Source organism: Tripterygium wilfordii, chromosome 3 (assembly GCF_013401445.1).
Source record: "Tripterygium wilfordii isolate XIE 37 chromosome 3, ASM1340144v1, whole genome shotgun sequence".
NCBI classification, from domain to species: Eukaryota; Viridiplantae; Streptophyta; class Magnoliopsida; order Celastrales; family Celastraceae; genus Tripterygium; species Tripterygium wilfordii.
This window is the reverse complement of record NC_052234.1, coordinates 8,166,438-8,308,895: the sequence shown is the minus strand read 5'-3', so window position 1 is coordinate 8,308,895 and position 142,458 is coordinate 8,166,438. Positions and strand designations below refer to the sequence as shown.

The 142,458-nt window shown below is 35.7% G+C and overlaps 14 protein-coding genes, 1 long non-coding RNA gene and 2 pseudogenes across 18 annotated transcripts; 6 read left to right on the top strand and 11 right to left on the bottom strand.

Moving 5' to 3' along the window:
• Positions 1-10,059: 10,059 nt before the first annotated feature.
• On the bottom strand, positions 10,060-11,765 carry LOC119984949 (uncharacterized protein At4g22758-like). Its single transcript, XM_038829077.1, has 2 exons — positions 10,926-11,765; positions 10,060-10,463 (listed from the first exon to the last, which is right to left on the bottom strand). The coding sequence occupies exons 1-2, from the start codon at positions 11,155-11,157 to the stop codon at positions 10,276-10,278; spliced, it is 420 nt and encodes a 139-aa protein (XP_038685005.1). The 5' UTR covers positions 11,158-11,765; the 3' UTR covers positions 10,060-10,275.
• Positions 11,766-16,021: 4,256 nt separating this feature from the next.
• LOC119995469 lies at positions 16,022-16,911 on the bottom strand. Its single transcript, XM_038841980.1, has 2 exons — positions 16,573-16,911; positions 16,022-16,347 (listed from the first exon to the last, which is right to left on the bottom strand). Exons 1-2 carry the CDS (start codon positions 16,892-16,894, stop codon positions 16,325-16,327), a joined length of 345 nt encoding a protein of 114 aa, XP_038697908.1. The 5' UTR covers positions 16,895-16,911; the 3' UTR covers positions 16,022-16,324.
• A 1,221-nt stretch (positions 16,912-18,132) lies between these two features.
• LOC119988247 (protein C2-DOMAIN ABA-RELATED 7-like) lies at positions 18,133-20,063 on the top strand. The gene is made up of 4 exons (XM_038833222.1): positions 18,133-18,412; positions 18,514-18,609; positions 18,981-19,278; positions 19,722-20,063. Exons 1-4 carry the CDS (start codon positions 18,302-18,304, stop codon positions 19,769-19,771), a joined length of 555 nt encoding a protein of 184 aa, XP_038689150.1. The 5' UTR covers positions 18,133-18,301; the 3' UTR covers positions 19,772-20,063.
• A 5,391-nt stretch (positions 20,064-25,454) lies between these two features.
• Positions 25,455-32,470, bottom strand: LOC119995075 (ubiquitin receptor RAD23c-like). The gene is made up of 12 exons (XM_038841443.1): positions 32,250-32,470; positions 30,876-31,037; positions 28,330-28,383; positions 27,613-27,713; positions 27,439-27,489; positions 27,074-27,251; positions 26,816-26,965; positions 26,670-26,735; positions 26,543-26,590; positions 26,313-26,422; positions 26,141-26,219; positions 25,455-25,905 (listed from the first exon to the last, which is right to left on the bottom strand). The coding sequence occupies exons 1-12, from the start codon at positions 32,313-32,315 to the stop codon at positions 25,789-25,791; spliced, it is 1,182 nt and encodes a 393-aa protein (XP_038697371.1). The 5' UTR covers positions 32,316-32,470; the 3' UTR covers positions 25,455-25,788.
• Positions 32,471-43,010: 10,540 nt separating this feature from the next.
• On the bottom strand, positions 43,011-44,699 carry LOC119995600 (annotated as a pseudogene).
• Positions 44,700-45,794: 1,095 nt separating this feature from the next.
• LOC119995598 (ubiquitin receptor RAD23d-like) lies at positions 45,795-47,934 on the bottom strand. The gene is made up of 8 exons (XM_038842111.1): positions 47,828-47,934; positions 47,658-47,705; positions 47,308-47,485; positions 46,831-46,899; positions 46,702-46,749; positions 46,473-46,582; positions 46,298-46,376; positions 45,795-46,064 (listed from the first exon to the last, which is right to left on the bottom strand). Exons 1-8 carry the CDS (start codon positions 47,932-47,934, stop codon positions 45,948-45,950), a joined length of 756 nt encoding a protein of 251 aa, XP_038698039.1. The 3' UTR covers positions 45,795-45,947.
• A 2,027-nt stretch (positions 47,935-49,961) lies between these two features.
• On the bottom strand, positions 49,962-51,567 carry LOC119995597 (pectinesterase PPME1-like). Its single transcript, XM_038842110.1, has 4 exons — positions 51,079-51,567; positions 50,788-50,994; positions 50,379-50,620; positions 49,962-50,292 (listed from the first exon to the last, which is right to left on the bottom strand). Exons 1-4 carry the CDS (start codon positions 51,565-51,567, stop codon positions 50,133-50,135), a joined length of 1,098 nt encoding a protein of 365 aa, XP_038698038.1. The 3' UTR covers positions 49,962-50,132.
• A 619-nt stretch (positions 51,568-52,186) lies between these two features.
• Positions 52,187-58,433, top strand: LOC119995387 (probable dolichyl pyrophosphate Man9GlcNAc2 alpha-1,3-glucosyltransferase). Its single transcript, XM_038841866.1, has 7 exons — positions 52,187-52,426; positions 52,600-53,063; positions 53,183-53,366; positions 53,465-53,572; positions 56,270-56,431; positions 57,408-57,660; positions 57,748-58,433. Exons 2-7 carry the CDS (start codon positions 52,657-52,659, stop codon positions 58,200-58,202), a joined length of 1,569 nt encoding a protein of 522 aa, XP_038697794.1. The 5' UTR covers positions 52,187-52,426; positions 52,600-52,656; the 3' UTR covers positions 58,203-58,433.
• A 10,217-nt stretch (positions 58,434-68,650) lies between these two features.
• Positions 68,651-71,946, bottom strand: LOC119989887 (cytokinin hydroxylase-like). Its single transcript, XM_038835637.1, has 5 exons — positions 71,576-71,946; positions 71,258-71,484; positions 70,880-71,121; positions 70,419-70,800; positions 68,651-69,165 (listed from the first exon to the last, which is right to left on the bottom strand). The coding sequence occupies exons 1-5, from the start codon at positions 71,859-71,861 to the stop codon at positions 68,743-68,745; spliced, it is 1,560 nt and encodes a 519-aa protein (XP_038691565.1). The 5' UTR covers positions 71,862-71,946; the 3' UTR covers positions 68,651-68,742.
• Positions 71,947-80,685: 8,739 nt separating this feature from the next.
• LOC119984535 (zinc finger BED domain-containing protein RICESLEEPER 2-like) lies at positions 80,686-84,367 on the bottom strand. Of its 2 annotated transcripts, XM_038828545.1 has the most exons (5): positions 84,197-84,367; positions 82,850-83,551; positions 81,434-82,418; positions 81,273-81,350; positions 80,686-81,157 (listed from the first exon to the last, which is right to left on the bottom strand). In XM_038828545.1, the coding sequence occupies exons 3-4, from the start codon at positions 82,400-82,402 to the stop codon at positions 81,345-81,347; spliced, it is 975 nt and encodes a 324-aa protein (XP_038684473.1). In that variant the 5' UTR covers positions 82,403-82,418; positions 82,850-83,551; positions 84,197-84,367; the 3' UTR covers positions 80,686-81,157; positions 81,273-81,344. The 2 variants fall into 2 exon arrangements, with proteins under 2 accessions (XP_038684473.1, XP_038684464.1); XM_038828536.1 differs by having other exon boundaries at positions 81,434-83,551.
• Positions 84,368-85,122: 755 nt separating this feature from the next.
• Positions 85,123-87,120, bottom strand: LOC119984529 (purine-uracil permease NCS1). The gene has a single exon (XM_038828523.1). The coding sequence runs from the start codon at positions 87,030-87,032 to the stop codon at positions 85,311-85,313; it is 1,722 nt and encodes a 573-aa protein (XP_038684451.1). The 5' UTR covers positions 87,033-87,120; the 3' UTR covers positions 85,123-85,310.
• Positions 87,121-88,202: 1,082 nt separating this feature from the next.
• On the bottom strand, positions 88,203-91,291 carry LOC119984523. The gene is made up of 2 exons (XR_005464929.1): positions 90,480-91,291; positions 88,203-89,935 (listed from the first exon to the last, which is right to left on the bottom strand). It is a non-coding gene; the product is annotated as an uncharacterized LOC119984523 (long non-coding RNA).
• Positions 91,292-92,640: 1,349 nt separating this feature from the next.
• On the top strand, positions 92,641-95,492 carry LOC119984509. Of its 2 annotated transcripts, none has more exons than XM_038828500.1 (4): positions 92,641-92,796; positions 93,745-93,942; positions 94,041-94,104; positions 94,795-95,492. In XM_038828500.1, the coding sequence occupies exons 2-4, from the start codon at positions 93,782-93,784 to the stop codon at positions 95,101-95,103; spliced, it is 534 nt and encodes a 177-aa protein (XP_038684428.1). In that variant the 5' UTR covers positions 92,641-92,796; positions 93,745-93,781; the 3' UTR covers positions 95,104-95,492. The 2 variants fall into 2 exon arrangements, with proteins under 2 accessions (XP_038684428.1, XP_038684437.1); XM_038828509.1 differs by lacking the exon at positions 92,641-92,796 and adding an exon at positions 92,959-93,036.
• Positions 95,493-100,752: 5,260 nt separating this feature from the next.
• On the bottom strand, positions 100,753-103,137 carry LOC119984501 (annotated as a pseudogene).
• A 13,920-nt stretch (positions 103,138-117,057) lies between these two features.
• On the top strand, positions 117,058-118,559 carry LOC119995247 (LOB domain-containing protein 40-like). Its single transcript, XM_038841693.1, has 2 exons — positions 117,058-117,587; positions 117,667-118,559. The coding sequence occupies exons 1-2, from the start codon at positions 117,398-117,400 to the stop codon at positions 118,347-118,349; spliced, it is 873 nt and encodes a 290-aa protein (XP_038697621.1). The 5' UTR covers positions 117,058-117,397; the 3' UTR covers positions 118,350-118,559.
• A 7,904-nt stretch (positions 118,560-126,463) lies between these two features.
• Positions 126,464-130,607, top strand: LOC119987498 (putative receptor-like protein kinase At4g00960). 2 transcript variants are annotated; one of them, XM_038832423.1, is made up of 6 exons: positions 126,464-126,740; positions 126,841-126,980; positions 127,394-127,604; positions 128,805-129,039; positions 129,328-129,478; positions 130,002-130,607. In XM_038832423.1, the coding sequence occupies exons 1-6, from the start codon at positions 126,674-126,676 to the stop codon at positions 130,356-130,358; spliced, it is 1,161 nt and encodes a 386-aa protein (XP_038688351.1). In that variant the 5' UTR covers positions 126,464-126,673; the 3' UTR covers positions 130,359-130,607. The 2 variants fall into 2 exon arrangements, with proteins under 2 accessions (XP_038688351.1, XP_038688359.1); XM_038832431.1 differs by having other exon boundaries at positions 126,819-126,980.
• A 4,734-nt stretch (positions 130,608-135,341) lies between these two features.
• LOC119995095 (HMG-Y-related protein B-like) lies at positions 135,342-136,404 on the top strand. The gene is made up of 2 exons (XM_038841473.1): positions 135,342-135,540; positions 135,638-136,404. Exons 1-2 carry the CDS (start codon positions 135,436-135,438, stop codon positions 136,133-136,135), a joined length of 603 nt encoding a protein of 200 aa, XP_038697401.1. The 5' UTR covers positions 135,342-135,435; the 3' UTR covers positions 136,136-136,404.
• Positions 136,405-142,458: the final 6,054 nt, after the last annotated feature.

The window sequence follows — 142,458 nt, the reverse complement described above, 5'->3', positions numbered from 1 at the left end:
TACAATAATAACAAACAAGGGTAATGATATTACACCAGTAACGTATAGCCGTAACAAACAAGAGTAATGAATGCTTGAGTAAATTTTACACTTCTTTACCAAACAATGGTAACAATTATTTTCCATAATTATTATTACCCTTGTAACATTTACATGGGTAATAAATTATACTCCCAAATTCTTAACCCCATACCAAACGCACCAGACATAACACTTAAACATAAAAAATAAAGATAAAATAGTAAATTAAACTACTTTTCTTTCATTTCCTTTCCTTTTTTTTATCTATCCAAACATGAAAGAGTGAAATGTATTTTCCATTCCATTCCATTCCATTCTCTTCCTTTCTCTTCTCTTCCCTTCCCTTCCCATCAAATCCCTCAATCCAAACACACTCTAAAGTCTAAAACCAATTGTTAGTTTGACAGTTTTTTAATAATAATGTTTGTGACTCCCAAGAGACGCCCATTTAATGTGAAGTACTAAATATGAAGAAAACTCTATATATGTGTTTTTAATTAATGATTATTTAATGTCACATGGTTTTGGAGGTCTTTTAGGATCACAAAAGGAGGGATTTAGCATGATAATTTTTTTAATGGCACTCCTTGCTTTTGGTTCTGGTTTGACTTGAATATTACCCATTATAGAGTGGTAAATTAATGAAGGGATGCATTGAATTGGTTAAAGCAAATATGGTATATGTAATGAACATTATGAAGAGGTATTTAATTGGTCAAATAATGATGAATTCATTTGGTGGGTGTGGGTGTGAGTTGTGAGTCAGTGAGTGTATGTAGAATGCATGATGAAGGCATTGAATTGGGTAAAAGGAAATAGAGAGACAAGTCTAGTGGAAACCACCAATATAGATTCCACTACCAAGCAGCATTGGCCAAACCAAGTTGGAACTAATTAGATGCATGAAAATAAAAGTGCAGTCTTGATTTTTTTAAGGAAACTATTGACAAAGAATCAATCCTCTTTTATTTATGCTAAGGCACAATCATAATAAACTAGAAAAAAAAAGGGTAACTTACAATCTCTTTTAGTGAGAATCACGAGTAACTCAGATGACACTTATGAGTGTGATATCTTATAGAGATCTCGAGTTCGAGCCTTCCCCATCCCCTTCCCATGTAATAAAAAAAAAAAATCTCTCTTTTAGTTTTTTTAGAGTATATATTTGTGCTAATGACATATAATCCTAAACACCATTTGTTCCTATCTATGCCCACATCTATGTAGAATCTAGTACCCATTTCTTTGATGGAACTCAAAACAAAAAGGAAAGGAACTTAATTTAAAAAGAGCAACTTTACATTGGCATGTTGAGTGGTGACCCCATAGGCCATAGCTGATAAATGAATCCATTGTTGATAGGAATAAGTTTATATGAAAGAAATCATGATATAAATGTGTTATCCAAGTCATCTGGCCCACAATCATATTAAAACACAAGAGATCTCTCCCCAGGATTTGTAAACAATAAAGGGAGCAATATATTAGTGTATACAGACAGACCAGTAGGTGAATGAATGAATGGATGCAAAATGATCACCAGCACCATGCCATTGTAGCCGCTGTTGATTGGATCTTGGAGGGCCATACACATGCATATAACAATTATGAATAATTTTCCATATCCAAGAATAAGTCCCCACAGATCCACTCTTATATGGTAAATCCAATCCCAATCCCACTCTCACATCACTACTTACCACATGTAAGTTACACTACTCGACTCCATTAGCCTCTTTGGTGCAGCCGTGCACCGATACGTTAGCGGGAAACGTTGTATCAAACGGCAAGATTACACTAACGTAAATTTAATGTATAAACACTGTGGTTATGATAGCGTGCCAATGTGCCATAAGTTTGGGATTGAAGCTTTTTACGCGCATATATATGATTTTATTTTTTTTATAATTGTTGGAAGGAAGAGTTGAAAATTATTTTTGATTAGATTTAACGGTTGAGATTGAACGCATATAAATATATACATACCCAGTTGTCAACTTGTATGGGGTTTTGGGAATTCTGAGGTGACCCCCACTTCATAGCCTTTGTTTTTTTTTTCTTCGGGGAAGATCCTTAGACCCCACATCACTTGTCATATTTTCAAAGATCGACATGCCATATATTTATTGCTGGCCTTTCCTTTAAATGCTTTTTCTAAACGAGAATGGGACATTAATGTATTTTAGTTTTTAGAGTTAAAAGCAAAATCCTTTATTTTCTTAGGCATCATATTCTCTCTTTTTTTCCCCAAAATATTAGAGACCAACAGTAAAAGCAGGTCAACCTATAACTGTCACAAGATTTATATGAAAAATAAAATATTAAAAAAGAGTTTTATTGTTTTGACTTTTTTCAGTTGATAAACTGTAAATTTTACTGATTGTTACTCCACGTTTTGATAACTCAATTTAGTCCAAATCGATGTGGCAATGTTGACTCAACATGTGATAAGGCAATTTTGGAATATAATTTTTTGGGACAAAAATACCTTAAACAAAGGAAGTGGGGAGGATTCTGGAGATCAGGAATTGGATATCAGAGATATGTTGTAAGTCCACTTTGGAGTGGGGTGTGTTAATCTTATACCTAGAAAAAACATATGGTCAAAAGTAAATTAACCAAAATTGGGGTATAATTGATAAAAAATTACGCATTCGGAATCAGCGTATAAAACTCTTTCCAACAAGATTCATTGTCGATAGGCTTTATCGAATTGTTCTTAATTTCATTGTTTTTTTTTTCAATGGAATTACAAAAACAACATATTCAGAACTAAAAACAATGGATTATGGGCTGTATTTTTGAAAAACAATGGATTTTGAACTATGCTTTCAAAAAACATTGAATTCTAACAAAAACAATTGATTCTGGATTAAAAACAATGAATTTCGCTATTCCATTGATTTAAATCAGTTGATTTGACTATCTCACTAATTAAAATCAGTAGATTCAGCAATTCTCCTAATTTAAATTAGTTATTCCACTGAATTAAATAAATGAAATAGGTAATTACATTGATTTTTATCAATGGATTTGACCATTCCATTGATAAAAATCAATTGTATTAATTAAAACTATGTCTAAAAGCTTACTTCCTCCGTAGGAAACACCAAAGACCACCACAGGAGATGCTTCAGTGGACAAACCTACCATAAACCTTAGCCACCAAAACACCCATCCTCGCCCCAACACACCTGCCATTACCCTTATCCATCAAAAATACCCAAACCCACATCAACCCCCCTGCCAAGCAAACATATCAACTTTGGCCCCACAACCAATAGGCATCTTGATTGGTATATAGTAGGAAGAGGACCCATGCCTTTGCATCGCAAAGAGGAAGAATCGAAGAAGGGCTAGGATGACACATTAAGAGTGTGTTTGGATTGAGGGATTTGAGGGGAATAGAAGAGAAGGAAGGGGAGGGGGAGAGAAGGGAAGGGAGGGGAATGGATAATATTTTTTTCTCTCCCATGTTTAGAAAGATAAAAAAAAGGAAGGAAAGAAAATTTATTTAATTTACTAATTTATCCTTATTTTTATGTCAAAATATTATGTACAAAGGTAAAATATGTATTTAACTTATAAATGACTTAATTAGTAATCCATTCACTCCAAATGACTTCAGGAGGAAGAATTTTGATAAAAATTTAATGAAATCTTCCCTCCAAATCACTCCTCTTAATTTTTTTATAAACTATCCAAACAAGAGAATTGGAAGGAACCCTCTTTCCTTTCTCTTTCCTTCCCTTCAAATCTCTCATTCCAAACACATTCTAAGAGGAAGGTTCAGATGGAGTCATGGAGCCGAAACCAATATGACAGATAAACAGAGAGAGTTGACATTCAGGGCCGCACAAGTTTAGGGCTGCGCAAGTGAGATGTGAGAGATAAGAGAGATGAGGGTAGGAGATAAGCGGCGAAGAAGTAGAGAAGAAGCACGATGAACATTGTTGCAGTTAACGATGGTGATGGAAGCTCCGACAGTGGTGGGGTGTGGGAGGAGAAAGAGATAGGAGATAGAGGAAGAGGGGGAGGGGAGGGTAAATATGAGATAGAAAAGAATTTTTAGGGTTTATGATAGAGGAAAGTGTCTTTTTTTATTAATGTCATGTAAGATGGTGATTCACTATGCCACATATACATCACATAGACTTAGATTGGTGTTGGGCTACTAAAGACTTGAGCTCTATATCATTTTCGATTTTAGAGATATCTTTTTTCCATATATGTGTGTATATATATATATATGTATATATTAGGCCATGTGAATCAAAAACAAATGGCCCTTTCAGGTTTTCACTAATACTTTGATAAAGGATGTTATTCATATATCATATATGTTTGTGTTAATTTGTCAATTTTTTTTCACAAAAAAGAAAAGAAATGAAAAGAAAAGAAAAGAGAAGAAAAGAAAGAATTGATGGTGATCTAACGTTGAATTGAAGGAACATACGGGGGTTGTTGGCCCCCACATGCATGCTGAAGCGATTGGAGTGGAAGAGGAAGCCAAGTCAAACAGAAATGGTTAATGACATATAATCAATTAATATGACAGGATGTCCATGTGCTCCTGATTATTAATCAACAAGAAAAAGAGATATATATATATATATGTACACACACTGTTTGCGTGTAGAAGCTGCGTTTTGTGTTGAATTGAAAACATTCTGTCTGGTGATGTGATATTATTGAGGCAGTAAAGCACTATTGTTAACATCAATAGATAGATATATAGGGAGAGGTGTCAGAATCAGAATCAGTGGTGAGCTTATTCATACAGTTTTCATTGTCGGAGACTCATAAGTCGCAACTCTCTTTGACTAACCCACCTACAATTGAGACTTACAATTGCGACTTTCACAACAAGAAGAATGACCTTTTGTTCGATCTGCTGTGCACATTTGTGGACTACTAAAGAGCTCTTTTCTTGGTAAAACCCTCCCTCAAAAACTTCTAATTCTGATTTCCTGGACTTGACTAGCTACTACTTAAATTGCGATATCAAATTAAACTAGTCCTCGTCGATCAATAAACATCCATGACTGCTCGTAAATGCCATTACTTTTAGCATATTCTGTCACTGATTCTTCGATCCCACAAGAAGAATTGGGTTGCATCATTGAAGGACTATTTCCATCTTTTGTATCATGATTGATTCGATCAGCATCTGCCATTATGCTGTTCTATATATGCATTTTGATCCAATTTGAAGCAACCGGTAAAATCAAACCAAATATACCTATTCTAAAGATCAGATTTTTCTGAGGTTGCTGTGGTTAGAGGGTAGCATATAGCCATTGTCCATTGCACATTCTGTTGCGAATATAATCTGAATGTGCTTCGTTCTAGCATGAAACATTGGGTTCTATGCCAGTAGAATAGCACTTTGCACTATCACAATGTAAAGTACTACTCTTCTGATGCATCTGACCCAACTCCTTCATAAAATCCAGTCAGCAACAATCTTCTAAAATTTTGATACCAATTAACCGCTGTACCACACTATGTATAAACATAGCTTGTAAAATCTTCTCACTCTCACGCCAAGAGAAGCAAAAGCAACACCTACTACCATTATGCCATCAAGAAATTTATGAAATGATTGTAGACTAATCGATATATATAGTAGAACATTTTCAAAATCCAGGGGGGCTTGTGCCCCCCTGTCCCTCTATAGCTTTGCTTCTGTAAATGATATTATCGATAAACATTCATGTTTGATCTTATAAAGTAACACAAATATTATTGTAATATATTTAAAAGAAATTAGAGGTATTTACAACAATACAAATCTTTAAAATGATATTATTGATAAACATTAATCTTGATGTTTGGTCTCATAAAGTAACACAAAATTTTCTTAATAAATTCAAAAACAAATTAGATGGTATAGGAAACTTCCATTTGGATGAAAATAGAGACAGGTTGGTGCACCACGGTTCATTAATTTGAAGTTCTCTATCATAGAGATACATCACTTGCGTACGTAAGATATTGCTAGCAGTACATGGCGAGCAAGTTTACAAATTATCCAACATAAACAGTAAAAATATAGTTGTTTAACTTGCTATGGTAGTCGAAATCTGAAAAAATATATTCAGATTATAGTGATAAAAGTGTTATTGAAAAGAGTTAAAAAAATTTCCTTTAGTTTAAATTTGAGTCTATTATATATATATGTATATATGTTTGGAATTTTATTACTTAGTTTGTTGGAATGATAATGGAGGGCTTAGGTTTTGATGACAACATTAAATTAATTCTTTTTTAAATACCATTGAGAAATTTGTTTCTCATTGGAATCGAAACTTAAACACATATATGTCTAATTTAGTAGATTGTCAACCGAGTCCCCTCTCGTTGGTATAACAACCTTAAATTATGATGCCAATGAATTGTTACGGAATGACATAATGGAGGGCTTGCTGAGGTTTTGATAGAGACGTTAAATTCTGATGCCAATGAATTGCTACAGAAGGATATAACCGAGGTATATCCTTTTCATGAGAGGTTACATCGATCATCCTAAGAAGAATTAGGCGAACAATTAATTACTATTGCTGTCAAACAAGCTCATATTATATCTTTGTTACCTTCTCTTAACAATGAAAAACAATTTGAAAAAGACATTATTATCGAATAGCGCCTTTTGATGAGAGATATGATCAAAGTCCACCGCAGAGACATTCATAAACTGTTACTGTTCTATCATAATTCTTATCACATAATCCTGATTTAGGTTTGGTTCTACGACATGATTGGGTCTTGTCATAGAAAAATTCTTTGCAATCAAAACCGCCTATCCTGAAGAAGCATAGGTTCCATCTTCTTTCTTGCGTTCGAGTATTTTCATAAATTCATCCAAGCACCATCCCGAAGAAGCATAGTTTTTACAAGTTCTTCCAAGCCAATTTGTCCCCTCTATTGTTCTCAAAAGCGCCTCTATTTTCAGCGAGGCATTTTGACAAACACCTTTTGTGCACCCTGCATCCGGACCAGACCGGGAAACTCATGCACATCCAACGGATAGGTGCTATTCGCATGGAAAGCAAGGCTCTCCAACACACAGACAGATGGGACCGAGAGGACCTAAGAGGCTAAGACATATTTAGCGCCAAGCCGCCAAAACAATTGGTTTGTTTGTCATTGTTTGCTTTGATTCCAAATTTCCAATTTCTCCAGTATGAACCATGAACTTGAGGTGGGTAGTAAATCGGGCCTTGTTGGACTTTTACCAAACTTCCGCTCAGCCCATATGATAAAGAACCTCGACTATGTATAATTGTATATTTAGAAAAGAGCTGGGCTGCATGAGAGCTTTTATGGGTCCAATTATGGGTTTCTCTGTAGGCCATACACGGAAATAATCAGGTCGTGTGACAATGATTGAGAGAGTAATTTGCAAAAGGTTCGAATTTTAACATGAGTGGTTGGCCGAGAGGTCTCAGTTAGTCTGACGAGAAGCAAGGAAAGAGAAGTCTTAGTTAGTCTAGTTTCCTATGTTATTAGTAGTTACTTCCGATTAGTATTTGTTTACTATTTATATTTTTGTTGGTATTTTCTTTTAATTAGTCTATCTTAGGTATAAAGTAGTTTTTTTATATAGTTTTGGTTTTCTAGTTTGAGTAGGCTTTGAGTTGTTTGCTTTGGCTATATAAGCCGATAAAGTTGTACTTATTTTTATCAATCAAAGTAATTAAACAAAAATCGAGACTTGTTCTCAAAATCGAGAGATTTCTCTCAAACCCAACCTTGTTCTTAATTCATTTAAGATCAAGAGTTTCATCATTGGTGCTTTTATTGAGAGACTCCTTTGAATGGCATCCGATGAGGAACGACTCGATTCATTGGAGACTAACCTACAGGCCTTACGCTTGGCGATTCAAACCAATACTCGAGATATTCAACAGCGGTTAGCTCACTTAGAAGAGGTGATCATTGCTAGCTTCAAGGGACGACATCGACGTAGGAGTACCCACAGTAAAACCTATAATTACTCTCATGCTAGTGATTCCCGCTCATCATCTAATTTTCAAGATGACACTTTATCAAGAAAAGATGAGATAAGCACCAACGCTATAATTGTCGATATACCTATCAAAAAAGAGGAAGACTTGAACGTGAATGCTATTGATGTGGGAATAGATGAATTGTCGGTCCCAATATTCGATGATTATCCGGACGACGGAGATTTGTTGCTGCAACAAGATATCAAGGAAGAAATATTAGAGGAAAAATTAGACATTATTCAACTAACAAATCTTAGATCATATTATGATGTTTGTTGAATATGTTGATTTTGTCATTTCCAACTGGTTTAGCAAGGTTAAAAATCCTTCGGTCTCATTGGTAATTGAAATTGAGGATTCAATGACCCTATTCTCGATAGGGTTTTCACTACTACTCCTCCTCTTTAAAATTCGAGGTCGAGTTTTCAACAACAAAGGGAGGATGATGCAGTGGTTAGAAAGCTGTTCAAGATGCAGTTTCATCCTTATGGACAATGATAGTCTTGAAGAAGGAGGGAATGATGAGAACCAAAGGGAATGATGAGTCTTAATTAGTATAGTTTCCTATGTTATTAGTATTTACTTTCAATTAGTATTTATATTCTTGTTGGTATTTTCTTTTAATTAGTCTAGCTTAGTTATAAAGTAGTTTTCTATATAGTTTTGGATTTCTAATTTGAGTAGGTTTTCAATTAGTATTTGTTTAGTATTTATATTCTTTTTAGTATTTCTTTTAATTAGTCTAGTTTAGGTATAAAGTAGTTTTCTATATAGTAGTATCTCTTTTAATTAGTCTAGTTTAGGTATAAAGTAGTTTTCTAAATAGTTAATTAAACAAAAATCGAGACTTGTTCTCAAAATCGAGAGATTTCTCTCAATCGAACCTTGTTCTTAATTCATTTAAGATCATGGGTTTCATCACAGTCTCACAACGCACAATTTTTTTCCCCCTTTGGGGGACCACAAATCCATAATTTAATGGTGTCACCACTCACCATCTCTCATTACCTTCTGATGGGAGGGAAACTGGGTGCAGATTGCAGAATACAACTCCCAGCCATGGTGATTGGCGAGGCATTACCGTTCCAACCATTTATTATTTCCAAATGGTTAGATCCTGCAAATCATGAATTTCAAGGTGGTCTTTTTGCGAGGACCCTTTATCCTTCCATTACCTTTTGGTGAGTGGAAACTGGCAACAGAACACAACAGCTCAATCCCAGCTATGGTGATTGGACTCTTCACCTTTTGGTCAGTCGAGAAATCAGGTACAGAACACAACAGGTCACTTCCAGCTATGGTGATTGGTAACGACTGTACTCAGACCGAGCCTTTTAATCGAGCAATCTGGGCCACTGACATACAGATGACACAACGCACATGTATTGTATGCTATCATGCTAATACATGCTTTACAAGATAATTGAAATGACAACTTCAGATTGAACACAAAATAATACTCGACTTCACTGTCCCCAACAACCCGGAGACCTCACCAGCAGACTATTTGGAATTGTTCACCAATGCTGTTAAGTAATGCCTAAAAATTGACTAAATAGCCCGGGCAGGCACCACTTGTAAAATGTCTAAAGTAACGGGATTCTGTTCAGACTAATTCACAAGAATAAACTATTTCAAATTCCATAAAACAAATCACAGACAATTGCCAAATTGTTAGTATTCAATTTATCTTCCAACTAATAACAATAGCTAATAACACACCATTTTGAAGACAAATTCAAAGTGGCCAACCACCAAAATGAATCATTCAAACAACAAAACGTACATATCCTTGAACAAATAAAAAAGAACACAATTTCTTCCTGAAACTATTCATGTTTTGACTAATAAAAATATCAGGAAAGTTTGGAAGAACAACTGCAGAACTGATATGATAAGCACCAGACTTAATAGATATCATTCAATGAAAACAAAAACAATTCTGGGCATGAACTTCACAAATTATTCATAGTTGAAGCCAGAGAGATGAAATAACAGCAAACAAAATACCATGGCAGGGGCAAAGTTGAAGTTGCAAACTGCTAAATGTTATTATTCAATAACCATAGGCATCTCAATTATTGAAATAAGAAAACGTCAAGAGTACAAGGAGTTCAGGTTTCTCCGACTCTAACCAGGACAGGAAATTTAAGGAGAAAAAAAAGAGTACAAACATCAGAGATGACCAAATTTGGTTGTGCATAATATTAGGGAACAAAAAGCAAATTTGAGGGAAAATGAACTAATGAGAGGAGATCTTAAGATTGAGGGATTTATTGAGCCAAGCCTTCCAACTCCCACTTCCCTTACGAGCAATACCTGCAGGTGATCCTTCAGCATCTGCCACTGCCACTTTCTCTGTGGGTGGCTTCTTGCACAGCATGAAGTTACGGAATCCTTTTGATCCAATTGTCTCCCATGGACTCAGAGCTGTAATAGAGTGCAACATGAAACCGTCAATCTCAATCCCAATACACCAAGTAAATCAAACTATAATAAGATTGTACCCAAAAATCTCCATCCAGATACACAAACTACAGTCGGGTTGTACAAAAAAGGTTTTAACATGGGGAATCACTTTGCGACATAACAGAAACCAAGTCAATTTATCACCATCAGCAAGTAATTCATTAGAGATCTTAATTAAACACCAAAAGTGTATCTGCAAAAAATAAAATTATACCCAACAACACACAAAACAATCAAGATCAATTGGAGTTCAAATTCATTAACAAACTATAGAATAAAAGCAACCGACAAATATTGACAATTCAATCACAGACAAATAAGAATTGGAAACAGACAAGCCAGCAATCAGAATCATTAAACAAACCAAAGTAGTTAATTTCCAAAATTTTAATACAATATGGGACTTGGTTCTGATGTACTTACCATCTGATCCAGTACCGGGGCAATACAGGAAGAAATCATTGAAATCAGATCCAAGAACCGGAAGGCGTCCCTCACGAACATAGGACTTCAATGCCATATCAATCACCCCTGCAACAAGCTCCTCCTCACTGACCACAAAGCGGATGGGCCCAGCACTCCCCAGCACAGTAATGCTAATCAAGAACCTATTGCCCTTAGCGATCTGATTCTTCTTCTGCTTGTAAAGCACCATCTTCGAATCGAGAAAAACACAGACGAAACGAATCCCAGAAAAATCGAATCGATATCAATACCAATGAAACAATGCAAGAAATTTGGGTGTTCCTATTTTTGTGAATTTTTTTTTAAGTTAGCAGATATTTGATTCAAAAAGAAAAAGAAGAAAAGAGAGAGAAATCGAGGTTGCAGACGAAGGAATTTAGGGGTCGACGCCGAGGCAGCGGTAGTACCAGCCTTCCTTGCAAGAGCCAAAAGCGAAAGCAGAAGCGGCGGAGAGCGGAAGAAGAACGACGCTCGCCCTTGATTTACAAAGGGAGAGCATGTAATTACAACTACTACTCAAGATTTCCACCATTCACAACGACTTCTCGGCTTATTTTTGATGGATCGATTGAAACACCTAACTCACACAACTTTTGCGTGATTTCGAGTACCCAATTGAATAAGGGATCTACAAGAGAGAGCCGGCTTTCCCCAGAAAATGAGAAACGGTGAGAATGTGAAATTGAGGGTGCTTTGTGCAGGTATTTAAAGGCCGATTGAATTGCGAATACGGTTAGGGTTAGGGTTAGGGTTAGGGTTAAATTTTCAGGGGAGGCGGTGTTGGTATATCCGTATATATATATACTCTATAGTTCGCGTGTTCTGTTCGGCCTGCTAATTTGCACCGACTCGAAAAGAACCGTGTTCCAAATTGCCAGCTCTCTTTCCTCTCCGCCGCTCACTCTGGAATAACTCGCCACTTTTAAAAAGTGATTGTCCTTCTGTGTTTTTTTTTTTTTACAGACCGCCCGGCCGGTCGGATCGATATTGAAATGAATCAATGTCATAAAAACCGTGTCAAACATCGATTCGGCTGAATTATTGAGTCACAGGTTAACTAGTTCAATAAGAACAACCACAATGGTGATTTTTTGATGAGACATGAGTAATGTATATGGATTTGTGTTTTGTTAATGTGATTGTATTGGGGGATATGTTTTATTGATGTGGTTGAGCCAACAAAATGTATAATTACAATGGTGTAAATTTGTTGACTTGATTTTTGTATAATAGAGTTAGGATCCGATATTATGTAAAAATGTGTGTGTATATGTTGAAGTGGATCTCATTTTGAACAAAGTGATCCAACATTGGGGCTAGCCAAACACCATTCTTCCATGCTTGGCCCATTAGAAATGAGGAAACAAAAGACCATTGTTGTGCCCAAACTTAAATCCATGGGTCATCAATTTTACAATATCTAGAATGCAAGGGCAAGCAAATGTTGCCCATTGCATTTGATCTACGTAGGTCATCGGTCTAATCACAGGTTTAATTAAAAATTTAAAAATAAATTTTTGGTATCATTCATAAAAAAAATTTAAGAAGTTACAAAATTTAGTTCGAATCAAATACACCCAATAAATATAGAAATCAAGTTCACATAATAGATTAATAATATATAATAAATAATTCAAAGTTAAAAAAATATTTTGAAAAACCGTCTAATTTTCCAGACATGGCTCAACAATTTTTATGAAAAACGTCAATTTTTCCCGATCACTTGGTATAACTAATATTTTAACATAATTATGTCGACTTTGTGATCGATTCACCGATTTTATGGTCCGAACGACCGGTACGGTCCCATTTTAATCACTGAACTGGATCCAAGTGGGTCGGTCTATCATTTATGGCTAGCATTACAATGAACTTTAGAGAAAAAAAAAAGAAAAGACAATCAATACCTGTATTCGTGCACGAATGGCTTCTCTATTCTTCTCAAGTAATTTGGTGACTTCCATAATATAATCTGCCAAGACAAATTCAAATTCCTTAGTTAGTAGTACAATTCATCCCAACGAATTCGACCGTACTATTGCTTTCTTGGTAATAAAATTTAAAGGAAACCGTACAATAATAGAGGATTTCAGAAATCTCGTTGAGTGGACCTTTAAAACTTTAGTACATGCAAAGAGGAACTAAAACACTTATATAAGTAAGATCGTAGGTTCACATGCCCAAAAGTATAAATATAGAAATTGTAGTGGAGGAAACACATACACATACTATGGTATTATTATTATCATCATCATCATCATCATCGTTGTACGTACATAATAGAATTAGTTATACTAGCTAGATTGATGTATCCATAATCCATGGAATAAATTTCACAATTTTAGTGGGGCAAACCTAGAGATTGTTCAATAAAATATAAGGGGTAACTATCAGGGATGCATTTTGAAAGAAAGACAAAAAAAAAAAGTTGAGGGAGAGAAGGAATTTAGTTCTACTTTTAGGGCAAACCTAACTATTAATGGGATACAATATTAAAAATAATACAAATAAAATTATCATGTGTCAGTATAGATGTCAATCCAAAATGATATATGATTATGAGAGTTGGGTTATTAAGAGATAATATATTAAAAAAAAAATTACATGTACTGAAAATGTGAATGTATTGTTGGACGTGTGGCCACAACAGGGAATATATAATAAAAATATATGATATTATTAGATGTAAGGTAGAAGTAGCACTAATTGAAGATAAGTTTTTGAAGAAAATTGTTTGAGATGGTATGAACATGTTCAAGGTAGAGATATCAATGTGACGGACATGAAAATTTATATACGGGGGAATATAAAGTAAATAATAAGACGTAAAAGGACATGAGTTGAATTAATAAGAAAATATATGGATTCAATAGGAGTTGATGAAAGTATGATCGTGAATAAAAATGATTAACAAAAGTGAACACAAATAGTAAATTCCATTAATTTTTTTCTCATAGATTCATGTAGTCGATCCTAAATCTTTAGGATAAAGACTCAGATGATAACGATCAAATAAATACAGGGAATGAGACAGGAAAGGGGATTGGAGATAAGGAATGTGTTGGGTGACAGGAATCGAGAAACTGTTGGACAATTGTATTAGTGGTTTTAAAGTGAAAAGGCGTGCACATAATAATATAAGAATAACAAGGAACAAGAATATTTAATTATTTGTATTCGCACATTTTTATTGGCCTTCAATAATCAATAGATAATTAAACAAAATCGGAGCACTAGAATTTTCCAAATCACTGTCATTTTGGTTTTGTTCTGTTAAATTACATCCATTAACTAAAATTACTAAAACATGATTTCCCAATTACATGTTTACTGATTTCATTTGAATTAATTAATTAAAACTGGTGGAGTTGGATGTGAAAGTTAAGAGATTGAACACTTGTTTTTTTTAATGCGTCGTGAAGCACCACCACTTATCAATTTATTTTTTTTGAAAGAAACACCACTTATCCTAAATGTTCAGGATTTGTTATCCTAAATGCAACATGAAGCTCCGCTGATCCTAAATCCTCAGCATTTGTGAATCCTTAATATTTTATCATGTTTTGCCAACGCCCAATAATATGTCATGTGGGTGGGGTGTGACTCTTAACAGGCTTCGTGCAACCGCCATCACTAAATCGAACAGTAACACAGATGAGGACATCTACCAAAAATACAGTGGTTTCTTCTGTTGTAAATCCACACTCTCATACACATCAATAATATTGTCCGCTTTGGATTATCCGATTCTCTTGGATACATCGGACCTGCACGACTTTGTTTCTCCTTAGGCCCAAGCAAGTGAGCCAAGCCCAACTCACATGAGTCCGAGAAAAGGCTTGTTGACGGTTAAAGAGTGGGCTTGTTCTTATAAATAAGATATTAAGCCCCATATCTTTTGATGTGGGACAACACTCCCCTGCATTTGTAGGTTGAGTTATGTCAGATCTAACAAATGGAGTAGAGGTCATGTCCAACTGGACCGAATTCATTTTCTCTGATACCATGATGTAAATCCACACCTCCATACACACCAATAATATTGTCCACTTTGAGTTGTCCGGTTCTCATAGATACATCGGACCCGTATGACTTTGTTTTTTCTTAGGCCTAAGAAAGTGGGCTAAGCCCAACTCACATGAGCATAGGAAAAAGCCTTGTTGATAGTTTTTTTTTTGAAACAGGGGTTTGGGAGAGGATAGGATTCGAACCTACCACCTAATGTGTGAGTGATCCCTTACATGCAATGTGATTGTCATTCAGCTAATGGCTCACTTGCGGCCTTGTTGATAGTTAAGGAGTGAGCTTGTCCTTATAAATAAAGCATTAAGCCCCATATCTTTTGATGTGGGACAACTCCTTCGTCTCGTCTTACTACTCTAGTTGGCGACGGTTGCACAATCTCCAAAAGAGGTTATTGATATTTCGTTTGGTGGTTTCAACCGCCATTTACATATGGTTACTCACACTATTGCCTAGGAAAAAGCCTTGTTGATAGTTTTTTTTTTGAAACAGGGGTTTGGGAGAGGATAGGATTCGAACTCACCACCTAATGTGTGAGTGATCCCTTACAGGCAATGTGATTGTCATTCAACTAATGACTCACTTGCGACCTTGTTGATAGTTAAGAAGTGAACTTGTCCTTATAAATAAAGCATTAAGCCCCATATCTTTTGATGTGGGACAACACCTTCGTCTCATCTTACTACTCTAGTTGGCGACGGTGAATATGCTCTGACGACGGTTGCAAAATCTCCAAAAGAGGTTATTGATATTTCATTTGGTGGTTTCAACCGCCATTTACATATGGTTACTCACACTATTACGATTTCTGGTGTAAGTAACTACAACTCAAAGGAGGTTAAATCAAATGCAGTTTCTGATGTCGACAACTGCGCTCCAAGTAGTTTTATGTTGATGGTTGAAGGCATGAAGACCACCACGGCGGATGAAAAACTACTCAAATCCCAAACTCCCTGGTGAGAATAAAACCCTAGACCTCAAGGTTCTGGACAGATAACCTGACCAACTAGGCTACCTCCCATTCTCTGGTTGACTATGTTTAATTGTGCTGTTTTATGTGGTCTTATATTCTCTTCAGTGAATGTTGAGGAACAAGCTGTGTTCACTAGGCACGTTGTAATGGATTATTTATGCTTCAATGAAGTTTAGGGTCATAACCTTTTGAAAAAAAAAAAGCTTTGGCCCATCTCATCCAATCCGGCCCATTGACATCTCTATGACAGTTTGGAGACAAATATTATTCTCTTTAAAAATATCGTCATATTTTGCAGTAGCTTAGAAGATAGAGTTCCTTCTGTGCTGTGGGGCAGTACTCCCCCTAGCTATGTATGGTTTCATGCAGGAGGAACTGTGTAACCTGAAATAGAGATAAGATACCTAATTAATTAGCATCAACTTCCCTTATAATATTGTTTTCAATAAATAAAATAAAATAAATCAAAATTGTATAAAATCTTTGATATATTCAATCAAATAGGTTATGATCCACCCCTGAAAATAAATTTCAGATCTAAAAGATTTAAAATTTTTGATAAAAATAAAATAAAATATTGTGAGTGAAAAAAAAGAAAGAAAAACTTACTTCCACATTTTGTGCCAGGTAGCAATGGTTTTCCACAAGCATTTCCAGCAGACACCAGTTTCTCTGGGCTTAGGTGATCCATCCCCTCATTGTTCATGAGCTTGCATGGGCAGTACATGCCCACATATTGTACGGCCTGGCAACACAGTGATGATGGTGGTATTGGGGGCTTGTCCTTGACAATACTGTCTTGACACCCTAGTAGGATACCCAGCCCATCAACACAGTCCTTATCCCCTGCAACTTGCCATCTTGTTTCACTCATGACTGCTATCAAGATTGTGATGGTGAAGGCCACACTCTGAACTTTTAGGGTTGCCATCTCTCTCTCTCTCTCTCTCTAAATGTTCTTGTACTTTGGGCCTTGGGGTTTGACATATGTTATATTTAAAGATTTTGAAAAGAAGGGGGAGAATTTAATGTCCTTAATTAGTGGCAGATTATATGGTCAAATTGGGATGAGTAGGTGCAACAAATTAGATTTTGTGGGATGATATGTATAAAAAAGTAATTAACCTATATATGGTAAAATAATATATAATATCAAATCATTTATATGCTTAATTGTCAATCAAATCTTGTGATCTTGCACGTTTCCAACTTCAGTCTATATCAGCAAATGGAGTTGCTCATTATGTTGAAAAATGGGGTATATACAATTACATATCCAATTATCCACGATATTTGTTAGACTTTGTCCCATATCGGATTGACATAGTACAATCAAGTGACATATAAAGAAAAGTTCGGTTTGTCACACAACGAATGCGTTTTCTGAGCCTAGAATCAATGACGGACGACCTAAATAGAATGTTGACATTTGACCATAACGGACAATATTGATTTATAATATTTGAAGTAACCATCTTTGAAAGTTTTCTAAATCTGACCCACCCTCTTAAATTGTTATGTGTTTTCGACCTTCGCCTTCTTAAAACTAATAATAATAATTTAGGGTCTTGGATAGATCATGGGTCAACTAAAGCTAATTATCATTTCCTAATTAAATAAAAAATATCTAGAAAACATTAAATTAGTAGTAGTGTTAGGTAGCTCATATAATGGTAGCCCATGGGAGCCCAAATCTCTTAAACTAAAATTTAAAACGTTTTTAACTCTCAAAATACATGTTAGATTTTAAAAAAAATTACATATTCAGAATCAATACATAAAACTATTTCTAATAAGATCCATTGTCGAGGAGATCCATTGTGGAGGAGTTTTATCGGATAAATCTTAATTCCATGGTTTTTTTTAATGGAATTTCAAAAAAAACGAATTCAGAATTAAAACAATGAATTCTCCACTGTACTTTAAAAAAATAGAATCTATATTAAAACAATAAATTTTGGACAATAAATTCTAGGATAAAATGGTGAAAATAAAACTATTCTATCGATTAAATTAATGGAATAAACATGTTGAGCTCTCATAAGCTACCAAACGGATGTGCTATATGTCATTTTCGTTAAATTAGTTATGCCTTAACTAAAATCTCGAAAAATAAATAAATAAATAAATAAATAATGCAGTATTTATGATTAATTATGAACCACAGAAGCCAAGCAAGGGCAGAGCGAACACAATGGTGGACCACGAGTGCCAACGCTAGATTCCGATGTTGGTGTTGCAATCACTCCGTTTCTGAAACAAATTCCAGAACAAGGAAACAAAACGCGCTTGAATCGATCACCAAAAAGCAGGGGAATACTCTTTCATTTTCTTAGCAATGGAGAATGTGATGGGACTTCTCAGAATCAAAGTCAAGCGAGGCATCAATCTTGCTATTCGTGATGCCGTCAGCAGTGATCCTTATATTGTCATCACCATGGCTCATCAGGCATGATTCAATTTCTATTAATTTTTTCCGGGTTTGTTCATCTTTTACTCTTTATTGACTATGTTCTGATGCGTTCTCTCCTATGTTACGTATTGGTGCAGAAACTTAAGACCAGCGTCGTGAAAAACAACTGCAATCCTGAATGGAATGATGAATTGACTCTATCGATTTCAGATCCTAATATTCCAATCAAATTAGTGAGTAATTATATTCCATCTTTTGAATTATATTCGATAATAGTTAACTGACAAGCACCATACATAGCTTTAGTTTTTGGAGCTGATTGAATGATGAAAGAGAATTCACATACAAACATTAGGCCCCAAATAGTTATTTGTTGGAATTCATAAGACTTCAATGATGATGATAATGTCGATAACCCAGATTAGTAGTTATACACAATCTAAACTGATACTTTGATTTGTCTCCTTTGTTTAGCGATCTGGGTGTTATATTATTGCACTCTACATGTTTGATAATTTGAAATGTTACTCTGTATTTGAGTGTTGCAGGGGAAAAGCTGTTAAATTGTAAGATTAATTCAATTGGGTTTCATCTTTTATTGCAGACTGTGTATGACAAGGACACATTTAGCGGAGACGACAAAATGGGCGATGCTGAGATAGACATTAAGCCATATCTAGCAAGTCTAAGGATGGGCTTGCAGAACCTCCCAACTGGTTGTGTCGTCTCAAGAGTTCAGCCAACCAGACAGAACTGCCTAGCCGATGAGAGCAGTATTGTTTGGGAGAATGGAAAAATCATCCAATACATGTGCCTGAGGCTGAACAATGTAGAGTGTGGGGAGGTGGAGCTTCAGCTTGACTGGATTGAAGTTGCAGGTTGTAAGGGTGTGGGAACTCAAGGTACGAGCTAAATGAATTTGCCTCGTCTTTGCGATTCTTGACCTCTTCTTCAATAATGTATCACTAGTATAAAATATGAATGAGAACACATCTGTATAAATCATATTATTACACATAATTGGCTGGAGAGACTCCAGTTCCTGCAATGAAAAACGTTTTCGTAATTTGTATTTCCTATGTCTTAATAAACTCAAATATATTGCATAAGCTCTTCAACTTAAACTGATTTAGCATTCTACCCTCTACAATCTTGTTCTAATAAGTGATCCAGTTGAGAGAAGAGTTGTATATATATGAAACACTAGAAGTTTTCATGTGCTTTATATCTGTTCTTGCAATTAATAAAGTTTTGTATGGAGAGAGTGATCTGGAAAATAGTGGTTTCTTTTGGTTGGATACGCATTACTTGTTGATCCATGGTCTTGATTGTGTTTCTTGTATAGATTTTGAATGGAGAGAACAGTCATTCAGAAAGAGGAGGCCACGCGAGTAACGGCATCTATCTGCCCTCTCCGGTGGGTTTAGAAAAGTGAGATATACATTGCAGACTCTATTGTGGCAGAAATTTGAGTCATTCTTGATTTTTCTGGTGGCCAAGTGTTAAACTGATTGTCAGTGATAAACATTTAAATCCACCGTAAGAAGCCATTGTAACTTTCTCAATGACTGTTTCCATACTTAATTTAATCTATGCTTAGAGAGCAACATACAAAAGTACAGACTTGCTGTCATATTCTATGGAGATTTGTTTTTATTTTTTGTTCTCTAAGAAGCCTGTTTTTTTATGCAGTTCCTTCCAGAAATAAAAAAATATATATAATGAAATACATCATATGCTAGAGAACATTTCATTTATGAATGAGAAGTTATTAGTTCAAATAGAGAAAATTTTAGAAATATTTAAATAAATGAATCGAACCGGATAAAAACCGGCTGGTTCACCGGTCAATTGAAAAATTCCAATTCTTAATATCATTGGTTTTGGTGCATCAACCGGGCCGGACAAGTACCCGGTCCAGTCTGGTTTTGACAACCTTGATTTAAATTGCTTGGCTATGAAGTTGCCAACAAGGTCATTTCCAAGAATGTACTAGCAAGCATGTGTGAAGGATCAGCTTTTGCTACCTTAAGCTTCACCCGAGCCCCTACTTCAAAGAGCTTTACCATTTATTTGCTTAGTGCAAAGGTTGAAGTCTCGCCATCTTTAGAGCTTCGTTGTTGATAAAATCTCAAAACATCTCTTATTCTTCACACCATATCTTGCCCGTGAGGTTATACATTGTATTTGAGAGAGTTTCACACTAAGAGTGTGTTTGGATTGAGGGATTTGGGGGGAAGGGGAGAGAAGGGAGGGGAGGGGGAGAGAACTGAGAAGGGAGGGGAGGGGAAGGGGGACTATTTTTCCCTCTCCCATGTTTGGATAGATAAAAAAAAGAAGGAAAGAAAATTTGTTTAATTTACTAATTTGTCCTTATTTTTATATTAAAATATTATGTACAAGGGTAAAATAGATATTTAACTTACAAATGACTCAATTAATAATCTCTTCCCTCCAAATGACTCCATTTTGGAGAGAAAGAATTTTAACAAAAATTTAATGAAATCTTCCTCCCAAATCCCCTCAAATCCCTCCCCTTAATTTTTAATAAACTATTCAAACAAGGGAATTGGAAGGAAACTCTATTTCCCTTCCTATAGAGTGTGTTTGGATTGAGAGATTTGGAGGGAAGGGGAGAGAAGAGAAATGAAGTTTCCTTCCAATTCCCTTGTTTGAATAGTTTATAAAAAATTAAGGGGAGGGATTTGAAGGGTATTGGAAGGAAAATTTCATTAAATTTTTTATCAAAATTCTTCCTCCCCAAAATGGAGCCATTCGGAGGGAAGGGGTGACTAATTAAGTTATTTATATGTTAAAAACCTATTTTACTTTTGTAACATAACACTTTAACATAAAAATAAGGATAAATTACTAAATTAACTAATTTTCTTTCCTTCATTTTTTTATCTATCCAAACATAGAGAGGGGAAAATATTATTTCTTCCATTCTCTCCCCTTCTCTTCTCTTCCTTTCCCTTCCTTCCAAATCTCTCAATCTAAACACACTCTAAATAGCTTAGTGCTAGATTGTGAGAACCTTGATCCATCAACCATTTGTAAAAAGTCCCTTGTGAGAGCAATTTGTGTATTTGGAAGTTTGAGAAGTTCTTTGAAACCCTTGTGTAAGGAGTTTTGTGAGGCTCTTAGAACCACATCTTAATGGAGTTGGGAAAGTCTTGAGTTGGTGATTGAAGAAGGGTCTCCGAACCATTCTAAATTGTGTCGATTTTTGATTGCTTACTTGCCTACTTGCTTTCAAGATTGATTTTGGTCATTGAAAACCTTGCATCAAAACCTATTTTATACCTTGTGTGTTGAGCATGTGTGTAATATTGATTATTTGCATTAGTGGATGTTTCTCTAAACTATTAGGTTACGTGTTTTGATTGATTTAGGTTGTGACTCAAATCTGCCCGTGCAAGTTCCCATAGCTAGACGTTGAGATTTTGATATATATAAATTATGGATATAATGTTCATTAAGGTGTTGTGATATTGCTACCAAATTTCTATTCATTCCAACTTGATTTGTTAGGTCAAATTCTCTATACCCAATTGGTGCGCAGTTTTATGTTCATGACATTGTATTGTAATTTTGGGTTGTTTGGTGACTTGGCATTCACTACATATTGTATCATATATTGCACTTGATTGAAATTTGATTAGGATATATAGGATGAAATTTGTTTACTGTTATACACTAGACCAAGTGTAAAATATAAAAATAGTTATAAAAAGTGATTTTTTTACCTCAAGTTCATCTATGTTATGACGGGTATTGCTTGCATGATTATTACACAGACTTTCACCAACAACGAAACGAAACACATCAAATGTGCTTATTAGTTCCTCCAACCAATCATCGTTGTTGAACATAAGCAATATCAATTAACTTGCTTTTCTGATCTCTTTGCTTCCATCAACTTCTTTGAATATTTCTCTAACTTATGAGATATACATTGATCCATATTTTGCGCAAAAAAGAGATGTGTTCGGCGTTGTTTGATTTGTCTCCTCTCCTAAAAATAATTGTTGTATTAAGGATACTTGCTTATGGAGTATTTGTAGATTCTGTCAATGATTATGTACGAATGGAAAAAAAACACTGTCATTGAAAGCCTCAGAAGGTTTATTTGGGCAATTTTTGCATAATTTCGAGAATAATAGTTAAGATCGCCAAAAAATAATGATATCGTCAGGTTATTAGCTAAGAATGAAATACGTGATTTTCTTGGAATATTGGGTCATATTGATTGTATGCAATAAAAGTGGAAGAATTGTTCAATTCCTTGGCAAGATATGAATACCAGTCATATTCATGAACCGACTATTATTTGAGAAGCAATTGCTTCTCAAGATTCTTAATACAACAGTTGCCTTTTTTGATTATCAGATTCCTAAATGATTTGAATGTGCTTGATCGATCTCTTTTGTTTAATAAACTGGTTGAAGAACGTGCTCCTCCAATCAATTACATGATCAATGGCAACAATTATTCAATGAGATATTATCTTGCTGATGTAATATATCCATCATGGTCACATTTATTAAAACTATTCTAACTCCACAAGGAAATAAGAGGCAACTCTTTACTAAAACTCAAGAATCAGTTCACAAGGATATTGATGGAGTGTATGAGATACTTCATACACATTTTGCACTTGTGCGTGGATTTGCATGGTACTGGGAGCCTGAAATTTTGTCAAATATTATGATTATATGTGTAATACTACACAACATGATTGTTGAAGATGAGAGAGACAATTATGGTATCAATTTCAATACACTAAAAGGGTATACGTACCAGAGATTTCACTTTCATGTATACCAGAAACTCTAGGGTTCATTGACAAATATTATCTAATTAGAGATAGACAAACTCACTCTCAACTGCAAGCAGATGTCCTGGAACATTTATGGTAACTTTATGGGGGAGAAAACATGTCTGCCACGCTCACTATGACTGTCATGGTGAATATTATCCACTCAATCTCTTTGTATTCTTTGTTCTCTGTCTACTCACATCACTAACTTGACCATTAGAGGTCCATTGGCCAGCACCCCCTTCCCCTTGGTATCAACGACTCTCATAATTGTCACATTCTCTCTAGTCTTTGTAGGTTATTGGTGGCCCCCATGAATAGGCGGATCTAAAGGTTTTCACCTTGAGCACCTAGTGAAATTATGTAAAACTCATTGAATATATAGGGCAAATGTACTAGACCCCCAGGAAAAAAAATAACAAGCCCCCAATTAAAAAATGATGACTTATGAACATCAACTAGATGCTTACATTACAGATGTAGAAGACATTTAGTTAGTAGAAGGGGTTTGATGATCTTTTTAGATTGCTAGTGTAAACAAAGAAATATATCTATTTTCTTTTGGTGTATCAGCTTTTAAAGTTAGCGTTGGTTTTGTCTATAACAATAACAAGTGTTAAAAGATACTTTTCAAGAATGAATATTGTCAAGACAGATTTACGCAATAGAATGAGTGACTAATTTTTAATTGACTATCTTGTATGTTTTTATATAAAAAGAGTTGCTTGAAAATATGAATATACTGTTGTAATAAAGCGTTTTCAGAATATGATAACTCGAATAAAACAATTATGATAAATAAAGATGTAATGTTTTATTACTTGAAACTATTACTAATGACTATCTTCATACTACATAAATAACTCTAAAAAAATTTCGGGGCAAGACCCCCCGCTGCTTAGTGGTGCCCCAGTGAATTCGAATCCTGGATTTGCCATTGCCCCATCGACGTGTCATCAAAGCATAGATTCGATTGTCTACAATAATTCGACAATTAACTATGTACCCGACTTGAAGTGGAATATATGGAACAATAAATGGTTTAAGAAAATGACAGCGCTACGTATCCCTAATAAATCCAATCATAATATGTAATTAGATAACGTCTTAACGAAATTCAATGTAATTAGATAACGTAATACTGTTATAACCGGTTATGGAAGAAATTGTGAGGGATATATAGAATTTTTGTGAAGAAAATAGGGTTAGGCCTTCTGCCTTTGTATAGTGTATAGGACAGCTCGTAGTCTTGGTCTTCAGATCGTCCCTTTTCATCATTCAATGGAATGTTTAGCTAAACCTATATTCACCGTCACTACCTTTTAAGGGACATCCACCGTTGCTTGCAACTTGATGCACAAAAAGCTACTAATATCTTTAAAGAATGACTCAGCATTTTTGGGGATGTTTTGGCCAAGCATTTTACGGGGCATTTGGTTGTTAATCCAATGAATGTGAGTGTGAGTGTGAGTATGAGACGAGCTTGAGGCAAGTGTAAAGTGAGTATGAGATGAATGTGAGATGACATTATCATGTTTGATATGAAATCAAGAGTGAACATGAATGTTAGAATTTTAATTGTACAATTTCTATATTACCCAATTTTTTATACATAAAATAAGAATAGACTAATTTAATGGTTGTGATCACTTCATAATAAGAGGTATAATAGTCTTTTGAGTACAAACTCATTCTCCCTTGTGAAAATTGGCCAATCTCACAATTTTCATGAATTTTAATGAACTTGGCTCATCTCTATAAGGAGGGAATGAGAATGAGATGAGTTTATGATTCTATCCTCCCAGACTCAACTAAATGAGGGAATAAATGATTCTTGTTCTCGACCCGTCTCATTCCCCCTCAAAATGCAACCAAATGCCTATAAGGAGGGAATGAGGATGAGATGAGTTTATGATTCTATCTTCCCAGACTCAACTAAATGAGGGAATAAATGATTCTTGCCCTCGACTCGTCTCATTCCCCCTCAAAATGCAACCAAATGTCCCGTTAGAGTTAAGTTTTAGTAGGTTTTTTTTCGGGTTAGTGGTGAAAGGAAAAGATAACTCAGCCACCAAGTGCCATCAATCCATAATCCTACTCGTCTTCCGGGTTCCTTCTCAAGCAAAACAATGCCAAATAGCACATGTAAACACTCGAGACACTCCAAAAACAAAAGGACAGACCCCTGTTATCGGAAAGCCTAACTTCCAAATAGCCAAACCCACCACTCATTTTACAACCAAAAAACCAATCGCATCCAATACAAATAGCTTGATCTATTTCATGAGCTACCGAAACTATTGGGAACAAAAGTCCAAGTGGAGGGAAAAGAAGCCATGAATATAATATTCCGACAGGGAATCATGTATCTATGGTAATCGACATTTAGACAAATTAAACCATAAAAAGAAGAGATCTAATGACATGAACATCTTGACAATCTGCTCCAAACTCCACAAGACAGAATGCTGGGATAACAGGGGGGAATGATATAGCTAAATTCACCCGAGTTGATCAAAGAGGAGAAAGTCAAGATACAAGACAAGGAAACTAGAGGAAAAGCCAAGAAAAATCAGGTAAGACGCTTTGATCATTCCTCAAACTCGTGCATGTGATCTAACAGATAGTTGGCTGCCAGCTCTTCATTCTTGTTGCAAGCAAAGAACACCTCCAATACTATAGCACGATCAAAACCCATAGCTTCAAGCTGCAAAAACCACAAATGTAGATGGAAATTAACTAAACCAACTCATTCAATACAATAGCATGATTAAAACCCATAGCTTCAAGCTGCAAAAACCACAAATGTAGATGGAAATCAACTAAAGCAACTCATCGGTTAAGTTGCCATTCAAGATGCCTTTAATAGAACAAATAGATTATAGGAAATCTTGTCCTCAAAAAAAAAAAACAAATTGAGAACCCAAAAAAAAAAAACTTACGCGTTCAATTGCCTCTCGCTCCTCAGGGGTGACTGTCACTGCCTGTGGCATTGCTGATGCCAATTGACCCAATATATTGCTGAAAAAAAACAGGCAAATGAATATGCTTGTATCCACATTCCACAACAATAACTCAAAAAATTCAAGTAACAGAACATCATATGCATCTCACCCTTCTCCCTCAACAACAGGTTCATTTATCAGTCGTAAGAAATCTGCCTGGTGCTCTTGAATGAGCTGCATCAGATGTGGATTCTGCCTGCCAAGCTCCTGAAGTGTAGGCTGTAATGCAAGATAATTTCATAAAATTTTAATAAAGATACATTGCATTAGAAGAAAATAGCTAAAACAAAGAAGCAAATGATGCTAAAAGAGAACCAAATAAACAAAAATAAAAGGCACCTGCAAGATCTGTGGGTTTGCTTGTACCATAGCTCGCAATGCTTGGAACTGAGGAAAAAAAGAGTACAGGAAAACGCTAAGAACAATATATCAGCATAGCAATATTAAATCTGACAATGTGATTTACCTGTTGGCTGTTGCGTAGGAAATCCAAGGTTCCGGCACTTGCATTTGTACCCATATTTGGTAGTCCCTGATTCAAGAAACTTAAAAGTCCATCACCCAAATCATCCATAAAGTTGAGGAGGATATACTGCTAGACGACTACATTACCTGCGGGAATAAATCTAGGGGGTTTGCATTGGGACCAGTAGCAGGTGCACCACTAGTAGGAAGTGCTGCTGGTTGTTGAGCCTGGGCCAGAGGACTCGCAGCAGCAGGAGCTTGAGCTACTGGTGGCGCTTCAGCTTGCTCAGGTATGCCCTGAGAGAGCACATTTACAAATCATGAAGCAATCAACTAGCTAAACACAATAACAATGACTGGGTGAACAAAATCAGATAAGGGAGCCAAAATTGGATAGGGATTTACAGAATATAGATATTCAACAGCTCTTTCAGGATTGTTAAATGCAGCACGTAGAGCACGAATAACAGTATCTCGATCCCAACTTCCTCCACCCATATCAAGAATCTGTTGAATCGTAGACTCTAAATTACTTCCTCCGACAAGGTTTGATGCTGCTTGGCCATAGGCATCTGCATCTGAACTGCTTGAAAGCAAAGAAAAAGATAACAAATAATCTTCCATTGATTACATGCGAATCATAGCTTATAAGTACGCTTTAGATGTATAGAAGGCAAAATCAAGATCAACAATCAAAGATCAGAAAAAGTACACCCTTAAAACTAAAACCACAAAGTCCATAATCTGCAAATACGAAGTGAAATACTCACGAAACTGGGGGAGCAGCAGCAGCAGGAGTATGTTCAGGGGCTGTCTGTGTACTGCAGAAACAAGAAATAGAGATGATAATAGATAACAAACGAAGAAAGAAGGCTTCGATATTTTCCAGGAGAAAAAGGACAGAGATGGGTGGGGGAGGTGGAGGCAGTAAACTCAAAACTCACGATGTTACAACAGGAGCAGGAGCAGGAGCAGGAGACGGAGCAGGAGCCTGAGATGTAACTGATGGTTGTGTTGCTGTGGGAGGAGCAGAACTTGGTGGAGCCTGCATTAATGCACTTGAAGTAAATTAAATTATGACCTAGTAAAAATCTGGAAACAGAGGGAATATCTTAAAAAGTTCTAAAATTCATTGACTTCTCATTCCATTGTCTATATTTTAGCCGAGTTGCTATTTTCTGACGTAATCCTCATGAACTAAGAATATGTCATCTTGTTGGCCAAATATAAAGTGAGGTAGAGAAGAGACAAGGGGGAGGCTTATTAATGTTATGTCAAAATTAGGTAGCCAGTAAGAACAAGCAAACCCTAGTAGCCAAATTTTATTAAGGAACTCTGAAAAGAACATGTGAAGTCCTAAAATGGTTCACCTTCTCAAGCAACAACAGGAAATAACAGAGTTGGATGTGAGTAATGAAAATCCAGTTTGCTTGTGAACCCATAAACCTCCAGCAGCAGGAAGTGTCTACAATGCATGAACAATCAAGCTTGTCTTGATCACAGCAACAACATTCAAGTACCCAATTTAAGAACTATTTTCCTTCAACACCGAAACTCATCCCAAACTAATATCCAAGAAGTTAATGGAAAGCGTGAAGCTGATGCTACAAGCCTACAACCAGAAACTGAGTGCAAGGAAGAAAGATAATATTTAAAATTACCTGAACCGTAGGTGCAACTGCTGCAGTTGAGGCTCCAGTTGATGAAACCTTATTCTAAATATTGTAACGAGACAAAAATCAGGATACATAATAAATAAAGTGGGGAGACAGTTTGTTAGTCAAGCAAAAAGTATTTGAAAGTTTGCCCGCCCATTCTAAGGATTAAAGTATTAAACAGAGACAACCGCAGACCAAAACCAGATACATTAGTCACTGCATTTAGTCCAGTATTAAAATCCTTGATTCTTTTTGGATACAAAAGTTTCTAGGACTATGTGATGGATTTATAAGAACTACTATGCAAGATGTCAAAGATTACTCAACAGTCAAGAGCGCTCATGGGAAAATACCGTCTCCAGTCTCCACAAATGACCCATCCTCAATGGTAAAGTAATGCCAATACCAACTAAGAAGCTCATCGTAGCAACTCTGGGTTGAAACAATAAATGAAAGCTTTCTAGCACTTGGGCTTCATTTGGTAAAGCATTTGAAAGTAGTATATACATTGTCTTTAAAATGTTGTATTAAATGCTAGCATATGTGTTATCTAAAATGTTGTGTTGTTGAGGCAAATTACATACAGAGGCATTATACAATTCATCAAAAAACAGAAGCAATCAATTATCAAATGCAACAATCATTCCGAAATGCAGCAATCTTTGATTGGGTGGGACTGAAAGAGCCCTTTAAATGCAACAATCATCCTGAAATGCAGCAAGCCAGTAATCATTCTGAAATGCAGCAATCATCCAAACAAATGCAACAATCATCTTGAAATAATCATCCTAGAGAGCTCACACACTTTTCAGTAAAATAAAACCTATCCAACGATCAAATCATGAGAAACAAATGGAACAAAGCCAGCTAAATCGTAAATTAAAGCCGCCAAAAGCAGTGTAGTGATTAACCTTTCGTAAATCAAACAAATTCTGACATTACATCGATTAAAAAAATGTCAAAGCAATCTGCGAAGCAAGAGAAAGGGCTAGACCCGTCGAAGCAAACTACGAAACGAGGGAGAGGAATGGAAAGGCGCAACCAGGAGCGAGGGAGAGGAATGGAAGGACTATTAGAATATGTATAAATGAAGTGAAATGCCCCAAACCAACAAGCTAACTTATTCTTATTGGGTTGAATGAAAAAATAACTAATCTTAACTTGGTATCGTAGCGGGCGTCAATGATGTGTTCTTGGACGGCCTTACCTCCACCCGTTTCTTGCGTGTGGTTGTCCGTTTGCTACACTTGTTGGCCCTTACGTGAGGGGGAGTGTTAGAATATGTATAAAAGATGTGAACTGACAAAGTAATTAATCTTAACATGGTATCGGAGCGGGAAGTCCTGGGTTCAAACCTTAACTTCCTCAATTACCCCATTTGATGTTGCCCCCCAAGTGTGGGCCCTTATGGTGGGAGTAAGTAGCCCTAGTGTTGGCCTCATTTGTTGTGGCGTGTTGGCTTGTCGGATTACCCAGCCCACACATGAGGGGGAGTGTTAGAATATGTATAGATGATGTGAAATGCCCCAAACCAACAAGTTAACTTGTTGGGTTGAATAGAAGTATATAATCTTAACAAGGGCAACCTGAAAGCAATATGCAAGGGCCTACGCCGGCGGAGGCAAATTGAGGGTGTGGAGTGAAATCATGTTTTTGTGAAGAGTGAAATCGTGCTTTTGTGAAGAGTCAATAGGGTTTATGGTAAATATGGAATATGAATGAAAAAGGTGGGGTATTCTGATTATTTGAGGGTTAAAAATCATGAAATGCTATTGAAATGTTGCCTTCATGTAACATTTCGGAATCCTTCAAGAAATGCTACCTTTATATTACTTCAAATGAGGCGTTTGGTTACGAAGTAGCATATACGCTACTTTAAGTTTTTAACATGTTTCACAGGAGAGAATATTTGGAGGATGCAAGTTAGTTTCAACAGTTAGATTGCCAAATAATATAATCTCAAGTGGGGCTATCTCTCAAATGAATATGAAGGCCTTTGAACAACTTACAGAAGCCCAGCACATGATATTCTAGTTAAATCACGCTTTTCCTTCAATAAAAGACATTAGAGAAAAGTGACGAGAGCTTAAAAGGGAAAAGGAGTATAATTATGATTTCTCCATTATTTTCTCTTTGAATTTCATTCTGCTATTCATTAATAAAGTTCTCTTTGGGATTAAAAGTTAGAGGAAATTTTGCAGAAGAAAATCTAACATTTGGTTACCCAATTCTGACTTTTGATGAGTGCCTATATTAACAGCACACAAATGAAGATGCGAAAAACATGAATTTGTAACTGTAGGGGAAAACACAAGATAATGATAATCAAGAAACTAAGACGTATTTGTCCTTCAAAAGGATTAAAAGGAAATTCAAACAAAATTACTTCAAAGTGAAGATAAATTATTTTACGAAAGCAACTGATTTCAAAGGAGTAAAAGCTTTACTTGCCTTGGGAATTACTAGTTCAAATATTCTATAATTTCTACCAGCCTTCTGACAATCCCAAAAATCAGTAAGCAAGAAAACTTCAACATAAAAAAACTAACCTTGTTTAACATGACAACAATAAAACTGTTTTCAACAATTTTATTTTCCTCCAGCGTTGTAGTATCTTTGAGAACTTTCCCTTGATGAATGACCATCAGCTGTTCAGCAGGGTAAACATCCGAACCCTGCACTGTCTCTATATTTTTCTTAACATCGGTCACCTGAAAAAATTAACAGCATTATCAGAATCTGGGGCGAAAAGATAAAATGAAAAGACTGTCACATTGAATAGAACATTTAAAAAGTTTATCACAGAGAGATGAAACACCAAACATCATAAAATAAAGCAGCCAAGCACTCACGCATCATACATGTCAATGATAAATTGTGACGACATTATAATGACCCAAAAACTGCAAACTAAGAACCTTAAAAGTTAATGTGGCCCACACCTCAACCCTCCACCCAAAGATATAAAAAAAAAAACCCAAAAAATGTGTATATTACATAATTCAAAAGAATGGTTGTTGCAAACCCGGACTTAATCAGAATGCCCCACGAAACCTTTAGAGAATCGGTCAGTAAAAGAAAGAACAGTCCTCGCTGCATCCATCAGATAATATAGAAAAAGGTACATCAACATGCCACACAGAGTTCAAGTGTGGCATGGATTGCTTTACTACAAACCAACAGCAATAAGAAAAAAAAATAAACAAAAGAGACCAATTAACCACAAGGACAAAGGTAAGACTTCGTGTGAAACTAATAGAACCACTTTTAGGCTTGTGGTGCAGACAATCTCGAGATAGGACTAACCATTCTAGGATAAAAGAAAATTTTGGGAATGTCATCTCAAGAACTGATACACAACATGAAATAAATACAGCAATACCAAAACTCTGAAGGGAGCATGGTGCCCAAAACCCAACAATTGGATTTACTCCTCGTTTCAATTTAAACCAAGGAATTATCTCTCAACAATGCCACAACGAAGTATACAGTTTTGGCACTACATAATTGACTACTACAGTTCAATGAAAAGTACCAGTTAATTTCAAGTTATATAGTTTAAAAAACAGCTTCCTAAATCCAAATAACAGGTTATGTGATGTTGGCAGAAACACCATACAAATTTAATCACCTCTCAGTGAACAGTAAAAGCGAACAGATTCACTGCCATAATACAGAATTTACACAAATGGAATCAAGAAATAACATGAATTCTAGAGCAATTAGTACAACAACATGCGAAAACCTAAATAATCAAACTAAAAGACAATACCATAAGCCAAAAACCCTAACATATAATCAAACACAGCCGCAAAACCAAAATAGACTCATAATACAGCATAAACCATTCTATTATTAGAATCCTCAACATTAACAGAAAAATTTCTAGCATAATTGAGGGATTAGCAGGCGAGATTCTTTACCGTATCTTCAGGTTTAACATCGATCTCGAAGTGGGTTCCCTTCAAAGTTTTGACGAAAACCTTCATCTTCTAAAAGCTTCACGCCCACGAAGATTTCGATTCCTCGTTCGATTCTCCGATCAACACTCTCGACGATATCGTTCGCAGAGAGAACGAAAGAAACAGATAAAGCCCAAGTAAAAGACTCGCTGAGGAAGCAAGCTTTAGTGCTCTCTCGACTCATATGGCTAGAGAACACAACTAATCCGGTGCGTATACTGTTAGGTGTATGTTTTCTGTTCACCAATCAAAAAATGACACCTGGAGAAATAATCAACTAGGTTCCACATGGCATTGTACGGTTCGTTTTCTTTCTCTTATTTGGGAAGTACCGCGACACCGAACCTCGATCGGGCTAGATCTCTGTGTCCAGTGCAATTTGTCGAGAAGATTTTGTAATTATTCAGCCGAAGAGAGTAAACATCAATCATGCTAATTATGATGAAGGATTAATACACCCTTTACACCACGTAAATTATTAAGTTTATGCTACTTATTTTAGTCATACAAATTTACATTAATATTTTACAAGTTTACACCAAAATTTTATTGGATGACCTAAATTACTGTAAAATTATGATTTACAAAATGTTAAATTTACACACCTTCTAATATGTTAATCACCCAACTCAAACTTATGAAATCGACATCCACACTCGATTTGAACTCCCCTCATCGACAAAAATTTTGGAGCCAATTTATGAATACGATAAAATTTTTGAGCCAGCAAATGGGGAGATCAAAATTGCAACTAAGAGCTAGCAACAACTCCTGTAGGAAGTTCATCATTCTCATTGTACGAATCTAAAATGGCCTTGAAATCTAAGACCTCCAATAAATCCACCGATTAAAACAATTGTCTGATAATCAACAAATGTGTAAGGATCAAGAGAGTGATAAGGTGTTGTTATGGAGTGATAAGGCAGTCACATGGAGAGATAAGGAAGACTACTTGGAGAGATAAGGCAGGTTCTTCACATATTCCTCCACAACCGGATTGGTTTGTTGAATAATGAGTTGTCCCACGTGAAACTTACTCAAGGCAAGTGTTAGTTCAATCACACAAGAGCAAGATCAAGCTTATCCTTCCTACTATAACAAACAGTACTTAACAAACGTACTGATCAATCAAGGGTGGAGCTTATTCTTATCTACAAGTCGTGTTTCATGTTTACTCTTGTACAACAACTTATGATTGGATTAATTATCATGCACAGCATTAGGTAGTCAAGGTCTTGATATATAGCTGCTTGTGTTCAACGTTATGTAAGATCAATAAAACTACAACTCTCAATTTCTATTTGTAAGTAAGAGAAACTGTTGAAAATAACAAATTGGACATCAACAACCATGGAAAGCCAAGTATTGAAAGGACTTTTTGGATGATTTGGCATCCTGGTTGTAGTAGAGCTTGTACTTCTATGCTTTCTTGAACTCGATTTGCTTTGCATCATCGGAGACCGTTCGATCTGTACATTTCATCGAAGACTTGCGATTATAAATTGAAGAGGAAAAATCAATAAAATTAGGTTTTTTTAGTAGGAATTTGAGAGAATTTTTTTATAGTAGGAATTTTACAATTTCCCTTGTAAATTTTTTTTAGAGAATTGGTGTGAATTTATAAGTTTCTAATTCAATATAGAAATACGTATTTAATATTTATTTTTAATAAAGAGTATATTTTTCATTCTAAAAGGAATATATATAAATAAAAAATAAAATAAATGATGTAAATTTAATAGATTTTGTTGTGTAAATAAAATTTCTCCTTTTAATAATGAATGTTTGAAATCGTTTCAATACAACTGCCAAATTTGGAGAGATTAAACAGTATAGAGGTGGCATTAAAAAATTAAATATTAATTTTTATAATGCAATTAATGTGGCGAACTCAGAGCATCCACAATGGTGTTACTTGAGCACATACTCCAAATTTTACTAAATTATATTCTCTCTCTTCTACTCTCTTAATTGGGTGATTGGGTCCCACAACCTACACTATTCATTAACACTCCATACATTCCAACACTCTATACTCATTTTCTTTATTTTCTCTCTCTTCCTTTCCATCATCTCCCTCTTATTTTCCATCACCTCTCTCTTCCTTTTCATATTCTCTCTTTCTTTCCATCATCTCTCTCTTACTTTTTATCATATATCTCTTCCTTTTTCATCATCTATCTCTTCATTATTCATCAATTATCATACACTTCAAAGATCAAGTATGGACTAATTTTTCAAGTGTCATTTTTTGTCACAAGTGTGCATCTAGCGCTTAACTTATCAAGAAAGTATCATCTCAAGTATCCATTGTGAACATCTAGCGTTTAATTTATCAAGAAAGTATCATCTCAAGCACTTCAAAATCATCCCATTGTGGATGCTCTCACGGACCCAAATCGAGAGCTCACGGAGCATTATACCTCTAGAGACGGACGCACTTATAGGTCATTGGGGGCACAACTCCCAGTGACAAAACAAAATTTCTATTACCTTGATATGAGCTAATGTGGATCATGCCCTAAATAAATAAATAAAGAGGCCCCCAATGACACTGACCAAGGTCACTAACTATTATCTTAACCCACAAGCCCACCCATCCTTCTTATTCTCCTAGCCCACAAGCCCACCTAACCCTTTTATTCTCCAAACCCACAAGCCCTCCCAGACCTAACCCAATATCAATACCTCTCGTTTGTTGTCGAATAATTAGTATGTCTGATGTCTCTATATCATGTTGTGCATATCTCTAGAGATCTTAAAAAGTGGTCACGAACAAGAGAGTGAAGGATGTGCTTGTAGAGGTCGTGCATATCATACACTCTCTTGTGGTGTTTTTGTATTTGTAGTCTATATTCGTGAATCATGAATCCATGACATAAAGAACCCAAAAAAAATGTGTGTTTGCAGTTTATATTCGTGAATCGTGAACCTATGACATAGCTCAATTTTTTTTTTGTGTTATTAATTTGAAGTGTTATTAATGTGTTTTTTTTATTTGCGGTCAATATTCGTGAACCCATGACATAAAAGAATCCAATTTTTTTTTTGTGTTATTGTTTTAAAGTATTATTAATGTGTTTTTATGTTTGCAGTCTATATTCACAAAATTGTGAACCTATGACAAAAAGAACCTTTTTGTGTTATTGCTTTAAATATTATTAATGTGTTTTTGTATTTACAGTCTATATTCGTGGATCATAAACCCATGACATAGAGAATCCAAACAAAAAATATTCAGAGGCACTGCCTTTGTACCTTGCACCACTTTTTTTCCCCAATGATCTACTTCTTCATAAAGAAAAGAAAGCTCATTAAGCTTTGAAAAAAAGTTTTTTCAGCAAAATGAAGATCTCTTACTACAACAACATATTGCTTACCAAGAAGGTTCTATGGAGCCCCAAAATATTATGGGACTATCGAAGATAGTTAACGGGAGCTAGATGGAACAGTTCATCAATGAGGTTGTTATACTTGCCCAGATCAACCATCGCAATGTCGTGAAGCTCTTGGGATGCTGTCTAGAGACTGAAGTCCCTTTACTGGTTTATGAATTCATCCTGAACTGCAACTTCTAGGTCACATTCATAGTCATGATCATGTTCGCTTCTGATCCTGGGAAAACCGTCTAAGGATAGCTGTAGAAACAACATTCGCACTTGCTTATCTCCATTTTGCAACTTCAATACTAGTCATTCATCGCGATGTCAAATCTGCAAACATATATTAGATAATAATTACACTACAAAAGTATATGATTTCAGAGCATCAAGGCTTATTCCTCTAGAAGAGTCTCAAAGTAACTACACTAGTCCAAGAAACATTTGGTCACCTAGATCTTGAATAATTTCAAAGAGGTAAGCTGGTAGAAAAGAGTGATGTCTACAGTTTTGGTGTAATTCTGCTAGGACTACTAACTGGGGAAAAGTCCATATCTTTTGAGAGACCAAAAATAAAAAGAAGTTTGCCATCTCATTTTATACTGTCAATGCAATAGAATCATCTGTTCCAAATTATTAAGGCGTAAATTGCAATTGAAATATTTGTGTTATTACTTTAAAGTATTATTAATGTGTTTTTGTGTTTGAGGTCTATATTCGAAAATCATGAACCCATGACATAAATAGCCCTGTTTTTTTTTTTTTTTGTGTTATTGTTTTGGAGTGTTATTAATGTGTTTTGTGTTTTCGATATATATTCGTGAATCGTAAACTTCTCAGAGGCGTTGCATCCACCCCCATTCCTCTCGACAACTTCGTGGTGTCGTTAAAATGTGTTAATCTAGTTACTAAATGTTTGAATTCAATTCAATAGTCACTCGAGCTTAAATATGTCAAATCTTTCAATTACCAAAAGTTATATAAACCCTTATGATTAATTACTTTATGCCACCAATATAGAAAGTCTGTTTGGGAGACCATATTGAGTAGTATATATGCTACCACACAACCAAACAACAAAGTTTGATTTTGACATTACTTTGTCTTATGCTCCTTACGTGCATTATCATCTGATCATTGTTTGAGAAAGTGTCGACTTGATTTAAATTTGAAATCGCTTTGATTTTATTTTGAATTTGACATTACTTTAATTTGAATTAGGTGATGAATAAATAACATAAACGGATTATGTCTAAACAAACATTCATCACCTTCAAATATTAATATACACGGATTATGTCATACAAAATGAATGAATAATAAGTAATTAACTTTTCAAAAAAGAATTAAGAACATATATATTCCTATAAATAAGAAGTAATCTTCACATACTCACACTCCAATTTTTTTTAAGAATTCCTCATCAAATTTTTGTTGTGCATAGTGTCACGAATACTACTCTAGAAGAAAACCCAAATGGCTTCCCAACATGAGTTTTCTGTAGATGGTTGAAAATTACTTCATCCAAGGCCTGATGCAGCAAGAAACTACCCTTGTGGTGGCTAAAGATAAGTCAGACAATTACTGAACCATTCCTGAGGTTGTGAAGGTAATGGTAAGGTTGAGGAGGGGATCCAAGAGATTAATTAAATGCTTGCAAATATTGTAACCACATGAACATATTGGTTTGAGCAATTGACGATGAACTTGAGGTGGCAAAGTTGGGCTTGATGGTCTTGACCTCTTGGGAACATCTGCGGCTGTATGGTGGCCTTGTCTTCATTCGACATACGCCTTTTTTGGGGTAATTGGGTAAGAGAAGTTTTCATTAATATTGCTACTTAACAAATAGAAGGGAAGAAATTGATATAATTCTAAAAGGATTGAATTTATTACATCAACAATGTTGATCAGTACATACATTATTCCGATACATATACTACTATCTCATATTACTCCTCTAGCTACTAGTAGCAGGGAGCCTTAACAACATTTGGAACCAAAAAGAACAAAAAAATTTGCACGCTTTGCCGCTGCATGCAGCCAAGTTTGTGATGATGCATTTACACATTGGGTCAAGGAAGAAGCCATTTGGAGCCCTGAATGAAAGCAAGGGAGATGATGTCGTTGGCTTGAGGAGGTGCGAGTTGCTTGGTGAACTTGGCCCTTGTAGCGGGGTTGGCTCTGTTAGCGTGAGTCAGACATAGTCATAATAGAATTAGAATTTCATTATAGAATTAGAATTCTTATATTATTTTAGCTTCCTTCAGTGGTGTTACATACCACATAGCTAGTACTTGTAACACTGTATATATGCCTCCATGAGAGTGAATATACATAACATTCTAAAGTTTATCATGGTATCGAAGCAGGTTTTGCTTGGCCTGTCTGTTTTCAAAGCAAAAACCTAGTCGTCGTTCTTCAAGTTTCTCACCTTAATCAAGTTCTTCCACCCTCAATCATATAGTCTCGAAACAAGAGATTTGTTTTTCTTAAAACTAACACCAATAGCCATGTCGAATGATACATTGGCTGGAACTATCATCCCACTAGTGGGTTCAACATCTACAAACCCAACTGAATCTTTTAGTATGAATGCCTCACTGATTGGCTTTAAGCTGAACAATACAAACTACAAGCTTTGGTCACGACTGATGGAGGTAGATGCTGCGGGTCTGCACAAACTTGGATACCTCGACGGCACAACTCCGGTGGTAGACGTGCATGATTCTGGTTACTCAAAGTGGGCAGCCGAAGATGCTATGGTGCGCGGTTGGATGTTGAAAACCATAGAGAGGGAATTACTTGAATTGTTCATTGATCTACCGACGGCAAAAGAAATCTAGAGTAGTGTTATGCAGATGTTTATGACGGGGTCGATGAGTCCCAATATTACGAGTTACGGTGTAAGGCAACAAGGACGAAGTAGAACGGATGTCAAGTAAATCTCTGTTTTGCAGAACTAAAAAGTGTTTGGCAGGAGATGGACAAATGACATCCAAACCGGATGGTATGTGCTGCTGATGTCAAGACCCAGAGTGATAATCTTCAACAAGATCGGGTATATGACTTCCTCCAAGGCCTTGATGACATCTTTGATGCAACCAGGAGTGAGATTCTTCGAATGATGCCTATCCCAGGAATAGAGGAATGCTTTAACACTTCGGCGTGAAGCACAACGACAGATTACGATGTTGGGCGCAAAAAGCGCCGACAATAATCCCTTTATGGCTATGATCAGCAAACCGTATTTATCTATGGAAGTTGACAAAGATAAGCTTCGGTGTACCCACTGCAATGGAACTCATCATACGAAAGATACGTGTTTTGAAATTCACGGCTACCCGGATTGGTTCCTTGAATGGCAAAAACAAAATAAGGGACGAGCAAACAAGCGCTCTGGAAAAGCTAAAGTTGCTGAAACCGAGACTGGTGTTGTAGCTATTGCGGCTAGTCAGAGTTTGTCCGTGAACCAAGACCATGGTGGGCTTGGCAACCAGCTCTCCCTTCTTAATCTAATCTCGTCTGACGAAAATATTGGAGACACATGTAATATAGGCAAGGCTTTAAATGTGTCTGCAGGTCACGATAAGGGATGGATCATCAATTCCGGTGCCACAGACCACATGACATATGATCAAACTTTACTTAAATCTATAGTGCCTTCTCCAAAAGACGATATTATCACGGCCAATGGTAGTGTCATCCCAGTTTGTGGAGTGGGTTTTGTAACACTCACCGATACCCTCTCCCTACAAAATTGTTTACTAGTTCCTGCACTCTCCAGTAACCTGTTATCTATGGGACAAGTAACTGAGAAATTAAATTGTGTTGTACTGATGTTTCCCTTGTTTTGTTTACTTCAGGATATCCGGACTCAAGCGATCATTGGGCGTGGTACTAAAAGAAATGGGTTATATTATGTAGAAGATCTCGCACCAGGTTGTGTGTTTCAAGTTCAAAGTGCTGATAGTAATAAAGTAAAGAAGATTCAGTTGTGGCATCGTCGGTTGGGTCATGTTTCTTTTAGTTATTTGAAGAAACTACTTCCATCCTTATTTATTAATATTTCAGATTCATCTCTAGAGTGTAATGTCTGCACCTTGGCCAAAAGCCATTGATCCTCTTATTCCTTGAGTTTTAATAAAAGAACAGTTCCTTTTGAATTAGTTCATTTTGACGTATGGGGTCCATCACCTGTGACTACTCAGCTTGCAATTCGATGGTTTGTTACGTTTGTTGATGACTATACTAGAATGAATTGGTTATACACCATGAAACATAAGAGTGATGTGGTTGCTGTGTTCAAAGCATTCTATCGTATGATATGTAACCAATTTTCTCTTCCCGTTAAAGTACTTTGAACAGATAATGGTGGTGAATTCGTCAATTTTGAGTTGTCATAGTTCCTTCAAGAACATGGCATCCTCCATGAAACGACTTGGCCTCAAACTTCTCAACAAAATGGCGTAGCTGAAAAGAAAAACAGACATATCCTTGAGACTACACTTGCCCTTCTTATTGGTGCATGTGTTCCACAAACTTACTGGGCCCATGCCGTGACCTATGCAGTCTACCTCATGAATCGTATGCCGTCAAGGGTACTTTCTTTTCGCATACCATTGGATGTACTTGCACAACATGTTTCTATACCTTCGTGTTTACAGTTGGAACCCCGAATTTTTGGTTGTGTGGCCTATGTTCATCTCCACAAAAATGAACGAAGCAAGCTAGATCCATGCGCAGTTCGTTGTATTTTTCTTGGCTTTAGTCCTCACCAAAAGGGCTATCGATGTTATTATCCAACAACACGACATATGTACGTTACCATAGATGTCACATTCTCTGAGGAAGCTCTTTTTTTTCTTCCACCACAAACCGAACATACTCCTCAGGGGGAGACGATCACAAGAGACCACTATGGTTGGTTTGGGTTTACATCTACTTCGGAGCAGCTTGAACCAAAAAAAAGGGTATTGCAGCAGAACCTGAAGCTATTTCGGGTACTACAAAACCCAGAGATATTTTGGATAAGTTGGCTACTGCAGAACTAGGAGATGTTTTGGAGCAGTCTACAGAGCATACCGAGCAGTTTGAGCAACCCATACAGTATAACCCCTTTCCTACACCACGTGTACACACCCATGATCAACCGGATATACCTAAGGTAAGTAATACTGACACTAGTAATTTTTAGTCCACTAAACTTACTTTTGTGTTACCAGCTCAAGAAAACCGTGGGAAGCCACCTGATCGGTACTCTCCAGAAGGGAAAGCCTAGTATTCCATTGCAAACTATGTTTCTACTCATCGGTTATCTCCGATGCATTGTGCATTAGTAAGACAGATGGAGGACATTAAAATCCCAACTAAAGTGGAAGAAGCTCTGAAAGATCCTAGGTGGACGGAGGTGATGAAAATAGAGATGGATGCGTTACTAAAGAATGATACATGGAGTGTGGTCTCACTGCCGACTGGAAAAAGACCTGTAGGGTGTAAGTGGGTGTTCACTATAAAACATAAAGCAGATGGAACAATTGATCGATACAAAGTGAGGTTAGTGGCCAAGGGATACACTCAAACGTTCGGAGTAGATTATCAATAGACTTTTGCTCCTGTTGCGAAAATGAACATTGTGAGAGTTCTATTATCATTGGCTGCTAATTTCGATTAGCCATTGCGTCAGTTTGATGTGAAGAATGCATTCCTGCATGGAGATTTAGAGGAAGAGATCTACATGGACCTTCCCTCGGGATAGAATGTTTCAAACATGGGAGGAAAAGTCTGTAGATTAAAAAAGGCATTGTATGGTTTGAAGCAGTCACCTAGAGCATGGTTTGGAAGATTTTCTCAAGCAATGAAGAGGTTTGGGTATCAACAGGGGAATTTCGATCACACATTGTTCTTCAAGCGCATGAATGGTAAAGTGACCTTACTTATTATATATGTCGACGATATGATTGTTACAAGTGATGACCTGGATGAAATTGAAAAGTTAAAAGACTACTTGTCCTCCGAATTTGAGATGAAAGATTTAGGAGACTCAAGTATTTTCTCGGGCATTGAGGTGGCTCGCTCAACAAAGGGTATATACTTGTCACAACGTAAGTATGTGTTGGATCTTTTGACTGAAATTGGGATGCTCGGTTGTAAGCCATCCGACACTCCTATTGTACAAAATCATCACCTGGCGATCTATGAGGACCAAGTTCCGACTAACAAAGAGAGGTATCAGAGGTTAGTAGGAAGATTGATTTACTTGTCACTTACAAGACCAGATATTGTCTATGCTGTAAATGTAGTAAGTCAGTTTATGCGTGCTCCGAGTGAAGATCATATGTTAGCAGTGATGCGTATCTTGAGTTACCTTAAAGGGGCATCAGGTAAAGTGCTTGTGTTTAGGAAGCACGGGCATATGGAGGTTACGGGATACACTGGTGTGGAGGTTATGGACAGACGTTCAACCTTAGGGTACTTTACGTTTGTAGCTGGGAATCTTGTGACTTGGAGGAGTAAGAAACATAATGTAACTGCTCGATCATCTGCAGAAGCGGAGTATAGAGGAATTGCTCACTGTATTTGTGAACTTCTATGGATCCGGATACTACTTAATGAAATTGGTTTCAAACCTAGTGGACTTATGAAGTTGTATTGTGATAATCAGGCAGCTAGGGAGATAGAAGATAACCCAGTACAACATGATCGGACTAAACATGTGGAAGTTGATCGACACTTTATCAAAGAAAAACTGGAAGCTAAATTAGTAGACATTCCATTTGTAAGGACAGGAGATCAGTTGGCAGATGTCCTTACTCATGCAGTTTCGAGCAAAGTATTCTACGACTCACTTGACAAGTTGGGTTTGGATGATATCTACGCACCAACTTGAGGGGGAGTGTTAGCGTGAGTCAGACATAGTCATAATAGAATTAGAATTTCATTATAGAATTAGAATTCTTATATTAGTACTTGTAACACTATATATATGCCTCCGTGAGAGTGAATATACATAACATTCTAAAGTTTATCAGGCTCCTGGTCCCTTGCACTGGTATTCCCCAAAGAAAGCCGTACTGTAATACCACAATCAAAATTAATTCATAACCAGATCAATAAAATTTGAATGATCACTCTAATTCAACAGAAAATGATGAATGAAATCCGTTACTTGGCGTGTTCAGGTTTGAAATTCTCACTCCATCCCTCAGGAGCGACGGCGCTGCCCAAGTCTCTGAAGGCAAAAATCACTGTAGGATTAGGCATCCATGCTCCAAGTAGGCTCCCTTCCCATCTCCTATTACTTACAGTGCACAAATGAATATCCAACATCTTCTAGATTTCCCTATCTTGCGTGTGTTGTTATCATAGTAAAACCTTCCTCTGGTATCACATTTATCTCTGTGTTCTGTAATATAATATTCATTGTTATCAGTCAAAAACCAAATCGAACACGTAAACTTTCTTCTAATCATATATATGCCTAGATTGATAGAGAGTGAGAGGCTGTTGTTCGGTGGACAGCTGGATGGGTTCCACGTTACCAAAAAAAAGAGTCAGAGAGACTGTTATCGTATTTAGACATACCAAATGGAGGCACTTGGCATTTACGAAGATGAAATCAACAGTTCCGATAATGAAGCAGTCCTTGAAGAAATGAAGGCCCTTGTTGTCACACAGTGTGTCCTAAAATCCGATGAGTTTGCAGTTATACATAGCTAATTTGTCTCTTGAGATCCTTGCAGCCATTGCCTGTGCTCCCTTTATCTTCCCATTCGGCCTTCGCATAGAATTCTAATCGATACAAAACATATAATCACATCCAAATATGTACAAAATGTGTGTAATTCAACATAGCAAGCATTTTTTATAATGTACCATAACAATGATATTGGCAGCGACAAAGTGATCGGATTCGACAATCAAGGTAGCACTGTCGACCATTCCATATTCATCTGTTGTGTCGCCGAAAACGATCATTGACATTTCACTGGGTGCATCATAAAATCTAAAAAAAAAGGGCTTGGTACGTTCAATTTTGACCTTCTCTTGGTACTCTCCAAGTCCAAGTGAGATAATTGCACGCTTTGTGTTCTGAGAAGGAATACCATTGCTGGCTTCAGTTATAGTCTCGAATTCCCCACTAGTTTTGCCAATCTTAATGACCTTAGCACCAGCCTCCACTGCATCCAGAGCAGGGTCTAAGGTCGCCTTCCAATCCAACAATGGCTTGACATTGGTGGTAAACTAGTCGCTCAACTACACTGCATCTGTTGGGATCGATGTCGCGTCATTTGGAGATACCGAGGGCCCTCAACCAATGTCATAGTCCTCTAGGTTACTTTTCAAGCAAAAGAAAGTCGTATATAGCACACATATTAAACACTTAAGACACGTAAAAAAAACATAGAGAGACCCATGTTATATCAAAAGCTGATGAAGACCATGGTCGTAAACTCAAGAATGCATACAACTGAATTCGTCGCTATAAGATGAAGATGGACCGAGCCCAGTCAAACCATGTAGATCGCGGGCCTGAAGTCATGCCGCCCGATAATAAAACTGATTTGGAGAGCACTGCTGGAGTTCATATGTTTCAAGGAGATTGACATCTCCTAGTATTATGGAAGTTGCTTTTACCAATTAAGTAGGAGAATATTTAGGAGAATATATTTAGGAGTAGACTTCTATTTTTTTTTCTATATTTATTAGTGGCCGGCTGAATAAGAAACCAGGGAGAGCATAACATCATCTTTCCAAAACACCATTAGTCCACCACTAATCGCAATTGGATCAACTGCCACACCACGCTGAAATTTTAATTCATTACGAATTCTATCAATGTGGTGAGAACGCAACTTTGTTCAAATTAAGAAACAAATACCAGTGGACTTTACTTTAATCGAATGGTTAATTTTACGAATTGTCGGTTGATTCTCAAGCCCCCGACAATTCCAACCTTTGAGACTCTTGGCTCCCGGTGGCACTGAATATCAGCCCCCGCCACATCAATTTTGGCCTTCTTAAAGCACATCTTCTTAGATTTACTCTTCTGATGTGGTGTAGAGACATCCTTTTGAATTAATAAAAATCCTTGAGATTTCAATCTCAAATCTTCTTGTGCTATACGTGAGTGTGGCTAAGAAAACTCTACCAGGTTCTTTGAGGTTTCATAAGAAGCCCTCAGCTCCCAAATAGCCAAACCCACACTCTCATTCTACAACCAAAAACCAATCGCATCCAATACATATAGCTTGATCTATTTCATTAGCTACCCGAAACTAAAGGAAAAAAAAGGCCCAAGTAGAGGGAAAATAAACTATGAATATAATTTAGTCCGTTTGACAAAGCTTATAAGCTAAGGGCATAAGCTCTACCAAACACCCCAAATAAGGTAGCTTATAAGTTAGCTTAAAAGCTCTAATAAGCTTCAAAATAAGCGAGCTTGTAAACTATAAAAAATAAACTAACTTATAAGTTGTGAGATAAGCTGTTAGGTGTTTGACGAAATTTATAACATAAACTAGCTTATAAACTCTAAAAAAAGTCTATTTAAATTTAATTCAAAAGATAAAATAAAAAAATTTATAATATTATATATAATGTTATCTTGATAAAAAAGAAGAACCAAAAAAAAAAAGCTCTAAAATAAGTTCAATTTGAAGCTTATTTTTTTGGAGTTTATTAGAGCTTATGTGAGTTGTTTGAGAGAGTTTATTTTGGAGTCATAAACTCTACCAAACAGGCCAAGTGTGTTTTTTTTGGGCACACATATATCTCACTCAGTCGATTGTCAAACGAGCAATCTCTTTATTTCCTTTTTAAAATGTGACAAATTACCCCAAAAAATCTCATAAAACAACAATTATAATGATTTATATAGTTCTCAATAATGTGTTCATTTTTATTTTATCTTTTAAACTAAAATAAAATAGATTTTTTTATGGCTTATAAACTAGTTTCAGCTATAAGTTTCACCAAACACCTAACAGTTTATAAGTTAGTTTTTTTTTTTCCCTGTAACTTATAAGCTAACTTGTTTTGATAACAAATAAACTTTACCAAACGAAACCAATATTCCAACAGGTAATTATGTATATATAGTAATCTAATGACATGAACTGCTTGACAATCTGCTCCAAACTCCACAAGACAGAATGCTGGGATAACAGGGGGGAATGATATAGCTAAATTCACCCGAGTTGATCAAAGAGGAGAAAGTCAAGAAACAAGACAAGGAAACTAGAGGAAAAGCCAAGAAAAATCAGGTAAGACGCTTTGATCATTCCTCAAACTCGTGCATGTGATCTAACAGATAGTTGGCTGCCAGTTCTTCATTCTTGTTGCAAGCAAAGAACACCTCCAATACTATAGCACGATCAAAACCCGTAGCTTCAAGCTGCAAAAACCACAAATGTAGATGGAAATTAACTAAACCAACTCATCCAATACTATAGCACGATCAAAACCCATAGCTTCAAGTTGCAAAAACCACAAATGTAGATGGAAATTAACTAAGGCAACTCATCGGTTAAGTTGCCATTCAAGATGCCTTTAATAGAACAAATAGATGATAGGAAATCTTGTCCTCAAAAAAAAAAACAAATTGAGAACCCAAAAAAAACCACTTACGCGTTCAATTGCCTCTCGCTCCTCAGGGGTGACTGTCACTGCCGGTGGCATTGCTGATGCCAATTGACCCAATATATTGCTGAAAAAAAACAGGCAAATGGATATGCTTTTATCCACATTCCACAACAATAGCTCAAAAAAAAATTCAAGTAACAGAAAATCATATGCATCTCACCCTTCTCCCTCAACAACAGGTTCATTTATCAGTCGTAAGAAATCTGCCTGATTCTCTTGAATGAGTTGCATCATATGCGGATTCTGCCTGCCAAGCTCTTGAAGCGTAGGCTGTAATGCAAGATAATTTCATAAAATTTTAATAAAGATATATTTAATTAGAAGCAAATAGCTAAAACAAAGAAGCAAAGGATGCTAAAAAAGAATCATTAAACAAAAATAAAAAGCACCTGCAAGATCTGTGGGTTCATTTGCACCCTAGCTCGCAATTCTTGGAACTGAGGAAAAAAGAGTACATGAAAACACTAAGAAGAATAAATCAGCATACCAATCTTAAATTTGTCTACAATGCAATTTACCTGTTGGCTGTTGCGTAGGAAAGCCAAGGGTCCGGCACTTGCATTTGGACCGACGATATTTGGAAATCCCTGGTTCAAGAAATTTAAAAAGTCCATCACCCAAATCCTCCATAAGTTGGGGAGGATATACTTCTAGAAGATTATATTACCTGCGGGAATAAATCGGTGATGCCAATTGACCCAATATATAGCTGGAAAAAACAAGCAAATGAATATACATGTATCGGATACATTGTATCCACAACAATAACTCAAAAAAATTCAAGTAACAGAACATCATTTGCATCTCACCCTTGTCTTTGAACAGGTTCATTTGCATTTGAAACGATATTTGGAATTCCCTGATTCAAGAAACTTATAAGTCCATCACCCAAAGCCAATCCAATGAAATCTTGACACAAGAAACTAGCGAAACACAATCACAACGATTGGGTGAACAAAATCAGATAAGAGAGCCAAAAATGGATAGGGATTTACAGAATATAGATATTCAACTGCTCTTTCAGGATTGTTAAATGCAGCGAGTAGAGCACAAATAACAGTGTCTCGATCCCAACTTCCTCTACCTTTATCAAAAATCTGTTGAATCGTACTCTCTAAATTACTTCTTCCGAGAAGGTTTGATGATGCTTGGCCATAGGCATCTGCATATGAACTGCTTGAACGCAAAGAAAAAGACATTGATTACATATGAATCATAGCTTATAAGTAAGCTTTAGATATATAGAAGGCAAAATCAAGATCAACAGTCAAACATCAGAAAAAGGACACCCTTAAAACTAAAACCAAAAAGCCCATAATCTGCAAATGAGAAGTGAAATACTCACTAAACTGGGGGACCAGCAGCAGGAGTAAGTCGAGGGGCTGTCGGTGTACTGCAGAAACAAGAAATACAGATGATAATAGATAACAAACAAAGAAAGAAGGCTTCGATATTTTCCTGGAGAAAAGGAACGGTCATGGGCGGGGAGGTGGAAGCAGTAAACTCAAAACTCACTATGTGCCAACAGGAGCAAGAGAAGGAGGAGGAGGAGGAGCAGGAGCCCGAAATATAATTGGTGTTTGTGTTGCTGTGGGAGGTGCAGAACTTGGTCGAGCCTGCATTAATGAACTTAATGAAGTAAATTAAAAATTATGACCTAGTAAATATCTGGAAACAGGGGGAATATCTTAAAAAGTTTTAAAATTCATTGACTTCACATTCCATTGTCTATAGTTCATGGGGCAGGCTTATTAATGTTATGCCAAAATTAGTTAGCCAGCAAGAACAATCAAACCCCAGTAGCCAATTTTATTAACGAATTCTGGAAAGAACATGAAGTCTAAAATGGTTCTCCTTCTCAAGCAACAACAGGCAATAATACAGTTGGACGTTAGTCTTGATAATCCAGTTTGCTTGTGAACCCAAAACCTCCAGAAGCAGGAAGTGTCTACAATGCCTGAACAATCAAGCTTGTCTCATCACACAAGTTCTCTAATATGATGATATTTTACATATTTTTAAATCTTTCTTTACACTTATTTTTGTGTCTTTTCATTGGAATTAAGATGGATACTATATGAATATTTGTGGGAGCAATGAAGGAATAGAGAAGAGCTGACAAACAAGTGGAGAAAAGACCAGAGAAAGAGAGACGCGGGAGAGAAAAGGAAAAGAAATAAGGTAAAGCGAAGTCAAACAAGTGGACCAACTATGCAATAAAAGAGAAGGATTTGCTTTGCAAATAGAAGGTTGCGGTTGTGGTGTTCAAGTCTGATTAGGAATTCAAAATTCTAATCGTCATGTGACAAGTTTATAAAGGAAACATGTAGCACCCGACTATTGTAAACAAGGAGTTCAATTAGAAATAGGAAAGCAAACAGGAGAAGCAAAGCTACACGTGAAGGAAGCTTTTGAAGTCTTAGGTTTCTCATATAAAAGGAGGAGTTTCGGCATAATTGAAAAGAGAGTTAGAGAGCAGCAATATTCTTTCTCCGTGCGACAGTAAAAAAAGATTCTAAGGATTAAATGGATGACAACCGCAGACTAAAACCAGATACATCTGTCATTCTAGTTAGTGATTCAATAAGTTTCTAACAAAAGTTTCTAGGACTATGTGAAGGATTTATAAGAACTACTATGCAAGATGTCAAAACTCTTTTATATTTTTGCTTCTCATTTTCTTAGGATGTGATATAAAGGGATATGGATGCGCAGGGTACTATTAGTTAAGAGTGTGGCCTTAGCAAGTATTGAGTGGCAAAACAGAATCGAGTGTGAAGCACAGAACGGACACTGCACGGATACGCCGACCCGACAATTCTCAAAACTCTAAGAATACGACACGTTAAGGACATGGAAGACAAATATTTAATAAATATATTTATATTTAATTCATATAAATATTCCAACTACAAATCAAAATACTATAAGTATATAACATCATAACAATCAAAAGATTCAAAACCCAAACATACAAAACTTTTTTTTGGATAAGTCCAAACATACAAAACACTACAATTAGATAGCTAATATATTTTTTAAAGTTTGGCCAGTTATATTACCCAAACTTTTGTGTTTGTCGTTTACTCGTTTGATATTGTCGTCATGTTTAGAAGTTAGAATATTCTCTTTGTCAATTTTCAATAGTGTTAGGAATTGTCAACTTTAAAGTTGACCATTTGTTTTGAAGTGTCGGACACGCATGCACTGTGTGCTCGAAATAATTTTTAAATTTAAAAAAGAAAAAGAAATTAGATGACACGGTGACACGTGTTCGACACGTGTTGGGCAAGTGTCGGTGCTTCCCAAATCCACTTAGTAGATTCCAAGTAGTTTTTGAATAAAACTATAAAAAGCCAATTTAGTTCATCGCAAGTGTTCAAGTTTAAGGCTTGCTGTTTAATAATGTTCTGCAAAATGAACAGGTTTGAAAAGGTTGCATTTGTCATTGCCGTCGTTTTCCATGAGAAATCATATAAGGATTTTGGAGATTTTCTTGATCTAAATGAGGGTGTAGTGCAACATTAATTCCCTATGTATTTTGGAGAGTCTGCATTCCTAACTAATAGACATGACAGTTTTCATAATATTGCTACTTATCAAATAGAAGGGACGATATTGATAAAAATTCTGAAGGCATTGAATTTATTACATCAACAACGTTGATCAGCAAATACATTATTCCGATACATATACTACAATCTCATATCACTTCTCTAGCTACTAGTAGCAGGGAGCCTTAACAACATTTGGAACCAAAAAGAACAGAAAAAACTTGCACGCTTTGCTGCTGCGTGCAGCCAAGTTTGTGATGATGTATTTACACCTTGGGTGGAGGAAGAAGCCATTTGGAGCCCTGAATGAAAGCAAGGGAGATGAACTCGTTGGCTTGAGGAGGTGCGAGTTGCTTGGTGAACTTGGCCCTTGCAGCGGGGTTGGCTCCTGTTCCCTTGCACTGGTATTCCCCAAAGAAAGCCGTACTGCAATGCAACAATCAAAATTATCAGATCAATAAAATTGAATGATTACTCCAATTCAACATAAAAAAAGATAATGAAATCGTTACTTGGCACGTTCTGGTTTGAAATTATCACTCCATCCCTCAGGAGCGACGGCGCTGCCCAAGTCACTGAAGGCAAAAATGACTTTGGGATTAGGCATCCATGCTCTTCCCAAGTAGGCTCCCTTCCCAGCTCCTGTTACTTTGCAGTGTACAAATGAATATCCAGTATCTTCTGAATTGCCCTGTCTTGCGTGTGCTGTTATCACAGTAAATCCTTCCTCTGGTATGACATTTATCTCTGTGTTCTGCAATATAATGTTCATTGTTATCAGTCAAAAATCAAACCCAGCATGTAAAATTCCTACAAATCATATATATGCCTAGATTGACAAAGAGGTTGTTTTTCGGTGGACAGCTGGGTGAGTTTCAATTTATCAAAAAAGAAAGAGGCTGTTTTTGTATTTGGGCGTACCAAATAGAGGGACTTGGCATTTCCGAAGATGAAATCAACGGTTCCGGTAATGAAACAGTCCTTGAAGAAATGAAGGCCCTTGTCATCACACAGTGTGTCCTGGAATCCGATGAGTTTGCAATTATACAAAGCTGATTTGTCTCCTGAGATCCTCGCAGCCACCGCCTGTGCTCCCTTTCTCTCCCCGTCCGGCCTTGGCGCAGAATTCTAATTGGTACAAAACATATCATCACATCCAAATATGTAAAGAAAATGTGTGTAATTCAAACACAACAAGCATTTTTTTTGTACCTTAACAATGATATTTGCAGCGACAAAGTAATCAGACTCGACAATCAAGGTAGCGCTATCGACAGTTCCATATTCAGCCGCCGTGCCGCCGAAAACGATGGTTGGCATGTCACTGGGTGCACCGTACAATGTAACAAAGGGCTTGGTACGTTCAATTTTGACCTTCTCTTGGTACTCTCCAGGTCCAAGTGAGATAATTACACGCTTTGTGTTCCCAGAAGGAATGCTATTGATGGCTTCAGTTATAGTCTTGAATTCCCCACCGGTTTTGCCAACCTTAATGACCTTAGCGCCAGCCTCCGCTGCATCCAAAGCAGGGTCTAAGGTTGCCTTCCGGTCCGCTAATGGCTTGACATTGGCGGTAAACCAGCCGCTCAATTGTGCTGCATCTGCTGGAATAGGGGTCGCGTCGTCTGAAATGACGATGGGAGAGATTAGAAGAGTTGTTAGGAATGCTGCGTAAATGGAAACAAAATTCTTGGTCGACATTTTTGTGGTAAATGAATGCTTTTGTTGTTGATTGATTGTTGTGTTGTTGATGTGTTAGGGTATTGTGAAGGGTGCATGCATTTTATAGGATAAAGTAAGTAGAAAAAATAGCAAAAATAAGTGATTGAGAGATCTCCTCGCATTGTTTTGCTTCTCATTTGAGGTTTCAGACATTTTGTGCCACTAACAATTAACAAATGATGTCTTTCGACTCTTACATCTTTATCTTCTCTTTTTTTTTTTTTTTTTTTTGACCTTTTTTAAGTTAAACTAAAAATGGCATTGCCTAATTATGGATCAAAAATGGCTTTGACCATGAAAACCCTGAACCTATTCCAATCGTGAATAACAGCCGTCAGATCAGCCACCTTGGCATTTATGGTTCTGTAACAGCTCTAACATCTCTGCTGGCTTGACAAAAGCCCACTGAAGCAGAGGGTGTCCAAGAATATGACTCTAAGGCCCAAGTCTTGGAACACACCTTCATGGCCACATAACAATCATCAGTGTCCTATGATCCATGGGCTTTTTTGGCTTTCACTTCCACGAGGCCCAGAAACTATGGGCCTGAGGTTCTGCAGCCTGTCATTCAGAGAGAGTACCACTTACCAACGCAGAAACGCCTTTGTTCTTCCTGCATCTCCCACTCCTTGATCCTCTTCTTCGTTCTCTGAATCCCGAATTTTCTTTGAATAATTTGTAGTTGGTTTTGATTACTGAAACTCAGACTCTTTTTTTTATCAAATTTCGATTTTTGTGGTTGAGCTGTTGAAAATAGCAGAGCCTAGGACCGTCGGTGGGAGAAATCCGGTTTTGGAGACATCAGCGGCTTGGTTTAGAGTTCACAGTGTCTGGACAGGTAAATTGAGCAGATTTACATCAAATTTCTTTGGTTCGAGTTTCGTGAGTGTAACTTTTTGTACGGTATTTGATGACAAGCCAGTAAGAAGTTGCATTTTTAGATAAGTTTACTTGACCTAGACTTGTAGTGGATTTTAAGCATTGAACATTGAATTATCTGGTGCGTTGCAGAATGGAGTTTTTGTGGGATATGTAAACAAGTAAGTTAGATCAGACAGAGAAGTGAGTATGGAAAAGAGACGGGCAAGAAAGTTGGTGAAAGAGAAGGTAGATGTCGATAACATTGATGATAGCTGGAGGTGGTTGGTTCACAAAGGAATTGGGGCTGCATTCTTGTGTATTGCAGTGTTTGCATTATTAATTCGAGTGGCCACATCATTTCATTCATACTCCGGTGCTGGAAATCCCCCGAAGTTTGGTGACTACGAGGCACAGAGGCATTGGATGGAAATAACACTTAATCTCCCTGCTAGAGAGTGGTACCGTAACAGCACCAGCAACGATCTCAGTTACTGGGGACTTGACTACCCTCCCCTCACTGCCTACCAGAGTTTTTTCCATGGTCTTTTCCTCAGAAAATTTTATCCAGAATCAGTTTCACTCTTCACTTCTCGTGGTCATGAATCCTATCTGGGGTTAGTTTCATAACAATTGTTGCTATTGCTTCTTCTTTTTTTTTCTTTTTTTTTTTCTTTTAGGTTTCTGTTTCCAATTGAGTGTATGATTGTTGTGTTTTCTATGTTTTTCTTTGCAGGAAACTGCTGATGAGGTGGACAGTTTTATCTTCTGATTTCCTCATATTTTTTCCTGCAATTCTTTGGTTTGTTCTTGTGCATTATGGTGGTCGGTCAAGTAGCAGTAATAGCGATATAGCATGGCACATAGCGATGCTTCTACTTAGTCCTTGTGTGATCTTAATTGATCATGGTCATTTTCAGGTTCACCAACCTTCTGCTCGCTCGCTTTCTTATTCTTTTTCTCTTTTCTGCTGATGGTAAAAAGATATATAGCACTCATTTATACTATCCTATTTCAGTACAACTGCATTAGCTTGGGACTCACTGTGGCTGCTGTTGCTGCCGTCCTCTCTCAGAAAGACCTTGTAGCTTGTGTTCTGTTTAGTCTTGCCCTCAACCATAAACAGGTGCTCTCCTCATTCAAGCAATTGCATTTTGGCTTTCCAAATTAACTTTTCTAATTCATTTTTTCCCTTTATTTGGTAACTTCCTGTTATCATATCTAATGGGCCAAAATGTGTAATTGTGCTTGAAAACTCAAGGCAGTGCTGTGGGGTCAGTGAATTATTGATTGGGTTCAGTCGAAAGATTTTTGCTTTTCCCTTTTCTTTTTGGAAGTTTGAAGTGATAGCTGATTCATGTCAATCAATATATGTCTTAGTAGATGGATCTTATGTGAAAATTATTTTATTTTTAGACAGCGTTTGAATCCCCTAGCCAGCAATAGTAGATTAATAAGTAGAGGGGTCCAGGTAATGTGCTATTAGTTGTTGCAGGTCTGTGATACATCTACTCAACTTTACAGTCTTTAGTAGAGGGGAAGACAAAGCAAAGGTCCTGCGCGGTAAAAAGTTTATGTTGTGTAGCTTTAATAAATTGTATATACCTGGGTGATTAGTGAAGATTTCTAGAAAGATGATGAAGAATGTACCTGGGTGATTATAGAGTTAAGATTAATCTCTCAACAGGGTTCCAATGGGAGGCAGAGAAAAAGGAGGAGCTAGAGTAGAATTAGTTGGAGGCACCTAGTTCTGCATTTAAATTTAGTCATTTCGTGGAATTGAGTATTGGATGGACAATTCTTCCTGATGTATGAAATCATCTATTTAAGTGGACAGTGGACTAATAAAGATGGCCTATACAATATGGGGCTTCTGGGATTAATTATGATAGAGAGGATATATGACAATCTAGACATAGCAGGGTTACGAGAAGAGTTTATCTCATCAAGTTACGAGGGATCAGGGAAACCATAAAAGTGGAATTCTTAGATATCGAGGTCAATAATTTGAAAGAAGGTGAAATTGCAGATGTTGTATCCTATAGAAGTAGAGCTAGTTGGATGATTACAAATTTCAAAATGTACATACAGACTCTGTGCCGTAGAAGGATATCCTTGAGACGAGAAAATTTTATGGGTCTATGACTCTGTTATAGCCCCTGGTTATGCTATATGGTGGTGAATGTTAGACTATCAAAAGGCAAAAAAGTTTAAATAAATGTAGTGGAAGTGGTAATGTAAAAATGGAACTCTAGGAAAGATAGAAAAAGAAATAAAGATACTTTGTCTAAGATAGCGGTAGCTCTAACTGCAAAGAAGATACTATGGGATAAGTGGATAACTGATAAATGTCTTAGTGCCAGTGTTAGAGAATCCTAGTACGACTGTAGGAGTATGTCATAAAAGGAAATAGGGCGGTGGAAAAAAGACATTAGCGGATGAAATATGGATGGATATGGGTGCAAAAGGATTAGTCGAGAGTATAGCCGTAGAAAATATTGAGTAGCAAAAAAGATTCCTCTTGGTGGATTCCAAGTAGTTTTTGACTAAAGGCCCATTTAGTTTCACAAGTGTTTTAGATGCTTTTCCATTCGCATATGTAAATTGCAAACTGAACAAGTTCTTGAAGCTTGCATTTGTTATTGCCGTTGTTTTCCATGGATGTAAGGCATGATTTTATTTGATTGTTCCATGAGAAAATCATATAAGGAATTAAGGATTTTGGAGCATTTGTAGATTTCGTGATCTAAAGGAGGTTTTGGTGCAATTGACATTCCCCAAATTGCCTCCACAGTGAGAGAGTTGAGCATGGAGTTGTTTTCCATTACATAAAGGGGAAAAAGTGTAAACTAATAGCTGTCTTTATTTTGTAACAGTTTTGAGATGTGAAAAGCATTTTTTTTTTAATGGAAAAGAATGTTATTCATGGTGCCAAGCAAGCAAAAGTTATCATCAACTAACATAGAGTCATGCAAGCAAATAGACACCAAAAGTCTAAATAAGATTTAATTGGCTCATCAGTATCCGAATTAATCATGTGTTCTGGTTCGTTGAAAATTATGTAGTTGTAGCATGGTCTTTGAATTGGTGATTTTCTGGTTATGTGTGCTTGCAAACAGGTGACATTAGTTTAAGAACGTACAGAGGGCTGCTCAGATTGCTGGATTATATTATAACCACTTGGAAAATAATCTGGAACTATCCTTGTTTCTGTTTATCACTTTTTTATTTGATATTTTTTTAATTAGTTTGATAGTTTCTACTTTCGTTTAATTTTTTTCCCCATAGTACATTCTGCATGAACGTATATTCTGCGCCTGCTTTCTTAAACTCCTTTCTAGAAATTCCTAAGGCATTAAAATTCACAGCTTGAGCTGTCAATATTGGACCTGGTGGCCTTCAGAAAATTTCCAGTTATCTGGAGGCCATATTTCCATTTTCGGTGTATTTAAACATGATTGAGTTGAAAATACTGATTAATTTCAAAATTAGTCAGATCAATGAGGGTCGGTTAATAATTCATTGTTGGGCACTACTTGGGCTTTTATTGAATTGCATGGTTTTTTCTGTGGATGTAGTTCCATGCTTGCAAATGAAACCACATGAGCATATTGGTTACCACAATTGATCAAATTGTTCAGGAAATGACAAAGGAATTATCTTGACAGCTCAGAAAACATTCTAAGGCAGCCTTAGCTTTTGTAATTTATCTCTGTTGCTCATCTGTGCGGAGAAGCATGTTTATTTAGTTGTTCAGATATGTTATATGATGGATTTCATTCATTAATTAACTTGTGTGCTTTTACTTCTTTGTTTACTACAGATGAGCGCATACTTTGCACCTGCTTTCTTTAGCCACCTCTTAGGTAAATGTTTCAGACGTCGATACCCAGTGCTTGAGGTGGCAAAGTTGGGCTTGATGGTCTTGGGAACATTTGCTGTCGTATGGTGGCCGTATCTTCATTCGACCGACGCCCTTTTTAGGGTAAGGAACAGCTTTCTATCTTTGAAAAAAGAAGTGCATTGGTTTATTTTATTAATTTGCATTGTTTGATGAAGTTGTTTTTCCTACTCTGGGGGCCCCCACTCGTTAGTTCAACCCTTGGAACACATAACTGTTGCTTTTGGCTGTTTGTCTGTTCATTTACTCTTTCTTGGATAGAAATTGCAACTTCTAGATAATAAATTTCGTGTTCATAACGTTTTCTCCATGGGAGTTAAAATAACATTTGCTTTACTTCATTACTATATAATAGACATGACAGTTTTCTCTAATATTCTTACTTATCAAATAGACGGGAAGAGGTGGATAATGGTAAGCCTGAGACCTGTTCCCGTTGGAACACTACACCTTCTGGCATTTCTACCTGAAAAAGAGGGCCTAAGTTAGGAACATATCATTTGTATACAATTTGCTTTGGGAATTCTAACAAAGGAGAGTCTTGGTACAGTGGTTAAGTTACTTTTATTGTAATCTACACGTTACATGTATTTTTTGTATGGTCAAGTACTTGTGTATATTTGCTCTTCCCAGAACCTTTAAGGATGGAAGCCTTATGCCCAGGCCCCAGGGTGACCTTTTTTTTACATGATTTGCTTGGGAACTGACATCTGTGTCTCTGATGTTTGTTCCTTGCTATGTTTCTGTATATTTCAGAAAAAGAAAATGAGACGTTCTATTCCATTTTGTAACCATACTATTATTGACTATGGCTTGTAACAAACACTCAAATGTGTTGCCTAGTAGGCATAAGAGAAGGATGACTTTTATTTTCTTTGTAAAAGAATCTTGCTAAGGAATTACTGAGATTATTATAGTTGGTATAATACCTGGGGAGTGGCTATGTTACTTATAACGTTTAACCCCCCGAGGGAGCAGACAAAAGTCATCCAAAACTTGTGCTCGTAAGTAGCCATTCTGGGATGCTGTTATTGACTTGGAAGGTTAATGGCTGATCCAGGTTCTCTCTCGTCTTGCCCCTTTTGAGAGAGGCATATACGAGGATTATGTGGCCAACTTTTGGTGCACCACATCAATCCTAATAAAGTGGAAGAGGTTATTTACTACTCAGTCACTGAAGCTTCTCAGCCTCGCTGCAACTATCCTAACTTGTCTGCCCTCAATGGTTCAGCAAGTCTTAGCTCCAAGCAACAAAGGTTTCCTTTATGGACTGCTGAATTGCTCTCTGTCTTTCTACATGTTCTCATTCCAAGGTAACTAAAATGTTTTTTTGGAACTTAATTTATTTTGATGTATTCAGCCTCTTTTTTTCTTCATTGCTTGCTTTCTAAATTTTGCAGTACATGAGAAATCGATTCTGCTGCCACTTCTGCCTGCTAGCTTATTGGCTATGGAGTTTCCTCGTCCCTTCTGGTTATTAACACATTATGCCATGTTCTCCATGTTTCCTCTTTTGTGTCGTGATAAATTGGTGTTGCCATATGTGGCTTTGTATGCTCTATTCATGCTTATCTATCATGCACCTTGTGGGAGACGAGATGATGGGAAAACCCACCGTTTTGCTTCTCTTACCTCTCTCCCGATTTTAGTGACCTTTGTTTATCTGTTCTCACTTATTCTTCATCTCATTTACTTGACCATTCGTCCTCCAGAGAGGTATCCTTATCTTTTCGAAGCTGTAATTATGCTTCTCTGCTTTTCTCACTTTGTGGTGTTCGCTTTTTACACCAATGCAAAACAATGGAGGTTGTTGAGCAAATTTACATCAACAGAGAAGGAAAAGAAGATGATTTGATCTTTGTACTCCTGATGTTGTGTTCATTTTAGGTTTTGCTTAGATTTTGTATTGAAGTGAAACTTGGCAAATGCCGATGTACAAACATGTATCAATTTGACTGATACAGGTGGTTCATGGTTATTTTCCATTCTTAGTAACTTTGTGCTAGCAATCAACATTGGATTTTTTTATAACTTATGTTCAGGCATCCCATGAAGTGCTGCTGATGCTTAAAAGAGGTCTTGAGCATCTGTGATTCCTTTCATTTTGTTTGTTTTTCTTCTTCTTCTTCTTCAGTTTCTGTATGGGAAACCACTTGAATCTTCCTTCTCATTTGGGTAGAAGGAATACATGTTCAATGGGCCTGAGCCTGTTTTCATATGCTGAGCCAAGTCTTAAAGAAAGATTAAAAAAAAAAAAAGTTGGGTTTGCACGAACTCGTTGAGGATAATGATTTTGTTACTATTCCTAAATCCCAACTCTGGTTTCTTTCTAATCTCTGTCTAATCAAGATTTTCACCTCACGTCTTTTCCATCTACTTGATCAAAAATAGGGTATCCTGTGATTTTCTCCTCCTTTCAATTCCTGGAAAGTTTTCTATGTGCTAATGAAATTATATGTTGTGGGATTAAGTAAACCTAATAATAATAAGTGGATTCCAAAAAGATTATGATTATGGATTGATGTTATTGCTGTATCATAAAAGTTTCAATAAACATCATTCTCTAGGGTGGATGCCGACAAGTGACCATCACCATCACCAAGTAGACTCCATTTTGGATTAATAGAAAATTGAAGATTACAAATCCGAGTGTTTAAAAGACAACCTAAAGTCAATTCACATTCGCTTTGCTTGGATTGAAAAATGAAGAGGAGAATAGAGTTAATGGAGGGAGAGTTACGGGAAGGAGAGTTAAAAGAGGGTGATTACCTTGAATGGGAATCGAGCTTTCCTAAGTAAATTTATTAAATATTTCTAGGCCTAATTACAAATATATAAACTAGTGCTTCAAAAGACAATCTAGATTTTTTCTTAAAACAAAATCTTGATTTAGATTTAGTTAGATATTGGTTGTTGGAGATATTGCTAGGATCTTCTCTTCAGTCGGTCAAACTAGAAATAAAAATTTATGTTTTGGGTTTAGTATAGTAGATCCCACAATATCTTTAGTGGCTTTAAATTGGTTTTATATATTCCGGCCTTTTCTTTTATTTATTAATGCAGGCACAGTTGATCCACTTGAAGTTTATGGGCCTCTTATTCCAGTGGTTGAACAACGGCTGAGATTAGAACTGATAAAAAATTTAAAAATAATTTTGAAAAAGTGACTGTTATCATTAAAAACGTCGTCCGACCACTGTTTCAGACGGTTGACCACCCAAAAAACTTCTCCCAACATCCTCAAACGAAACTCAATTATCCCCAACCACCATTGTTTGGAAGTAGCAAACCACCCAAATGGAAAATTGCCTAGTCCAACCGATTGAGCAGTCATCCCCGACAATCAACACCACCTATAGGCCAACCTCCTAGAGGAAACCCACCCCTTCTCCAATGCAAATGGTCGCCAGAAATCACATACCTAGTTGTGACACGTTTCAACTCTGGGTACCCGCTTCAAAACCCATCAATAGTTTTGTCAATTTTCGAATTTTGTTATTTTTTTATCAGCTCTAATTAATCTCAGGCGTTGGTCAGTTCCAACGATTGAGATTAGAGTGCCATAAATTTCCTAAATTTGTGAAGTAAACTTTGTAGACGGAAGAAATAAACAGTAAAATTAAGGGGTTACATTAATATGACAAGTTCCTCATATGATTTTATATGACTAGAAACTAACAATTACATATATAAATTAAAATAATAAAAGATATAACACATGGTATAAATATTTAATTAGTCAAATTAAGCTAACTTTCCTTGACCTCATTAACTATATTTGGATTGCAAGTATGTTTTTGTTGTTGTTATTATTATTATTATGAATGTTATTGTAATGTAGTTTGTATCCAATATAATGATTTTAATTCATTATTTATTTGGGTGTTAATTTAATGCCTAGATAGAAATTGAATGGCTAAATTTCTTCTCAATGATGTTTACATACATTCCTAGGTTGGCATTTCTTGGCCACCATTGACCACTTGCCCTAATGATTTGTTGATTAAAATCAACATAATCATCATTGATGGAGACTAATTAGTTTAGGGATATGTTACTAAAAATGCTAATCAATTAGAAGTAACCCCAACTCATGATCATATCCATACACACACGTATAAAGTTGCCAACTGTGTCGTCTAATCAAAAATCGTGCGAGTTAGGTGGAAGTACCAAGTTATTTTAATTTATATCTATGGTTGCACGAGTTATCACTTAAAATATGTAATAATGTTCAGCACTTAAAATCTATAATTAATCATTTTTTTTTGAAAATATCTACAATTGATCAATTAATTAATAAAAAGTCAAGTATGTATATATATAATCGGAAGCGCTACGTATTCCTAACAAATTCAATCATAATATGTAATTAGACAACGTAACAACCAAATTCAATATAATTAGACAACGTAATAACGAAATTCAATATAATTAAATAACGTAGTATTATTATGACCGGTTATAAAAGAAATTGTTAGAGATATATAGAGTTTTTGCATATATATATATACACAATATTCACATTCACATGATAATCTAAGTCACGTATTTTCATAAAAAAAGGTATTTTCTTTACCCACGTTATGTAGATCCACTAGTAAACTATAATTTAAAAAATTAAGATTATTTAGTAATGATAGTTTTCATTATTCTTCTTGGGAAGTGGTGGGGATGGAACTAATTAATACTATTATTTATGATCAATTATTTATTGAAAGTCATGGCTTCACATTTTGTGTGTATTGGGGGACTCAAACCCACTCGTGTGACAGAAAAGAAAAATACTTTCATGATTTCCATCTAATCATTAATAACAAAGGATAATTTATTCTACTTCAGTGTAAGTGTTGATGGCACTTGAGGGCGTGACCTAGTGGTAAGGGGGAATGCGCACAATATTTTTACATAATTGAGATATTACAAAATATTTATGTCAAAAGTGATACGGACCCCAATAAAAAATATCTCAGTCATCTTAATAGTGGATGTGTTACTATCTGGTTCAATCATCAAGTTTTGTGGGCCTCTTCACTTTCATCAATCGAGGGACAATATCCACTGTTAAAAAGGTGTTAAAGGGATAAAAATCCCACATCGATTGTTGAGGGGCTTGATGTCTAGTTTATACTCTCTCAAGGAGGCAATATATATAGGTTACAATTAATCACCAATTAGTGATTCACGGGTATCAATTATCCTTTGATAAGGAAACTGGAAATCAATCATACAATAAGAGAATATTATGTTGAATTCGGTGGTTTATTACTTTTGTGGATGATTGCACTAGGATGACTTGGATCTATACGATGAAAAATAAGAGCGATGTCAGTGGCATATTCAAAGCTTTCTATTACATGGTTCAAAACCAATATTCACTCCCCATCAAGGTGCTTCGTTCCGATAATGGTGGTGAGTATATAAATTGTGACCTTGTTAATTTTTTCCAGGACAAAGGCATACTTCATGAGACTACATGCCCTCAAACCCCACAGCAAAACGGGATTGCTGAACGGAAAAATCGACATATCCTTGAAACCACACGAGCACTGTTGATTGGTGCAAGTGTTCCCCAAACATATTGGAATTATGCCGTCACCTACGCAGTCTACCTGATGAATCGGATGCCTTCCAAAGTTCTAGATTTTCGAACTCCTTTGGCAACATTGCCTGATCATGTCTCTATTTGCTCTTCTTTAACTTTAGAACCTCGGGTTTTTGGTTGCGTTGCTTATGTGCACTTACCCAAGAATCAACGAAGTAAACTAGATCCCTGTGCAGTGCGGTGTGTATTCCTTGGATTTAGTCCCCAACAGAAGGGGTACTGATGCTATCATCCTTCCTCTCGTCACATGTATGTCTCAATGGATGTTACGTTCTCCGAGGATTCAATATTTTTTCCTCCTACCCGAACCAACCATGATCCTCAGGGAGAGCCTCAATGTAATGATGAGGATTATGGTCAGTTCGATACAGTGTTAGAAGAACCCACAACTGAGATTGAAGCCGAAAGTGAAGTTGGGGAACGTATTACATCCGAGAGTGAGATTGAAGCAGTGACCATGCCTGATGTAATGCATGAAGCTGAGACTACAGCATCAGGGACTCTGCATGCAGTGCCGTGTGCAGCAGATGAAGAAAAAAAAACCCCTCCTCCAGTATCACCTCCAAGATCTGCTGGTCCTAACAATATCCCGGAGGTAAGTATCCCTGACCCTGAAACTAGTTACAATTGTGGTCCTGTAGAAAGTACATATGTGTTACCTCCTCGAAAAAATCGTGGGAAACCACCTGAGAGGTATTCTCCAGAGGAGAAAGTAAAGTATTCCATTACAAACTATGTATCTACTCACCGGTTACCACAATCGTATTGTGCTTTAGTTCACCAGATTGATGCAATAAAAATTCCTACAAGAGTGGAAGAAGCTTTACAAGACCCACGATGGACTGTAGCAATGAGAGTAGAGATGGAGGCCTTAATGAAGAATAGAACTTGGAGTGTAGTTTCTCTTCCTTCGGGTAAGCAAGTTGTAGGTTGCAAATGGGTGTTCACAGTTAAACACAAAGCAAATGGGTCAGTTGATCGGTTCAAAGCCAGACTGGTAGCTAAGGGCTACACATAGACTTTCGGAGTCGATTATCAGGAAACTTTTGCTCCTATTGCAAAAATGAATACTATTCGAGTTTTATTGTCTTTGGCTGCTAATTTTGATTGGCCTCTTAAACAGTTTGATGTAAAAAATGCCTTCCTACATAGAGACCTACAAGAAGAAGTATACATGGATTTTCCACCAGGATTCGGTGTTCCTGATTCAAAAGGAAAAGCTTGCAGGCTTCATAAGGCGTTATATGGCCTCAAACAATCGCCCAGAGTGTGGTTTGGGAGGTTTACACAAGCTATGAAGAAATATGGATATCGGCAAGGAAACTCAGACCATACACTATTCATCAAACATAATGGTAAGAAAGTAACCTTGCTTATCATATATGTTGATGATATGATCATCACAGGAGATGATGTACAAGAAATTGAGAGATTGCAAAAGCACCTTTCATCAGAGTTTGAGATGAAAGACCTAGGAGGACTCAAGTACTTCTTGGGTATTGAAGTTGCACGCTCTCCGAAGGGAATTTGTCTATCACAACGGAAGTATGTTTTGGACCTTCTGTCCGAAACTGGTATGCTTGCATGCAAGCCGGCTGATACTCCAATTGTGCAAAATCATCATCTGGGTATTTACGAGGATCAAATTCCTACAAACAAAGAAAGATATCAGAAGTTGGTAGGAAAGTTGATCTATTTATCATTGACGAGACCCGATATTGCATATACGGTAAGTGTTGTCAGTCAGTTCATGCATGCACCAAGCGAAGATCACATGGAAGCAGTTACTCGTATTCTGAGTTATTTGAAGGGAAGCCCGGGCAAAGGATTATGTTTTCGAAAACATGGTCATATGAAAGTAGAAGGGTACACTGATGCAGATTGGAGTTTTCGAAAGCATGGTCATGTGAAAGTAGAAGGGTACACGGATGCAGACTGGGCTGGTAACATTGTTAATCGACGGTCTACGTCTGGTTACTTTACATTCGTGGCAGGCAACCTGGTGACATGGAGAAGCAAAAAGCAGAATGTAGTGGCTCGGTCCTCTGCAGAAGCCGAGTATAGGGGGATGACGCAAGGGATTTGTGAACTTTTGTGGCTTAGGATTTTGCTCACTGAAATTGGGTTCAAGCCAAAAGAGCCAATGCACCTATATTGTGACAATCAAGCAGCGAGGGAGATAGCAGATAATCCAGTACAACATGACCGTACGAAACATGTTGAGGTAGATCGACACTTCATCAAGGAGAAACTAGAAGATAAGTTGGTGGAGGTTCCATTCGTAAAATCAGATCAACAATTAGCAGATGTTTTAACTCATGCAGTATCTACAAGGGTATTTCATGACTCGTTGGACAAGTTGGGCTTAGTAGATATCTACGCACCAACTTGAGAGGGGGTGTTAAACAAGTCAACATAATATTCTCTTATTGTATGATTGATTTCCAGTTTCCTTATCAAAGGATAATTGATACCCGTGAATCACTAATTGGTGATTAATTGTAACCTATATATATTGCCTCCTTGAGAGAGTATAAACTAGACACCAAGCCCCTCAACAATCGATGTGGGATTTTTATCCCTTTAACACCTTTTTAACATCCACTACTACAATGACTGAAATTTTTTTTTACTGGAATTCCTAATATTTTTGTTTTTGGGTTCGCTTTGCAAGTAGATTGGATGGATGTTACTTCTGTTTGTGAATATCATTTTATTTTGAAAGGCAAACGCTTAAGAGATCTTAAGTATCCGTGTGGAAGGCAAGTCAGTCTTAAGGAAACAATGTTTAATGCTAGACTTGATCAACATTTTTCAATTACTAAATTAGCGGATCATAGCATACTTTAGTTCGGGTTGAATCTGACCCGACTTGATTATCACAATTCAAAACAGGATTTTGGGTTGAATCCGACACAACCCCAATTCACAAAATTTTAAAAATATAAAATTAATGCATGATATAAAAATTATTACATGAATTATGAAATTATAAAATACTTAGTTATTGATTACAAATTACAATATTTTCTACTCCCTTTTTTTTTTCTTTGTTTTTTTTAGTACTCATTAGTTGATAATCAACATTTTAAATTTTAATAAGCAAAAATAATAATAATGAAACAGGTCAATGGGTTATCCATTATCCGAACTCCATTAAGCTGTAACCCGGTGACCTCGTTTACCTATTTACTTGTTATAAATGGGTGGGTTGCAAACTTCTTAAAAATTAACCGGTCGAGTCCAAAACACCTGTAACTTAACCCGTTGCACAAATAGAAAAATGGCATGACTTTTCTTTTAACTACTAGGGAAATATTAACAAAAAATATTTTTTATAGTTTTAACAAAACTATACATAAAGTTAATTCTCCAATATATATGCGTTATAGACATATTTTTATAATTATAATCAAATTAATATTATCATATATATATATATATATATATATATATATATATAATTGTAGAGTCCAAATACAAAGAATTTATTGTCCAAAATTTATTGTTTTAATATAGGTTCTATTATTTTTTAAAGCACAATCTAGAATTCAATGCTTTAGTTCTAAATCCACTGTTTTTGAAATTCCATTGAAAAAAACAATGGAATTAAGATCCACCCGATAAAACTCATCGACAATGGATCTTGTTAGAAAGAGTTTTATGTGCTGATTCTGAATATGTAATTTTTTAAAAAAATCTAATATGAATTTTGAGAGTTAAAACATTTTAAAATTTCGTTTAAAAGACTTGAGCTACTATTATATGAGTTACCTAACATTACTGTTTTTTTCACACAAGATAGGCATATTTCTTAGGGGTTTAGTGCATATAGGTCATTGAAAGATATACGAGCTAACCCAGAAGGACTTGACCCAATCGACCTAACTCAGAAGAAAGATAGGTTTAGGTTATACCTTTTAGTTCTGAAACCATTGAAGCTTGCGAGACCTGCGACTCCTACGATTATGCGATGGCCGTAAACCCTAGACGAAAGGTATACGAGTTAATTGGTGAAGACGATTGAAGAAATCTACGTTTCACGTAGAGAGAAAACGGGCAGAGAGAGAAATAGGGTTTAGAAGTGTATATGAGAAGATGGATGATGGTGGGAATGTATACTGTATATCTGATCTCTCTTCTTTTTTCAATTTTTTTCTCCTCAAATGAGTTTTTTTTATCCACGTCATCACAAAATTCCACATCATTTTGGTCCACATATGCAAAAATGGACATGTCAGCAACTTTCGGCGATCAATTGGCTGGAATTAGAGCCACATGACCTAATTGCTTAAAATTGGAACATTGAGTGACCCAATTTAAAATTTTTTTCTTTGGGTGACCTAATTGCAAACGGGGGTATCTTTCAGTGACCTATATGCACTAAACCCATCAACCCTATTTCTTAGTGTTTAACCTCCATTAGTATTACATAAGAACTTCTCAAAGAAAAATAAGAACTTCTTGGAAAGCTTTAGATTCTGAGACTATCCGTACGTATATATTAACTCTTTGATATACTGCATTCTAATTTAAGTTTGGTTGGGTTGTCCTGATCTAACTGGATTATTGTGAATTTAATAGTTACCCTACCGGTGGTATACTCTTTATTACTTACATTAATAATATATTTTTGCAACTTATGATCAAGGAAAATTTCCCTCACGTGTACCACATTTTCTTTTTTCTCTTTTTTTTTGGTGAAAATGATGTTTTGAAACTCCAAAAAAATAAAAAAATAATTTTAGGGGGACAAATTAAAAATAAAAATAAAAATATATAGACACACACATACATATATACCGGATTAAAGGGTTTCCTTAATTTCCCAAATAAGCAATCACGTAATTTGCTTTCATTGCCCTTTTTTCTTGATTATAAATGGTTCAAAACGTATGAAGGAATCAACCTAGGGTTTATTGGATTCTTAGCAATTCATTCGAAAATTGGTCAAACTAGTTGTTGGGGCGAAGCTAGGAAGTGATGGTGGGGTGGGCTACTGCATTTTGATTTGCTCGAAAGAATTTAGCAAGGGTTCGGGGGAAAAAAAAATTTTAGGGTTATTTTACAATAATACAATTTATTGAAATGATATTATAGATAAGCATTCATCTTAATGTTTTGTCTCATAAAGTAACCCAAAAAGTTAACATAAATACATATTAAAATTGATAAAAATTAATCAAAGTCTGTGTATCATATGAGTATTGTATTGTTGTTTAGATATAAATTTACTAAAAAAAATACATATAAACATATATGTGTGTGTGTGTGAAATAGTATTTTTTTAAGATATATAATTATATGTATATATATATATGAAGTATTATATTTGTTTAAGATATATATAAACATGCAAATGAGCCATTGGTTGAGTGGCAATGACTTTGCATGTCCCTGACTGAGGTCATGGGTTCTAGTCTCACCTCCTCCGAATATTTACAAGGAGGTGTGTGGGTTTCGTCTGCCCCTATGTGGGCTTGATAGTCTGCCCCTGCGTGGGCTTGATTTGTGCCCCTGCGTGGGGCCTGTTGACACCTGTACTTTCAGAGGCTTGATCTGGTGGTGTGTCGTATATTGTGTTTGTACTTGTACTCAAAAAAAAAAAAAAAAAGATATATATAAACATATATGTATATATGCGAAGTATATATGTGAGGTATATATTTTTTTTATAAAAAAATTTGGCTGCAGCCCCCCTCCTCCGCCCCTGATTTTGTGGAATAATTCCCACTCCACACTTCCTGGCATTGATAGGTAATTAGTCACACAATTATCATCTAAGCTCCTGAAGATCATTTCGTGTCAAACACAATAGTTAAGAAAAACATCAAATTAACATATTCACACGCCACGATACTCAATGACACATTCATGCTAACTAGAAGAATACAACTTATCGAAAAAGAAAGAAAGAAAAACACGAATTAAGGCATTATGCTTTCTTTTTATATATTTTTATTAGTAATTTTTTAGCGTGAAATGAGACTCGAACCCTAGTTGGAGTTATCATGATAACATTTAACAGAAATTAACATTTTATTTTTATTTTTGATGAATAACACAGCACTTGACATATATAATACATTTTTGCTTCTAGGCATGGCACAAATTAATTTAAGAGAGTAGAACATGAGTGTACTACAGAGTGGCAGGGAGGAAGATAAATGAATAAATAAATATTGGTAGTTGAAATAGAAAAATAATTAAGTAGTGGGAGAAGCAGAATCAGAGACTGGTGTAACAAGATGATGGGGTAGCCTCTCACATAATGCAAAAAAAGACTTTAGATAGAAGAAAGAAAACAACACATGATATAGTTGGATGTACAACTTGGCTACTTTTCATTGTTGAAAGCTATAAGCACTCTCTGTATTTAAAATCAATAGAATTGAAGAAAAGTTGGAAGAATCAAGCTAATTATATATATACACATATATTATAGTGAAGAGATTGAGATGAAATAATGATGATTGTAAAATAGAAACAAAAGGGTACTAGTAGTTGGTCAAGAACTAACAAGTCATTATAAAACAAATAAGGTATTCTTTAAAGTTTGAGGGTTTTATTTAGATAAGCTATAGATGGTAATGGCCAATGGGGCATGTATAAAAGGTTTGTGTCTTTGTTTGATGCTCCATAAACATATATATATATATATATATATGTAAACAACATAAAACAAATAAAGAACACAGTTATGAAATGATCAAAACTCCAGCCTCAAACTCTCTCTCATTATCAACTATATAATTGACAAAATCATCAAAACCTTTTGTTTTTTTTTTCTTCAAAGATTTAAAGGCTTCAAGCATACTTGAACTCCATATTTAGGCTTTATTGTGAGGACTACAATCGGAGCGTGTCGATAACTCTCCGAAATGGTGAAGCTAAACCGCGAGATTAACATGGCTAATATGATCTTAGCCTCCATAATAGCAAAGGATTGTCCGATGCAATTCCTCGGGCCGGCGGCGAAGGGAATGAAATGCCGGGCGTGGCCGAAACTCTTGGATGCAAATCTATTAGGATTGAACTCATTTGCATCTTTACCCCATAACTCTTCACTGTGATGAATAGCCAGAACTGGAATCCATATTGATAGTCCTTTTGGAATGTATAGGTCACCCAAAATGATGTCTTCAAAGGCCATTCTAGGGAGCAAGGTTGCCGGTGGATATAACCTTAGTGATTCATTTATTACCATGTTTAACTGCAAAAATAAAGAGGTTATGACCTTCATGTAAGTATAACAATCGTCCATTACAAATCTATAATAGACACATTGGTAATGTATAATAGACACATTGATAGGGTTTTCACTAGCATTCCGGATGGGAGACTTATGGTATTTGGATAAACCCTCCCTTTCCCGGATTTGGGAGCTCTACAATTCTCAAATTGTACAATTATCATATAATAGTTTGGAATCACGTCACACATTAGCTAGTGGAACAACCCTACCTACCATAGCCTACTATTAATACATTTTAGTTTGATACAAAAGAATGTATCACAGTTTTGCAAGTCACATTGAGGTCGGTATAGCAAATATGAGCATAAAAAAGAGAGTTATGCACATATAACTCTTGGGTCAAGTGAAGTTAGGAGGTGTTTTAATGGCACTAATTGAGTTTGTCTTTGACTCTTCCAACTAGTTAGTATTAGGTCTTGACTATTTTGTATAAGATTGTCCTTGACTCACACTTTATTATGTGATCACAAATTCAACGGATAACCAGCTATTTAATCATTATTGGCTTTCTTTTGCCTTAATTATAATTAGATTTAATGATTTATGAAGCCAACATTTTGCAAAGGAGATAGAATATATATATTTGTATATAATAAATTATTAATATAACAATATAGGAAACAGATTAATTGGGATTCCAATGATCTAAGTTGTTGAGATGTATGCATTAAAATTAAAGTTCATGTGATAGGCTCCACATGCACTTTAAATACTGTCCATACACCTCAACAACTAAGACGACTAATACTTCTGAACAACATTATATACTGAAGTGGACATCCATGAAGTTGTATAAACCTAATTGATATCTTCTAGGTGATCATTAAAAAAACACCACTAGTACTTTAAGGCTTTAAGTTTTTTTTTAGAACAATAATTTCATTTAAAAAAAAAAAACAACTACAGAGAAAGTTGACGATCCCTTATAACAAGGGCCTCAACCAGCAATGGGCATTAAGCCTTTGACCACTACAATGAATATATAATTATATAATTTATATATGAATGTATTTCAGTTTCACATTGAATATGCTTGGAAGCTTGTGGCTGCTAGAAGTAGGATGGTAGGTACGGAAGTTAATGCCAAGAAATTGTTTTTTGGCTCAAAGTTTTAGATGTTACAGTTAATGCACCCATTAACAATAACCAACAAATACATACATACATACTAATACATTAAATATACTAAATTTGAAAATTGTATTACTTACCAGGGATAGTTTGGAGAGATGATCTACAGAGGGAGTTCCACCATTGCAGACCTGCATAACCTCTGCTCTAACCTTGTCCTGCCAAGAAGGATTGCTTGCAAGAAGCATGACAGTCCATGTGAGCAAGAGAGCAATTGTTTCATGTCCAGTAAAGAAGAAAGTCTTGCATTCATCCATTATCAATTGCAAGTTTATGCTAAACCCACCATTGCCTCTCTTTTTCTGCATCTCATTGAGTAACATCCCAAGCAAATCATTCCCATAAGAACTGCTCCTGCCTATCTCTACACAATCTTTCCTGCTCTGTATTATCTCTAGTAACAGTCTCTCCACTTCCATCTTCAATGACTTTATTTCTCTGTTATATTTATTAGGAAAATATCTGTACACAAAATTAAAAAAAGTCAAAACCCAGATTTTAATTAAAACAGGATTTTGGAAATATATGCTGGATTACTCACCGACTTCCAGGAAAGAACAAGTGTCTGCTTGCCTGAGCACAACGACGTTGAAGCACTGTTAATAAGCGAAAAATCTGCTTTCCTTTCTCATAACTAGTACCGAATTCAGTTCGAGAGATTATATCAGCAGTGAGTCTGGTCATGTGCTCTCCAATATCAAACTCTGATTCCCCTGATTCCACTGCATTTTGCAGCGATTGGAGCATCTGGTTAGTGCATTCCACCATGTGTACAGCATTTTTCTATTAGAAATTACAAAAAAGCATCAGCAACCCATCTTCAGAAATCGAAAATTGAGAGCTGGGTTTGTGTTATTTTGTTGAAATTGATTGCAAAATCTGATCTTTTTGTTTGTGCAGATATTGAGAATCAATTAACCTTGAGTCTGTCTCCAATGAATGCTGGAGCAACAATATGCCGTTGATGATACCAGTCATCCCCATTAGCCATTAACAATCCTCGACCGATAAAATGCTTTGATCCTAGTTGTTGAAGCCATGATTTCCCAGCCTTAGTACTGTACTTTGTCAATAGTTCCCTGATCAATCCAGTCTCTGCCAAACACATCCTCGGCTCGATCCCATTCCAATATATAAATCTCTTCCCTGCCAAAAACAAATAATGAAATCATCATAAAGTTATAAACCACAGATTGGGACTAAATAGGAATTGAATGATTTGATTCATTTGGAATACCATATTCTTTAGACCAGGCAACATAATGTGGCAAGAGACGGCCCACAATGTCATGGTGGATGTGGTCCATGTCTTTGGAGATTGATTGGGAAACCAGAGAGGCCATGTCTAATATGTTTCCGATCAAAGGCCGAGGTTTGGGGCCATGCACTCCTTGCCTCTCCATGATTCTCTTGATGCGTCTTGGTGTTAACCAGTAACACGAGAAAGTATCATGTGCAACTTTCAAGAATATTGACAAAAACATGATTATTGTGATTGTTGCCACCAACACCACCATACCCATGGTAGTGTTGATGATGATGGTGATTGAAAACCCACGAAGGATTGAAAGAGAGAGTGAGAGGGAGGAGAAGGAAGATAGAAACAAGTTTTTGGTGGCTTTTAGTACAGACTAAGGGAGACTCTTATTTATAGAGAATAAAAGGGGAAAAAAAAGACTATATAAATATTTAAAAATATCTTATTTTAAATGGGAAAAATTAAAGCTAAATTCCTCAATTAAAAATTTTGTTGGAATAAAGACAATCAAATAACTTTTATTCTATAAAATTTAAAACACTATTCCATAAATGACAAAAAATTAAAATTACTTATTTTATTATCTAAAATACCCTCATTTTGACCAAATGACTTCTAGATTAAATTTGTCGACAAAACATGGTTTGATCACTGTATTTTCATGTTTCCTTTGTTATTCTCCTTTGTTTGTGATCACATAAGTATTTTTTACAGTTTCTATGGTATTTTTTGTTAATTTTTTTTCATTTCGATTATGTTGTATTTGAATATGGATTTGTTGATCTTCACCACGGGGCTTGTAGAATGTAGATCTTGTTATTTTGCTTCAATTATCATCACATAAGTGTTTTCGGTAGTTTGTGGTAATTTTTTTGTCTTTTTTTGGATCTGTTTATGATATATTCGAATTTGGGATCTGCTGATATGTTATCCGTTTTAGTAATTTCATATATATCCTAATGTTATTAGTCTTATAAAAATATTATCTGTCTTATTAAAATATTATATGTTCTTAATGAAATATTATCCGTTTTAGTAATGTCGTCACAGTGAAGGTTGAAAAACAAGAATTTCATTAGTAAGGACACCACAATGAATATTGATAAATTGAATACATAGATAATCTATTAAATGAAATCTTATATGTTTGAAGACTGAAACACGAGAATTTCATTTAGTAATGTCGTCACAATGAAGCCTTGAAACACAAAAATTTCATTTAGTAAGGGCACCACAATGCAGATTGATAAATTAAACAAACATATAAGATTTTAAACAACATATCCAAAACATATAATATATCAAAACATATATAATATTAGTACATCCAAAACAAATATAATATCAATCGATTCAGTTTCAAATAAGTCATTAGCAAAATGAAAAAAAAAAACTACAAAAAAACACCACAGAAAAATGTTTGAAGTGACAATGGTATATGATAATTTGAGTGGTCTGAGTGAATAAATTGTTACATTCTAGGTTTATCTGTTTTCTGTGAAGGGATGTATCCTAAGGTAGCCTATACTATTATGAAAAGCAATATAACCTAAGGTAGGCTACTCCAATCGCGATTCTGATTCAGATCCAAACACGACTTCCGTGGGTGGATATTAGTGTGTTTATCTCTTGTATGATGGAGTTATTATGTTAGAACTCAAAGATTGAGTTATCTTTAATTATATACTTTTATCTAGGGTTTGGGATGAGATAAAACACTAAGAGAATAACTTTTAAGAGTACGACTCAATTTGAAATACATCTCCTAGATTATGAGTTTTGTTGCATCACAACTATTGTCTTGGTATTATCTCAAAAATAGGTCAAGGCCTTTATAGTTCGTTTAAGAAGTGTTGTGAAGATATCGAAGCCTATGCACAAAATAGATTCGAGTTCCATGTTGCTTCGAAGTTTCTTTTGCATATATAATCTAGTTGAAGAAGAGTGTTGGCGTGAGACAACTCTTGGTGGAGTGGATCACTCGTTGGTGGACTGCCAAACGACGTCTTCTTAGTTGAAGTCTTTGGTAGGTGTCAAAGCACATACAACTAACGTACTTGCTGTAGATGACGAAACATACGTTAATTATAGATGTACAAAGGTGTTTAATAGCAATGTTAAACCTTTGTAATTTTTATTCATATAATGGATTGTTTTGAAGGTTGGTCACTTGATAGATTCTAGGTCTTTTCCTAGTTGGGTATCCTCATTAATTTTTTGTGTTGTTTATTGTTTCATATTCCACATATTTTTATATAAACCTAACTAACTGTTCTTGAGTTACAACGTATGTATTATCAATTCGTTTTTTTGACCAATACAATTAGGCCTTCTGACCTTTCTTCAAAAAAAAGAGAGAATCACTAAACTTTTCTCTTCTCAACTTCCATATAAGTCCTAAAAAACATATAATTAAATGATAACATATTAACTATTCTAAGTATATAATATCATGCATGATATATGCATCTTTACCAAGAATGAGTGACAAGTGATGTGAACATGGAATTGAAAAGAGTTTTTTTGAAGTTGGTATTTAAGTATGACATATCATTAATCGACAAACACATATAACCCGCCTCCATAGCTATACTATTTGGACAAGCACAGAATCCAAAATGAAATGTTATATGATAAAAAACATATCGGTGGATGAATAAAAAATGACATGCCTAATCAGTATGACAGGTGACATACAGAGAAAATAACTTCCTAGAGACAATCCAGAGAGGAGGCAAATTAGGAAGTCAACCCAATGAAAGGATAACGTGAGAATTCCAATAGCCATGCATGACTTGAGAAAGTAAGTACCTAAACTTAACCCATGGAGGGAAGACTTCACTGAGATTTTCCTCAAATAAATACAGGTGTATTTGAATTCAAAGCATTTAAGTTTAAACCAAGCGAAGATTAAGATGAATCATTATTCAAATTTCAAATGGGGAATCTGAGATAAGAAAATCCCAAGTGTCACACTCCATAGCACCTATAAAAGGTATCATCCACCTGAGACGAGGTACACACTAAGAATTGATTACTTTGATTTCTCTCTCTGAAGAATACTGACTTAAGTGTCAAAGTGTTCTCAGGCCATGAAGGGTCTCCTGTTTCGTTGTTCCTACAGGATCCAAGAGGTTCACCGCCTACATCAAAACCTCATCACTACTGATGTATAGTTGTGCGAATTTTTGGATCGACAATTTAGTGGAAAGATGTGTACTCTCTCTCCATTCTCCATAACTAAAGAGGTTATGAGTTCTAGCAGTGGGGGAGGTGAAATGAATATGAATATTCTAAGATAAAACCGTGAGGGGGAGAGTACGAAAACTCGTAAAAGTACCCTGGAGCAGACAATACTTGGATGCCGAAAATAGCATCCATAATATCTATAAATTGTTGTTCAACGATTACAATTGTAATCTATGAGTTCTCATCTTTTGGCAATATTGCATAGTAACTCCATTAGGAATTTGATTAAACAATTATTTATCAATATATGTAATTAGACACTTATCGAGTCATTCATCCCCATCTGATTTCATAATCGTTGTTTCACAATCTTCATAGCTAAAAAGATTTTCTCTACAGTTGCGATGGCTAAAGTTAATGCTAGTGTTATGAGTCTCTATACACAAGCGAATAAACCAAATTATTTGTTGTTGCAATCATCTTCTCTACAAGACCAACTATCCTATGTACACTTGCAAATACATCATTTTTGCGCATATCAATAATGTAATGCTCCAGTTGATTGTCAGATATCTTTGTGTGAGAAGCAAGGATTCCGAAGATCCTAAAAACCAAAAGCTGAGTTTCTTCCTCTCATAGTTGTGCCTCTCCTCGCCTCTCTCTTCTCTGCCTCAGTGCGCTAGCTGTTGGACTATCAATTAGACAGTTATCACAATCATTAGTTAGGTCATTCATATTTTGAGCTTACTTATTTAGTTGGACCAATACTTTATTAAAGTATTATGTTAGACTCAAATTATGTTATTAATCTTTTGTGCTAGGGAATATGTATTGAGTGACCCATATTATCTAATATATACAAATTTTACCACTAATTTTTTAAGGGGGCGGCTGCCCCTTGACTATGGATGAGTCCGCCCCCGATGATGGAGACTTAATTTGAAGAAAAGTGCAAGATACATATACATGCAAACAACAATTTGAATATAAATGTATAATCTTAGAGAGTTTTTGTAGTTTCAATTTATTTATGTATGGAATGTGTTGTGTATAAGCTGGCTAGGTCGAACACATTAATTCACTCATATGGCAGTTCCAATATATCATATATTTCCTTTTCTATATTAAAATATACAATTTTCCAACCTTATGTTTAGTTTTATATATATATATATTAATTATTTGCATGTTATTGTCCCCAACAATTTCTAAGTTAATTACTAAGGCCCCACCATTTACAATTTGATCAGAACGGATTCGAAATTTCGTTTTACACCCAAAAAAATTAGTTTTATTCAATTTGGTTTTTAAGTATCAAATTTATTTGGCTTTTTTTGATAATCGATAACGATATTATACAAATTTGTCTTTGACCTTTTGATATGGGCATAAATTCGAGCTTAAGTTGGGCCAAATGTCAAATCGTGACCACAAAGATATTTTTCCCAGTAGGAATGAAACTTTAAAACCTTCCAATTCTATACAATTTGGCATCAAAGAAATTCACCGCTAAACCAACACTGACATGATTACCAAATTGATCTAATCCCAAACTATAAAGTCTCAAATATACAAACGTGTTCTGTTACTCAAAATAATCATAAGATGGAACCAATCATAACCGAAAGCTAAACGCTAAATACAAAACTTTGAAAAAGCAAAGGATTACAACTTGCATAATGACTTTCTCTATAATCAAGATTGCATAAATTTTGGATATGTTACGTCAATATATATACACACGCCAATCCAACGACTAGGATTGATGAGTGGGTGCGTAAATTATAGTAAAATTGTGCATTTATGCTATAGTTAAAGTTTACTTTTAAAAAGAACATTTGAATTTTTCTTGTATATACATGATCCTTTATAAAGATTAAAAGAAAATGTCATCAATAGCGGAAAGGATTAGAAGAATCATAATCTATTAATCATTCAATTGACAGCAAAAGGAACATATTCTAGGTGCATGCCCTTGCTTGCTGAAGTCATGCGATAACAATAAGAGGACAAGTTGAATCATGTCCGTACATTGTGTTGGAAGTATATATAGACACTTTAATTTTTACGGCCGAAATTAGTGATTCGACCTGTAAATCGAGGTTCTAATGTCCTTTAATGAGGGTGTTGTTATATCTAGTTAATGTATTTTTTGTGTTTTAGTCTAATTTTACTCTTATGAGTGGGAGCAAAGTGACTATTTTCGGAGCGAATTATGCAACTATCGAGTGAACATCAGGTAGTCCGTCCCAACGGATAAACGAGTGTAGAATCAAACTTATCTAAAGAGGACCATAGTATCCGTCCAGATGAACATGCAGATTTTGAAGGAAGATTTTTGAAGGTCGTCCAGACAACCCTATATGCCCGTTCAGATTGGGTGTTGTGAGCAGCAGACCTGTGAACAGTATTTTTAAATGAAACTTGGGAAATAAAATATATAACCTTTGGGGCTCGTTTTTGTAAGGGTAGGTAGGACTTTTTAGAGTTAGGAGAGAGTTTATAACCCTAGTTCAAGGGTTATTCTCAATACTTTTGATACTTGCTTCGTTTTCTTCATAGTTAGCCATGCAATAGTAAAATAATTTCCTCACAAACTTTCATAAATTTTTCTAGTTTCTACTCATTAATTCTGTGTAAGCACTAATTTTAATCAATAAAATTATTGTTTAAAAAAAAATCATTAGTGGCTATTCTCTTTATCCGTCCAGACAGAAGAGACCATTCAGATGACCAGAGTACCCGTCTTGATGAACATGCATATTTTGAAAGAAGATTTTTGAAGGCCGTCCGGACGACCCCATATGCCCTTCAGGACAAGAGAGGAGAGGCATAGTTTCAGAGGAGAATTTCAAAAACTTGGGCAGACCACGCTGACTGTGAGAAGTCGAGCACCTCGTTACTCATGATTTTCCCCAATTTGAGTCTAGGTCTGGTGGAGAGAGAGAGGGGAAATCTATATGGGTCACTAAATTGTCTCATTTTGAAATATTGGATGACGACTTTGTAACAAAATTTTCTTCAGTGACTAAATTGTAACAAGTATTATCTTTCGATGCTGTAAAATATAATTAACCCTATATTAGTCTAAGAAACTAATCGTTGCCGTACATTGTGTTAAAAGTATATATAGTTGTTTTGTACTGCCAAGATTAGATATATATTAGTCTATGAAAAGCATGGTGAAATATTTGAACTAATTAAGTTTTTTGTCCTTGGTATTTCTCTTCAAGTCATTGGCTTATAAAATGACAATTATATAGTTATTGATCTCGAATAATTTTGGACTCGACTAAAAGTTTGATATGATTAATAAATCTCCATCCTAAGCTCATCTTTATCAAATTAATTTAATCTCTTAACAAAAATGTATTTGAATTATGTAACATTTGTCGCTATTAATATACAGTAACCATGCACGATATGCCTTGACCTCTAAGTAAATTTTCAACGTCGAGACACCTTAGCCACTAGTTAGAGTGATAAGGATAGTGTGTATCACCCTGGTGACAAGAGTTTGAATCCTCCCTCCCCGTTTCAAAAAATAGTTTTCAACATCGAGACTTTAACTTGGATTCATCATCTCTAGTGGTTATATAAATTATTTTTATTTTTTGAGAAGAAGCATTTCATTAACCCAAGAAACTTACAATGTTCGAAGTTGGTCCCTCCTAACCAAAGAACCAATTTCCGACGGAAAGAAGTCGACCAAATAGTCCTCCCAACAGCATGCTTAGCCATTCTTGCCAAAGAATGAGCTACAACATTGTCATCTCCCGGGATATGCTAATATAAAATATTATTTTACTATTGTCTATTGATAATATACACAAGCTCAATCAATTGTCTAAATTCAATTAAATCAAAAGAAAATCTTTAGGGTATCTTTTTATTGTTTCTTTTAACTTAGGCCATTGATGTTTATGGTCGAAACTTAAATAGAAAGAAGATAAGCAATTCATCTGTAAGGCATATATACAAACCACAGGATAATGTTGTTCTAGATAGTTGACATTGTATATAGTTTCAAGGTAACAGTAGTTTTGATAATGTAAGAGTAAGACGAATCCATTATATATCAGTGGGGAACTTAGTGCACCAAAAACAACAAATAAGAAGAAGGATAAGAACTTCACCCCCCCCCCCCCCTCCCCCTCCCAATGTTTAAAAGTAAAAAATTAAAAAAAAAAAGCAAATTTTGATTCATACTATACATTGGAAGGCACTCAGATTGTGATGTTCCCTGTGGTGATGCAATGAAATATTTTTTAGTACTAAATACTACAAAGACAAGAGCTTTGGTAAGACTATGGGCTCGAAGATGGGGCTGGTATTATTGATAAGGCCAACAGCAAAAATGGAGGCCGGGCAAAACGCTCCACCACAATTTTGCTCCTAAAGTGCTAATGGGTAATTGCTAATGCAAATTGACCTTGAGACTTGAGAGGGAAAGGGAATTCTAAAATGGTAGTGATGGGATATTTGGGTACTAATGTTATCCATTTGAAGACTTTTTGGAGTGGTATGCGATCGCACAGTGAAGCAAAAAATGTTGTACTTTTCAGTACAGAACAATGGGGAAAACCCCCCCACTTTAGTGTATGTGTAAGGTGTGAACCATGGGATTGAAGAACTTTGAAGAGTGGAACAGCAGTTGCTTGTCATGGTCACTAGGAGTCGGAGTCCATGATTTGATGGGACTTGGCAGCACCATATCCTGATGAGATCAGTTGGTTTATCCGAAATGTAGATAAACAAATTGCATTAGCAATGTGCCAAAATCATCATTAGTTTTAGAGCCCAATAACATAAACCAAGGATACTACCCAACCAAGAGGATTGTTCCTGAACATCAATTCAACTATAACTCTCATCAACAATTACATCTGAGTTGTCTTTACAGAAATCCAGATTCAGATATATCTGAGTTATATATAATTGCTTTCAAAGCATTGTAGTACTGATGAGGGCAAAGTAGAAATCCAACTCCAGACTCTCTTATAAAATTAAGGTAGAGAAGCTTATTGCTTTATCGTTGTTGTTGTTGTTAATTAAAGTAGAACTAAATTGACAAAACGATAAACAATAACACACAAACGTGACAAGAAAAACTAGACCAATAGTTAAATGGGGCCAATGGGGATGGGCCCAGTGGCTTAAACAACAAGTTGGGCTTGGGTTGATATGACATGGGGCATTTGTTTGGGCTTCAGATAATATTTTAATAGGAGAGTTTTAGTTACACCTCGGTTTTTACTAAATACACTCCTTATTAATAGTAACCCATGAAAACTCTAAACTTTTATAAATACACCAAAACTACATAAATCTGAGACATTTTACAAACACACCCCGTAATCAGATCTACCATTGTCGTCTATTGGGGTCATTCTCGAGTTGAAGCATGTTGGAAACGTGAAATTTTGGCTTATAGTTATCCCAGAGTCGGTATTCGAGACCAGAATCGTCCAAAAATGTCTTGTTAGGGATCAAACTCGGGTTGTCAATTTTCGACAACATCTTGATCGGAAAATAGGTAGAATGGAAGCGTCTTGCCACGATGAGTCCAAAGATGGTGTCGGTTTCCTCCAACAGTGGCCAGATTGTCCTAATCGGACGACTTTTCTCGCGGTGGTCATAGACATTCGGTGATTTCGACGATTACGGTGGACGAAACTAATCGGAGTTGGTCGGGTTTAGTTCATGTGGCTTAGGCTTCAATTCGGTGGTAGTGGTTACCGGATTGGTGCTCGAACGGCAACGACACCGACACCATGGTTGGCCGTGGGTGCTCGTGAGAGAGAATAAAGAGAAGGTGAGGGGGTGCGGTGTATAGAGCATAGGTCTTAAAAAAAGACAGTCAAAGCAAAGTCGGGATACACTTAGTAAAAACCGAGGTATGACTAAAGCTCCCCATTTTAATATTGTAATCCAAAATTCCAAATTATCCAATAATGGAGCAGTTGGATTGAAGCTGTTCAATTTCAAATACCTGTAACTTAACCTGTTGAACAATCAACAATTCAACATATGCATCTCTCGACTCTCAAGTCTCACTACAACTAAGCTGTTCAACATATGCAGACAGTTTAGAACCTATTAACTATTTTTCACTTACACATACACACAGCAAAATAGTCGAGCTAACTCAAAATAATTCCACACACATACAGAGCACCACCACAACAAGATCATAAACAAACATCATTTTAAACAAAACAAACACTCAAAAAGTGTTATTATAGGCATCCAAAAGTTTCAGACAACTTGTTTTCAATGTTATAGCTTCATAGTGAACATGCCCTCACTGTAACTGGCTCCTTCAACAACTGTGGTCCAGTCCAGACAGAATACGCAATACACTGAACATGCCTACAAAATACATTTTTAAGATATCAATTCATGCTGAATAATGTTTAACCAGTTCAAAATTCCAATTGCAAGGAACCGGTGCCTATATGATATCAAGTCATAATTAATCACATACCTTTACAAAATTTCAACAACGCTTCTCAGATGTTTTGGAACTATCACTTGATGCAACCTTAGTCAGTCCTAGTCATTTCTACAATGGAAAATAAAGTGTCAAAAATCAAGTAATCATTCATGCATATAATTATAAAATAAATTGAAGTTTTTTGTTTTCACCTCGTTCAAATGCCTTCTGCTCTGCCAAATCTTGTAACATGGATGTGAGAGCATAGGTGAACCTCCAAGCCAATCTTCCACACAAATAAGTGCTTCTACAATTTGAGGGGTGAGTGAGCTCCTAAATGAATCTAGAACTCGTCCACCTGTACTAAAGGCCGATTTAGATGCCACCGTCGAAATTGGAATCGCCAAGAGGTCACGAGCTATAGCTGAAAGGATAGGAAACCTATAAGAATGAATCTTCCACCAAATCAGCACATTAAAATTTTCACCGTCCTTTGTATTTTCATTTCCTTCTGCTAGATATTTATCCAACACAGATACATTTTCTCCACCTCCAACTTCAGAATGCAACCTTCTGAACCTAGCTCTTGCTCGATTTTCAGCTGATTGTTCCTCATCTCTGATAGCTAATGAAGAAGACTTACATTGAGTTGGATCCATACTTTGATTTTGCATTGACAACTCATTTTTGTATTCATTAAATATCTTCAATATGGTGGACTTCACCATCTCAGCCACTTCTATTGCAATTTCCTCTTCGTACATCTCTTTCATAGCAAGAATCAAATATCTTAACTTGTATCGCGGATCAAACACAACACCAACAAAGATCAATATGTTAAGTTTATTAGATTTTCCTCCCCAATACTTATCGCATTTTTCGATCATCCTACCAGCCATCAAACTCATTTGAGGATCATCTTCACACTTTATCTCTTGTAACACATAGTACAATAGACTTAAATCATGAAAAAAGTTATTAGAAGTAACATGAGAAGTGTCAGATACCTTCAATATAAGCTCATAAAAGCATCGAAGAAAAGTCACTAATCTTCTCACGTTATTCCAATCTTCTTGCTTAGGCATTCCACCTTCCACCGCGACCTCACTCGTAATTTGTGGCTCTAATTCCTCGAATCTCCCAAATGCAAGTTCAAGCTTCTGAGCAGCCTCTAACATCATGTAAGTTGAATTCCACCTAGTGCAAACATCTAGACACAATAAGCTATTGCTTTGAATTCTTTCTATCTCCACACAGTCTTTGAATTTTTGTATTCTAGCAGGTGAAGCTCTAATAAACTTAACTGCTGCACGAACCCGATCAATTGATGCAATTGATTCTTTCATACTTTCTGTAACAACTAGATTGATTATTTGTGTAACACATCTCATATGCACATAATCACTTAGTATGTTACTACAAAATCTCCTCTTCAGGTAATTAACAAGATGATCATTAGCACTAGCATTATCCACTGTTATAGTGAATAATTTCTTGATCTCCCATTCTTTCAAACAATCCTCAATAACTCTACCCATAGCCTCACCTTTGTGGCTAGTAATTGAGATAAAGTTGATAACTCTTTTATGTAAATTCCAATCACTATCAATAAAGTGAGCAGTGATTACCATATAACTATGTCGCTCCGTTGTCCACGTGTCTGGTTAAAGACACTTTTGACCCATTGCTTTGGAAATACTTCTGTAATTTTTTTCTTTCATTCTCATAAAAATCAATGATCTTCATTCTAGTAGTCGATCTCAAGGGGACACGAAACCTTGGATTCAATGCCACACAAAAACTCCTAAAGCGTGGATGTTCAACCAACTTGAATGGCAAATTACATTCAGCAATAAAACAAGTTAACTCATGCTGTATTGCCTTTGGATCATACTTCCATGTGAAGACATCCCCTTCCCCTCCTTGATTCATTTTGAAGGACAATTCTGTTTGTTGACCACTTGCTCTAGGCTTGCGTGGGCATCTCCTCAAGTGTTGTTTAAGTGTTGATGTGTCATTTCTTGTTGAGTTGCACTTGTACACATTACCACAATGATCGCAACTACATGTCTGACGATCTTTTGCGATTGTAAAGTCATTCCACACTTCAAACCTGAACGTCAATGTTTTTCTTTTTCTCTTCTTTGGACTTGTCATCTCACTCTCACATGCTTGTTTGCCTAAGGTCGGCATAGAGCTTCCTTCTCTACCTTCTGACACTTCCTCTTCAAAAGTATGATTTTTCGAATCGGAGTTAGAACAAGAGACCAATGCCAGTTGAGACATCTACAAATTATATGATTACTAATATGAGTAACTAGGCAATAGACCTGAGATTGAAAGAGACACAAAACATGTAAATTATATCATTGTGTAACAATTTCTTGGGTATCAGCAGGCAAATAAGATTTAAAACAAAATAAACTAAGAATTAAATTAAAGCTGCCAGATGCAAATTCTCAATAGAGGTAAAAAGCAACAGACACTTGAACAAACAGGCATGCATAAGAAGATTAAATAACAATTTCGTAAATCATTCCATTAATTCTTAACCAAATAGACTCTTTCTCATCGAAGGAGATGCTTGATTTTGTTATTACTAGGTTGTCTTCTTTTGAAACTATAATATAGTTAAATTAACATTGACTTACTTTATAATATATCAATTATTTATAAGAAAGAAAATTTTGATCTTCTTTCAATCCAGTTCTAAGTTTTACTTTACCTCACCTCACTAATGGTATCAGTTCAACTATTTTCAAATTCACTAAATGAGATTATTTTAGTTCCATAGGTACACAAAAATCTAAAATACATAAAATATTAGCTACATTTTTTCAACACTAAGATTGCTCTATGACTCTGAGAGAGTTCATTCAAAAGATGAAAGAGAAATTGAATCCTTATTCACAAAAGGGTACACAATTCATAAAGGAAGAAAAGGATCAAAAAATAATCGAAATAACAAAACCCACCTCTGTTTACAGCTCTAGCTTGATTTGGTGGACGACACGGGTGAATCCGGGGGACGGTGGCCGAGGCAGGGGATTGGGCGAATGCGGGAGGCGAACTTGAGGACGGCGGAGGTACTAAGTCTGCAGCAACTAGCATGGGTTTAGTTCGCACAGACCACAAAGTACAGACAGTAGTTGGACCTTGGACATAGAGTCTGTCTGAGACTCTGACTCTTGAGTTTGTGTAGAAGAGAGACTGGGCTTCTATAAAAGGAAGTCCATTATGGCATTACGACCATTATCAAGTGAGGGGTTATTGGGTTGGGCTTGGGTCCTGGCAAATTATAAGCAGAGTAGAAAAGCTCTTTCTCTATGGTACGTGGAAACACCTTTTTACTAGAAGAGTAGTAGGGGCTAAGCCTCATGCAAATAAACCGGGAAAAAAAAAGAATGGGAATCAGCTAATCTGTCACCCGGCTTGTGAAAATGGTCTAACTTATGCGTAGTTTGATGTTGAATGTGCAACTCTGAAATATAGCAGTACCCTTAAACGTCAAATACAATTTTCAGTTCTGCTCTTGAATGTGCAATTTGACATCTCTCAAATTGTAGATTGCACATGGTTCTCTTCTCCAAGGCATTTAATGATAGATAGCTGGAGGATGCATTATTGTGATGGAGATTGTGTGTAAAGTGGACTTTTCCTTGCCAGGATTCTTAATTTGATCCTTCATTTTGGGGTTTGGTAATGGTATGTATGGGCTACATATGCAGCATACTATTCATATTAATAGAAAAATATAGTTGTTTGATCCAATCAGACCAGTGCTTCAGCCATTTAAATGGATACTCAAGGGTCTATAATCACTTCTCTCTCTTTCTTGTTTCTCTATCTCCTCGTTGCTGATGGTATATAATATCATTGAATTGAAAGTTCATGAATCCTGTAAATACAAGTGTAGAGGCTTCATTGCATTCTCCATACTGTCTTTCTGCATACAAATTTTGCAGAATACATGCTTAATTATTCAAGTTTCACTAACATATTGTATTCTATCATATTCATCATGTTTACATAAACTAAAGAAAATAAAAAGAAAAACAGACGAGACCCACTAAGCAAAGCATTTGAATACTAGGTTGCAGAGGGTAGAAGGGGGGGGTCCTGTGGCAGGGATTTCTTCTGTTGACCTATCAAATATGACAGAGTCCAATACAGAAAACCAGCAGAAAAGAAGCTAAAAAACCAAGCATTATTGTAGATGATCACCAACACATCTGGAATTTGAGAGAGAATCCCAACCTTCTGTGACAAACCCGGCAACACAGGCAAAATCCCAACAATAAGAGCTGTAATAGCAGGCACATTGTAGCCTCCATTGTAACAATAAGCTCCATAAGGACTCAAAGAATACAAATCCTTCACACTCAAATTGGTTCTCTGAATAAGATAATAGTCTGCAAGAATTATGCCCCCAATTGGACCTAACAATGCAGAGTACCCCACTAGCCATGTATAAACAAATCTCTCACTTGACTGAAGAAGTCTCCAAGGTTGAAAAGCTATACCAAGCAATGCAGTCAATAGTGCTCCTCTTCTGAATGTGAACAGTGAAGGGCTAAGATTGACAAGAGTATTCGCCGGGGCGACGACATTCGCAGCTATGTTGGTTGTAAGTGTGGCAAGACTAATTCCTACAATTGCTAGGATTAATGTTGTGAACCCCCCAATTTGCTCTAGAAGTTGAATTGGATTAGAAATCACTCGACCGAAAATCGGTTTAGTTGATGATGTTACAGCCAGACCAACAAATGTAAATGCAGCCATAAAAATTGGGAGACCAGATTGTCCAATAATCTGGTCAGTCTGGCTCTTAGCATATCTAGTGAAATCAGGAATATTAATTGCCAGAGGAGCCCAAAAGCTTATATTTGCAGTAAGAGAAGGAAAAAAGAGAGACCAAAATTCAGAGGAGGAGAGTCTTGATGTCATAGACAACATGTAACCAAACCCACCAGCATTAACATAAGCCCAGACAAGAAGACAAGAAGTGAGAATGATTAGAATTGGAGCTGAGTACTTCTCAAGCTCTCTAATCCCATCAATTCCTTTCCAAACAATAGCTAATTGTACAACCCAGAAAGCAAGAAAACAAGTAAACTCTAATGGAGAAGTACCAAGCCAAGGCAAGACATTTGACAGTGAAGATTGTTTGAGGGATTTGGGTAAGAGAATAAAAATGGCCTCACCACCAATCCAAGACTCAATCCCATACCAACCACAACCCACTAATGCTCTAAGCATAGTGGGTACATGTGCACCCTTAATACCAAAAGAAGATCTAGCCAGGACTGGAAAAGGAATCCCATATCTTGTGCCAGGATGCCCTGTGAGGACTAATGGGACCAGTAGGATTATGTTGGCAGCAACAACAGTGACAATCCCTTGCCACCAAGCCATCCCAAGATCAACAAGACTACCTGCCAAGTAATAAGTTGGGACTCCAACAACAAGACCAATCCAAAGACTAGCCATTTCCCACCCTGAAAAGGTTCTCTGATCAGGTGTTGTTGGCTTGAGATCATCATTTGTGAGAGTGGGATCGGGTTTGAATTCATCAAATATAGGAGTAGATGTGGAGTGGCTTGATGCCATGGGAGTCAAACTCTTGCTGCTGAACCTCTTTGGTAGGAAAGAAAGCTGTTTTCCAGTTAATTTGGTGGTAATGGTAGTTGATGATGATGGATTAGTGACGGTGGTGGTAGTAAAGTGAGAGGAGGATCTGGTGTTTTGGGGAATTAAAGGGATGGATGATTTGGGATGAAGATGGAAGCTGAGAGATCTGGACACCACCATGATTCAGAAAAAGTGAAGATTCAGTTGAGATTAGAATCTTTTTTTCTCGTTTGAGATAAGAGGAGTGGTGTCTGTCTGTGGTCAACAATGTTTGGTGGGTATTTTAGGGCAAATGCAATGGTGAAGTGGTATTGGGCCAACAAAGATGTTGTCTTTTGTTGATGTGGCTGTATTGTAAAATGTGTTTTGCTTATGTGGCTGTATTGGGATAAGTGTTTTGCTGATGTGGATGTATTGATATTTAATGTTTTGGTGTAGTTTTGTTGTGGATAATATGGAGGAATGGAATGTTGTTGGGTTGGGTGGAAAGAGAAAGTGTGTGGGAAGAAAAAGTGTATAGAAATTTGTGTTTTGCTGATGTGGTTGTATTATAATACGTGTTTGATTTGACTTTTTGTGTAATAGAGGTGGGACCGGACCAACAAAAATGTTGGCCCAGTAAATTGCTTCTTATTACATTTGCCCTTAGGACTTCAGATGTTTATAAAAGACAAGAAAGAGAGAAAACAATGACTTTACAAAACATGATAGCAACATTTTTTCATTTTATAAAAGAGAAACAGCTAAGTAACGATGTAGGCTTTGTCTTGGATCAAAGTCAAAGAGCTGTATTATTGCTCCTAAATCAGGGTTCAAATCACAAAATTCATGAGTCCACACCAAATTTCTATATGCTTGCCCGGTCTACGTGATTTGTGAGGTATTATTGCTAAATAATGGTAGCTGCAATTTGGAAGGGATTGGAGGGCTCCAATTCTTACCTCCAATTTTGATTCCAATTCCTTCCCAAAACTCATGTTAAATTATGAAATCTTTTTTTGAAAATGAAATTTGAGAGTTTAGGAGTTAAGAATTAGTGTTTAGAGTTTGAGGTTTAGAGTTTAGGATTTAGGGTTTAGAGTTTAGGATTTAGTATTTTCATTTTTTTTTTCAAAATCTATTATATTATAACATTATGAACACTGAAATACTCAATCACACATTTTAATTCATGATTTAACATGATTTTGATGAAGAATTGGAGCTACCTGCATTTTTTTGCCGGTTGACTAAGTTATCGGGATAAATCTATATCAAATACAACTATACAAGTCAAAGCAAGAAGTAGTAAGTTTAAATCTCATGTCCAACTAATTTCTTTGAATGAGTTCTTAGTTATAAATAAAAAATAAAAAAAAAAGACAATAATCTCTTGATTTGCCTTCAATTTCAATAAATATCTCCTCCAACGGTTGTCAAAATAAAACAATGAAAGAAATAATCAAGTCCAGGACTAGGCCTTTTGCAACAATTGGTGTGAGATAGCAAATGCAATCAATGGTTACAGTCAAAGGTGAATTTCAGGCACTACAGGTATCAGTTTGGAGTTTGGAGTTTGGACTATTGATAATAGCCCTTCCGAGTCTTTCTGCTTTTCAAGTTAGAATCCTGGAATCTGCAAGAAGATGGCAACAAGAGCATCTGGAAAGGTTTTGATTGTGCAGTGTTAAGGCATCTCAAAATAATCTTTCAAACACATGCATGTGATAAGTAATTGTCATTTGCTACTGAAAGATGATCAATAACACTCCACGTATTTTTATGCGACGATGTCTAACACCTTCGCTCACTGCATTGATGAAACAATGAGCTCAAATTATATATGATAATCCATTTGAGCAAATTGTCATTCAAATTAGTGTGCTACTGATGATCCATAGTCAAATGTTTCTGAAAGAGATGTTACTACATGCCATGCTTAGTATTTCCCCAGAATTCCAGCACCTTCAGCGAGTGCCTTAGTGGAACATAAGTAAGAATTCCAACAGGACAGAAAAAGAAGGCATATAGCAGAACCAGACAATATAAGGATCAAAACTAACAGAACAATCTAGAGTAAGAATTGAGGGAGAAAGAGAGATATGTAAAACAAGGCAATGGAGGGGAAAGACCTTGCCTCAAAGAGATCTAAAGCCAATAAGTGAATCCATGCAGAAGCTAATGCCATCTTGCTTGATTAACATCTTTGCAATACCAGGCAGCTTCGCATGGTATAAATACAGGAAAGTAATTAAGTAAGAAGGTTTTTTCATTTATTGACAAAAAAGTGGGCGGAGTTTGTTGATATACATACTTCTGGCAGCAAGTATAATTTGATTGGGAACATCACATGCAGTATAGCATCGGGCATCCAGGAGAGTTATAGAAGATATCCATATAATAATCCGAGCTCAGTATAGGGTATGGTACTTTCCAGACTTTTTGGTCTGTGAATGGAATGATCCAAACAAGTGTGAGCATCACTAGATAACATTGTGAAAACTTATCACTTGGACCAGTAGATTGTGGCAAGTCATGGCACAGTTAGAAGTTAGAACATCAGATAAGGTAGCCCCATTCTAGCTTTATCAAAGCTTTATGAGCAGACAATAGAAAGGCAACCAACTTTTCTGGTTAGATCAATTTATTCTAAATTGAGCCTCCAAACATCTGTGACGGTAAAAAAATTTCAGTATTAAGTGCAGCAGATGACAGAATTTTAGTTTTCTGGATTATGTGGATTACTGAGACCGATAGGTAACATGACGTTTTTAAGTGACAGTTGCAGACATGAGCATCTAACTCTATATTGCGACCAGACAAAAATAACTCAGGAAACTTTTGACATAAGATCAATGATAATAAGCAATGTAAGCGACGGAAAAGTTATATGAAGCAATTACTCCAGATCCCATTCCATGGTGAACAAAGCTTGTAACTTTGGGCATAATGAGAAGTTTAGATCCTCCGATAAAACTCCAATCACTGCATGCCTAAGTTCCCACTCTTCCAACCCATCGACCAAAAAATTTTGTGCTTATACCTCTGAAATAAAAGCTTTGAACATTGTGGCAATGACCTATAGCTTGCCACTTGTCGTCAATCTACAAAAGAACAGACCTAGAACATAAGGAAATCCCTCGAGCATATAAAACCAACTAAAATGCTAACAACCACAAGCCTTAACCCAAGCATTTGGGGTCAGTAAAATGAATCCTTAATCAAAAACTATTTGGTCCTAGATGAGCTAAAATGTTCATGCAAAATGATTGACAACTTCTTTGTCTGATCACTCTCGATCTAAATTGGCAGTTTCATAAATTAACAAGATGCTGCCAATCATCCAGACACCAAATCGTGGAATTTAAAGAAAATTGGCCAATTCACTTTAAATAAGTGGATGAAGAAATTATTCACTATTTAACCAGATAAATATTGACAAAATACACCGCATACAAATATTGATTATCCAAGAATCATCGAAATTACAAGTAAGCGCTAATCAAAAAATAGGAGGGAGAGAAAAAAGATCACCCAGATTAGACAATCCAAAACCCAGAAACTCAATCGTCTCGAATGAGAAATGGCATAGAAAAAAAAATAAAAGAAAATAAAAAAACTGGTGGACAGAGCAAAAAGGGAGCATACCGTAAGTGACAATCGAGGACTGTTGAAGCAAGAAAAGACCATTGTTGTTGCAAACCCAGAAAACCCAAAACCAATAAATGGGTCTTCATTCGGTTAATCGTCCAATTAGGAAAATCATATAATGTGTTGGTATTATTTTAAATAAAATGAGAAATAAATGTAATCAATTATATTATTCATTATTTTATTTTATTTTGAAAATGTCATATATCTGATTGTATTAAGTTACTCAATAAATTTTATAAATGAGACGAGACTCGTAGACACTCGAAACCACCATAAAGATGAAATACAAGTTAGAGAACTAAAAACCCAAATTAAAAAAAAAACACTAAAATGAACATTGTTAGACATTATTGGACGACACCATTTACACCATACATCGTCGAAGGAGTCCGACTCCACCGATTTATGTCGGGTAACAAAAAAACACACATAGATTGTAATTTTTATCTACAAGAGAGGTCAAACTCTCTTAGATCTGAAAATCACATCACTAAAATCTGAATATATGTCGCTGGAGCACACCAAAAACATTGATGATCAAAGATCCGTGATAGATGGAGGAGATTGAAATATGAAGATCGAAGAGAAACCTGCAAAATCCTTATTCAAACACAAAAACATAACAAAATCAAACAAATATAGGTGGAGTAAAGGCAGATCTAACTCATGGGATAAGAGGAGAAAGACAGAAAGGGAAAGAAAGGTTTGGGAGAGGAGAGACAGGGAAGAGGGAGGGGGAGAGGCTGGGAAAAAGAAGGAGGGGCAGGAGAGGGAGGGGGAGAGGAGGAGAGAAGAAGAGGCGGCTCCTCCTTTCCCAAAGTTTTTCAAAAGATAAATTTTTTTCTTGAGAGAGAGGGAAATATCGATTAAATATTCATTATCATATTTAATTTTTCTTTTGTAACCTATTTAATTATATGGGAAACATAAGTCCGACATTGAAAAAAATATGAGAGTTAATACCACTTAATGATAGTGAGCAAGTTAATGGGTAAACAACATGGGCTTGGATATGGATCCAGCTCACCTCTGCAAGGGAGTGAGGAAAGAAGGGGAGGTAACTAAGTCACGTCCATGTCACATGGAAACCCATTGGGCAACTGGGGGAGGTACTCGTGTCTCAACTCACTCCTGCAATTAATTAAATTTCCTAAAATATAACCATTCACTACAACTTCTAAAATTATACTATCTACATAAAGTATACTTTTTTTATGTCAGTACATAAAGTACACTACAAGTTCTTAAATCAAATATACAATTTCTTAAAATTACGTATTCTCTAATCAAACTAACACAAACATAATTTTAGAAGATTAAGTGCAAAATAAACAACAATTTACCTACAAACATGCAATTTCTAAAATGTAGAACTCATTGGTGAGAAGGAGTCGTCAGGAGGATGTGTGGAGCGGAGAGAGAGAACTCAGAATGACAATGGAAAGGGAGAGCGATAGGGGTGAGGTATTCCTTAAGAGAGAGGATGGCTAGAGATAGGGGGTCATCTGAGGAGATGGATTCGTCAGAGAGTATGAAGGTGAGAGGGAGTGGTCGAAGGGAGAGGCAGTGGAGGGGGAGAAATTTTTATTTTGGGATATTTTTTTTATTTAGGGATAAGGGTTTTCGGGTTATACACACTTGTGGAATGCGTTAATGGCAGTTGCGCATTTCAGTCTGTAATATTTACAGATCGGAATACACTAGTAGCACATTTTAAATTTCAATTTTTTTTTGAAAATGTCATAGACCTATAAATATATCGTGTGTGTATATATTCATGTACCCAAAACTTTAGGTGAGATTAAATAGTTTTGATTAACAACATCTGTATTTTACGATTCGATCTTATCAACCTTCCATTAATTTCATGTAAGATCCCGATTCTGATAACTTTAAATAGAATTTCTTGGTAATACTTCCTTCATGGTGTAGTCTCCCCAGTAAACTATGACCGACTCTTGACGAAGGGAACCCTAGATCTTCGTACTAAAATTTATTTTCTGTTCTTCAACACCCCTACCAGCGAGGTTTTTCGATCTTCCACAGGAGAAGCTACAGATAATCAATAAAAAAAAGAAACATGTTTTTTAGTAATTAAAATTTTCAAATGTATATTAGCACAGGAAAAAAACTTCGTCAAGGAACCGGACTAATGTGTCCAAAAACAGGTGGACAAATCTTCAACGACATCGTATTTCGGACCGAGTCCTCGCACCCATTATTCAAGTCTATAAAACCCTATTAGTCCTCTTTCATTTTCTTCTTCCCCGTGGCACCCGTCTTCGCTGTCTTCCCTAGGAGGATCCTTCAGGTACTTCTATCTCTCCGTCTCTCTTTTGTTCATACGTATGTATGTGTATCTCCGTCTCTCTTTTGTTTCCATATATGTATGTGTATGTATAGATAGATGTGATTCGCATGGTGGTGTTTTAGAGATCAGGATTAGCTTCGTTAATATGCAGATCTGGCCTTTCTAAGACAAGGGAGTTGTGTGTGGCTTTTTTGGTCAATAGTCAGAAATCACGGTGACGCCTTTTTTAGGTTAGATCTGGTGAGTCTGAGCTGTTATGTATTCAATTTCGCTGTTGTTTCATTTCAACGATTTGCAGTTATCACTCGCATATAAATATGCTTGGGAAGTTTCTTTTATTCGAGAAATATGGAGAGATTTTGAAAGTTTTTGACCGATTTTGAGAGTCGAATCAAGTGAAGTTCTCTTTTTTAAAGGTTTGAAACCAGATCTGTGTGATATTTGCTCTGACGTTTCTTCGTTTCTTTTAGTTTTTGGATTAGGAAATCGTGAATAGTGGGAAAACGTTTGTAATTAATTTAGTTAATGTTTTGTGTATGGCGTTGAACCAGTCTAGATCAGTTAGATAAATTTTCGTCTGGGATAGTAGATCGGCTTTTGATCCAATAATTGTGTGTTTTTTGTTATGTATATTTATTGGTATTTTAGATCTGATCCTGCTGATGTTAACAATTTTCTCAGAACCTGTTCTTTTGTTGATTTAGGTAGGGTTTCTCTATATGAGGATGTCTGAATAATGTTTAGGTTGGCAATGAATGTGGATCACCCTCGTAAATCATTAGCTTTTATTTTGATATATATTTCTTAATTTTCGTGGGTTTTTCGACGTGATTCATGAATTTTTGGATACTTATGGAGTAACATCTAGCAGTATGAGTGATATGTATTTATCCGTCTTTGTTTCTGGTTTTTCTTTTTGGCTTATTTCAGTATTTAATGTTCTTTTAGGCCGGCGTTCTTCTGTGGAATTATTTTATTTTCCAAGATGAATCATTTTAGTCTTCAGCAGAGCGCCATGACAGCCTGTGAAGAGACAAGAAACTTAGTGTTGATCTCTGATCACAGAGGTCCAGTTTTTTGTCCTAAGCCTCGACGGGTTGGTGTTCTGGCTAACAAATTGAGTAGGCCTTTGAGACCTCACATAAGGTAATATTTTACGTAGCAATTTCTTTTTCTTCTTGACAATACAAATGGGCACTTTAATTCTTTTTTAGATTTATAGGAGTTTTGTTTTTGGATAACAGCCACCATGCTGAGGTGTATGATTCGAGAGCCGGAGCAGATATTCTGGATCTGATTATTCCAAAGGTAATATTTTACAAAACCTTGATGCTTGTTTAAATGTGTTTAGTTTTGGGTGATATTTGAAGTATCTTGGAATAAGATGGGAATATTTCTTACCCTGTACGTGAGGAATGGTAATTCTTTAATATGGCCAGCATTAAACTTGGAGGCAGTTTATTCAAACTCCATCTGCTGTACATTTGGGTTTCTGCGTTTATTGGTGATTTTTCTAGTACTGGAATTTGCTTGACTCGGATGGTGGGCCAATTTGACATTATGGCTCTGTCTTGAAGTGGATTGCCAGAAAACCTAAAGATAGGGGGAGAAGAACGTTGCATGGTTGTCTCATTAACCAATGGCGTGGACATAATGCTATTTGTTTAACTCCTTTACATTCTTAGCATCTTTTTATAATGATATTTTTAGAAACTTGGTTATAGTAATGAATAATTTACATTTTGGCAATCTTTTCCTTCGTAGTTTTTGTCGTTGGGTTTTTCTTTAGTAGTTTAGCGTCGAAGGAATACGTAACATTTTCTGCGAACACAATTGTAAGTGGTGCTTCATGTGTGCAGATGTACTTTAATTTTCTTGTAGGTAACATTTATTTGTCGATCTTCCATGATAAGCTTGCTGTTCATGTTTAAAGTTATCCCGTCTCTTATGGCAGGGTCATGTTAGAGTTCGTTTAATTTTTTTTTTTTTCTGTTACAGGATAGCTTTGTGTTGGACCAACCAGATAACCAGGTGACTTCATCACCCCCACCATTTTTTTGTGGGTCACCTCCAAGCAGGGCTGCCAACCCACTGATTCAAGATGCCCTATTTGGAGAGGATAAACTTGGTCCTATCTCGACACTGCAAGTTCCATCTCCATCAGGACCATCATCACCATCATCAGCAGCACGTAAAGGAGGTTGCGCTAGAATGACATTCGGGCTTAAACCCGCTGCTGTTAGAGTAGAAGGATTTGACAGCCATGGCAGGGATCGCCAGAATTCCCGCATCTCTGCCATGGCTTAGAACTTTACAAAGGAAAGTGTACATAGAAGGAAGCTAAATGCCGCTGCAGACTTGACAAGACAGGGTTTTGAATCTTTTTGAGAAGAGAGTAGATATCTTCTAGTGGGTAATATGTATATATGATCTGTTTGCTTGTGATATTCCCGATCACAATTCTGTAATTAGTTTGATTGAACAAAGGGGGGTTAAAATCAAAACCTTTAGGGTTCTTACTTGGAAAGGCGTCAACATGTTGAGAGAGCTTGTTTCATTTGTAATATAAGGAAAGATGGCTTAGTATTGGAAGGTTTTTGATAATCTTTGGGCATCACCCTTACATTTATGTATATAGAGCAACTTGGTGATTTTTAGGTCTATGTACCTTGTATAAAATTGTCGTTAATAAATTAAGATGATATTTTTTTAATAAATTAAGTGTTAGATGTTTATAAGGGGTATAATGGAGTGTATTTTAAGTGTTTGAAATGTTATTTTTTTGATAAGTATAATGTTACATGCACACAATGGATGACAAATGACACTTAAAAATTTAGTTATGGAAAAATGATACTTGAGAGTTGGAGTATATATATAGCTGATGAATCGTGAAGAGAGATGATGAAAAGGAAGAGAGAGGTGATGAAAAGAAAGAAAGAGAGTGATGATGAAAAAAAAAAAAGAGAATCAGTATAGAGTATTGGAATGTATAGAGTGTTGATGAATATTGTTCATTGTGGGACTCATTCACCCAATTAAATTGTGTCACATAAGAGAGAAGAGATATAAGGAAAATGATTTTGGAGTGCTGGATTACATTCTCCCCATTGTGGATACTTTTAGAGATTTGTTTGCCCATTGTATGCTATCTAGGGAAATGTGCTATTAATTTCTCAGCAATCAACATAACAAAAAACCATTTTTCCCAACAAACTGGGTGAATAACCCTATCAATCTGTAGCTCCCAGTTCTTCTCAGGTTGAAGTATGGTTTTTCTCCTTGTAAGAGCATCCACAGTGTTGGCTTGCTCTTCATAGTGACAAATATTGAGGGATTTAGGAGTGGCGGCTCAAGAGTGAGCCACCATCGTGGATGCTCTAAGGTCTCCAAATTGTGTAGGCTCGGCTAGAGAATATATGGGACTTTTTGTTGCAAGAGGTTTGGAGATGCATGCACTGCAATTTTGGTAAATTTTAAATATCCTAGTATTTGATATCAGTTGGACTCACATGATCAAAATGATTTCATGGGTTTAACATGTCTCACATAATACATATGAAATCTTTTGCGTATAACTCAACAGTTGAAATATCGATTGTGGGATCCCTATCATAAATGGTTAGTCCAAAACCTAACACCGATGAACAGGCCTTGTGTAGTAAATAGTAATTCTAAATTGGGCCTCTCAAAAGGGAGGAGAAAATTGGAGGAAGGAAATTCCAAACACCCTTCTCTAAAGGAGGTTGAGTTGTGACGTAAACCATTCTATACGTGTTACTGTTAAAACGCTTTTATAACAAAAACCTAAGAAACTTCCAAAAATTAAAATACTAAAAAAATGACATGAACTTAAGGCCCTTTCAACAACCCCGTCGGTGGTGGACCCCACGGCTCCTAATCTATGCATGCGACCATGCGAGTTTGCACGTGCCCTAAGGGCATGGCCACGTATTAAAAAATAATCAGTAACGCTAGCTGCCCATCTCTCTCGCGATATTTAGGAAACCAAAAATCAAAATCTCATATCCTCTTGTGGGGGTTGTTGTGCTCTCTAATATCATAACAATTTCTCGGGAAAAATTAGAAACTCTGAGAAATTAAACTGAAACTCTCTCTCTCTCAAACCAAACCCTAAATGAGGTTGAGGTTGTTGGTATTCTATATAAAGCACACACCCTTTGTTTACCTTCTCATCACTCTCATAGCTTTCTTAACAATGAAGAGAGCAAGAGTGAGCTCAGTCTACTACTTCAATGGCAGCAAAAAGAGGGGAGAAGAAGAGGCAATGAGATCAAGGAAAGCAAGGATACTTGCGAGAAGAGCTCAGAAGTTCAAGTCCATGATGAAAACTACTAATGCTAGACAGGCTGAGAAGAAGAAGGAGAAGGAGAAGGCGAACAAGAATCATGAGCCAACAACAAAAGAAGAGTCTCTTCCTGTTGTTGTTGCAGAAATGGAGAGATCATCATCATCATCACCATCACCATCACCATCACCATCACCACTTGAATGGTGGGAGGAGTGCACGTTGTTGGGTTTGGATATCTTTCCCTATTGTGAGATGATGAATGACGATCTCCCTTAAAACTAAAAACCCTAGCTGTAAGTATATATGTTGTTATGTGTTATGTATGTATGTATGTGTAACATAAACAGAGTGCAATTGTGGAGCTGAAAAAAGTACGTTGCAGCTTGCAAGTATGTGTCTTGAGAGAGTTTTTGTAAGAAATAAATAAATGCGATGGTTATGTTATTAATTAATCTGTCACTTTTTTCAGATTGTAATTTACGTTTTTTTTTTTTTCCTTTTTCTGGTTTGGATCAAGACAAATTTTCATTAGGCTGCTTTTGGAGACTGAGTAGCAAGTGGAAAGCTTATGTTTTATACCATTCAACATGACCGGCCTCATAAACTGTTTGAGATCAATGGATACCATAAAATTTAGGCTAAACTTGAGAGGAGGGTACATGGTAATCGGCAAGAGTCGGAAAATATATGTAAATTTTCATGAGAACTAAGGGTCCTTATATCTTGTGAAATCAGTGTTTATCCAATTATCCAAATAATCTACTCACTTTAATTTACTTACGTTTTCCTCACTATATACAGAGGACTAAGGCCTTTAATATATTTAGAATTAGAGATAATCTCCTCCTTTTCTCATATAAGAGAAAAAAAAGAGGGGAAAAAAAAGCTTGTATTTATGAGTGGAACCACATCAATGAACATTTAATTGTGGCTGAACAAATTAACAATTCAAGGGAGGTTGACCGATTGATTGTAGGAGAAAGTATAGGAGTTATACTACGCATAGAGATTTGTGGAAGAGCTGAAAATTATGGTCTAGTTTGATAAATCATTTTCAAAGTAGTAAATATGCTAGTAGAAATGGTGCTAACAAAAATGCTAGACAATTTTAGTAGCAGATATGCTGCATGAATGCTTGGTAGTGTTTGGTTGAACTTTTACTAGTAACATTTATAATGTATAGCATATTGTGACAAATGACGTGACGGATATTATGCATTTTAGTTGTAGCAGAGACATATAAATGTTTATACATAAAAATTAATTTATAAATAAAGATAATTAATTAATTTATTAAAAGTAAAGGTAATTAATTAATTTATTAGAAGTAAAGGTAATTAATTAATAATCGAAACGGGACAAAATTGACATTAATATAAAAATGCTTCAAAATGGTAGCGTTTGGAAAAGACAATTTTATGCTACCAAAAACCTCTTGGAGTACATGCACCATTATGCTTGTTTGATTGACCGCGAGCATTTATACTCAAAACTAGTAGAAATACTAGTAGAAATGCCTTACCAAACGTGGTCTATATGATTCCTTTTTATCTAGCACTAATTATGCAAAGAGAGATCGACCTAGCTTACCTATTTATTTAGGGCATATTATAAATATAAATCAATGAGCTAGGGGACGCAATCAAGGAGCTCCAACCATGATCACAAGTTCATAAGTAGTTATATGTAAAGAGCAAGAGTTGGGCAGCTTGTTCCTTGAAACTTGCACGAGATGCAAGATTCGATTCTTTTTCTCCTTTAAAAAAATAATAACATAATCTCACAAAAATAATTGATCAAATAACAATATGGATATTTTTACGAAGGCAATTATCATATAATCATGCATGATATCAATAATTGACCCTCTATAATTTATTACGTAGTTATTGAAACATTCTAAACTAAACACAAAAGTCGAAAAATTATTACGTAATTATTGAAATATTTTAGACACAACACAATACTCGATAATTTCAATTTTTCGATTGTATCATAACTGGCTTATGAAAAAAAATTTATCGCGTATATTCGATTAAGGTATATATACGAATCATATGGTATTCAATTTATCATATAATGACAAATAATTTCGCAAAACTTTGATACTCACTATATTTATAGTAGTGCTACCAGAAGTCCAAAGCCAACCCGGTCGACAGTTATTTAAAATTTATAAACGAAACACAAAAACCGATAATTTATTACGTAGTTATTGAAACATTCTAAATGCAACACAAAACTCAATAATTTCAATTTTTCGAACAGTTTATGAGAATTAGTTTTTCGTGTATTCTCTATTATGGCACATATACAAATCAAATGGTTTTCAATTTTTCGTATAATTACAAAGCTCCTTAACCGGTTTGGGGGTGCCGGTCGTGGAGGCTCCGACGATCAAGTTAGTACTTGTCGGAGATGGAAGACCAGCTATAGTCTTAGGTGTTTTGTCTGAATGAGTATTCGCTGGAGTTGGTAGCAGGTGTTTTTTCTTTGTATTGTCTAGTTTTTAGAAAAATACTCGATCCCCCGCATATGAAAAGAGGGGGGGTCTTTATAGAGAACAAGGATCGATCTCGGGAATTGTGTGTACATTCCAGTTATACTATTGGACCAACTTGTATGAAGGAAGTGTATAAAAAGTCTACTATCCCGGTTGTGTCAGGGTAAGCGATAAAGCAACAATATGTCATAATTAAGACAGGTGTCGATGAAAGTATGGAAGTATTGTAGGCGGTATTTAATGAATAGATACGTATATGAAAGAAAGTCATACCTAAGGATGTGAGCCAGTCACACCTATAAATATCGGCTGTAGATTAGACTGATAAGAACTGCTTTATGAGTGAGGTAGTCCGAGTAATGGCGCTCATATGTGGCGTCGCCATTACTATGTTCTGGCGACTGTACCGGGTCGCCAACACCTGCAGATGCCTTGACGCCTAATTCCATCATGCTAAGGAAGGATCATAATAAAGTGACCAGTCTATAAAGCTATAAAGATCCTGTAGGCAAGTGTTAGAGAATATGACAGTTTTGGTGTCAGGATACTGTTTATATCACTTTAGCAATGATGCAAAGATTGTATACGGACCCAAAGATAGGTTTTTATGTTTGGGCCTAACTATGATAGTTAACCTGTGGGCCTAGGCAATCCAGCTCGTTTTGTCGTTATGTGACCAGGTGGGGCCATACCATCTTTGGCACCTACAACAATACTTCATTCCATAGTAGCAAACGTTACACCTAGCACCACGTTAACGGCCTATGAATTTACAAGCACTAGCAAATGAACTACAAAACCGAAGAACAAACACCAAACTAACACCATACTAACACTGGACAACACCGAAATGTACCAGCTTCGTTCATTATTATTATTTTTTAAAATTTCAAGATCATCTAATGAAGAAAAAATTGTGAAAATTATGCAAAATAATAATACTTGGGTTGGCATAGTTTTTTTGAGAAATCTTATTGTTATTGCAAAGCTTGATAATCAAAAACAATTTGTTTGATGGCTAGAAACAGAGACTATCAAGGTTGATGAAAATGTCTAAAAATTATAACAAAAGGGTTCAACTTCATCAATCATGATCAAAAGTTAGCAAATAAACTACAGTTTATTTGACAATTCTCAACCATTAATTCAATTCAGCATCCGAAAATCCAGAGACCGAAAAGAAAGAACATTGTCTCAAAAATAATAAAAGCAGAGCCAGAAACCAAAATACACAACAAACCCAAAGAGTCTAAATTGAAATTGAAGTTATTTAGAGACCAGCAGGCTTGTAGGCAATGAAACTGATGCACTGGACTTGGCGCTTGTTGTCGAATCCGATGATCCGAATGAAGGCATCCGGGTGTGCAGTCTTGGCCTCTTGGAGCTCCTTGAGCACTGGGCAGAGTGATGAGTATCCCACATTGAAAAAATAGGGCTACCAACTTTAGTTTATAAGGGTCTAAGGCACCCTCACCTGGTAAGCCGGTTTTCTGGGTTGTAGTTCTACCTTGGACCTTATAGGCCGGTGTGGGTTCTCATCATTGGTGCTTTCATTGAGAGCCTCCTTTGAATGGCGACCGACGAGGAACGACTCGATTCATTGGAGACTAACATACAGGCCTTACGCCTAGCGGTTCAAACCAATATTCGAGATATTCAACAACGGTTGACTCACTTGGAAGAGGTGATCACTGCTAGCTTCAAGGGACGACATCGACGTAGGAGTACCTGCAATAAAACCCACCGTTACTCCCATGCTAGTGATTCCCGGTCATCATATGATTTTCAAGATGACAATTCGTCGAGAAAAGATAAGATAAGCACCGATGCTACAATTGTCGATATACCCTTCAAAAAAGAGGAAGACTTAAACGTGAATCCTATTGATGTGGGAATAGATGAATTATCGGTCCCAATATTCAATGATTTTCCTGAAGAATGAGATTTGTTGCTACAAGAAGAGATCAAAAAAGAAATATTGGAGGAAAAATCAAACATTATTCAACTAGCAAATCTCAACAATATTACGGTGCTCGTTGAATATGTTGATTTTGTGATTCCCAATTGGTTTAGCAAGGTCAAGAATCTTTCGGTCTCTTTGATAATTAATGTTGAGGGTTCAAGGAAGTATTGGTCGGATGCATGTTTCTTCATATCAATGATGTTATTGTCGACGGGGTTTTTACTATTACAACTCTTAAAAATTAGAGGTCGAGTTTTCTCCAATAAGAGGAGGCTGATGCAGTGGTTGCAGTTTCTGAATCCTTTCTTTGAGGACAAAGATTCTCTTGAAGGGGATGAGAATGATGAAGACCAAGATTCTCATATATTTCAAGGAGGTTGATATCTCCTAGTATTACTGAAATTGCTATTACCATTATAGTAGGAGAATATTTAGTTTTAATTCTGCTGATTTTTAGGAGTAGAAATCTATTTAATTACTATAATTATTAGGAGTAGTTTACTAGCACTATTAGAATTGGTTTTGGTTGGTTTGCTATAAAAGCTACGTTGTAGTCAAAATATGAGTATGAATAAAATTAAACAAAAAATTGAGACTTGCTCTCAAAACCGAAAGTTTTTTCTCAACCCAACCTTGTTCAGTGTTTCATCATTGATGCTTTCATTGACAGAGTCACGTTTGAGGAGAGGGTTGCTGTCTGAAGGGCGAGCGGAGCTGTCAAGCGAGCGTAGCCGCTGTGGACGTCAGCTGTCCAAGGGGGTGGTTTGATGAGTATCCCACATCGAAAAAATAGGGCTACCGACTCTAGTTTATAAGGATCTAAGGCACCCTCACCTGGTAAGTCGGTTTTCTGGATTGTAGTTCTACCTTGGGTCTTATGGGTCGGTGTGGGTTCTTATTACAGAGTCTGTGCATCCAAACATGGGCAGCTTCCACATGGCCCAGTACCTCCCATCATAGTAAGCTGGTGACCTGTTGTTCTCACGGTACACAAATCCGTGCTAAAACCACAAAACAAAACAACCATGAAACAGACATTTTACCGAACACTTGGTATACTCGTACTCTGTTTTCACAATTTTAATTTAAAGATTTTGAAAATTGACCTCCAACTCGAATTCCAAGCAAGGAATCCATCCCATACGAAGAAGGTAGTCGATTTCTTTTCCCAATGCCTCATCTGTGAGTGGTGGAAGGTACGAGAGAGTCTCAAACTTCTTCAAGCCAACTGTTGGCCATACCTACAATCAAACCAATCACAAGATTCAAAACCCATAAATTATTACCTGAATTCTCTCAATTTTATGTTAATTACAGACGCAGAAATCATTTATATACAAACCTTCATGCACTGGAGTCTTCCACCATTGCTGGCGAGGGAAGAGAAGTCATTGTTGGGCTTTCTGGTGACAGGGAAAGCAGCAGAGGACTTGAGGCCAGTGAATGGTGCAACCATATTGGCTGAGCAGGGGTGGTGCGGTTAAGAGTGGCAACAGTGGCCGATGACATTATGGAGGAAGCCATGATTGCTTCTTCTTCTCCTTCTTCTTTGATAAAGCTCTATTCAAGTGATTATATATAGCCTATATATAATGATTACACAATAGATGATAAGGGATCATGTGGTTGTGGATTATTTAACTTCATTTTGATTGATTTTCAACCGTTGGATTGAATAGATGATGATGGTACTGGTAGTCTGGTACACCATTATGGCCACATGAAAGGAGATTGTTTACCTCATCATTAGGAACCACAGTGATAGTGCCACGTGGCTGTTGAGCTGCATCCATTATCTTTTCTCATCCAAGGACATGAATGAGTGATGATGGTGATGTTTTTCTTGGTCATCTTCTCAGTGGACTCTCTCTTCTACTGTACATATTGTCATCCATTGGTCATCTTCTCAGTGGACTCTCTCTTCTACTGTGCATAGTCATCCATTGGTGTGCGACTGCTAGTGTTTTGGAGATTTATGGTCAGGCAGGATTTTATTGTCAAATTCTTCGTGGAAGTTCGTTCATCTTGAGACCATTTATTCGCCTAGTTAAAGCCAAGAATTATTTTGATACCTATCAACAAATTCAAAATCAAATTGGGTAATGAAAGCAACATAATTGCACAGGAAAAAACAACCTGAATTTGCTTTAGGATATGTTATTTGCTGGCAATCTTTTCTATGGGTGGGCATTGAGGCATTTTAACAAACACCAACTGTGCATTGCTATTTGCTAATTACACAAGATTTTGAGACTTTGAACAAGGCTAAACTGAACCCAAATGGTCCTAAGCTTGAAAGACATTAGTTTTAATCACAACAAACAAGTTACAACATAACTCCACCGAGTGTCATCAGTAGAGAAGTAACACAATCTCTAAATAGGAACAACAATGAAGTCACTGCAATATCAGGTAGGAATAACTCCTCAACTACAGAAAAATAAGAGGAAGAGATATAGACGGACAAGAGTGCCTTAGGCCTTAGTGGGTTATTATGGGCTTCATGAACAATAGTACTGGGCTGGGCCATGACCTCATTCATTTCAGTTTTCGCATCCTCTTCGGCTATTTCATGCCTATTTGGTTGGCCCCATTCAAACACGGGACTTTGTATTATAGTCCATATAATAATTGACATCAGGGTACGATTTCGGATCCATTCAGGCATTTAGAAATTGAAAATGGAGCAAGGTTAGCATTTATGTTATTTTATTGGGAGTTTGATATTTCAAGTATTTTACCTTTTTTTATACATGAATGGAAAATTGGTAACTTTCACGAGTATTTGTCAAATAGTTTGTACCAAAAATGACCTCCAGTTATGAACACGTGGCGTATGAACACGTGGCGGTTGAGCTGCATCCATTATCTTCACGGTCCGTTGCTTACAAAAGACCGTATAAGCATTAAACCGGTAAAAAATAGGTTGAACCGACGGTTTTTCAAAAAATCGTGATCCGCTGATTTATTTAAAAATCGGCTATTTGACAAAATGTCTATTTTGTACACCAAAGAGTGAGTTCTGCAAGCAGCATCAGCACTCCATTTGTTTACACGTACACAGGTTTCTAGATTTGTCTTCTCTTTGCCTTTTATAGGCTCCATCTTGACCACCTTCCACATTCTTAAGCGATGTGGGATTCATGTAAGGCGTCAAAGTTCAACACTTTAGTCTTTAGCAATCATTTCACCGGTCCCACAATCACATTGAATAATAAAATAGTGAACCTACTTGGTAGTTGGTAACAGGGCCAAACGTGGGCTCGATTTCCAAGCCCATATCTTAGAACAAAACAAAATTGATTTAAAAAGCCCATGGAGGCATGGACTCCATACAGGCTTGTGAACGAGAATTGATGCACATAACATGTTTAGCTAGATGCCTAGAATTAAGGCTGAATTGTACATGTATGCTCCTCTAATTTGCTATATAATATATAATTATATAATATATAACTATTAAACTATAAATATTTATTATTTATTAAAAACCCGCGGTTCAACCTCCTTCATAACGGTTGAACCTCGAAACCCTTGACCCTTCAGCCTTGACGGTTCGATGAGCGGGTCGGGTTTAAAAACTATGATTATAGTCCATATAATAATTGACATCAGGGTACGATTTCGGATCCATTCAGGCATTTAGAAATTGAAAATGGAGCAAGGTTAGCATTTATGTTATTTTATTGGGAGTTTGATATTTCAAGTATTTTACCTTTTTTTATACATGAATGGAAAATTGGTAACTTTCACGAGTATTTGTCAAATAGTTTGTACCAAAAATGACCTCCAGTTATGAACACGTGGTAGGAGTAAGGAGATTTTATAGGGATAAGAGGGGCTCCAATTCTTGTCTCCAATTCTGGCTCCAATTTCTCTCCCGAAATTCATATCAAATCATGATTTTTTAAATGACATATTCGAGTTTAGGAGTTAGTAATTAGTGTTTAGGGTCTAGAATTCAGGGTTTAGAGCTTAATTTTTAATTTTTTGGGTTTAGAATGTATGATTTAGGGGTTACCTTTTTTTTTCAAAATCTATTTTACTATAACATTATGAACACCAAAATACTCAAGCACACATTTTATTTCATAATTTTACATGGTTTTGATAGAGAACTGAGACCAAGAATTAGATCCCCGTATCCTGATTTTATATTAACGTTTATTCATTTTACAGATAACCTGGTTTTATTTGAAGTGAAATCTGGGAAGTAATTGTTGAGATTAGGATTGTCTGAGAAGGTTTGTCTAGAAGGCTAAAATCTACTTAGGGACTTGTTGTCAAAATTATTTTATTTAATTTTAAAATAACTTGTTAGCTGAAAATCGAGATTTTAGCTAGATAAGCACTGAGGAAGCTCTGGAGATTTTAGAGTTTGCAGTCTACACGTTCCTAAATTGCCTAAGACACGTTTTCAGTACTTGCACGACAACCAAAAACCATAATCATTTTCGCCCCGCACTTTGAGCAAGAAGACACATTGCCACAGTAAAGCAAAAAGGAGCGGTAACAAATTGCAACCGTCAAGCTCTTCACCTCAATAGCCAACGTAAGGCCTACATGGCCTACATTCTAGAATAGTGGAGAAGGATGCATGTTCCTAGTGTTTCTATATCCACCTTGAAGAAGAGACATGACTTGAGACTTTCACCATGATTCCCATTACTTCAAGGATGTTGCTATTATGAAGAGTTTTGACCCAGCAACTCAAGCGTCAAGAAAGAAGATAGTTTCCCATGATTTGCCATGATAGAATATGTCAAGATCGTGCTAGAGATACAAGAGCTGTTGGTCACCACTGAAAACCATTAGGACTATAAGAACAAAAAGAAGAGAGGTTCACAAGCACATCGCATTGAACACAGACTCCACATATACAAATGTTATTGCTTCCTTAGCATGACTCCGATCAATTATCTTTAGCCCATTTATTTACTTTCAAGCCTTCGTGCTATCATGTTTGATTTAGATTGTAAAACACATTTTTTCACACATTTCAGGATGTACTCTCAATGAAAATTATAATGCATTCCAGTGATGTGTTGTTTTTCATTATGTTAATAAAAGTGCTCTCATTCTAGTGTCAGTCTTCTATCTGCTGCTTTTCTCAATTGACATAAACTGAATTCTAAGTCCTTTTTAGGAAGACAACCTCAAACCAGTAATTTTATGATCTGGGATTGCACACAGCTCGTTTGGTAGTAGGTCAGATTTGGTGCAATCTCATATCAAAAAATTTTGAACTAACAACAAATCTTGGCACAAACACATATCATCATCATACCAAGTACTCCTATCCCCATAATCTAAGATCGGCGAATCTCCTGTCCAGCACAGAAAATCTCCAATAATTTTGTCACACTAAGAGGAACTCTGAGTGTCATAAGTGGTTGATCTCCTGTCCAGCGTAAAAGAGAACAAACAATTAATGGAATATGTCATTGTCTAAGCAAATTCTCATGTAGGCCACCATGGTTGGATATTTGAGGAAAATTAACAACTATAAAAAAAAATAATTAAAAATAGATACTATAGGGGTTAAAACCAACCCAACGATGAACCACTCAAACAAGGGAGTCGATATTTGCACACACGCTTGGACTCACTGCACACACTTACTTAATACGCCTCAAAATTTTTTGAATGCACACATTGAACTTCCCAAAATATCTTTTTAGGCATATTAATTATATAACATTTAATATTCTAAACTACCCTCTTCCCCACTCACATATATCATCTCCCCTTTACTTTATCACGATATCATCCTTGCCTTTCTACTCTACTTGATATGTCACCAACTGCGAAATCTGACCTTGCCTTAGGCACACCTTCCCTTTGAATATTAGTCTCAGTAGAAATAGGCATACCAATTTGTGGATCTGACCTCTGTATTTCTCACTGTTCAAATTCTTGTTCAAAGAATTTATCCAACTGGAACTCGTGTCTCCTTCGAACAGGTTAGGCTAAGAGGCGAGACCATGAATGTTCTCTCTCCCGCTAGTACCTTCTCATTTGAACGAATAAGCTTCATGAGTTGCTCAAAGACTGCAACCGCTGACTTGGCATAAAGTATACAGTGAAATAAAATGAATGCATCTTGACAATAAGCCATTTGTTCAATTGTTCTGAAATTTCTTAAAACTTATTTTTTTTTTCATTATTTGTAGACATAATTCGATGCCCCTGAAAGAGACGAGCCATTGTCTTTGGACATGGAGGGTATGGGAAAGGGTTACACTATTCGAACCCCCTATAACTCTATACAAACCCCCTATCCCATCTCATCAATCAATCAAATAATTTATACATTTTGCATGTGCCTCATGTATAAAGGATGGGTAGAAAAGACTCGTTGAACGGAAATACTGATTACTATTTATGAGCATGCCACTACCGTTGGCGTAAACTGTATGAGAATCTTAGCAGTCTATCTCCTCTCTCTCAATAGACACTTCCACCTTTGGGCTGAATTTTTTGCCACCTCTAATCTGTCACGGTTTCACCCACACCATATCCACCTATATATATCTCTTTCTTTCTATGTGTATATCCTCCAATACAACAGTCTTTGTATGTTCATTTCATCAGTTTCAAGTTTTCATGGTGGAGTAGTTGTTCATATACAAGTAATAGTATAAGCCTCCACATGTTGTGGATATGGATTACTTGAGCAATCTTTTCGACTACCACTTGCCAAGCAGTTCAAGTGAACATGTAAATATAGATACCGATTTAATATTTTTAAGTAAATATTTTTTATTTAGTGCATTTTAAGTAAATATTTTTATTTAGTATTTTTCTGCAAATACTCAGTGTAAATTATATTGTTGGTAAGGTGATTTTATCTTAGTCGAAATAAAGCAAGAAGATGAACAAGCGGACAAGATGAAAGATAATGAGTTCAAAGATTTGTTCTTCGCACATCCTAACTCGCTAGATCGATTGCGTGCATTCCCGCACGTGTTGTTGATGGATGCGATATATCATACCAACAGGTACGGGTTGCCTCTTCTTGAAATTGTTGGTGTTACTTCAACTAGTTAGATTTTTTGCATAGCGTTCGCATATTTACACTCAGAAAAAGAGGTCAATTATACTTGGGCTTTGGAATGTTTGCGATCTGCAATGCATCGATGCACTAGCCCATGAGTTATCATTACGGATAAAGAGATGGGGCTGATGAAAGAGTGTGCTCAGGTATTTCCCGAGGCTTCGAAACTACTATGTAGATGACACATCTATCAAAGTATTTTAACCAAATGCAAGACAATAGAGCCTGACATACTTGCACAGTTGCATGAACTACTACGTATGCATAACAATTCGATGCGTACATGCACTCATATGAATTCATCAAATCTTCTTCCTAAACGTTTGTTCATGTGCTTGAATAAATTATTGTCTATGTCTTAAAAAATTATCAAATTAAAAACAAAAAAAAAAGATAATTTATCTTTTCTTTACACAAAAATTAAAGAGGAAAATAATAATTAAAAAAAATAATAAAAACCACAAAAAGAAGAAAAAAAATTCAATTATGTCTATATATGGATATATATATATATGTATATGTATATGTATATGTATATGTATATATATCTATATATATATGTATGTAATATATTTATGTTATAGTTTTTTATGTGCATTTAGTTATGACATGACAGCTACGGAGTCTAGGAGAGGGGGTTCAAATATCCAAACCCTATGTGGAAAGGACAAATAATGGATTAATTGATGGAGCATTAATATGTCAAAGGTGATACTGGGAGAACTGAGAAGATGGGAGATTAGGCCATGAGATGGGAGATTAGGAGGAGATGGTAGGTCTGAGGAGAGGAGATGTGATTATTTGTATAATAAATTTAATTAAAAAAGTTAGAGTTAAAAGCTTAATTCAATTTAATTGTACTGAAAAAAATATGGGTATACAAAACAAATAGGTTTTAAAGTAATTTCATATAAAAGAATAATTTAGTAATGTTAAATATTTAAAAGAAATGCGTGTAGTGAGCTTAAATAAGTGTGCAAATATCGGCTCCCCTCAAACAATTACCAGTCTAAGACCTCATGCGTCAAAACCAATCCAAACCCAATTATGCAAATGTAGCGTAAAGCCCCAGTCTGCGTACATACTCACATGAGACACCTACACCGGTGAAGATGGATCCAAGATGCTATCAAGACATGTATCAACAGGCTCACATGCTTATTAGGCTCAGTAAGGCATAGTTTGTTAGCTTTAGAAGAGTCTTGAGGGCCACTCACGAAGTCTCGTTATCTTCAACGGATCTCTCACGGTTGGCTGGTGCCGGGATTCAAGAAAGACCTTCCTCAACCTCATGTATGGCAAAAAAATAAATAAATGTAATCGTAGTTTTGTATGGTAAAAAATAATACAATTGGTGTATATGATGCTTTGTTTGACTGTTTGAATGTAAGTTACATTATTTCCTTTTCAATGTAATTGATGTGTATATATAAAATCATGAAAATGGGAGAGAGGAGGGAAGTGAGAGATAAAAGAGAGAGTATTTGATTTTTAAAATTTTAAAAAAAGAAAGGTGGAAGAGGTGAGAGAAATTTAATTTTCAAATACATGTCATGTTAACATGTCTAGATGGCAATGCCATCTACACTTGAGAAGAGTTAGGTTAAAAAATGTTGGAGCATTTCGCATTTTTGTTAAGGTTATATCATCTTTTATATCCTTAAAGTTTCATCGACCGATTATATCGTTGAAGTTTAAAATTTATCTATTCTATCTTTAATATTACAAAAACCAACACTATTTTATCCCATACCCATTTTCCGATGGTGTAGTTGACGGAAACTATCTGCGTGGCAATCGTAACCCGCATATTCATAGCGTGGCATTACACGTGTAATTTCATGACCAATTTTTTAATTAAAAAACGCCACGTAAAATTATACTAATTTTTTAAATTCCCCTAATTAGATATCATCTTTGTTCTTCTTCTTCATTGCGAAATCAAAGTACCGAACTTCTGTTACCGCCGTCACGACCGCTGTTGTGGTCTCTGAACAAACTTCATATTCATCGCTCTCCTCCTCCTAATCGCTTTCGGTGGGGAACCGTCCTTTATGTAATATACCGTCGATTTGTTTTAATGTAAATCTTTCATCGATTCTCCCATTTTTTTGGGTTTCCCCTGACCCAAAGGCATAATTTTTACAAGAAAAGGATGGGCAAATCCGAAACAAAAAACCCATTACGCTAAGCAAGCTAAAGAGTGATCTGTAGTTTGAGAAAACAATATCAAAGGTTAAGAGCACGCACCTGGGTTGTCAAGAACAAGATGGTGGGTCTTTTGAATTGATTGAGAATCTATACTGTGAAACTTTAGTTTAGTTTGTTTGTATATGGGTCTGTTAATCAATTTGGGAAGTTGAATTTTTGTCACGATTTGAGGTTTTCATTGGGTACTAGAATTTTGTCAAACTGGGCTTGATTTGGTATTTATTGTGGTAATTACCTCTTTCTCTTTGAAGATTATATCTTGATTAGTCGCAGCCGTCGATTCCACCGACCTTCCCACATGAGCAATATATGCAGAAATCCTTCTGTTAAAACTCTAACCCCGCCTTTCATTGAAGCCGATTTGGTATGTGAGTTGCTCCATTATGCCGTCGATGATTCTTCAGGAACAAAGGGGAGAGTGGAGTTGGGAGAGAGAGTGAGAGAGGCGAAGTAGAGAATCGCATCTTCCTGCATGTTTGGCAGGGCGGCTCCACAAGCGGCTCGCCATTCCAAACAGGCCATTTTCGCTAACACAACCGCTGGCACATGCCAAAAGAAGCTCCCAGCAGTTTTTATTTTTTTAAAATTTTTTAATGTGTGGGTCCCATACTTTAATATAAAGTATTACTATTTAATGATTTAAATATAATTATATTTTAATAAAAATTATAAATTAATTATATTTATCCATTTATAATTATTATATCTGTAAATTTAACATTGAAATAAATAATTAAAATTTAAAAATACAAATAAAATATTTATACTTTGAGACTTTTAATTTTATAGGTGTTTAATTTTAATACATAATGATAAATTAAAAAATACAATAAATGTACGAAAATTAATTTGATTAATTAAAAAAATACTTCAAATTAATTTTAAATATTAATTATATTTGATTAATTAAATTAATACTTAAAATTAATTTTAATAAGAATTATATTTATTAGATTACTTTTAATAGAAATATAAAAACTAATATTATAATAGTTTATTTCAATAGTTTTTCCGCTAGCGTCAGTTTTTAGTTCACCAAACACCTCACAACATATTTCACAGCTTTAAGCTCAACATATTTTTTACAGCATTTCTACTAACATTGAAAATCAATTTTTCCGTTATGTCAAACGGAGCCTTCATCTTCCCCTCTGGTTCAGGAAGGCTGAAATCCAAACCAAATCTGGAAAGTGTTGGTTCGATTTCAGCAACAAATCTGACTGAAAAGATCACAGGGAGAGCCATTTTAGACGATTGGCTTGGAGAAGAAGAAGTGGATTTTCATTTAGTAATTTATGGTTTTTTTATTAGCTAATTTAGGGGTTTTTGATGAGTTGGCCTTAGAAATACTAATGTGGAATTTGTTTTTTAAATCATGAAATACAATTACATGACATGTTGTCATTCCGGTTGTCAGCTGTGCAATTTCCAATCCTAACTCGTCGAAAATGGGGACTAGGATAGATTTGGATAGGTTTTTATAACATTAAAGATATTTGAGATAAATTTTAAACTTTAAGGATATAAACAAAAAAACGATATCACTTCAAGGATATAAAATATGGTTTAGCCTTTTTGTTAACAAATCATTAATTGTACGTCCTAGCGTCTATTGGTACAAATGTGGAAATGTCAATAATTAATTGATCCACAATAGAACTATATTATATAAAAACTAGAATCTAGGAGGTTCCAAATCATTTTAATCAGATCCCAAGTTGTGGAAACTGGAAACCTGAAGTACTCGTTGTTTAAACCAAAATAATATGTGTTCATAATTTTGATATCCATAATTGTTCATAATCTTGATGACATGAGGAGAAGTGTGGGGGACCATTTAATCCAAAATAGTCCCTCATACTTCTCCTCATATCACCTAGATTATTGATCATTATATACATCAAAATTATAGACATGTAGTACTTCCGTTGTTTAAACATGATATTACTTAGATTAGATTGGATTGACTGTACATATTGGGTCCGTTTGGGAGTGATTTGTATTTTAGTACTGTGAGGTGAGGTGCTGTGAGGTAAAAAATTACGGTGCTGTGAGGTGAGTTATGCTGACAAAAAACGTTTGGCATGTCACAAAAAAAACTATGGTGAGGTGCGTTGATGTGCAGTTGAGCGTTTGGATGAACAAAACTGCGGTGAGGTGAAGTGGGATAATAAATTATAAAATTTGTCTAATTTTAATTATTAATTGTAATAAATGATTTTGTGAACTTAATTTAGTTAATTAATATTTGTTATATGATGATTTATTTTCTAAAAATTAAATTAGTAATTTAGTTTATAACACTAATATATGTTTTAAATTAATATATCATAATACTTAATTATTTGTTTTGTACTTTATAAATAACTAAATTTAAAATAATTTTTAATTAAAAAAACTAATCCAAAAAATAAGATTGAACTATTATTTAATTAAATATTGTTAAACTTAAACAAAAATTGACATGCTTTGTTGTAATAATATGATGCCACGATTACAATTAAAAAAGTTAAAAATTTAAAATTATTGTAATGTCACCACGTGTATGACTAATGAGATTTAAAAAAAAAAAAAAAAAAACTTCCGTCATTTACGAAAGACGGAAGATCGCGTGTTGTAACAGTAACTTGCGGTGACTCTATTGCGGCAGGAAGAAAAACATCTCTCAATTGTTTTTGGTGCTACCGGCATTTGGAGCAGTGCAGGTTCAACGGACCGGGAAGCCAAACACCAAACTACTGTCAAACGACCGGTGGATCTCGCCGAGGTGTGGTGAGTGAGTGGCGACCGGAGTGCCAAACGGGGCCATTAGATTATCACATTCTAACATTTCCCACTTTATTATACTTTAAAGTTTAATCAATGTCGATGGGTAAGGCGCCCACAGACTTAAGAAGAAAACCAGAAACCAGTGTCTGGTTTTAAGAGAAATGGGGAATTAATAATTAATTAATTAAAGATTAAGATTGACACTAAGTTCCATGAAACCAGGAGTCAAAGCTAATGAGCTAGGTGGAGTTTTCCAGGATATGTGGCAGTGGCAGTGGCGGTTGGGGGGTCTTTTTGGCCTGTGCATGTCTGGCACCTGCTTTCTCCTCCTCCTCATGTTCCCTCCATGTGTTTTTTCTCTGTCATTTACTATTTTTTCCTTGAATTTATTTATTTTCTATCAATAACAAATGTTGCTGACTGTGTGTTGACGAAAAAAAAGTACAATTAGCATAAAAACTCATCGGATTCTCAAATTGTTTAATACAATTTTAAATAAAAAATGATTTGGTCAACAATTAGCCCCTTGATTGCCTGAAGAATAATCCTTGGAGGGGATGAACCTGGAAGAGATAATAATTAGTAAAAAAGAAAAACTATACATACACATATTTTCCAACTTCTTGTTAGTAACTGGTGGTTAAAGCAAGTGGTTTTTTGTGAAGGTTGTTTTAGTTTAATGGGAATGCATGATGAACCCAAAAACCTGGAATGTATTTCAATACAAACGAAACAAAACGAAAGATTGAAAGGTGGCACGTGCTGCCTTAAGGTTTTGCATGAATTTTTGGTTTTGCATGCAACTTGCAATCCCACCACCAGATGTAATTACCAACCACACGATGCACGTACTTACGACAACACATTCGGATTTGATTCTTTTGTCCTCTATATCTCTCATCACATCTTCATGAGACAAAAAAAACATAATGATATTTTCATGCCACTATAGCTTTCTTTGTTGGACACTGCACCTAATGCAAAGACGTACAAATAGTAAAATTGTGTGAACAAACTCTCTCAACTGTTACCCATCCAGAGGTTATAATTTTACTTAAGATAGAGTTTGTTTTTTTGAGAATAACAGTAAAAAAGTTGACAATCATTCTTACAGTCACTTTAGGTAAGGCTTCTCCATCCATCTCGCTTGTAGATTCTACAATTTTAAATGAATCGCGGATTTGCGGAGCTCCAGACCCCACTAGTGAAGGAATGAAACGGCAAGGGTAAAAAAATAGTTAAAAAGAAATGAAATTCAGGTGTACTGGAATTTTAAGGTTTGCACAGAAAAGTACACGGTTTTAGGTTTTTTGTCACAAAGGCAAAACCAAAATCCAGTAGCTGGCCTGGTATTGTAAAGTTCCCTGGAAATCTGGAGCAATGCCACGCGCCTTATTGACATTTTGCATGACTCTTTTGGACATTTCCCGTTTCTTTCTCTCTCTTGCATGCATCAAAGTTGGGAAGCCCGGTATCTGCTCTAATTTTATTACAACAGATCCCTCTGTAATACCTGTTTTGAAAATTAAAAATTTTTATTTTTATTTTTAAAAATTTTAAATATGTAGTGTTCATCCTAACGAACACAACGATATATTTTTTGTTAGAAACAAAAAACAAATTCAACATGAAAAAGACACGACAATTCTAGACCATCGGATATAAACTCAAAATATTTGATTTTTTGATCACGATGAATTTGATTTTTGTTTTAAACAAAAAATATACCATTGAATTCGTTATGAAAAATAATATACATATTTATAATTTTTAAAAATAAAAATAAAAGTTTTTACTACCCATAGAAGGTATTATAGCGGGACCAAAATGACAGCAGGTCCCGGACACCCTGAAACTTGAAACAAAATATTTACATAATGACACAATATACCGTCTTCTTTGTACTCCGTGAAAATAATCATTACTTGTTTTAAAAAAAAAATATTATTTAAGGCCTTAAAGTCTAAATCTAATTATATAGTCTGAACTCTAAATACTCTAAAAAATGGGTGCTCCCTTTTTCTTTTAAGGCTCTATTTGGTATGATTTATTTAGCGTAAAATTTACTTATAGGGTGACAAAATTAAGCACCTCAAAAGAGTTTATTTATAGTTTTTTTATTTTGTTACTTCCTTATTAAATTGAATTGCTATTGTAACTTATAAGTTGTTTTCATTCACACAATTACCAAATCGATTAGTAACTCAATTTATAAGTAATTTATTTAAGATCTCATAAACTAAGTCTAATTAGGACAAAATGTTCATTAATTCCATCAGAATTAGCAACCGTAAAGACTTTTGGACTTTTGCAAAAAGTTGGTCAATTAAGTTGAGTTTGGCTTGATGTATGTGCCATTATATTAGAAGTCAGCAACTTCACACAATATTAACACGTTGATTAATAATATTACTAGACCGTACACATTAATTAAAACATGCAAGTTGATAGGAAAATAAAAGGAAAAACCCTTAAACAAGTTGGTAAATTACGTGTGACGTTGAAGAAAGTGAGATCATTTCTCTTCCAAAGTTCGGTGAATGCCCTGTTTGTTAAATATACTACATAGAATATTAATACAGACATACGTACATTCATCACTTATTTTAAGAGTACAAGCGATTAGGTGAAAAGCTTAGGCCAATATCAATCTTTTTAGGGGAAGAATTTCATGAGTTGTTTGCATATTATTTGGAGAAAAAAAAATTGCGTTATTCTTTCACCTAATATTCTATTGAATATCCAATTGAATTCATTGCATGTAACCAAAATTCGGCTTTGGATAGAACTAGAACGAACTAGATTAATTTGTGAGTGAATAGTTGTCCTTACCCCACATATTACTTAAAAAATAAACAAAAAATTAATATATTTAAATTAATTAATTTAATCCAAGTTGGGCTAGGAAGAAGATAAGCATGAAAAAACACAGAGGAAAAAGGACTCTTCCATCTCCAAAACTGTTGGCTAGACTAGAAGGATTAGGTTAGGTCTAGTCACTAGTGGGGCGCCCACAGTCCACCATCCAAAACAGGGAAACCGGTTTTACTTAAAAGCGGTTTTGTTGAAGCCACACGATCTCCCGAAAACCAGGAGCTCTTTTTTTTGTTTTCTATTATTATTATTTTTTTTAAAAAAATCGGGATTTCCAGGTGGGCCAAAACCCCACACCCTCCACAAATATGTGGCGATTCGACCGCACTTTGAATCCAAAACGTGGCTGCCACGCGCTGCTATCTTCTCGTCTCAATTTTGTAAATCCGCTTGCATGGCACACAACCCCATTTCCTCTTGTCCTCTTAAAAATCCTTTTTACCATTCTACCCTCCCCACCTACCATCCTTTTTTGACAAAAGAACGTAAATTTTGGAATAAAGTGGTGGCAATTTGGAATATAAAAAGGACGGAGAGGAGTTACATACGTTACAAAAGATGGGTTTTTAATTTCTCTCTTACGTTTTGTTTTATAATATTTGTGTTGCTTTGGCTTTTGCAAGGGACTCCCAATGGGAATGATAAGTTAGTCCCAACAATTGGGGGTCCTAAACACGCGCGTGGAGCTGCGATTAGTGTTAAGATTACTGCTTTTCGAGAATTTTTAAGACCACTCTCCCTGAATATGGAAACCAGTAGCGGCCTCCCTTGTTTACTTATACACTTCCTTCACAAGTCTCACAGAGGATCCTCTTAAATTGAATACCCACTTCTTCTTCCTCTTCAGTTCTCACAAAAATAAAACCCCAAATCCTGAATTTCTTGTTTGGTTTGCTTTTGTTGGAGTGAAAAATGCGGATGAGCTGTAATGGATGTCGAGTACTAAGGAAAGGGTGTAGCGAGAATTGCAGTATTAGACCTTGCTTGCAGTGGATTAAAACCCCTGAATCACAAGCCAATGCCACTGTCTTTCTTGCCAAGTTTTATGGCCGTGCCGGACTCATGAATCTCATCAACGCCGGCCCTGAACATCTTCGTCCTGGTTAGTTTACCTTTAATCCTTCCAAAGTTGTTAAATTTCTTGAAACTGGCGATTGACTGTTGTTTGTGTCGTTTCGCAGCGATTTTTAGGTCTCTGCTTTACGAGGCATGCGGGCGGATCGTCAACCCGATTTACGGGGCGGTCGGGTTGTTGTGGTCCGGAAGCTGGCAGCTCTGTCAGGCGGCGGTGGAGGCGGTGCTCAAGGGAGCTCCAATCACTCCGATCAACTCCGAAGCTGCGGCTAATGGCAACGGGCCGCCGCTTAAGGCGTACGACATCCGTCACGTTTCGAAGGACGAGAACTCCGCCGCGTCCAACGATCTTAACCGGGTCAAAACCCGGTGCAGAGTCAAGCGGACCGTGGTCAAGCCCAAGGCAATAAAACCCGATCCGGTCAACGAGACCGCCAACTGGAGAGCGAGTTATATGGAAGAGTTGAACCGGTCAACAAGCCACGAATCATCTGTGAGCCACCAGTCCGTGGGAGCGAATGTCGTTGATGGAGAGAGCAAGGAGACAGAGAGCATGATCTCCGTTGAGACGGCCGAACCGTCGATGCTGTTCCGGGCCGACCCGGAGTCCGGTGTTGTCCGAAATGGGGGAGCTCGGAATGGGACCGACCTTGGGCTTGGGCTTGGGCTTGGGCTGGAACTGACACTGGGGTTGGAGCCCCTGTCACGTGAGCATCACGTGATTCCCGTGAAGAAGAGGAGGATTGAGGCTTGTGATGGGGACGCGTGTAAGATGGAGCTGGGCTTTTAATACCCGGCCTGAGTGAGAAGCCCAAGGAGAATCCAAAAAACCTCGTCCAGTTTTGGCGGCTCTTGTTCGGCTCTGTTTGTTTTTATGCAAAAGAGTTTTGTCGTTTTTTGCTTTTTAGTTTTGTCATGTTAAAATGTTTACATGAACAGAAATGGTAAATCAATAGAGGCTCGTTTGAAGTTTGTACAGCATAGTAAATGCTGTTATGTATTTAATATTTCGACATATGCCAAACAGGTCACAAAGGGACCGACAGGGTGCCGGAGATTTCGAGGTGCCTAAACTGTCTGAATTTGGCATGCCACTTACACGTGCTGGGAATGCACATTTAGATAGCTGATTGGCTAGGCCGTTTTGTGTAGCATGGCATGCACGGTTTTATGGTATGGTCCAAATGAAAATCCTCTTTTCCAATTTTTGATATTATTTTACTAAGCATTACTTTCTATTATAAAATATGGGAACATCAATTTGTAAACATTAAAAAATTACATCCCAATTAAATAAAAAATAGTTGGCTTTAAATGAGTTCTAAATTAAATAATTTATGAAGCCCAAATCAAATTAGGTTAGTTAAATGGATAAAATTTAAGATAAATTAAAATAAAATCAAATTCAAACAAAATAAAAGAGATAATCTTTGATTTGGGCTTCAAGTAAATTTCACTTCTACCATTGCTTATAAATCTCATTTGGAAAAATAGAAGAGGGGATGAGGATAAACTATCTAAAGACTCTCAAATTTCCTTCAAATTCAAGTTCTCTAAATTAGGAATTCTTAGAATTCCTTCAAGTCTAACAAGTCAAGTCCCAGAAGTGAAAAGTATAAGTTCTTCAAGTCCCAAATCCAAGTCTAGCAATTAAATCTAACTGGAGTTTATTACAAATTTGTAGAATTTGTTTGAAGTGTTCAACTAAAAATCAGAGGATTTCGTATTCGGGTGAAATACGTCAAGAGAAGAAATTAAGTCCTCTTTGATTTCTATATTTGTAATTTGTACTAGGTTTTAAGTGTATTTAATTTATACGTAAAATTTGTTGTGTACACAATTAATTTCGAAATTTCTTGAATTTGTAGGTAGGGTAGCATCCATGTAAAATAGCTAGTGTTGGATTCGTTAATTTGTCAAGTTCTATTTTAATTTTTAAGTGAGAGGTGTGTAAAGAGGATATACCGGTCCAGCCCACTAAAGCCCAGTCCAGTTAACCGTTATATATGTCAAGCCTAGTTTTTTTAGTCCATTAATTTAATTTGAATTGTATCTTCAACGAGCACCTGCACAGCTCTCTGTTACTCACAGTGGCGCATCCATAACCATAAAAAAGATTGAGGCAAAATTTGCTGTCCCGAAAAATCTTTTTAGAGCTATTTATTGAAAAATGACATCGAATAAGTAAATATCTATCTATATAACATAAAAGGTTCAAAATAACAAAAAAAAAACATTTAAGTTGTGTTCAAAGACGGACGGACGTGTATGTCCAGTGAAATTATGTCATGATGAAAAATGTTATTTTAATACGTATAGGTCCAACTAAAATTTTATTTTTTTATAAATACATCTTTTAAAAATTAATAATTACATAATCCCACATTTGTCATTCTTTTTTAATAGGTATGGATCTAAAAAATACATAGATCTAAGACACCTACACTCCATCTTCACCATTGCCACGTTTGTCTTCATCTCCACCACCGCCATCGTCGCTCCCCACAATCATCTTATTCATTTTCTTATTATTATTTTTCTTATTTTTATTAGTCTTCATCTTCGTCTTGTTAGATTTGAGATATAACATGACATTTAGGTTGTGTTTGGTATCACTTTCAAAATTTTTGAAAACAACAATAAAAAACAAAAACATAAAACATAAAACATAAAATGAAAACATAAAATTGAAACTTGTTTGGTTAAACACTTATAACTGAAAACAAAACTTGAAATCAAAAACTGAAAGTATAAAACTGAAAAAAAAAAAAGAGAGTGTGTTTATGCTTTTATTTTCGTAATAATTGAATATATCCACACCACTATATTTTTTATAACTGCAGCCTTTGTTGTGTTTCACCATTGAAAACATCAGCAAAAAGAAAAAAAAGATAAAGAAATAAAATAATAACCCAAAATATATTTGATCATTGTTTTCATATCTCTATGCAATTTGCAATCTGAAATCTTAAAGAAAGTGCAGTTTATAATAAGTGTAACTAGTTCTGTTTCCAAAACTTTTAAAAACATTTTTTTCTTGTTTTCAAAAATTTTGAAAACCTGTTTTTGTTTTTCATAAAAACTAAAACAGAAAATACTAACAAACAATATTTTTTGTTTTTATTTTCTATTTTTTGAAAACTAAAACAAAAAACAAGAAATAAAGGTGATACCAAACAGACCCTTAAGATTGTAATCTGAGTTCAGATCTGAGATCGCATGTTACTGTTTCAATGTTATTACATATATGATATTGTATGTTACTATTTGAATAATATTTACATACATTACCATGTTAACGTATTTACCAACATCTACACATAAATCAAAGTAAGGAAGAATAAAAATAACCTATCTAAAGTTTTTTTAGTTTTAACTTGTGAAAAAAAATCTAGAGAGAGGTAGGGGAGAATAAATCACTTGTCCATATATATTTCAGATTCAACAAAGATGAAGAAGAAAGAAGAAAGAAGAACAAGAAGAAAGAAAGAAAGAGACGAAGAAGAAAGAAGGAGACGAAGAAGGACGAAGAAGAAAGAAAGAGACGAAAGATATTGGAGGAAGAACAAAGAGACGTGAGAGATTTGTGGGAGAAAGAATGATTAGGGGTAGAAAGGTTATTGGACATTCAATGAATTCTTTTATGTCTATTTGTTATTTTGTTGAACCTAGATGTCCAAAAGCACTATAGTGGGTACTGACTTGACATTTTATCATGTTACAATGTGTTGATTTAGGAGGTCTCCAGTGTATTTTTCAAAAGGCCCACAGTAAATATTTTCAAGCCCATGTCCAAGATTGGCCCATCCCTTAAGCAGCCTATATTTTTTTTTCAAATTGTTAAATTTCTTTGTGTCGCTTTGTTTGGATACAAGTGATGCTTTTGGTGCTTTTGATTCATCAAAATTGATAAGATTGACTCAATTTTATCCCAATAACTTCTCTCTCATTGAATGCATGACTCTTGAGCATCAACAAGAGTTGCTTGGAACTATACTAATAATGTTGTAATAGAATGTTTTCAGAATATGAAAATTCGTAAAAAAACAATTATGATAAATAAAAATGTAATGTTTTTATTACTTGAAAGTATTACTAGTGATTATCTTTGTGCTATATAAAGAACTCAAAAAATTTACGGTGGCGCTGGCCCCGGACCCCCACTTCATAATCGTGCCCTCAGTGATATCGAATCCTACCCCACTTCATAGTAGTTCGACTTTCTTGATATAACTAATTTTTGACATAATTCGAAAAGTGTAGAAACTATTTGAAACTCAAGATCAAATATTATATCATACTGACAATGTTCCAATTCACATCTCAAAGCATGAATTTCTTGTGAACTGAAATCTTGAGGATAAAATTTGCTTGCAAGATTGCATATCTTTAATGTTAAACACTTTGAAGGAATCACTCGGATCCAAAGTGGTGTTCAACTATAATAGGATGTTGTCATTGACAAGAATGGGGCACACTCTCTAATGACCAACCATATCAGGAATATCAATGTATGTTGGGTAGAAAATAATTTCACCCTTCGAAAAAAATATATATCACAATGATCGTGTCTTAATTTAAAAAGGAGAGCTTTCATTGTTGAAATCAATCTCAAAGCATTAAAGCTTTCGTCGTTGTTAATGAAAAATTATCTTTCAAATTAAAATGTAACGACATGTCATCCACATGTCTGGGATTAACGAGAACTCTAACTTTGATAATGATAGGTTGATACCTCCGCCGACCACTTCAGTGCGATTATGCAAGCAATAAAAGACACTATCATATAATTAAAAAATATTCATGATTTGTCATTTGAGTGAAAACAGTATTCTACAACTAAAAAAATTAAACTTTCCTCAATTCTCCAATTAAAAAAGAACTTTCTACAATTTTTTAAAATAAAAAATCAATCAGCAATAGAACTTCCCAACTCCCTTTATTCTATATTCTAGAATTGAGTGTTGGTGAAGAAAAATCAATAAACATACCAAAATGATATATATCCATAATTTTCCCTTCCATAAACTTACATAATCTATGTGTCTGTACAACTCAGCATGTCACATAGATAAATAATTTAATAACCAAAATACCAATTAAATAAAATATCTAATTAATTATGGATTTCCCTCTTCTCTCTCATCCAGGGTTTTTTTTGTCGTATTCTACTCTTTCTCCTCTCTCTGTCGCAAACATGTGAACTTTGCAGCTCCAAAAACAATCATTTCGGGGTTCTCTTTCTGAACGAGTGTGATTTACGAGTTCATCGTGGTTTTCGGAGCTTCCATTGTCATGTTGTTTGGTTGTAAACGTTGTCAAGTTTTATAGGGATTCATTCATCGCACAGAACAGGATATGCAACATTCAATGCTTCGTACATAAGTTTACAAGTTTTATGACAAGCACAGAATAGTTCGTGTATGAAATAGTACAAACCCGATTGTTTTCTTCTTTGTTGGTAAGATGCTCATATTTCACAAATGCAATTATTTGTAGGTCTGTAGTTTTGGTATTTCTTTACTTTTTATGTGGATGAGTGGTGAATGTAGCTTGGGATTGTGTTTGCAGTGGCTTATTACATTGTACAAATTATTAATTAAATTGTCTTAGTGCTAAATTACACTGTGTAAAACTCACTATAATTAAATGGTAATTTTGTAAAGACGATATGGAGTTCACTTTGAAAGATGATGACCAGAACCAATTAGATAATGTGGACAGCGTAGATATATGTGTTGAGGATGTTGCTTCACTCACGTCGATGATCAGGATGTTGTTTTGATTCTGTGGATGATTTGTTCAATTTTTACAAGGATTTTGGTCACCGCAATGAGTTCTTTGTTAAAAAGAGATCCATAAGTAAGGACAATAGTGGGATGTATAAACATTTGGTTTTTACATGTGGAACAAATTTTATAGTCCTTCGAAGAATTCTATCTGTCATCGTGCATTCTCTAAGAATGAGAATTTGATAAATTGGTATTATGTAATTTTTTTCGTAGACATTGGATTTGTTGTTATGGAGTTTATGACTCATATTAATTTTCAATTATGGGAATGAGTTTGACAATTCATAGTAATTTGTGTTGTGTTTCATTAAATGCAGGTTTGCAATATGTTCTAGGTGTAAAAAACATTGTGAAAATAACACAATGTTTCTAATTACATCACATTGTAATTAATTACACCGCAGTGTAAATAAGTACATTGTAGCCTTTTCAAAGTGTTATTATATACTATATCATATATATACAAGCAATCACAATTGTTAATCCTGATTAATTAAGGACACTGTCTTCACTAAGTTGGCCCGAAACTTGTTTATTTCTGTTTTGATAAGTTTCTTGGCAATGAAGATGTTCTACCTTGCATAGGATGAGGAACAATCACTTTCCCTTGTTTTCTTGTCAAATATTCGATTTGCACGTTAATTATCTACGCAAATAAAAATAACCATAAATGATATACACAATATTATATAATGTACTAAAATCCCCAAGTTAATTAGTTTAATGAATGCTTACATTGCTTGACACCATGCCGCAATTCACAAGAGAAACTATGTCACGCGACATGAGGATATTATCACCCGACCAAACCACTATGCTGCAAACACCAAACGAATGAAAGTTTGCATTGTTAGTCAAATATATTAATTATAGCATAGTGTAGTTAATTATGTCACAACGTATTTAAATATATCACAGTGTATCAAACATCTGCTTCCATATCCCACCAAATCAGTTTCTACCGATTGTATAGAAAAATACTCACTTATTTTTGCCAAGCCGAGCAACATTCGCCAACTTCTTTCTGAATCCAAAATTTTCCAAGAAAATTGCCCAGACGAGATAGATTTGGGTAAAAGCATGTATGAAAAGTTTTTTTAATTACATTATCTTACAGACAATTAATGAAATCATTAACAAATACTTTGCAGAAGGAACACTTACTTCTTTTGTTCGGATTTGTTGTCACCCAAACACAAAACCCAATTTTAAAATCGTCGATAAAGTTGCAGTAAATGGAAGCTCAATCACAAGAAAAACCTGATTTTAGAGGATTTAAACCAATTTCGATCTCTGCACTGTCGTTCGAAGGCATCACCAGTTTCGAAAATTGGAGCGGAAGAGAGATGCATATTTCTTTTGGAAATTGTAGATGGGAGGTTTTCTTTTTGAGCTAGGGTTTTCTCTTTTCCGTTTTGGTTTCTCGCGGTCTAATGACCTTTTTTGATTTTTTTAAAAAAATTTGAAATTGTCATGTTGGATAGTCTACCTGTCATGCCACATTGTTATGTAAGTTTATGGATATTTATTTTATGAATGTGTAGTGCTTCCGATAAAATATGCACAACAATCCATATGGTCATAACCATTAACCCCATAACCCATAATCATTAACCTGATACCTATAAGCCATAAGATAAGACTGATAAGTCATAAGTCCATAATCTATCAATTTAATACAAAAAACAAAATTGACAGCACTACACATTTAGGTTTACTGAGAGTTGAAAGTCTTGAGATAAACTATCGAACTGACGAAGACACGAATACAATTATGAACTATCGAACTGTCAAACAGAGCCTTGCCCATGCACGCACAAAAGAAGATTAGGCTTTATGGTATGGTATGGGCCTCTTTGTATGAGTATGAAACTGTTATCTGCATTGTATGGTTTGAGCATGTTTTATATTTTTTGAATTTATAGAAGTATATTTTTTAGAAAACATGCAGCCCAGTGCGGTTCCCTCGTACATTTTGGTTAGGATTGTGGTGACGGATTTGCCGTTCGAGTAATAGCTACTACTCAAGCCGGACATTCCACAATGATTGAGGGCCCCACATTCGAGAATCCTCCCACTCTAAATAATAAAAATTGTAAGAAATATGATTTATAAGAAAAAAAAAGAAGTTAATTCCTCCTCTTGGCATGACAGAAGTGTTTTTCTTAATTTGTCTACATATAAATGTGAAAGGCCGTTTTAAAATTGTAGAGTGTTCCTGGGATATGTAGAAATGTTGCATAAGATAAACCTATTAGTCTCCATTCTCCCCAAACGTTTAAGACAACGACAAATTTACACTTTTTCAATGTTTGAATATTAAAGGACTTTCCTTTCCCCTTGTTATTGCTGCGAATGAGAAACAGTCAAGTCTACAAAAACTCTGATTTGTGGGATATCTATAAATTATTACACCAAATGCTTGGTCAATATGTGCTTAATTGACAATGACCCCTTGGGCATGTAGGGATGGCCTGCTACATTAAATTCATGACTGTGTTTTGATTGGGATTACAAATTTCATGGTATATTTTTTGACTCGTAAATATCGATCAAAATACAATCATGATTCATGATTTTTCTAAAAAAAAGGAAAAAACTATAGCATGTCCTAATGGATTTACAGTGGAGTTTGCTATCAAAAATTTATAGCTGAGTCGTGACTTCCGGCATGTAGTGTTAATTAGGTGACGTACAAAACTTTGATTCATCAATTGAAGATCAATATAGACATTTTCAGCTGCGAAGAATGCAAAACTAAAGTCTTTAATTGAGTAAAATATGAATTGACAGTCAATGCTTAAATCCATCATCTTAATCTTAAATAGCATATTATTTTCAGAAAGGCAGCAAGTGGGTAGTATTTAACGCAAGTTTCTGACTAAATTAAAGTCTTTAATTAAAGTAAAATATGAATTGACAGTTAATGGCTTAATGCTTAATTTTTATAGTATTTGATTTTTGATAAAATAAAGCTAAAACAGGCACCTTGAGAATCCCGGCCCTGGTGATTGTTCTGCAATAATTTGGTTTTTTTTTTTTTTTGACTATTCGCTTGTAAAACTAACGAAGTAACGAACCGATGAAATATTGCCCCCTTTTTAATTGAAAAATCTTTCTTGGTCAACAAGTTCGACCTTGACCTTTCTTCCTCCTCGGTTTCTCCCTCTAGTTTTCTAGCTTTCAAGAGTTCTCAGATCCCAAAAACTCGATCTTGCAGAAAAGGAGCACTGAGTTTCATACCCCACTTTCACAAATTTTGGATTTTTCTGCTTCTCTCTTTCTTCATGACCTTGTTTTGGTCGATTATTTTACGGCAGATATGACCAAGCCCAACAATTTTCTGAATAATTTAATCAAGACATTCAGCAAGTTTGGCTCTAATCGAGGTAAAACCAAGTGACCCGTTTTTTTTTATTTGTTTTGTTTCTTTACATGGATGATGATTATGTGATGCGAGTATTTAGTGGATGGTTCTGGTTGATTCAGAGGGACAGAATGAGGAGAACTTGGAGAGGATTGCTGCACAGGAGCAGAAGTTTTTTACTTTTGATACCTTAGTTTCTGCCACTAAAAATTTCCACCCAACACACAAACTTGGTGAAGGTGGCTTTGGACCTGTTTACAAGGTAAGATCTGGATGAAGTTGGGTTGGTACTGTTTCTTTGCTAAGAAAATGGGGGGAAAAAAATTAGGGCAAAGTATTTTGAAATCTTAAATATCCTGCTCAGCTTGTTTAGTTTTGGTTATCAAGTATTCTATGTTGGTCTCTTAAAATGTTAGGAGTTCCCTATCAAGTATTGAATGAACATCTCAGGGATGCATTGATTATTGTAGATTTTCTCATTATTGGCAGACTCTTGATGTGTAGGGTAAACCAAAATGTAAATTTTCTAGTTTGCTATAAGAAGCTGAACAATATACGTTCATGTATGCATATTTAGTGATTCCTCAGGTCTCTTGGTTACCTAATGAATCTATTGGATGTTGTGACTCCTTCCTAAACTTGAACCCTCCATTTTCTGTCTGATGTTTTAAATAGGGGAAGTTGGATGACGGGAGAGAGATTGCTGTGAAGAAGCTGTCACATAGTTCAAGGCAGGGGAGGAAAGAGTTCTTGAATGAGGCCAAGTTATTGACAAAAGTACAACACCGGAATGTTGTGAATTTGTTAGGATATTGTGCACATGGCACTGAGAAGTTACTGGTTTATGAATATGTGATTAATGAAAGCCTTGACAAGATCCTTTTCAGTAAGTTTCTAGACCAACCTTGTTACACTATATGCTCTTTAATTTTCCATATTACCTGTCTTCTTAATCATGAACTCTCGAGTTGTTGTCATCTCTAAAATTTTAACTTTTGAGGTTGGAACATTATACTGAAAAAAGCTTTTCATCTCTTAGTTTTCGACCTATATTAATCTAGATGTACAAGTAAGTTTTTTGAACATCAACTCTCAATTTTTATTACTTCACTAGTTCGATATTCAAATTTTCTATGACGTTTGAAATTACTCTGTCATTCTTTTTGATTGCTTTGTTCAGTAACTAATCAAGAATAAACATGAGGTAGTGTTCGAAGATTTACTTATCATCTGCAAACAAAGAAGCACCCAGTAGTACTTATCAAAATCAGACTTCCTACATTTTCTTTTATAAATATGTTATTTTTTATCATCAGCAAACAAAGATACTGTTTTCTTTCCTTTATGGCTTGTGGTACTGTCACAACTTGAATAAATGTTCCAGTTCCTTTTTTTTCCTGTTTCATTTGATCTTTGATTAGTGTTTGTGGTCAGATTGGGCAATGATTTAATTTAAGATGTCCATCATATGCAACACAAGCTTCTTATATGTTGGGCCTGTGTATTCTATAAACAGTGCCGACCCCAAACTCTTGGGATAAAGGCTCGGATGATGATTTATTCTATAAACGACCTCCAAACTACCAAAAGAAAAGGGAGCTAAATTTAAACACTTTTTCCTATTTTCCTTCTTTTATGTGACTTTTTCCTCTGTTTTCATTTATGGCTTTAGAAATCAGCTTTTCTGGTACAACTAACTCTTATCCCCCATCATTGGTTGTACCAAAATCAGGGACTTATGGCTTAAATAAATTATAAGTTCATCCTTTTCTTATAATCTAAAACATGTTTCTGTCTTCTTGCTTGACAGCTATTGACACAGACTGTTCATAGATTTTGACTGTGGTCATTTGAATCACTATATCTTGAAGATAAGAATTTTATATGTTGTTCACTTCCTTTGACCGATTATTGTATAAATTTGGCAGCTTTAGCCACTAGTTAAATTTGTTAAGACTTGAGATACTAATATAATATAACAAGATAGGACTATAGATTGTAATAATTTTATTGGCTTAAATTGTCGTGTGTATTACTTTGTTTTGCGGTCTTGTTAGTGACAGTTATTGTGATGATGTCGATACAGAGTCCAATAGACGAGCAGAGCTTGACTGGAAGCGAAGATTTGACATAATCAACGGTGTTGCACGGGGATTGCTTTACCTTCACGAGGACTCACACAACTGCATTATCCATCGGGACATCAAGGCGAGCAATATTTTATTGGATGAACGGTGGGTTCCCAAGATTGCTGATTTTGGCATGGCTCGTCTCTTCACTGAAGATCAGACGCATGTAAACACTCGCGTAGCTGGTACCAAGTATGTTATCAAGTATACTAACATATGTTTTTTTACTTTTTGCATAGATATGATCATAGGTTGGGTAGGTTCGGGCCGTTGTTTCTTGGTTTAACCCCATCCCAAATAATTCATTGGCTCCTAAGTTCTAATTATCAACCTGGTTCAATGTTGTGAACCTGAAGTTATTGTCAAGGCCTGCTTACTCTGTTCCAGCCATTATCAGTCTTTTATTTTGTTAGATAGTAAATATTCATTAACTAAGTTGATAAGTTGCTAATATCAAACTAACTTCATTATTGGAAACAGGGGTTATATGGCTCCAGAGTATGTCATGCAGGGACAACTATCGGTGAAGGCCGATGTATATAGCTTTGGTGTGCTGCTGTTGGAGCTTATCAGTGGCCAGAGGAATTCGACTTTTAATCACAATGTTGATGCACATAATCTTCTTGATTGGGTAACATCATGTTTTAAGCTTCAAAATTTTTTCGGTCAATTATGTGAGATGGTTGTCTAGGGCCTTAGTCAAATATATAGTTGATAGGCCTGTTAAGAACTCCTGATAAGATTATCAAACAAATTTGATTATAGTTAACATTTTCTTTGTGATTGAGAAAATGAAAAAATGGACAATCGGTGATTGGAATCAGAACTGGTGCTTAATTTTGAATGGCTAGATTCTTGTAAGTAATGATTGAAGTAGACTTGGTTATGTGTTATGACTGCGGGCTGTAGAAATGCCCACTGGCTGCTGCTAGCTCGTTGCGATCTGTAACTTCTTTACTAGGGAGAAAAATCATGCTAATTAATGTTGTCTAATAACCCTTTGGCCAACAATTCCTTGGCTGAGGTGATTAAGGCATATACTCGACTTGGTGGTACCCTAGTTTGAGTCTCACACACGACTTACTTAACAAGAAGGAAAGCCTTAAAGACCCTTTGCAACCTTTTTCTAAAAATATGCATTGTATCTGCTGCAGGCATATAAACTCTTCAAGGAAGGGAGGAGCCTGGAGATTATGGACTCAACATTAGCATCATCATCGGTTGATACAGAGCAAGTAGCAATGTGCATTCATATAGGGTTGCTATGCACACAAGGTGATCCAAAGTTACGCCTGGAAATGAAACGGGTAGTGGTTATGCTGTCAAAGAAGCCTGGCAATCTAGTTGAACCAATGATGCCTGGAACACCCGGTTCTCGATACAGAAGATTTTCTGGTGCATCTGACTCTGGTACATTTGGTTCAAGCTTAAGTACTACCACCAGTGCAAGCACTTCAGTCCAAACAGGCTCTGGATTTGATCCACATGGAAAGCGCCCCATGCCAAGTTAGTTATTCTTTTTTGTATCAGATATATAGCTAGGCATCTATTATTCTGTCATTTTATTAGCTTGTAAATGATAATCAAAAAGGTTTTTTTTTTTGTTTTGTTTTCAATATAGAGGAATTCTTTCAGTCATAGAAGTGGCAGGATCCACAGTTGTAACACTTGGGCTATCCTCAGTGAAATAATGTACAAATGCAATGGTATTGGGTGTTCGAGATTAGATAAGAATCAAACTCAAATTATGTTTGTAAGGTTGTCAGTTGGTTACTTATTTTATTTTTTTGAAAGGGAGAGCTGCATTTTATTAAACACCAACTAACAAAAGGTCTGAACCCAAAGAGCCTCAAAAGACAAAGACAACCTTCACACACATGTATAAGTTTGTTTTATATATCTATAAACAGTGAATATAAATAGAGAATTTATTGTAAATTGTAAATAAAACTCATATAACGAAAATTTAGGCTAAAGAATTTTATGGTTGATGTTGGTCTCTTAGTTCTAAGGGAGCGTTGCGTATCCCTAACAAATTTAGCTATAATCAGTCATAACATGTAATTAGACAAAGTAATAACGAAAGTCAATGTAATTAGACAACGTAATAATGAAAATTAATGTAACTAGATAACGTAATAACGAAAATCAATGTAACTAGACAATATAATAACGAAATTCAATGTAATTAAATAACGTAATACTGGAAGAAATTGTTGAGGATATACAGACTTCAATCTATGGTTTTAACTTAATTCAACAAAAGCCCCCTCTCTAGTGAAAGTTTACGTCTTAAATGGTAGAACCAAAACGAAACCCTAATTAAATAAAAAAGAAACACTAAACAAATAAAAGGAAATAAACGAAATTCCAAAAAAACCCTAGTCTTCCTCCAGCGCCTTATCTAGGAAGAGCATTCTGGTCGCACTTCATCAACCTCCCCTTGTTGAAAAAAACCCAACCTCGAGTTTTAAAGAGTTCTAGTAGTAAAAAAATACTTGTCAGGAATAACATCAATGATGCTGATGCAAAAAAGCATGTATTCGACCAAATATCTTCTTGAACTCTCAACTACAATTATCAAAGAGACCAAAAGATTCTTGATCATCCTAAACCAGTTAGGAATGACAAGTCAAGGAATTCAATGGGCACCATAATATGGTCGAGATTTCCTACTTGAATGATGTCAGATTTCTTCTCCATTATTCATTTCTTGATCTCTTCTTGCAGTAACATACCTTCTTCATCTGAATAATCAACAAAAGTTGTGGACAAGTGGATTTGGTGGCGGGGTCACCGGAATTCCGATTGGATCAACCGGGGCGGTCCGGTTTTTATAACACTGCTTAACAGCGTTCCAAAAACCTAGAAAAAGCCACTGTAAGACTCTTAAAGGAAAAAAGGTGAAGTATGTGAGACGCAAAAAAAGCCATAACATGTGCCCCAATTGCTAAAATTTTTGGAATTTTTGGATCTGCCGTCATATGATTAATACGTTATTAGTTAATTTATTTTCTCATTTACCGTATCAATTTTTATATAAAGGATAATATTAATGTGACATTAATCATGATGTGCTTTCTTGTATGTTCTTTCAGGATGTAATAAAAGTAGTAGGACAAGATGCCACTATTGTGGGTGATTAAGGTGGCTTTGCTCCTAATAGTTAGGCCACCATGTTTTTCTACCCTTTGTTTGTATACTGGGCACCATATTTTTGTAGCAGTAAGCCAGATTTCGGTATGGAACATGACTCTTCTTCCATGCTTAATTTGGTTCATCCGAAATTCTCTCTTTCATTTGTTCTTACCGTGGTACTGTAAAAACCTTAGGAACCATTAATTGAACTTTATAAGGTCATTCTAATTTTTTTCGTTAAAATCATATTGCCATTTACAAAGCAAAACCGATAAAATAAACTATATTTCAGATTTTTCAAGAATTGTTTCTTCTGGCTGTAAAATAAAAAACCCACGAAGCGCGGGTGAGCGATCAGTTTAAAGATAAAAAGTGCAATATGAAACATCACAAAGTTAAAGGAAGTGTGTGTGTATGTATGTATGTATGTATATATAAGGTTTTAATTCTTAGAGTTCAAAACATTTTTGTTAAAATTAAGAAAAAATATATTTATATTTTGATCAGTTTTACGAACCCAACGATATATTTTTTGTTCGAAACAAAATTCAAATTCAACATGAAATGTGTATGATAATTCTAGATCATTGGATATAAAACAAAAGATATTTCATACACCTTTTAGGTTGCATTTGATTTTTTGTTTCAAACAAAAAATATATCTTTGAGTTCGTAAAACTAATCAAAGTATAAATATATATATTTTTTTCAAAATATAAAAAAAAATTTGAACCTAAAAGTGAATCTTAAAAGTCAGGACCTCACGTTAAAACTTCATAGAAGAATTCCACTATATATATATGAATTCTCTTATGTGGGTGTGAGTGGACCAATATTTCACCTTTGATTTGGAACATGTAGTTCTTCAAAAAGTAGATCCTACATGTCATTTCACTATCCACACCTTTAAAATGTGGTCCATATTTTACTATGATATATATATATATATATATCATAGTAAATGAAATATTAAGGAAATTTATTAGGGTTGTCCACGGTCGGTATTGGTCAATTTTTGACAACATTCACCCCTAGGGCAAAATTTTGATTTTTTTTTTCAGTTTCTTAAAACAACGAACCAATTGTTCTTTGAAAACTTCGATCATAACCCGACCATTCAGTTATGGTCGGTTTGGTCAATTTTGGGCGGGGCCTTTACAAAAATGTGTCTTTTCAACCTTTTGTCCAAATCATTCTATCAAATTCAAAAATCAAAAGTATCAAAAGTAACAAATTCAAGCACTGCAAACTATAAAGAGAAAACTAAAAAGCCAGCATCAATTAGAGGTTGTAAAGTGCAAAGCACTTAAGCAAGGGACTTGCAATCCTATAAAGTGTCATGTCAATAATAGGATTCCCAAATTCAGTATTAACCTGCAACTTGCAAACTTGTAAATTGCAAAGCACTTGAGCAATAAGTAGACTAGACTAGACGTAATCAAATTCGGTCTCAATTTCATCTTGAATTGTCAACAATTCCATAACAAAACTATTTACTGTGACAACATTTGAGCCTAAAAATCGCACAATTGCATCATGGAAAAATTACATAAGCTTTACAAACAACCTCACTTTATCCTTATCATTGGCTATAGGCACTCCAAAAAGAATCATCCTTCCCCATCCCCAAGATTATTCTCAAAAGCTATTGCTCGTAAAAGCTAAGATCTTCCTCCTCTAATTTTTAAACTGCTTTTTGGTATTTTTCAGCCTTCTCTAACATTTCATAGATATAATCTATCTTGTAGGTACATCTAGAAACAAATTATATTTGTAGGACAACTTTTCGTTCTCATCACATAATTTAAAACCCTTCAATCTTCGTGGAGATGACCTAACATCCTTCACAGCATTTGTTACCCTTGCTGTGCACTCATACATACTTTAGTTCAAAACTGTTTAAAATTTAAATCACATGCTCAACCTAAACAATAAATAATTCCTAAATGGCTAAATCAGTTTAGAAATGAATCAATGATAACCCAAAGACGCATTCACCCAAAGAAGAGTCCCTAAACCCAAAAATCAAAAAGGGTGAAGCATCAAGATTCACGCATCATATAGTCAAATATGAAGCAGAGTTTCGATTCCAAAGGAGTGACGAACTGTCGCTGCAAGGTTGCGAGTACAACCGAGAGAGATATTGAGAGTAGAGTCGCAGACGTTCAGGGCTTGAGGCAAAGTTGTCGAGGTTGAGAGACGACAGTGGCCGGTGAACCGATGAGGGGCAGCCGACAGTGAGAGTCTAAAACTGAGAGAGTGAAATTCATATTGCAGTATTGGAGTATTCGAGAGATTGAGAGCGAGTGAGAGAAACTAAGTTGTAACTTGCAACCTTTTAGGTTTAGAGCTAAAATGTGGACCATTGATCCAAATTATCAATGGTCTAGATTGTAGAAGTATCTATATATATATATATATGTAATATTAAATATGCCTATTACCAAAATATGTTAATATAAGAAATATAAGTCTCAATTCTCAAAAGTCTGTCGGCTAAGTAGTAAACTAAATACTAAATTACCTTACTAACATCATTATATAATATATATACAAAATAAATATATAAAAATTATTATATTTTTTATTTTGGTTGGTCGATTTTAACCAATCAGAAGATTACCAAAGCCACACTAAGAGCACTTGCAATGATTGGTATTTGATGGCCCAAGGAGTTTTTTTGGTCCATTCTAATGGCCCAAGTAAAAAAAGAAATTCCACTTGATCAAATTAACTTGCTCATTTTTGTTGGAGCGTTATATGGGCATAGCAAATGTAATGCCCATGTCTTTGCTCTCAAGTGGGTCTCACAGCACTCATACTCATATTTTTACACAAAAATTAATATCTGGCCTCATTTTTATTATACAAAAATTAATTCAGTAAATTTATACTATTGTATCAACATATTTTATTGGCCAGCATCAAGAAAAAAAACCAAAGTTAACAAGAAGGTCGTCTGCTATTGGTTTTTCACGGATTAAGACAAGATATCTCCTGGTCTAGCGATACAGTATAACGCCGCCCTCTCTCTGGGACAAAGTTCCGGTAAAGGGCCCCACTTTTACGCACTTGAATGCTGAATCCTGATAAATCCAAACCCAATCAGATACGCTCAAGCCCACATGAATTTGGTGACGTGCCAAAAATACTCATGGGCAAACGGCGTCCTACTAGCAGTGTTTCCAGAGAGGAATTCAAAATTTAGGGGCAACATTGTAAATTCAATACCAAAAGAGGGAAAAATGACATTCCTCACCAACTTCATGTCCAGGTCATCGATCCGTGTGATTGCACTCACATTCTAATAACACCGTCCGATCTTCACCCTAACCGTTTGATCCCTTCTCAATCCTCTTCACTGAACCATCCCTTTAAATCCTTCTCTTCGTCTCCTACCTCCCAACAGTTCCATTTCCTTCATTTTTCCGGGAAAATTCATCATTTGTCATGGAAATCCAAGAACCCACGAACCCTCAACTTCCATTTCCCTCTCCTCCGCCGCCACAACCACAAGAACAACAACAGCCTTCCATTCTTCCTCAGTATCCAGAGGTACTAAAATTCTCTTCCATTATAGTCTGATTCTCTTAATCTATCCTTAACAGAAATTTGTTTTTTTCCCCTAATTTTGATTTGGTTTTTGTTTTAGTTGATAATGGCGGCGATCGAGGCGTTGAACGACCCTAACGGCTCCAGCAAATCAGCAATCTCGAAGCAGATCGAGGAGACGTACGCGGATCTCCCTGCGTCTCACTCGACGCTCCTCTCGCACCACCTCAACAAGATGAAGCAGATTGGTCAGCTCGCAATGGTCAAGAACAACTACATGAAACCTGACCCCAACGCGCCACCAAAACGTGGCCGTGGGCGCCCACCCAAGCCCAAAGAGCCTCTTCCGCCTCGAGCTGAGCTACCGCCAGCTAGACCTCGCGGCCGTCCTCCGAAGCCCAAGGACCCTTTTGCGCCTGCTCCGCCTGCTAAGCCCAAGTCGTCTTCGTCTGGTACTGGGAGGCCTCGTGGACGACCTCCAAAGAGGGCCAAGACGGCGGCTTCAGCTCCGGCTTCTGCTCCTTCCACTGGCGCTGCTCCAAGAGGTAGAGGTAGGCCGCCGAAGGTGAAGCCGGCCGTGGAACCAGTGGGGGGTTGACTGTTGAGTCCAAATTGTGTGAAGAGAAACCAGAGAGAGAGAGAGGAGGGGTAATTAGGTCTTTTAGTTGTTGTTATTTATCTACTAAATTAGTGTTTGTAGCTTTATTTAATTAATCTGATGAGTGGTGTATTGTCGGATAGATTTAATTAGTGTTAGTTGTGACTGTAATTGTTTGTAAATTGTTCATCACGTTAATCACCGGCTGTTTAGGCTTTTTTAAGCCTCTTTGATTCTAAGCGCATTTTTTCCTCTTTCTTTTACTTTATTACTTTCTTTTTTTAAAATGTATTGCTTTCCTTTAACGCGTGAAAAAAATAAATTATAAATTGGGAAGCTTCAGATCTGACTTTATGAAGGGCGTATGATACGTTGTTTCTGGCTTTTCAGGGACTTTTTTCTTGTATTTTTTAATTCTTTTTATAGAAAATTCAAAAAATACGATGAGGGGGTATTATTTGAATTTGAATTTCAAAAGCATTTGTGCGGGATTTGAACAGTCCCTGCTGTCTTGTGGGGCGTCGGGAGCAAAGGTAACAAGAATCTTTTTTTTATTTCTCTATTGGGTTATCTGTGGCACATATACGCTCACATGGTATTGTCACTAATTTATGTAATCACGGTTCACATATGTATCAATTATGCGCATTAATTTTACGTAATTATAGATGTAGTGGGTCCTGTAGCATATGTGTGGTTTATTTTTGTTGTGTTTTATTACAATCATTGGATTTCGAGTACGTAAAATTGGTATGCATTTGAGAATAATTCATCACGGGAGAAAGTAAATTAGAAATAGTTTTCCCTTTTGTATGGTAAATTTGTAATAATCTCATCGTGGAAAGTCGATGAATTTAAAAGATGTAAACCAACGGAGGCATCATGGAATCTCTTCGCTTTTTGTATGATAGGAATTTCTTGTATGTTGCATGTTAGGACTTTGCTTGTGTGTCAAACTCTCAATGTCCGTCGATATGTTGATCTCTTTTTATAAGAAAATGACATATAGCTCATCAATTTGGCAGCTCATGGGAGTCTAGTAAGTTTATTCCACTCTTCTCTCCCAGAATTCATTGTCAAAAATTTATTGTTTTAATATAGATTTCATTATTTTTTAAAGCATAATATAGAATTCATTGTTTTAGTTTTGAATCCATTGTGTTTTGAAATTCCATTGAAAAAAACAATGGAATTGAGATTTACCCGATATTTCATTGAAAAAAACAATGGAATTAAGATTTACCTAATAAAACTCATCGACAATGGATCTTGTTAGAAAAAGTTTTATGCGTTGATTCCGAATATGTAATTTATTTTTTAAAATTTAACATGTATTTTGAGAGTTAAAACGTTTTAAAATTTTGTTTAAATGACTTGGGTTCCCATGTACTACCACTATATGAGCTACCTACTACTACTGTTTTTTACATAGTATCTCCGCCAGCTCTTGTAAATAGGTTTTCTATTCTATTTTGTGGGATGAAAGCCCAAACCAGTACCAACAATTGATGGCTATAGTAATCCTCTACATTTGGAGGGTCTGTTGTATGCATAAAAAATTGATGAATTTTTTTTTTTGAAGGAAAAAAAATTATTGTGGTAAAAATGAACTCATAGTTTTGAACTCAATTTTAAAATGTGTATAAATATATTGTAATAAAAGATGAAAAAAATAAGTATTTTCACAAAACTTATAGTTTTGAACTCAATTTTAAAAATGAACTTATAGTTTTGAACTTAATCTTCAGCACATATGAAGCCTGAAAAACTTTGCAGAATCAATGGATTTAATCAGTGGATTTTTGAACGCTTTGGTTAGGTTTCGGAATTGGAATTGACGAAATGAAATTGATTTTTTTGTGAAGGAGTACCCGTGAATCAATGCATACCGTGTTCTTTTAATTTTTAATTTTGCCCAATCATCAAATGAGTTAGCCTGCCACATAGATTTGGGATGAATTTGACTACTAATAGTTGGGCTCCCTAACATTACTGGCCAATATAGGCCTACGATTGATATGCTAATTGTACAAATGAAATGCCTTGTATTTTCATTTGACTCCAACTCAATTGTCCCACCAATACCAGTCAATAACTCCACATTGTTGATCAAATCCTCACCAAAACCTTACAGATATTTGGCTTCATGTTTTCAGGACATTGATCTATTTTACTGGTCTTCATCTTTTGTTTCATGTTTTTCGGACATTGATCTAGTTTACTGGTCTTCATAGTTTCAGGACAGTACTTTTGGCAAGCCAGTTTCGTTCGGCCGCCACCACTGTCGATTGGCTTCACTTTTGTCAGCTTGTGCTCTAGTAATCCTACTATTATTATTATTATTATAGTTCGTGTTTTTTTTTTATAGATAATTTATAGTTCTGTTTTAGTAATATAATAAATAAAGTCGTAGAAAATAAACCAAGACGCAAGAATAATTTCATTTTATTCAATTAACTAGTTTGTATTCCCAAACCTGATCATGTTAATTAATGTTGTAGCTTTGATTTTAGTGTTAAATCAACTGTGTTTAAAGAAGAGTTTGCTAGAATTGATGGGAAACGTTTGGTTTTTCCTTAAATATGCAACAAAAACATACAGTATATTCTAATGGAGGCATCTCAAATACATGAATATAATGCTGATTATCAAACGGCCGATTGTGCTCTTGTACAATTAATGTGAGCATTAATAATGTTATTCAATGTTCGTCTAATCACATTTTAGGGAAGCACGACCCTGAACATGAACACGCACGACACTAGCATACTATAACCATGCATCCAAAATGCAAGAGTAACACATATTATCTAATCATTAATTGTTAGTTTTTATTCAGTAGAAACTAAAATGACTGATAAGTCCATATACATCGATAATTCTTTATAACAATTTTCTTCCATCGTCAAAAATAAGATTAAAACCTACCTCTAGCATTTAATACACCACTCTCCTGGACAGCTGGACTTTTCACAAAAAAAAAGACAAAGGGAAGACCCCTTTCTGGGAGCAGAAGCCAGAGGCAAGAGCCAAGTATGGAACTACTGGGGGCTGGGCCCCGAGTGGTCCAAATTTTCTTTTATTAGGGTATACAGGTTAATTATAAGGGTTCCTAACCAAAATATTTTAGGCCCCACAATCTATCCCGCTCAACTGTCTATTGCCTAAGCCCAACTTCCAAGTCTAAAGCAGCCCAATCCTAATCAACTCATTCCAGTCATACTATCCGAGTCTAAATCCTTAGTTTTCCCCTTGTTTAATCGTTTGCAGCAGATAACAACAGTCGAATGATAGGTCCAAACTCGACCTAGATAGTTAGACACGCGATTTCAACAATTGTATTTCAAGTTGCAACCTAGCATGGCATCTACTGAGATTTAGCAATTGAAAGTTTGAAACTCATTAAGCACCAAGAGAATATGAACGTCACAAAAACTCTAATACACGATATTTGTAATTAGGGGTTCAAGAATTGATATCTAAAAGCAGTGATAGCAGCAGGTGTGTTTTGAATTTTATTCACCTTTTCCATTCATATTTTCTTTGATCATCAGTTTGTGATATAAAAGGAAAGACTACTAATCCTGGAAATCAAATCATTCAACATCATAAATCAAGGAATGATTTATCAAACTTACCGTTGAAGCAATCACAAGGGAATATGGAAGGAGATATTACTCAACACCATAAATGAAGGCATGATATACAAAGACTACCATTGGAGCATTTACAAGGAAACATAATTAATCCAATTAAAGAGTTGACTCATGAAGAAGGAAAGTGTGTCACATAATATGCCTCACGTAATCAATGGTTGCAATATGATGGGTTTTTCGGAAAAGTAACACTTTTTTAAACCAAATTTTGAAAACTAACCCACTTTTTTAAAAACATGAAATCTAACACTTTTTTTAAAGGAATTGTCCCAAATACCCTTATTCCACATTGGAACGACATAGTTTTGGTTCAAAGGCCGGCCTCCACTTCCCGCGACATCCTTCACCTTCTTCTTTCTTCTTTAACGTTCTTTTTCGACGATTTCCGATAGTCTCCATTCTCGAATACACTGTCATATACGATTTCTGCCACATTCGACCTGGTACAGCATGGGTATGTTATGTATTATTTAGTGTTGTATTTGTGTTTTGTTCCAGTAAGCAGTGATCACGGTTTGTGTTTTTGATTTTAGCAGTGGTGGGTGCTTAGGGTTTTAGTTTTTCCTGCTATAGGGTTTCCATATTTCATTAGCGTTTATGGGTTTAGGTTTCCAGTATGTTGTTAGTGGATTTGGGTATGATAGGTTGGTGTTCGAGTTTTATGATTTGATGTTCGGGTAAATAGATTATCCTGTTTGAGGATTTGGGTTTGACTGTTCTGTTCGAGTAAATATGGTTTACTGTTCGAGTTTTATTGGTTGATGTTCGAGTTTTCTGGGTTGACTGTTCTGGTAAATGGATTATCCTGTTTATATATTTGGATTTGAATGATCTGTTCGAGTAAATATGGTTTACTGTTCGAGTTTTCTGGGTTGACTGTTCGGGTAAATAGATTATCCTGTTTGGGGTTTTGGGTTTGACTGTTCTGTTCGAGTAAATATGGTTGACTGTTCGAGTATTTGGCTGTTCTGTTCGAGTAAATATGGTTTACTGTTCGAGTATTTTTATTTGACTGACTGTTCGAGTAAATATTGGTTTGATTGTTCGAGTAAATATTGGTTTGATTGTTCGGGTAAATATGGTTTGATTGTTCGAGTAAATATTGGTTTGATTGTTCGGGTAAATATGGTTTGTTGTTCGAGTATTTGAGTTTGATTGTTCGAGTAAATATGATTTACTGTTCGAGTATTTTAGTTTGACTATTCGAGTATATATGATTTATTGTTCGAGTATTTTAGTTTGGCTGTTCGAGTATTATTAATTTTGTGTTTTAATTAATTGTCCCATGCAGACTATCTGATAAGTGAGGAGCAACATTTCCCCGCCCGGGTAACCACCTTTTCAAACATATCAGTTGTTACCACTTCAATTAAATTGAAGTTGAATGAGGAGCAACTTGAGGTTTTTAGGCAATCATGCTTTGGCATGATGCTGGATGTACATGACATTAGTTGTTCTTCACAACTGATACACCAGCTTCTACTACGTCAAATTGTTTCTCCCCAGGGTGATTTTGGAGAAAGATTGCATTTCAATATTGGTGGAAAGAAGTGCACATTTGGTATTGAAGATTTTGCGATTATCACCGGACTATTATGTACAGAATCTGTGCCCGATGTGTCAAGTCTGGTTGATACATCTGTTAATAGGCTAAAATCCCTTTATTTTGAAGAAAAATGTGGAAAGGGCAAGGGTAAGGGGAAGGGGACCAATGTAAGCAGAGCTGAGCTGGAAGAGGCATTCGATAAATGTGATAATGCTCATGATGCTTTGAAGTTAGCTTTGGTGTATTTTGTTGAGTCTGTATTGATGCCTAGAGAGAGAAGAAATGCCATTAATATTAAGTGGCTCCAACTTGTGGATGATTTGGATGCCTTCAACCAATATCCATGGGGAAGCGTTTGCTACGAACGTACTGCTACCTCTCTTGCATGTGCCATTATTGGAAGGGCTGAAAAATACTTGAGTAAGGGTAAGGCAAAGGAGACATACAACCTTTATGGAATGCCAATAGTACTCCAGGTAAAAAAAAATAGATCATTCTATTTGTGTTCTGTTTATTATTTATTGTAATAATAGTTTACCAATATTTTTTTTGATTATTTGAAGATTTGGGCGTATGAAATTGTACCCATTATAGCCCAGAGGTATGCCACCAAATGTGGTGAAACACACCCCAGAATACTCAAGTACTCAAGGAATCAAACCCCTACTTCAGATGACATCGTGTCAGATGTATTTGAACTGATAAAGGTTAGTGAAGTTAAAATGTTTAATAAAATTTGTTGTTCGGGTAGTTTTAGTCTTATGTTCGAGTATTTGTAGTTTTATAGTTGAGTATTTATAGTAACATATTCGAGTAGTTGTAGGTTGATGTTCGAGTATTTGTATTTTGGTGTTCTAATTTCACTCATCACTTTGTTTTAATCTTCTCAGATTGAGGTTCATGATGCTCTAGTGCCAACGGAGGCTGAGCTGGAGAAGGATTATGTTAGGGAGGTTATGAAGAGAATTAAGAAAAGAGAAATTAAAAGAAGCAGAGATAAGTCTAAAGAAGATGAAGAAGAGAAACAGAGAAAAGAGAGAAGAACTAAGAGAAGGAGGGATTACAATGTTAATGTTGAAGAAAAAATGAGAAAAGAGAAAAGAACAAAGAGAAGGGATGAT

Excerpts from the sequence above, each read along its gene's own strand:
- LOC119984529 (XM_038828523.1), bottom strand. The coding sequence starts at position 87,032 with ATGGTGGTGTCCAGATCTCTCAGCTTCCATCTTCATCCCAAATCATCC.
- LOC119984949 (XM_038829077.1), bottom strand. The coding sequence starts at position 11,157 with ATGGTGCTTTACAAGCAGAAGAAGAATCAGATCGCTAAGGGCAATAGG. Across the intron at positions 10,464-10,925 it reads CCCCGGTACTGGATCAGATG|CTCTGAGTCCATGGGAGACA; the intron begins GTAAGTACATCA and ends ACTCTATTACAG.
- LOC119995387 (XM_038841866.1), top strand. The coding sequence starts at position 52,657 with ATGGAAAAGAGACGGGCAAGAAAGTTGGTGAAAGAGAAGGTAGATGTC. Across the intron at positions 56,432-57,407 it reads CGACCGACGCCCTTTTTAGG|GTTCTCTCTCGTCTTGCCCC; the intron begins GTAAGGAACAGC and ends TGGCTGATCCAG. Across the intron at positions 57,661-57,747 it reads CTACATGTTCTCATTCCAAG|TACATGAGAAATCGATTCTG; the intron begins GTAACTAAAATG and ends TAAATTTTGCAG.
- LOC119995075 (XM_038841443.1), bottom strand. The coding sequence starts at position 32,315 with ATGAAGGTTTTCGTCAAAACTTTGAAGGGAACCCACTTCGAGATCGAT. Across the intron at positions 26,966-27,073 it reads CTGTTGAATATCTATATTCT|GGCATACCTGAGCAAGCTGA; the intron begins GTAAATCCCTAT and ends GTGCTCTCTCAG. Across the intron at positions 26,736-26,815 it reads CCCTAGATTTATTCCCGCAG|GGACTACCAAATATGGGTAC; the intron begins GTAATGTAGTCG and ends TTCTTGAATCAG.
- LOC119995469 (XM_038841980.1), bottom strand. The coding sequence starts at position 16,894 with ATGGCAACCCTAAAAGTTCAGAGTGTGGCCTTCACCATCACAATCTTG. Across the intron at positions 16,348-16,572 it reads ACCTGGCACAAAATGTGGAA|GTTACACAGTTCCTCCTGCA; the intron begins GTAAGTTTTTCT and ends TCTCTATTTCAG.
- LOC119984509 (XM_038828500.1), top strand. The coding sequence starts at position 93,782 with ATGAATCATTTTAGTCTTCAGCAGAGCGCCATGACAGCCTGTGAAGAG. Across the intron at positions 93,943-94,040 it reads CCTTTGAGACCTCACATAAG|CCACCATGCTGAGGTGTATG; the intron begins GTAATATTTTAC and ends TTTGGATAACAG. Across the intron at positions 94,105-94,794 it reads TGGATCTGATTATTCCAAAG|GATAGCTTTGTGTTGGACCA; the intron begins GTAATATTTTAC and ends TTTCTGTTACAG.
- LOC119989887 (XM_038835637.1), bottom strand. The coding sequence starts at position 71,861 with ATGGGTATGGTGGTGTTGGTGGCAACAATCACAATAATCATGTTTTTG. Across the intron at positions 71,122-71,257 it reads TCATTGGAGACAGACTCAAG|AAAAATGCTGTACACATGGT; the intron begins GTTAATTGATTC and ends AATTTCTAATAG. Across the intron at positions 70,801-70,879 it reads TTGTTCTTTCCTGGAAGTCG|ATATTTTCCTAATAAATATA; the intron begins GTGAGTAATCCA and ends TTTTGTGTACAG.
- LOC119987498 (XM_038832423.1), top strand. The coding sequence starts at position 126,674 with ATGACCAAGCCCAACAATTTTCTGAATAATTTAATCAAGACATTCAGC. Across the intron at positions 127,605-128,804 it reads CCTTGACAAGATCCTTTTCA|AGTCCAATAGACGAGCAGAG; the intron begins GTAAGTTTCTAG and ends ATGTCGATACAG. Across the intron at positions 129,479-130,001 it reads CACATAATCTTCTTGATTGG|GCATATAAACTCTTCAAGGA; the intron begins GTAACATCATGT and ends TATCTGCTGCAG.
- LOC119995095 (XM_038841473.1), top strand. The coding sequence starts at position 135,436 with ATGGAAATCCAAGAACCCACGAACCCTCAACTTCCATTTCCCTCTCCT. Across the intron at positions 135,541-135,637 it reads TTCTTCCTCAGTATCCAGAG|TTGATAATGGCGGCGATCGA; the intron begins GTACTAAAATTC and ends TTTTTGTTTTAG.
- LOC119984535 (XM_038828536.1), bottom strand. The coding sequence starts at position 82,852 with ATGGTAATCACTGCTCACTTTATTGATAGTGATTGGAATTTACATAAA.
- LOC119995598 (XM_038842111.1), bottom strand. The coding sequence starts at position 47,934 with ATGCAGGCTCGACCAAGTTCTGCACCTCCCACAGCAACACAAACACCA. Across the intron at positions 47,486-47,657 it reads GCTGCTGGTCCCCCAGTTTA|TTCATATGCAGATGCCTATG; the intron begins GTGAGTATTTCA and ends GCGTTCAAGCAG. Across the intron at positions 46,583-46,701 it reads TGAACCCACAGATCTTGCAG|CCTACGCTTCAAGAGCTTGG; the intron begins GTGCTTTTTATT and ends CTTGCATTACAG.
- LOC119995247 (XM_038841693.1), top strand. The coding sequence starts at position 117,398 with ATGCGGATGAGCTGTAATGGATGTCGAGTACTAAGGAAAGGGTGTAGC. Across the intron at positions 117,588-117,666 it reads CCCTGAACATCTTCGTCCTG|CGATTTTTAGGTCTCTGCTT; the intron begins GTTAGTTTACCT and ends GTCGTTTCGCAG.
- LOC119995597 (XM_038842110.1), bottom strand. The coding sequence starts at position 51,567 with ATGTCGACCAAGAATTTTGTTTCCATTTACGCAGCATTCCTAACAACT. Across the intron at positions 50,621-50,787 it reads ATGCCAAGTCCCTCTATTTG|AACACAGAGATAAATGTCAT; the intron begins GTACGCCCAAAT and ends ATTATATTGCAG. Across the intron at positions 50,293-50,378 it reads TTCAAACCAGAACGTGCCAA|TACGGCTTTCTTTGGGGAAT; the intron begins GTAACGATTTCA and ends GTTGCATTGCAG.
- LOC119988247 (XM_038833222.1), top strand. The coding sequence starts at position 18,302 with ATGGAGAATGTGATGGGACTTCTCAGAATCAAAGTCAAGCGAGGCATC. Across the intron at positions 18,413-18,513 it reads TCATCACCATGGCTCATCAG|AAACTTAAGACCAGCGTCGT; the intron begins GCATGATTCAAT and ends GTATTGGTGCAG. Across the intron at positions 19,279-19,721 it reads TAAGGGTGTGGGAACTCAAG|ATTTTGAATGGAGAGAACAG; the intron begins GTACGAGCTAAA and ends TTTCTTGTATAG.